Consider the following 119,174-nt stretch of genomic DNA (forward strand, 5'->3'; position numbering starts at 1 on the left):
CCAGCAGAGGTATTCTTTCTATGACATAGCTTATAGATAACACACTATTATAATTATTCCCTCAACAAATAATTACAAACTAATGGTTGAGAGCAAATCTTTGGAGTCAGAGAGACGTGTTTGAAATCCAGCTCCGTCACCAACTGCTTTTGTGACCTCGGAAATGTAACATAACTTTTCTTATCCCTTGTGAATAAAGTTTACAAAGACCTAACGGCTGTCTAGAGGATCAAGTGAGTTAATTTCCATATAGCCTTTAGGAGCGTGCCTGACCTTAGTAAGGTGCTAAGTACCCACAATGAGCCTTTTAATATCTTATGTGTGTATTATACCCTGTAGGAACCATGTTGTAAAAAGATCAGGAAAATACACTTTAGTCATTACAAGGTATTGCAATATTTTCTTTTTACACCACCATTTGATCTGATAGCTTTACCCCTTTTGACTAGGTTTGTTCATTGCCTTTGGTTATTTCTTTATCAATAGAGAGGTTTTGTTTGGCTTAGTTTTGGTGCCTTTAGATAAGAAATTGTTCCAGGAGCCTGAGAATTCTGAAAAGCTAATCTCTGAACAATTGTAGTTTTAATTCCCTAATATTGTTCAAACTATTAATCACTTTTGAATCCTGTAATTTTGTCATATAGTATTTTAGAAATCAATGCTTCTGATTCCTTGATATTACTAACAAGTGCAGAGGAGAAAGATGAAAAACAATTTTTTCTTAATAGTTATAAATTTTATCTTTGGTTAAACATTTTCTTTGTGTTATACTTAGAGAAATACATATATCTTACTTTGCATATTTAATAATGGGTATACAATTTTTGAGAAAAGAACTGTAGTTTGTGAGGAGTGAGACAAGACAGCTATATATCACAAAAATTCATTATCAAACTCGGTTTTACTGAGCATCAAGGATCATAAGGAAAATACTACATGCATCTGAGGTCACTTTATTATTAAGATCATATAAAATTGATATAAAACAGTAAAGAAAGAAAAATCTTTCACAGATTTTTAAGATTGTGAAAACATCAAAAATTCTAAATAACACATAGATTCATGTGAAATTAAATGAATTCTACATGATTCTATGTGTTAAATTCTAAACTCATGTTGAATTAACATTTATTTAGAATATTAAGAATGAAACATAACAACTATGTTTCATTCTTAGTATTAAAGGAATTCATCTTGGGACATATTTTTTGTCCTCACGCACACATCACAAATCCATAGGTGATCTCATCAACTTTCACTGCTTTTAAAGACCTGAGGAGATACTTCACAAAATCCAATAAGCAAGGAAAAGCTGTTTAGTAATATTAATCATTAGGGAAATGCAAATTAAAATCACGATGTAATACCATTAGACCACCCAATTAGAATGGCTAAAATCAAAAAGACTGACAACACAAAGCGCTGGTGAAAAATGTGGACCAACCAAACTTAATTCTCATATATTGCTGGAAAACAATCTGGCAGTTTCTTAAAATGTTAAATGTATAGATAATATCTCAGCAACTTCACTACTAGGCATTTACCCAAGAGCAATGAAGGCGTATACACACCAAAATGCTGGTATGTTCATATCAGCTTTATTCATGATAGACCAAACTGGAAACAACCAAATGTCCATGAGCTGATGAAGACATAAAGAAATTGTCATATATTCATACAATGGTATACTACTCAGAAATAAAATGCCTCAAATTACTGATACATAAGACAACATGAATAAATCTCACAGATATAACATTAAGGGGAAAATGCCTGAGACAAAAGATATATACTTGATAATTACATTTACGTGAATTTCTGACAAGGGAAACCTGAGTAATGGTAAAACACATCAGCTCAGTGGTTGCAGGATGAGGAGCGTTAATTGAAGAAAAGCATGAAGGAACTTACTGGGGTGATAGAAATGTTCTACTCCGGCATAGGGTGGTGAGTACATGGGTGTATACACGTCTGTCAAAACTCTAACTGGGCAGGGTGCAGTGGCTCACGCCTGTAATCCCAGCACTTTCACTGGCCGAGCCAGGTGGATCAATTGAGGTCAGGATTTCCAGACCAGCCTGGGCATCATGGTGAAAATCCATCTCTACTAAAAATACAAAAATTAGCTGAGTGTGGTGGTGCACACCTGTAATCCCAGCTATTTGAGAGGCTGAGGCAGGAGAATTGCTTGAACCCAGGAGGAGGCAGAGGTTACAGTGAGCCAAGATCATGCCATTGTACTTCAGCCTGGGAAACAAGAGAGAAACTCCATCTCAAAACAAACAAACAAACAAAACAAAAAACAAACAACAACAACAACAACAAAAATCTCTAACTGGACTTCAATATTGGGACATACTGCAAATACATAATTTGTATGAGAATTTGTCCCAAGATCATTTAAATTCATTTTAATCCATCCATTCATTCAAAATCATGTTCACAGTAGAGGGATAAAACAATAACCAAAAAAAAGACAATTTCTTCCTTCTGCCTTCAGAAGCTTACAGCTTAGTAGGAAAACCAGATGTTGTCAAAATATCAACAATAAACATATAATTACAAACTGTGATGCAAATACTGCAAAGGAGGCATACCGAGTTACAAGGCAGCCAATAAAGGGATTCCCAAGCTAGTGGGTGCTGGGGGAAGAAAATGCCAAGAGGGAGGTTTTCCCTAAAGGTGGGTTTTAGTCCACTGCCGTTGAGATCACAGAAATTGGAGTCAGACTGCCCGGGTTGGAAGACTGGATCTATCACTCATGCAGTGTGTAACCTCAGGCACACTTTAAGTGTCAGTTTCCTTATCTGTAGATATTAAAGCAGTATCTATGTTTACACATATCTACATATATTAAAACTATGTTAGAATTTATTTCAAGTACTTAACATGACCAAATCTAATGAAAATTGTGATTGACACAAACTAGTGCTTTTTCAGTGCAAAGATAAGAATAGAAGCTAACTTTGAGTGAGCTGAAGGGAGGATGGAGGTGAGAAAAGAGAGACACTTAACATAGACACCTCCTTTAAGGAGTTTTGCCATGCAGATGAACAGAGAACAAGAACTGTGGCTGGAGTTCAAGAAGCCAAGGGATAATTTCATTTGTTTATTTGTACTATGCGAGCTACTCTGGCATGCTAGTAGGAATGACCCATTTTAGTAGAAAAAACTGATGATGCAGGAGCTGGCAAAAACTGCAAGAATAAAGTCTTACGTGGGTGAGGGATGGCTGGAATTAAACAGGAGCTGGGACAGTTATTCTATTATAACAACAGTTTTAAAATTTAGGTTAGCTCAATGCATTCATGAAAAATTGTGCCAGGTGTAAGAGACAAAGGAGTTAACAAAAAAATACATTTGGTGGGTGGGTGCCAGATGAAATAATTCTCATCTGGCTGTATCTTTTACTAAGGAAGTGTGAAGTCATCAGCTGAGTTTTATCACAGATGTTTGAAGAGGAGAAAATATGAAATAATTTCTGGAAGAGTAAGTAACAATAAATATTTACTGTGGAATATGGGAGGAGCTTTCATGCTGCTTGATGATTTTGTCATTTATTCTACGAAAGAGACCAGTCCTTGTGGATGTTAGAATTTCCTAGCAATTTTCAGCCACCTGGTTGTAGGCATAGAGTGGGGGAGGGACGATTATGATCAAGATTGGGGTTTTGCCAGAACAGTGCTAAGAAATAAGAGGAGAACAAGGTGAAGAGTGTTTGCAGAAGAGAGGCTGCAGCCTTTAGTCCTTGTGATCTACACTTGGCAGGGAGGGACAGTAGGACAGTGGTGGCTCAATGGATCGAAGTTCCCTGTCCATTTGGGGATGGGTGGAGTGGCAGTACAAACCCAAGTCGGCTGTAAGGAACAGGTGACTTTATTGCTGGGTGTGCTTTCCATTTAAGAAACATTCTAGGTCTATTCTCTAAATAACCATTTTGCTGTTATTGGATAAAAAGCCCCTCAAAAGTTGCTCCCAGGAGAAGCTGTGACACTAATTTTGAAATGTTTAATTTGATGTAAAAATGTAATACTTGTAACAGCTTTGCACTATTTATTTTCATAAATGAGGCAGCAAACACTTTATAAATAATTGGGGGCTCTTCACCCCGGCTGTGGGCCACTCTGGCCTCATCTGTTCCCCTACTGTGTCTCCTGAACGTGTGTCCTGCCCAGCAGCACTTCACAGTAGTATTAGATTCTTCGGTTGAAGTCTGTACACAGAGGAGAAATTTGTTGACTCAGTAGAATGGTTGTTAAGTTGTTAGTGTCAGATCACCTGGATAGATAACATTTTAAAAGAAAATTTATAAGGAAAGAATTTTTAAATACTCAAAAACATCAAAAGCAGAGAGAAAAGACAATGAATTCCTGTATGTTACTTTGCCCCGATTCAACAATTGTCAAGAATTTGAAAATGGCTGTGTTTTGAAATTCCTTCCTTTATAACAACATTTTTTGTTTTGTTTTGTTTTGTTTTGTTTTTTGAGACAGAGTCTTGCTCTGTTGCCCAAGCTGGAGTGAAGTGGCACAAACACCTCTCACTGTAGCCTTGACTTCCTGGGCTCAAGTGATCCTCCTGCTTTAGCTTCCCTTGTAGCCGGGACCACAGGCATGCACCACCATGCACAGCTAATTTTTAAAAACACTTCTGTAGAGACAGGGTCACTCTATGTTGCCCAGGCTGATCTCAAACTCTTGGGTTCGAATGATCCTCCCACCTAGGCCTCCCAAAGTGCTGACAACATAATTCTTTAAGGAAAAAATACAACTCTAAAATGATATCTGAGTTAAACGTAACAAATTAAATACTAGTCATGTCTTTTTCAGCATATATTTTCTGGGTTCTTCACATGTACAAAGCAATGTACAAAGAGCTGGCACAGAATTGTAAAGAAGGCAGACGCATCTCTGCCTGAGAGAGGTCTATTTGCATCATCAGAACCAAGTGTGTCTCAGAAAGCTCTAATTCTTTCACTTTTACAATTCATTGATTGTTCCATAGTAGCCAAAACTAAAAAATGTGAATTCTTATCTTAATGCAGAGAACAGGGAGAGCACCTGACATCTAAATTTAAAATCTATAAAAGCTGTTATTGCTTAGGATACATTCTGCTAGTTAACTTTCGCTTTTGTGTTTGCTTTTTAAAAAATCTCTAGTATTCATAACCTATTCTGCCTGTATACCAATATTATTTCTAATTAGGCAGTTAAAGAAGGTTAACTGATTCCAAATTTCCAAAGATCTATTCAGATTAACAATCACATTGATATCTTACTAAACAGAAAAAATAAAATTTAAGCTTTATTCAAATGCAGACAAAATAGTTGTGGGGAATAATAATATAATTGGAGAACTATTAGTATCTTAGGTATTGTTTAGTTCTTCAATTATAGTTGCTAAAATATTCTAGATAATTCCAAGCTAGAGATCACTCCTACAATTTTTCTGTTATATTTGGAATTGCTATGTTGTCACTTATGGGAAAGTTCTCTGACTTAATATCTGTGCCAAATTGTCTGTTGGGAGCTCAGCACTTTTCCTCCTCCTCTTGGCTCTTCTCTGTGTTAAAGAAGCTGGAAGCCTGAGAACTAGATTTCTTGGAGTTTCTGTCAGTAGGGCTCCAGGTAAAACCCTGCCTGTAAGAGGCACAACACATGAAAGGCATTAGCCATATTAACACTCTTATGGCTGCAATGGGCAGATAAGTGTTTTTGGGCAGGTGAGATTTTCAGCAGTCCCTAGATAATTTCTCTTGAACCATTGCTGGAGGCAACAGTTATCATTGTCTAAAGTTTCTGGAAGTTTCTGTCCCTTTCTGAGTCCTTCGAATAGTGGTGAAATGTGGCTGTAGCTGTGCTTTATCTCTGCCTCATACCTCCCAGTATTTCCCTGTATCAAATCTCTTTCTGCTTACTTCAAATAGACAGAGAGGTTTCAGCTTTCCTGACAGGACTTGGACAGATAAATCATTTTTATAATAAATCAGAGGAGATGGAAATTGAGAAAATAGTAGACCCAAAAATTGGGTAGAAGTATTTCTGTAATCATGTTATATTGATCTTTCATTTAGACAAACAGTAGGTACTTAATAAGCACTCCTTCCTTCTTTTTAAATTCACTAAAGAAATAGTATTTGAATAGATTCAGTTTGTGGGACAGAAGAGCCTCACTGACAATTTTAAAATGTACTGTTTACTTGAAACTTGATAAGAAAGTAGATTTCAAGTGTCTTTACCACACAGACACACGAATGCACACACACACATAAATGGTAACTGTGTGTGGTGATGGATATGTTAATTTGTGGTAATAAGTCCACAAAGTATACTGTTATCAAATCATCATGTTGTACGCTTAAAAAATATATAAAATTTTTGTCAATTAAAAATTTTAGGCCTGGCGTGGTGGCTCACGCCTGTAATCCTAGCACTTTGGAAGGCTGAGGAGGGAGGGTCACCTGAGGTCAGGAGTTCGAGACCAGCCTGGCCAACATGGTGAAAACCCATCTCTACTAAAAATACAAAAATTAGCCAGGCGTGGTGGCAGGCACTTGTAATCCCAGCTACTCGGGAGGCTGAGGCAGGAGAATTGCTTGAACCCGGGAGGTGGAGGTTGCCGTGAGTCGAGATCGTGCCACTGGACTCCAGCCTGGGGGACAAGAGAGAGACTTCGTCTCAAAAAAAAAAAAAAAAAAAATTAAAATACAATTAAAAAAAAAGAAAAGAAACCAGTTTCCAGGATATCATAACAAGGACATACAATGTCCTTGGCTTGGAATTATAAGAATAAATAAAGCTGATTAAAAAATAGGAATAACTTACAAATAAATGCCTATTTTGATAGGTTGATATTTTATATTAAAAACAGATCTCATAATATTAACAGGTCTTTGTTTTTAGAATTATTTTTTTCAGGTTACATAGCAAATAAATAACAAAATCTCTTAGTACTATTTCAAACTGAACCGCAATATTATAAACATAAAATGATTTATTCATCTAGGTATATGATTTTTTTTAAATGAAAAGATTCCAATTGGGTGTGATCAAATCTGCATCATATTTTGTTTGCAGAAAGGTTTTATGATTGGAAATTATCTTTGCTCACCCTCCTGAATTAATAAAATGTGGCTGACAGTCACCATAGTCTTATAGGCCACAGTTGTTATGAAAATATGGTTGCTAGGATACCTTCATTATTTCATTGTCATGTTACACCGGTCTATCAATTAATAAAGAAACACTCAAGTTAATTCTCAGTCACATTTATACACATTCTTAGCATATGATTTCCCTTATCTCCAAGTGACATTTCTCCCTGTAGCATTCACCTTCTACTCCATAAAATATTAAACATGAGGTTATCACATCAGTTTACAAATTACAGCAATGATGCACGTCTTCTACTTAACCTTTCCATTCACTTTCCATCATGGTGAAAGTTCTTACAGCAAATATCCATGCCTAAACTAAACTTTTTTTTTCTACCTCTAGATTTACTTCAGAGAAAATTGATGCCTAGGAACAAAATACACGTATTGAATTGATATTTTCAGTCCTTTTTAGTTATTTCTATAGGAAACAGGAAGGTGAAGCAGGCAATCCTTTGAACATCCCTCCTGCATCTTTAGATATTCAAAACGATTCCCAGGTTATTGCTTTAAACTTTAGGGTTAGATTCAAAGAAGATGTCTTATAATGGGTCTTACAAATACATTTCATATGACTATTACATTTCAGTCAAAACTACCAAATGCTGTCTTGCATTGCCACTTGTCAGAACATCATAGGAATAATAGATTAAAATTTTTCATGTGACAAATTCATTTTATTTACACTTTGTCACTTCAAATTAGTGCCTACTCATTTCAGTGTATGGAACCAAAATAAAATGAGTTACATTAATTTTCCAAAAACAAGGATGCAACACATTCTGAGAATTGGCAAAAGCGGAAATGTTGATTCTAATTATAAAACATTATATAAATATAAAAACCTTTTCATGACTTCATATAATTTTGATAACTTCTCAAAAAATTCCAGCAAGTGAAAGTATTGTTACCCCTACTATACAAGAAAACTGAGTAATATCTGGATTTGCAAAGTATCATTCAGTAAATTGTACAATCAAGGATAGACTTAATTGTACAGTCAAGTATACACTTAAGAGATTTCTTTCTTCTTTTTTTTTTTTTTTTGGAAAAAACTACTTTAAAGTTCATATGGAACCAAAAAAGAGCCCGCGTCGCCAAGTCAATCCTAAGTCAAAAGAACAAAGCTGGAGGCATCACGACACCTGACTTCAAACTATACTACAAGGTCTACAGTAACCAAAACAGCATGGTACTGGTACCAAAACAGAGATATAGACCAATGGAACAGAACAGAGCCCTCAGAAATAATGCCGCATATCTACAACTATCTGATCTTTGACAAACCTGACAAAAACAAGAAATGGGGAAAGGATTCCCTATTTAATAAATGGTGCTGGGAAAACTGGCTAGCCATATGTAGAAAACTGAAACTGGATCCCTTCCTTACACCTTATACAAAAATTAATTCAAGATGGATTAAAGACTTACATGTTAGACCTAAAACCATAAAAACCCTAGAAGAAAACCTAGGCAATACCATTCAGGACATAGGCATGGGCAAGGACTTCATGTCTAAAACACCAAAAGCAATGGCAACAAAAGCCAAAATTGACAAGTGAGATCTAATTAAACTAAAGAGCTTCTGCACAGCAAAAGAAACTACCATCAGAGTGAACAGGCAACCTACAGAATGGGAGAAAATTTTTGCAATCTACTCATCTGACAAAGGGCTAATATCCAGAATCTACAATGAACTCAAACAAATTTACAAGAAAAAAACAAACAACCCCATCAAAAAGTGGGCGAAGGATATGAAGAGACACTTCTCAAAAGAAGACATTTATGCAGACAAAAAACACATGAAAAAATGCTCATCATCACTGGCCATCAGAGAAATACAAATCAAAACCACAATGAGATACCATCTCACAACAGTTAGAATGGCAATCATTAAAAAGTCAGGAAACAACAGGTGCTGGAGAGGATGTGGAGAAATAGGAACACTTTTACACTGTTGGTGGGACTGTAAACTAGTTCAACCATTGTGGAAGTCAGTACGGCAATTCCTTAGGGATCTAGAACTAGAAATACCATTTGACGCAGCCATCCCATTATTGGGTATATATCCAAAGGATTATAAATCATGCTGCTATAAAGACACATGCACACGTATGTTTATTGCGGCACTATTCACAATAGCAAAGACTTGGAACCAACCCAAATGTCCAACAATGATAGACTGGATTAAGAAAACGTGGCACATATACACCATGGAATACTATGCAGCCATAAAAAATGAAGAGTTCATGTCCTTTGTAGGGACATGGATGAAACTGGAAATCATCATTCTCAGCAAACTATCGCAAGGACAAAAAACCAAACACTGCATGTTCTCACTCATAGGTGGGAATTGAACAATGAGAACACATGGACACAGGAAGGGGAACATCACACACCAGGGACTGCTGTGGGGTTGGGGGAGGGGAGAGGGATAGCATTAGGAGATATACCTAATGCTAAATGACGAGTTAATGGGTGCAGCACACCAACATGGCACATGTATACATATGTAACAAACCTGCACGTTGTGCACATGTACCCTAAAACTTAAAGTATAATAATAATAAAATTTTTAAAAAAAGATTTCTTAATGTTTAGAATTGTTTTACACTGGGCATGGTGGCTCACGCCTGTAATCCCAGCACTTTGGGAGGTCAAAATGGGTGGATCACGAAGACGAGGTAGAGACCATCCTGGTCAACATGGTGAAACTCTCTTCTCTACTGAAAATACAAAAATTAGCCAGGCATGGTGGTGTGCGCCTGTAGTCCCAGCTACTTGGGAGGCTGAGGCAGGAGAATCACTTGAACCCAGGAGGTGGAGTTTGCAGTGAGCCAAGATCGTGCCACTGCACTCCAGCATGGTGACAGAGTGAGACTCCGTATCAAAAAAAAAAAAAAATTGTTTTAAAGGTACTATCATTCATTCAAATTTCATGATCAATATTTGTCAATATTTGTAGGTGAACAGTTTGTTCAAATTTTATAACTAGTAGAATGCAAGAAAAAGAAAAAAAGAATACACAATTCAAGGAGTGAATGTCTCAACTCTTAAAAATATTTGTAAGCAGTTCAACATATCTTTATATTTGTATATAAGTACATTAAAAGCAATTGTATCAAAACCCAAACTGACCACACAGATGTAATATTTTTTAAACTTCTCCTGTGCCAAAGACTGTACACAGCTGTTTTCAATTCACTGAAATGGATGTGTGGTCTTCCTTTCGTCAAAGAAAAATATCTCTCTCATTTTAAATTTTTATGTGTGGCTTGGCAAATCATATAGTTAAAGTAAGAATATACTCATGTGAAAAAATCTTTATCAATCCTGATGTCCCATGAAATGGGTTAAAACTGTCTTGTAATGAAGTATATGAAATTTACTAATGTTTTTGATGCTTTACAAATGTCTCTCAAGTATTACTCAGATGTGTTTTCAGTATAATTCAACCACATTTTTTAAACTTTGAGAATCAGGAATTTAAACAATGTAATGATAAATTAAGTTCCAGGATTATAGTATTTTTGATGCAATGATGAGATTCAGAGACTTTTGAGTTTCACGCTGCTATCAGTTTCCTTTTTATCACAGATCAATCTTGATTTTTCCTTAGCAAAATATTATATTTCATTTCCCAGAGATTGTGCCCCCGATTCACCTTCACCTACACTTTTGTCAGGCTCAATACATTTTAAATAGTATTCGCTAGGGCAGTATAGAAACATTTTCCCATGCAACTGAAAAAAGCACTCGGTGGTTATGCTTCCTTATGACTTTGGCAGGCCTAACAAAATCTAAACACATTTTTACTTTCTTGTAGGCCCCATTTTTGGTTTTAAATTCATCGTGTAACCTCTGAAAATATTAGAGCGAGGTATGGACTTTAACATGACAAATTTATGTTTTCATCTACAAATTCCTTTCCATTTTTAATGTTAAAAAATTGAAAGTAGGGTTCGACAAATGATTATTATATAAGATTATATTATGAACATATCTTTTCTCAATATTTCAAATAGCTTCAATCATTATTTCCTTGAGATGGCACTAGGGCAACTTTGTTCTTTGTGTTGAACAGTGTACTCTCACTAATTGAAAATATTTATCTCTTCTTTTCCCCATTTATTTTTATAAAATTCTTTTGTATCATAATTTCTAGCCTCAGGACAGAAGCGATTCCCTTTTTGTATATTTCTTCTAACTATAGACATAATGCAATAATTCCAAGCGAGCATTTCACATTTCACAATGACAATTTTTCAAGTCAACTCAATCAAATATTTATTAATGGCCTACTGTGGGTCATAGACAGTAATGGTAGGCTGCTCTTCCTGTCTCACTGTAATCTACAAACCATTGTTAAAATGGCACAATTGACACTAAATCGCCAATTCAGACTCAATGGATGAGATCAACATTGCCTGCACTTTAAGCAGATGTGAAATAAGATGTGATCATTTAATATCACTTCATCTTTCGATTATGAATACCTCCCTAATTTTACCTCTATCTAATTTCTCAGGTCTCAGAGAGAATGAACTAAAAGAAAAACAATAAAGGAAAATCAGTAGACGATGGAGAGCATCTTGATGACCTATTGGGAATGTACATGGTGTGTGAAGAGAGGGGATTATTATTATGTGCAAGATATGGAAAAATGTGGCTGGGAAATAAAAGAGAGTAAAGACCAAAAGATGGGAAGAACAAAAATGTCACGAATAAAATGTCATGTTTTATTTAGGTGCATTTTTATTTGGTTTGGTTTTTTCTTTTTATTTGGTTTCATATTTTGACTTCCATATTACTAGTAAAATATTTTATAGCTATAATTCTAGAAATTATAAAATTCATGTAGGGAGTCTATGTGACACTTAATATTTTGAAGCAAGGATAATATACTTTTTCCCTATAGATTCTCTACTGAATATATATATATATATACACAGTAGAGAATATAAATATTTTATATATATAAATCCATACGTTTTATATATATATTTATATATTTTATATATATATTATATATTATATATATATATAAAACAATGAGTAACAACCTTGCCATTGTTGAACTGTTTTTTAAAATATAGACTATAGGAATTCTACTAAATGTTCTGCTTGGAGATCCAGCATTAAAAATCATATTTTGTCTCCTAGGCACCACCCACCCTCCATTGAATCCTAATACCTGAGCTGTAATGGGAAACTGTCTCCACTTGGTCTCAGGATTCCCCTCTCTATCTTCTCAGTCCATGTGTTCATTAAGAGGCAGCAAGTGAGCTTTAAATCTCTATTTTAGCAGACTGTTTCAAAGGATAACATTCTTATTAGAACTCCAGGCTTAAACGATGGTGGAAATTACCCAGACATTGGGTAAAAAGAACTGGGACTTCATTTCTAATACTCTCTGGAGAAGCATAACCTTTCACAAGCAATAATTTACTCAGCAAACAGACAGGGAATAAATAAACTCAAAATACCTTTATTAGGCAACATAACATTAAAAGCATAGTACAGTACCAGTGGTCTCTCTTTTATATAAATGATGACGATGCTGTGTTCCCAGTGAAGGTGAACAATGCTTGGCTCCAGCAAACTACGCCAGGAGTCCATTAATCTAAAACTGGACTATGGCCCTGCAGGGTATTCTCCATCCCACACTGAAGCCTGGGGAATTATTTTAGGAAAGTCAGGAAGCACTTGTAAAAGCCAAGAACTATAAGATGTAAATGTAAATTACAGACTGAAATCATACAGCTTTCCACATATTCATATAATTTTTGGTTTCTTAAAACCTGTCTTTGATTCCCTTCTGCCATTATGTGAAATCCATGAAAAAGGATATAAATAGATTGATGCAGCTCCTTGAAAACTCATGGTTTGTGGTTAAACAGATGAAAAACAATTTTTCTTAATTTAAAAACTATAAGTTTGAAAATGTGTCATGCTAGAAAAAAAATGCTAATTGTCACAAATTCCACAATTATTTCCTTGCTTACAATTTGTAAAGCAGAGACAAAAGCCCTTTATATTCTTTCAGGATTTCTGCTAATTCTTAAGAAAGAAATTCTCATTGGTAATTCTTCAAAAATTTCAGAAGTATATTGTCCTTAGATTGAGTCTTCCATTGTTAAGATGAAGAGAATATAGAAGTTTTATTCAACTTTTATGTTCATCTACTTATTCAGCAGTAGAGTCAAAACTTAGAAAATACCTTGGGTTACCTGACACTGCACATTCATGAATTCTGTATCCCATACTAGACCCAACAGAATTTTTAAAATGTAATTTTTTTTCCTTATCCTTTCCTGCCAACACTTGAAATGAATTCAACTGCAGTTGCATTAGTAGTGTGGGCCTGGTGATAGCACACAGAAGTATGAAATTCAGAGAAAACTAGGAAGCACTGAGTGAGATTCTAGGACATTTCTTCTAGTAGCTTCTCTCCTGCTATATTAGACAAATAAAATGTTATTTGCTGCTCTGTAGCTTTTGGCCATCTCAGAAGACTCATACCTATAAGAAGGATTTTTGCTGCTTTGAAATAGTATTTCTCAAATCATGCATAAGCACAGTTGAAAAAAAAACTCTACCTGTCAATCAACTCAGAAATAAACATGAATATTCACTTGTCACTCATTTGAAACCCTGAACTTTTGGACTTAGTGTAGCTCAAGGCTCATTGTTTTACAACATGTTTGTGAGAACATAATGGAAGGAAAATTATTCATCTAATTTGGGAGAAGTGGCTGCTACATTTTGGTGTGGCATGTGGCCTTTCTATGTACACAATGATACCCTGCCATGTACCAGCTTTTCAGCACTGGCATGTCACCTGGCCTGTGGCATCTCACATTCTCATGTTCTCACACTTGTGTTGTGGCCCAACTAACTCGTTAAGCCAAAGCAAAAAGCAGGTGGGGCACATGCCTGTCAGAGACTGGAATGGCAGGCCACATGCCTCTCCAAGTGCTGTAAACACCAGGGTTTGTTTGGAAATTTCATCTCCTGGTTACAGTAAACATGACTTGAAGGAGCATCCAGCAGAGAAATGGCATGCCCTTTTTCTACAAAAAAATGAATTTTCAGGAAATAATATAAGCTATTAATGAACTGCAGAATAACAGAATATGCTATAATGCAACCTAATATCTTAAGACATAATGTATATAATGACATGAGTATAACACTATCATTCATATATCTAAAGTTGGACAGCAAACCTAGTAGCGTAAATTATTATAAATTGCATATTGAAAGAATACAGCTCTTGGGTTTTGTGCCATAACTTTGTAAAAGTGGATGTATAATTTTTGGTAGGAAAAAAATTAAATTACAGCATAGTATAATGATTACCTTTTATCACATCCTTTCAGCTCTAAAAAACCAATTCTTCTATTCTATTCTCAATTCAGAGAAAACAGCTTTATAAAACTACTCTCTAATCTAAAAAGGAAAATCTAATCAACTACATAAAAATGATAATTTCAGTTCAAGTACTATAAAAAAGTTTCACCATTGTACAAAAATTCTAACTTTTGAAAAACTTACAATTGTGGCACAGACACTTGATTTTTGTGCATTACCAATATTAAAAGATTAGCATAAAACAATGGACTATTTAGCTTCGTGATTTAAAGATTAAGATTCTTTCTTCAGACAAGGCACAGTGGTTCATGCCTATAATCCCAGCACTTTGGGAGGCCGAGGTGGGCAGATCACCAGGTCAGGAGATCGAGACCATCCTGGCCAACATGGTGAAACCCCGTTTCTACTGAAAATACAAAAATTAGCTGGGTATGGTGGCGCGTGCCTGTAATCCCAGCTACTCAGGAGGCTGAGGCATGAAAATCACTTGAACCCAGGAGGTGGAGGTTGCAGTGAGCAGAGATCACACCACTGTACTCCAGCCTGGCGACAGAGCGAGACTTCATCTCAAAAAAAAAAAAAAAACAAAATAAAGATTTGTTCTTCTAATTTGAATTTTAGGCTTTTTGCATATTTTTGTTTCTTTGATCCTCTTAAACCCTAAAATTCTGGCAGTATAGTTTAGTTTATTTATACTTGACCTAATTAATCATGTGATTAAGAAAATGTATAGCTATATAGAAGATATGTCCAGAATTACTCTTAACACACACACTGACAAAAAGTTACACACTTATATGCTCTTTATATACTTAATTATATACGATATATACTTATAATTATATACTTACTTGTACCAAGCATTTCACTTGGAACTGAGTGGACAGTGTTAGGAAGGCTAGATTCTGCTCCCCAGCACTACGCTATTGGTAATTTTTAGCTGAGCTTCAGAGTGTACAGTGGTGAATAGTTAGAAAAATTTTATAAAGATTTGGCCAACTCAGGAGGCTGAGGTGGGAGGACTGCTTGAGCCCAGAAGTTAGAGGCTGCAGTGGGCTGTGAGCATGCCACTATACGCCAGCCTGGGTGACAGAGTGAGACCCTGTTTTGTTTTTGTTTAAAAAAAGATTTGTCCTTCCACAATTATGGTTCTAAACCAAATTCTAAATCAACTGGTTTTGCCCATTTAAGATTACATATTAGTTCTCCAGGCATCATCTACAAGGTAGAAGGCTTGCTCTGATTTTTATTAGCGAAGCTTCCATCCTTACTGCTGACAGCATAGGTTTGATGACAAAGATAAATGAAACTTTCATTAAGGGCAACAGAAAGAACAAGGATGATGTCATTCCCTTCTGTTTCTTTGTTGTTGTTGTTAAAATTGAAACACATTTCCAATGAATTTCCATTATAATGCTAAAAGGAGTCTTGAAGGGAGTGTGAGGAGAAGTGCTTTAAAGCTTTTCCTGGGTGAACAATTAAGAGCAGAAAGCTTTGTCTTGTCTTCTGATTTTTTTTTTCTCCCAGATTTGCTGCTAGATCTTTTGTGTGTCTATCTCCAAACTTTTTACTGTGCACCTTATATGTGCAAAGTATCATATAGCTAATGTTATGCATATTAGCTGGTCTCTGTCCTCAAAAAGAACAAAATATTCAAATAGCTATAGTGCCTAGCAAACCATAGTAATTCCAGTAACAATTTTAAAATATTAAAGGTGATAAAGAGAAAAAGAACATATCAGGTTGAGGACTTTTTTTTTTTTTTTAAGTTTCATGGAGAGGAGACATTTGAATGTCAGTAGAGATTTGACAGGGAAGGAATGTGGAGAATATTTTAGGCAAAGGGAACAGCTTGAGGGAAGATATAAATGCCCAATATGTGCTTGGGAGTTAGCCAGGGGGACAGTTTGTCACTCAAAAAAGGCAGAAGGAGAGTAGGGTGGAATACCAGTAAAAGGCCTGGCTGGCCCAGATCATGGGTGGTCTAGGATGCCAGGCTGAGGAATGTGTACTTACTAGGCAATGGGAAAACACTGGGGGCTGTTTTGGGTAGAAAAATGATATTGTGGGAGTGGTTCTTTAAGATTTGGTGGTCAGCTCTGTCCTGTAGAGGATGAATTTGAATGTGGAGCACAGTTCGATAATATTATAACCTTAGGCAAGTCTATTAGGGTAACAGTTAGATCTGAGGTCAAACTTTGTAACCAAGTAGTTACATAATTTGGACCAGTTCACTAACATTTTGGCCTCAGCTCCATGATGTGGATGACCTTAAAGTTCTCTCCAACAATAACATGCTATGATTCAAGGTAATGCAGAGCCTGGACTGATAGAATGGAAATAGTAATGAAAGTAGAAAATGAGCATAGGCTTTTGAAGAGGGCGGATTCTATTTGCATTTCCCAGTGGGGCTTCCAGTGACATTTCGGGCTCCCAATTCTTTAATGTGAAGGACTGTTCCTAGCAACACAGGTATGTTAGCATCTCTGGTCCATATCCACTAAATTTGAATAGCATATTCCGGCCATCATGACAATCCAAAAGTCTCACACGTTTCCAATTTTTCCCTAGAGGATGGTGAATACTAGACCTTGCCCCATCCACCATCACAAACACAATCACTGTGACTCTATTTTAACTGACGTTTGGATATGGTAGAGAACTGAAAGACTGTTGGTCCATTAATAGCCATGGAGAACTCATGAGAAAGAGCTTTTTTGTTGGAAAAGATTACGTTTTATTTGGGAAATACTGAATTTGAGATATCAGTGGGATAGCAAGATATCTCATTTATATGTAGTAGTAAGGAGATAAGAGAGAAAACAAACAGCAACAGAAGTTCAATAATTCATCATTTCAACCTTGAGAAACAGAAGTTGTTTCTTGTTCAGATATTCAGATATTTTATTAAAGAAAAAAGGATGCTTTGACCTTGCTGGAATCTGTCTGCCTGACCCATTTTAATTGAAACTTACCTCAGAATTTTGTTTTGAACTTCCAAGGAAGCAAAAGAAAATGAAAATGATCTAATTTTGGGTACCTACATGAATCAGATGTTTGCCAGACATTTTACATATATATTTCACATGGTCACTGTGTCTCATGGAGGTTGAGTATCTTGTTCAGGATAACACAGTTAAGTAGCAGAGAAAGAAGATGAAAACTCAGTTCCAACCAGCTCCAAAACTTGGATTCTTTTCCTGTTACAATGTGACAATTAACTAACTTCAATTTCAACAATCCATGCTGACATGCAAATTGGCATTATATATTCATGTGTTACTTCAAGTCCTTCTGCTGCAACAGTGCTTAAGGCACAGTGACTGTGGTGGGAATTCCAGACCCCACACTAGGCAGGTTGAGTTGCAAACCATTCTGTTTGAATGATGATGAATGAATTCCATCAGGGAATACTTAATGCAGTTTGACCAAGGGAGGTATTATTTAAAGTTGTTTATTTCATTTACAACTCCTTCACAATAATGGAAATAGGTACCTTCTAAATGTGCTAATGGATATCTCAGATCCAGAAACGTTTCTCGAGGTTATGGGGAGCTTTTTTCCCTAAGTTTACTCTTAAGCACAACACACACTTGCATGTCCCTTTATATTGCTGGGTACAGCTTTATTCTATCTGCTTTCTCCTTGACTACCCATGTTGTTAATATGGTTCCTGCATCCACACGTGATGCTTTGGAGGTGGCAAGGGCTCCTTGACTTTTGCAATTATTGCCTTATGGCCTTAATTATATCTGTCAAATGTTTTGAGATCACCTCTGTTCACCAGCAAGGTCAAAACACCTCCTATTATTTAATAAAACATCTGAATATTGCTGTTTGGTACTGAATTCTTTCTCTTTGGCTTCCTCTCTTAGTTCCCCACCCCCTTTTCTTTAATCATGGCATCAGGCAAACCATACAAGGCGAGGTTTTGAAACTCTTGGTTCTAACGTTGTCTCTGGTGCTGTCCTGGAGGAGTGAGTGAACTTGCTTTCTTTATCTGTATAATTAGACATCCTTATTTATTGTTTTTTCCTTTTAATGTAGTCCTGTTACCAACTATAAGATGTCCTGTCAAGCCACAGGCTATAATCTCTGTATTGTATTTCACTATGGACAAGGAGGAACACCTGATAAAAATAAACTAATATGAATGACTTAAATCACCCCATATACTTCCACTGATGGTTAAAATTAAAATTTACTTTCAATGTTTATCTAATCATGCTTCAGTGCATATTTAATATAAACAACAAATTATATATTTCAGTGGGTTTATGAACACATAGGGGTTGCAAGTCAGCCAGATTGAGTTCACTGGGTCCATAATTTCACTTCTGTTTTGTATAATGGTTTACTGAGAAAGGGTAAATTAAAAATTTCTCTCCTATTGGGCAAGCTCCAGGAAGAAACATCTGTTTTCACGGTGTGGGGGGCCTCAGGTGTCTTGTATAGTACCTATTATATAATGCAGTAAATCATTCAGTGAACACTTGTTTCTTAAAGAATATGATTTGGACCTAAGAGCATCGATGTGGTCCAGTTTAGGGGGTAGAAGAAAAATAACTGCTTTTGTCACATGGAGTAGTCCAAATGAAGATAATGAACATAAAAGAAGGAAAATCAAAATATAAGTGCTTTGAGAAGTTATAATACAATATATAACTATATCTTACTTGTTAACTAGAGTAGGTGCAGTCAAGCCCTAGGAAATTCAGTAAGGATATGGCTGACCATTTCCAAACAGCCCTACTTTCCTAAAAGTGAGCAGAATTCTAAATGAGATCAAAAGCAGTGATATTTCTATCCTTAGGGAGACATAGCCGAAAATGACTTTTAACTGAAAGAAGCTCAACATAGCTGCTCTTGCTAATTCTATCAGGTAAAAGTTTTTTAAGCTTGCATATACTAGCAACATACTTTATATTTGTATACTTCTAATCATTTCCATTTTTACTTATATCAAACATGATGCATGTTAATGTCTCGTTGCAAGTTAGTTGTAACTTCTCATGGACTGTTAATGCAAAATTAATCTAATTAAAATATATCTCTAATGAGTATAGCAGTGTTTTTTCAATAATTAATTTCTGATGGTCTTTATGTATGACCCAGGAAAAAAATCAATATTCTGTTTCAGATATGCATTTTTCTAAGAAAAATGTAGCCTAGCAAATAATTTTAAATATGTAAGATAAGAAGTTTATTCTGGATGTTGACCCCTTAGAGTTGTGATATTAAGACAGCAGTAAATTCTCAACAAAGAGATGTCATATTATTAATGTCACTGATAAATTATTTTCTGTGCATCTATGCCCAATATGCATCCCAAATATTAGCCCCTGGTTGTCAACAAGGCATTCAATATGTTGAGTTGCCTTGTCCTTTACAACTTAAAGGTAAATTTTTCTCAATATCCCTGTCCTAATATCTCTAGGGATTCAGTGTGTGGGGGTTGGTCAGTCTGCCATTTTGCCTAGACACTGATGTTCTGCATGTCTCCTAAATCTTGAATTTTCTTCATGTCTCACAGCTTTCAGCTATTCTGGTCTCTCCCCTGTGTAACCCAGTTATAAAACAAAATCCCTTTCCTTGATTACTTTAACATACCAAAGAGAGAGAGAAAGAGAGAGAGAGAAAGAAAGAGAGTCATGAATTTGTATTTTAAGGAAACTTGAAGAGTTTCATCTAAATGTTACATTTCAAGAATTCTCTTAGTGAATATTAGACATTCCCCCTGCCATGCTCCTCAGTGGGAATGTCCCACTAGCCAACTCTTCTTCTGCATTCTCCACAGCTGCACTTTGTGGAGCATCCCCAGATCCATCCCTAGAGTCCAGCTTCTCTCCATTTCTGGGCTCCTTCCCTTCTTCCTCTTGGCTTCCTCCAGAAATGAAAAAATACATATTATGCAGAGCAACACAGCTCTTTTTGTAAACTCTTACCGCATCCTAGCAATGTTCTGAGGGATATCACAGCAGAACCAATATAAATCCATATGTTATTTTGAGAAACAAAATAAAATTATCTTTTCTAAGATCATTCTGATGCCATATCTGAACGAACAGGCTTTTCTCCCCAGACTAGATGTGTATTTCCCAAGGTTATACAAACATATACATGAAATATACACACATATATATTTCACTTTTATTCCACCCTCTAGCATTTCACTCTTGTATGGTTAATTCCTGCTAAAAATGTAAATGTTCAGATTTCCCTAAGCTTTATTTAAATTACTAAGTTGATGATACTAACACTTCCTTCTACTATCAGTCTATTTTTCCCTTGCATTTAATGATTGAGCATTCTGCTGCCACTTCTCTTTACCGTCTTGTCCTTCCTTAATCCTCTCAACTTGGCTTCCATTGCTACCACTCTGCTGAAGGGATTCACCAATGTTCTACTTCTAAGCAAATCTTTTCTCCTTTTCTTCATGGAAACACTTTTCTTCTTGAAGCTCTCCTCCACTGGAGTTTCTTCAGCATTTGGCACTGGTAGTTACCCCCTACTTGATTTCAAGTTCTTGTTTTTCATCATTCCACATATTTTTCCCACTTCCTGAAATTTCATTCTATAAAATGTTTTGTACTTTTATTCTTACTCCTAAAGAAATCGTCAGTTTGTTATGCTCCAACTACTACCACTAGTCAAACAATTCCTAAATCTACACTCCAGCCTTGATTGCTTAACATCTTTTCAATCTTATATTTCAACCCCCTATTGATGCTACTTAACATGTGAAGCAATGAAATCATTATTTTCTTGTACAAATGTTTATCGTATATTGTACTTATTTCTTTTTTGCCCCTATTCTTGCCTGATAAATTTATTTTGATACCTTTATTTTTTCAAATTCATCAAGTCTTATAGGCTAGTTCTTTAACTACCTACCACATCACTTAAGTTGAATCTTTCTTCGTCTCCATTTCTACAGCAACCACTCTAGATCACACCAAATTATTACACATTTTAGTTTCTATATGCTCTCATTCGTAGCATAATTTCTCATACTAATCAGCATTCAGAAACTGCTAATTAAATTTTTCTTTATATACACTTACCTCTCCTCCAATACAATCAACATATATTCTCCAGTGTATGTTTTCTCAGATGCAAGTTAAACCAAATCAGCTCATATGATTGTATTAAATTTACATTGCCATTTTAGTGTAGTCTCAACACTTAAGTTCCTTTGTGGATGGCTCTTCCCCTTCAGTAGAACTGGCCTCAACAATTCTTACATATGCTGCTACCTACTACCTCCAGTCATGGTACATTCCCTGGAATGATGGTTCCTTCTGTGTCCCTCACTCAGGATGACTGTTTTACCAAAGCTATTCTCAACATTTACTCATTCTAAACATCCTAGTCTGAACATGTATAATCCAAGATCACCACGTTTTAGGTTTATCTTTTCTCTGAGCATGATTATAACATTCCAAATATTCTCTCTATGAAGAAGAACCCTTCTAAATTGCAAACTCCATGGGCAAGTAGTGTGTTTTCTCCACACATTTTAAACCTTATGATATTAAGTGTAGTGATGTGCACCCAACAAATGTTAATTGGTAGAGGAGCTATAGAATTAGGCAACAATAAATTCCATATAATGAGTCATTAAGAAAATCCCACAGTCTTTCCCCCTATAATCTGCTTCCCCACCCCCACATACTCCCTTTAATAAAAAAAGCTCAATTATTAATGTAAAATAAATGAACAGAGCTAGGAAAGAAGAAATACTAAAAATCTGTCTTCATTCTGAAGCCCGCCCAAGCTGAGCAATGGAGAGGTGACACTCTGCCTCAGCCAGCATATCTTCAATTTCTCCCCACTCCAGCTCCCATTATCTCTCCACTGCCACAGCTGCATACTGCTATTGTCAGTGGTAAAGATGAGACATCTCTAATTAGAGGGCAGGGTAAATTGCTTTTATCTACTTTTAACATGCTTTTACATGGCACCTGGTACACAAGCATCAGCTAGGCAGCCATAATTTGAAAAGCAAATGAATGCTCAGAGAAATACGATACATTTTTAAAAGAAAATTAAATATATAGAGTAGCAAAATCAACATGCTGGAGACTGCAGAGTTTAACGCTGTCAGAGTCTTGTGCACTTATGTATTATAGGAAATTAAAATAAGCAGAGTCCACGTACCCTGTAGAGTCTGGTGGTCCTGTCTTTCTTTCTTTGTTGGGAACAAATGGTGAGATTTAATGTCTAGAAAAATTATCAGCGCAAGAAACAGACTGGCGGTAACCCCTTGACCATCTCCATCTAGAAGAGTAGATTTTTAGGTGAAAGAAAAAAAATTAGTAGAATTCTTTCTCTGACTTACATATATCTAACCATCTTTATAATGAATAAATCTATTATGTATGAGTTTTTGTTTCTGGTTTTGGATTTAATTTTTATTTCTTTAGTAGTCCAAAGCATTTTCAAAAATGAAGCAATTTATTAAGTGCTTGAAAAATAAAACAAAGAGAAATCAACCACAGTTAGATCCATATTGTGTTGGACAGCATTATCATTCAATAAAAATATCTGACATTTACTGTGGCTTGGAATACAGATTCCACAGTTAGGAGAGCCACGGGCTCATACGCAAACTCCACAGGCTCCTCTCCCTCTGATCATTATCAGCAAAAATGTATTAATTGTCTTCCTACAACAGTGTCTGTCACAGGAGGACACATGGCCTTCACTCTGTGCCATGATCACAGCTCTTCCTCATGCATAGGTTCTCTTACTTCTGTAGGAACTATGGTATTATTGCTCTCCAAACTTTGTTTACTTACTTTCCTGGAGATTGCCCGCCTACTGGCTGTAACTTTCCGGCTGTAAGAACTGGAAGCTCTAAATAATAACAGGGCTATACTGTTTATTTATTGCTGCTTTGGAACAGAAAGCCAACTGAAGTTCTTTAGTGTAGTGGGTAAGAAGGACTTTCAGCTAAGAAAAGCTGGCACTGTAAACACAGTGGTTCTGGCAGGGGAAGTGCCTGATTAGGGATCTCTAGTTTCCTCAATTCCCATATGCAGGCATCTATATGCATTTAGAGCTTGTGAATTTTTTCTATTTTCGATATACCATGAATGAGAGGGTATAATTTAAAGGGCTAAAGCAAGAGGCATGTTTTAGAAGTATCTCTAATTTAAATATTTGAGCCATATGCAAGATTAGAACATGTGCTTCACTGCATTAAACACTACTTAGAATGTACTGATTCCTATTTTAGTCTTTGTAGTAGTCATTAGCATGGTTGGTGAAATAGTTCTCTGCCTTCCTTGTACATGATAGGGTTGTACATTCTGGCCCTCTTCTGCTTAGGTGTGTCCATGTGACTATTTCTGATGAATGATTCATAAGTAGAAATGATGTTCAATGGCTAATGGGAAAACTTCCAGATCCCTCTACCCACCCTACCCTCTAGCCAACCAATAATGTTCAAAACTGGGGGTGATCCATCAGCTTAGATCCTGAAGTGAAATCAAGGAAGAACCTAGAACCCAGTGAAGAACCCAGAACTCACATATGTTGGTCATGTAGCAGGAGCAAGAAATAAAGTTCGTTTTGAGGTTTTTGTGCTTTTTGTTATTGCAGCATACTCTAGCACATCTTGATTACTACACCACTGTTAATCATTTCAGTCTTAGCATAGATGTCCAAATTTCTCTTTTTAGCTACCACACTTTGATCACAGTACTTAACCATTCAAATTGCACTTACATTGTCTCTCCCATTTATTAGTTTACAATTATCTTGAGAATACAGATGTCTCACTTATCTTTACATTTTCAATTTTTAGTACATTGTCCCTATATCATAGACACTCAATACTGTTTAATTGAATGGACTTTAATTTGTGCAATGTCAACATTTCAGCTCTGTGCTCAAATGGCAGGTGAGCTACAGTGACAATTAATCTTAAGCAACATTATTTGGATATGTGCCTCTCTTAAAGTTAAACAAGGGAAAAATAATAAAGTTAGTCTGATGTGGTAGAGAAATATATTAAATTTAGGAGGTTTGAGTTAGACTTCTGATTCTGGCTGTATGATATTTAATAATTTATTTTGGCAAATATTTATTAGTTGTCCACTTACCATATGCCAGTGTTCCCGGCCCTGATAATAGTAAGAGTTCTCGTGGAATTAACAGGGTCATGGCAAGTCACATAATGAGTTAATTTTTATCCTCTTTAATAAATTAAAGACAATAACATATACTTATGTTTGTTGTGTTGTTTGAAGGAAATAATATATGTATATGACTTTTGTAAATTTCAAAGCATTTCAAAAATGTGAACCTAAGGTACTTTTATTTTAAAATTTTTGAATAATACATTTTGCCAGTAATTATCTGCATGGATGCTTAATAGTTCAGTATTCTAGATATTATAATAGATGACTCATTTCTTATGACAAGTTGAGATCCATAAAGAAAACAACTTTCAAACTATTCAGCAATCATTATGAAATTTTATATCAGTGTTTTAGCTTGGAGGAGGGTGTGTGTGCTAAAAAAAAAACAACAGCAATAAATCCACTTTTCATTTGGCAGAATGCAAGTTCTAATTTCTAATTTCAGTAAAGACAACTGTTTCCTAGAAAATAACACTGATTTACTTGTACATCTAATACAGAGCAATAATTGGGAGTGGCTAATATATAGGAAGAACAAAGACAATGATTGTGCCTACCAGGTGATAGAAACAGGATATTGCAACCCTTGTTCATAAAATGATTTATCCAAATGTTTTTGATCCATTCAAAGAAGAAATACTCTACGATTTTTTAATATATAGAAAAAGTATATAGGATATATATATATTTAAAAATAAACATGTGCTAAATGAGCCAGAGTTATGTGTGTGTATACCTACCCAAAAACTACCTGAAATTTTATGCACAGCAGATTTAAACCCTAAATGATGATCGCTTTCATAATATCTCAGTTGTAGTGTTGAAAAAAATCAGAGATGACACAAACAAATGGAAAAACATTCCATGCTCATTGACAGAAAAAAATCAATATGTTAAAATGGCCACACTACCCAAAGCAATTTACAGATTCAATGCTTTTCCTATCAAACTGCTAATGACATTTTTCACTGAATTAGAAAACAACTATTCTAAAATTCATATGAAACCACTAAAAGGGCTCAAATCACCAAAGCAATTCTAAGCAAAAAGAACAAAGCTGGAGTCATCACACTATCTGGCTTCAGATTATACTACAAGGCTACAGTAACCAAAATGGCATGGTACTGGTACAAAAACAAACACATAGACCAATGGACTAGGTTAGAGAACCCAGGAAAAAAGCTTCATATTTACAACCATCTGATCTTTGACAAAGTTGACAATAGCAAGGAATGGAAAAAGGACTCTCTATTTAATAAAATAGTTTTGGAATTACTGGTTAGCCATATGCAGAAGATTGAACATGGACCTCTTCCTTTCACCATGTACAAAAGCCAACTCAAAATGATTTAAAGACTTAAATGTATGACCTAAAACTATTAAAATCCTAGAAGAAAACCTAAGAAATACCATTCTAGACATAGGCCTTGGCAAATATTTCATGATGAAATATCCAAAAGCAACTGCAACAAAAACAAAATAGACAAATGGCACCTAATTAAATTAAAGAGCTTCTGCACAGTAAAATAAACATCATCAACAGAATAAACAGACAACCTACAGAATGGGAGAAAATATTCACAAACTATGCATCTGACAAAGGTCTAGTATTCAGAATCTATAAGGAATTTAGACAAATCAACAAGCAAAAAACCACCCCATTTAAAAATGGACAAAGGACATGAACAGACACTTCTCAAAAAAAGACACACACGTGGCCAACAAACAAGAAAAATGCTCAACACCACTAACTCATTAGAGAAATGTAAATCAAAACCACTGTGAGATACCATCTTATACCAGTTTGAATGGCTATTATAAACAAATCAAAATATAACTGATGTTGGCAAGGTTGTGAAGAAAAGAGAATGCTTATACACTTCTAGTGGGAAGGTAAATTTGTTCAGCCACTGTCGAAATCAGCTTGAAGGCTTTTCAAAGAACTTAAAAAACAGGACTACCATTTGACCCAGCTATCCCATTACTGGATATATACCCAAAGGAATATAAATCATTCTACCATAAAGATACATGGGCATGCATGCATATGTTCATTGTAGCACTGTTCACAATAGCAAAATCATGAACTCAACCTAGATGTCCATCAATTGTGAACTGGATAAAGAAAATGTGATACATATATACCATGGAATACAATGTAGCCATTAAAAAATTAAATTATGTCCTTTGCAGCAACATTGATGCAGCTGGAGGTCATTATCGTAAGCCAACCACCTGAGGATCAGAAAACCAAATATTGCATGTTCTTACTTAAAAATGGGAGCTAAACATTAAATACACATGGACGCAAAAAGGGAAAGAGCAAATACAGGGACCTACTTGAGGAGGGAGGCTAGGAGGAGAGTGAAGGTCAAAAAACTACCTATTGGGTAACATGCTCACTAATTAAGTAACAGAATCATTTGTACACCAAACTCCAGTGACACGCAATTTAACCATGTAACAAACTTGCCCATGTACCCCCGAACATAAAATAACAGTTGAAATAAAAAATAATAATAATTTCTTAGTGGCAGAAATGGGACTATCTCACAAACTAGAGTAAAATTTGTACACTTTTTGATATACAAGATACATCAATTTATTTATTGTTTAAAAAAATGTCATCAATAATTATCTTCCACTTGCATTCATTTATTTATTCATTCATTTATTCTTTTAAAGAAATATTGATTTGAGCACCCATTCTGTTCTAGAGGCTGTGCTGGTCCCTGTAAATATGAAGGTGAATTTCATTTAGTTTCTGCCTTCAAAGAGTTCACGATGTCTTCCAAATGCTTGCAAATACAAAGAAATGTATTAGGATGAACCACATGAAATTGCCTGATAAAATCCAAAAAACTGTAAGATGAAGGCATTGCTCTAAACAAGCCTAAAATCTATTTGGATACAAATGAAACAAGTAGGTAAGTATGTCTTCTCTATACTTTTTAAACCTTATTACAAGTAATATATTGACTACAACCGAATAAACCAGAAATATTTTCTGAGCTTATCTTATACATAGACCTAAAGAGCAAGATCAACCTGTGAATGAGTATAAAATGTCCTCTGAAAGGAATAGATGTCTCATCCATGTAAATTCAAATGAAAATTTTGGAAAAAATGGCCTTATATTGGGATTTTAAAACATCTTTGCTTTCTCTGGGAGAGGGAGTCAGCAGTAAAGCTTAGCTTAAACTTTATATAAAGAATAAACTGCTATTGTTCTGGTGGTGACACCAACATCATGAAGTGACTGCCCTTGGGCATGTGGAGGTTTGTCTGGGTCTAGCAAGGGAGCTAGGCAGGGCAGAGACCATTACAAGATTCCAGGGCAAGTGTGGGACAATTGTGGTTGTCTTCCATTTTATTCTCTCTTGATGTGTAGCAACCTTATGGATGAAATAGATCTAATACCTGCTTAGCTCTCAGAGAGAGTCTTAATTGGCCTAAACTCTAAGAGTGGTCTTCTTTTGCCAAAATTATTGGTTCAGAAATGGGCTTGTGAGCTAGGCCTAAACCAATCAGTCATACTATTTTTCTAGTTGTATGGTCTGGTTCAGGGGAGGGCATTTCATTCAAATTGCTCTAATTATAGAGAAGCACAGGATTTCTGTTTGGCAGAGAAAGAGAAGATATCTATCTATCCTTGGATGTGAACCAGGAAGTGCATGTCTCTGGAATCTGCTGGCAGACATCTTGTGATGAGAGGAGCCATTTTGAGAGTATGGAGAACATATAGAGAAGATTAGAGGCAAGAGAATGACAAAAAAATAGAACCAAAGACCAAAGACACTGTGAGCTCTGTATTTTCTTCCACGAAGCTCAAACGTTCAATAAAGTCTTGTAAAGGCAGTAGTATTATGGGTGAATTAGCGACAGACCTAATCAGGTCTGGGAGAGGATAATATCCTGAGCCCCACAGCCACTGTCAGCAGCAAAGTGTAACTATGTGCAGCAGGAGTGTCACTAGCTACAGAGAGAGCTACCTGACAAGGCAGGTGGAATGGAAGAAGCAGAGGGACTACACCCAGCAACAAGGACTGAAGCATGATAGAAAGTTCCAGAAATATCTGGATGACACTTAGAAAAGAAAAAAAAAATAGGGTGACAAGGTTTGTGGGATGTTTGTCATCATAAATCGAGTTACTCAAGATACTATTACAGAGAACATACTTTTCAATCCATTCTCAGGTGTGCAATGATATGGAATATGTGTATTTCCTGTAGTGCAATCTAATCTGTGTCTTTTCTTCCTGGACAAAATCTTAATGTAGTCAACTCCAGATTTTCTCATTTTTTTTTAAGTCACTTAAGGATTCTTCCTTCTTTTCTAAACCTTTCCTCCCTAGGTATTAGATCCTCTTTATGATATTTTTTAATTTGCAATACTTTATGGTACTTTTCTTTAAGATTATTTTATATTAAGCAACTGTTTTATACAGCATTACAGAGTAAGAAACAGAGAGATTGTGGTTTGGGGTGCATTGAGATCCTTGGGTGTGACCATCCCTCCCATTTGGATTCTGGGGACTTGACTGCCTTTTGAAAGCCTCCACTCATTGGTACCCACATGGTCCCCTTGGTTATGGCACCAAGGCCCAAGAGACTACCTTTCAGCTTCTTTCCTGCTTTCTAAGCTTTTTTCTCTTCTCTGCTTCTCTGATACTCCTTCCTTTCCAAGTCCAGAGAGAATTAGCTTTTAGTTTTATTTCTGTCTTCCCTCTATGGCATAGGAAAGATAAAACTGATTATAAAAGAATTTTTCCCCAAATCCATGACTTACACAACAATATGGGCTTTGTGTCTTCAAAAGACAACAATAAACTTCATTTGTTTTCCTTTGCATTTGGATGCACCTCACCTCTATATAGTGCTAGAGTCCAAGGTCTAGTTTGAGAGAGGAAGAGAGAGAAAGAGAGAGACAGAGAGAATATGTTGGGGTGGGGTAAACAAAAGGATTACAGGGATTAATAAACATCTTTGGTAGATATTATACCACCACAGTCTATATAGTGGTGGTATAATATTTACACAATGCACAGCAATACTAAACTGTGTGGCACAGGGATAAATGGTCTAGAATGTCACAGAGAAGGAATAATTTAGTGAGAGTCAGGAAATTAGGAAAGTTTTCCTAGAAGACCTAGGAACTCAGAGAAATTACAATAGACAAATCTAAGGATGGGAAATTCTAAGTTAAATAGAGAATAACAGAAGCAAAAACAAAGATGAGGGAATAAATGTGCCCTTGGAAAAGTGAGAAAGTTCACAGAAGTCTCCTGATGATATTTCATGGAGTATGGAGAAAATTAAGACAGTATATTCATGTTTGAGACGGATTCTTAAAGATTCTGAAAATGAGTCACATTGTTCTAGATTTGATGAGGCAGAAAATAAGAATGTATTTGAGAGTGTCACAATATAACAAAAGATGTTTTTAAAGAATGGGTACTTGTTGTCTAGGGGCCATTCTCATCATAGACCTGTCCTTCCATGACTACATCATTTTTTAAAAAATAATTAAGCAAGGGGTTAATTATTGGCAAGTGTGGACAAGTTACCCAAGCCTTTTTAACATATGTAATTCTGTCCAATATCTGGACAGTAAAAAGCATGAACTTGATGCCAGTGTTTTGAAGCAATATTTTATCATTATAATTAGACTCTGACTCCCATTCTGTTGGTTCTCCAATGGCCAAAAGTTATGTGTTCCTCAAAACCTTTCTGTGGTCGGCTCAGCCAATTTATATAATAGGTTACTACATGCAGCCAAACCTATACAACCATAAATGTCTGTCCTTCTGGAAGGCTGAGGTATTCATGTTCTTAATCGGTGGCTTTTAGACACAAAATCATTACTCACTAATTACTTTTGTTTTAAAAATTAACACTAAATTTTTAAAGATATAAACTCATAAACCTAGTTCTTTCTTGATCTGATTTCAATTTACATAAAATTTTATTGTATTTTAACATTACTATTAAGAGGGCTCTTAAAACATGAGTTATTCATCTTATTTAAACGTTTTGAGCTGCCTTTATAAATTTAGATTTTCATTTCTTTTGTATTTTACCTTTCCTGATTACATAAAATTTGCTGAGTAATCAAATAACATTTGTAGGAATACATGTTAAGTTTGTGGGTATGGTAAATCGTAATTTATCTTAAATATTACAGTACAGTCTGATGCATCAAAGTCTCAACTTTCCACTAAAAACACAAGTTAATGAAATAAGTTTGATTTGGTTCATCATTTCTCCATTTAACTCTATATTTTTTTAGGGTTAAAAAATCCTCTCAGGAAACTAATTACACAATTTCAAATAATTTGAGTTTCCCTTTCTAGGCAAGTTCTTAGAATTGCCTTCTCAGTCAGCTGGAGTTGCGCATCAACCAGAGATTATGGCCCGTGTAAAGCCAGAACTGCAGACGTCTGGGGACATTGTCCACAAAACTGGGAGAGGCAGACAGAGCAACAGATGAAATGGTCTCTGCTTTTGTGTCCACAGTAAAGTTACAGTTCACTAAATTCTTCATTTCACTTAAGGAGTTGGTAAATCATTTTAAAATTTTAGCTAACTTCCTTCATATTGCAGTTTAACTTTTAAAAATTTCCTTGGGTCTTTTAAGATATTAAGTGACATCTGATTGGTTTTAGCATTTTCCTTTTACTTTTCTGGCTCCATATCATACTTTTGAGGATCATTTTAGCATTCAAATGACAATAACAAATGGTGAATGTTGTCTAAGCAAAGTATAAGAGAAAAATTTGCCCTCGTTTATAATCCTCTAATATACCTGTAAGTCCATGATACATACATTATGCTCTGTTGAAATTCAATGCATCTTGAGGTTACTATGGTGAACCAAACACAGTTCTGGACATTAAGGATTGAAGTCAAATAAAGAAAATAGACAAGCAAAGAAAAACTTGCAAAGCCAAGTGTAACTGCTGGCTCTAAACCTACTGGGAAAGGAGACCGAATCTTCTCTTGGAATTATCAACAAATTGTCTACAGAGGAAACACTTTAGATTGCTGCATTAACTCTTCACATCATTTTAATGTTTTCCACTAGGATAATGCTGAACAGAAGTCCCCAGAGGGCAGTCCTGGAATAGAAGCATCATCCCCGTCACCTGTGAACTTGCTAGAAATACCAACTTACCACTTTAGATCTACTGAGACAGAACTCCAGAAGGAGGCCCTGCAATCTGGGTTTTGTAAGTCCTCCAGGCGATTCTGATGCCCGTTAAGTTTAAGAACCACTGTATTAGAATAATACCAAGCTAGGTAAGGTTGATCTCAACTTATGTGCATGTTAAAAAAATGATTATGTTCCAAAGTAAGGTTATACGTGGGATGTAAACACTGAAGATTTAGCTACAAACTTATGTAGATGACTACTGATTCCTCAGCAAAGACCACAAATTCTGGTTTTGGATACTGAAATGCAGTATGCACTCTCTCAAATGATCGCTGATCAAATATTGCATTTAAGCATCCTTAGTGATTCTGAACCTGGATGACCTGTTGCAGGACTATCAGCAAAAAGATAAAAAACTATTGAACAAAGACCTTTGAATTATGCTCTTTAGAGCAAGTTTAGTTCTTAAAAGTACAGAGTGAACAGTAAAGCAGAAAAGCTACTAGTTTACTAGACCTTTTTCTATTGACGAAACAATAAATAGAGTTAAGAACAGCAGGTTTTCCACAAGACAGTAATTCTTTTAGTGTAAAATCACTGTGGGCTAATCCTGCATTAAATCACTAAGATGTGCTGCATGAATAAAAACATCAAAGGAACTCAAAGGACACATACAAAAAAAATATGAAATTATGAACTCAACACCTTCTGATATATTTAACAGATTCCAAGTCCGTCACAATCAAGATCTTTAATACAGAATGCTCCCTCTTTCCTCATTCACCCTCAGTGAATCAAGTCACAATAGTTCTAAGATTAAGCATAAGAACTCAGGTTAGATGAAAGAAATAGCTTCCCTCCCACTCTTCCAGTCCCAGATCTAAGATGGTTACTTAAAGCCCCAATTATTTGCCCAAATAATTATCAAGCCTTATAAATAAGACAGGAATTTGGCAATCAGTTAGTACCTCTTAAGTCTAGATTTATTCAGTGTGGTGAAAAAACTATTCAGAAATTTAGAGAGAAAATTATAAGAATCCTACTTTGGCATAATGGATTAACCAAAATACAATTTTCAAAGATCATTTATGATTAGTAATAATCCTAAAAGAGTGAGTTTGGGTTTTAAGGCTAATTCCCCTCCTTACCAAAACATCTTGAGGTTTATGGATTAAGACAATGTGATTCTGATCACAATTAAAAAGTATCTTTATTTGAAACCTCCAAATATCCACTTATACATCAATCACCTGTATGATTGATTAGATCTCCTAGTCAAATAAATAGGCAGGCAAGGCTCTAATGTAAAAATAGGCTGCCAGTTGACATATTAGCAAATATCTTGGAAATACAATAAATAAATAAATAAAATGGGCCATGGTGGAAAGACAGAGGTACTGCTGTGCAAATTGAGGACAAGACCATCTCTGGGTTCAGTATCAACAATGACAAATGGAAGAAAGTCATTTTCACTCTGTTTCTATAGGCAATTTTACTATGGCACTGATTAGACGGGATTATTTTAAGGTGTGAAAAAATGTAAGGTGTTAAATAATATTTACTAAAGTTTAGAATCTGGCATGTGTTTTGTGTTTCATTGGGAAATGGGGGACAAGTTGCTTGATTTAGTGAGCAGACATTAGGTTGTCTTTTATGTACAGGCTAGGTCAGGAGGATAAGAAAAGATTAAGTATTGTTTCAACCTTGAAAGCAGAAAGTAGAAGACATTATAAACCTTGCTTATAAACCTTAATTAGACTGCAGCTGAAACTGTTTTCCAAGCTGTAGTTCATAGACAAACCTAAGAGTTCAGAGGAGATCTTTATCAGCAAACAGGAATCTCACTTCTATATTGTGAATTCATCTTCATACATTCCATCTTCCCAAAAATATAGTAGATAAATGTAACACATATTAACATCCAACATAAGGCATCCACACTAGATTCTAATATGCACCATAGAAACCAAAGAAGTTAGTCTATAACAATATACAGTATATTTATTTAAGGTATAGTGCCCAATACATGGGAATGAATTAGCTCCACAATGAACGGTACATAATGAAACTTGCTGTTACTCCTATAGTGATATTTTAATAAACAACATAAGGGGTAGACATCCAAACTAAAATATTTTACATGAAAAAGTTCTTAAATGACATCTTATTCAAACCTATTTGGAGCTAGATGAAAAATATGCCAGAGTTATTCAAATACCTCTGTCATATGGAATTATTTCCCAGAGAAAGTCACCACTCCCAAAGTACTACACTCCTTTGCCAGTCAATCCTTTTTCTGGAATGTCAAGGCTATTTTAAATCTTGCCGCACCCTAAATAATGGATCTCTGTAGCTTGCACCAGCTAATTCCCAGTGCAGCCGGAGCTCCCAGCTCTTCACATCCATAAGCTGAAAATTAACAGCAATTTTTCATTATGACACTGGGACTCCAACTGTGAGCGTTAAGTGTTTCAGAAAAAATAGAGCATGATATGATTTCCGTACATCTATATATTTTTTGAGGTTGCAAGAAAGCACAGCATTTTTCAGACCCACTTATGTAAATACAATGATACTCTAATAGAGAGGGAATTATCATTATATTTCATTTTAAATGTTTAAAAAAGAAAAACCTCATGGCACAAATTTGAACTAGCACATTGTTTTCTTGATTTACTGGGTTTGAAGAGATACTGAATGAATAGCCCTCTCTCATGCAATATTTCATGTACTTTCTATAGGTCTGTGAAATTTCTATAATGCAGCAAAATAAGCCTTGCCTCAGGTTTAATGTCTTCTGTTTATTAGCAGAATACTGTGCACCTGCTCAAGACACCTGCACATTTTAACTTAGCATTTTAAACTAAATCCAATCAACTCTGCATTAGCACACTGACTCACCATCTAGTACATTAAGGATTTAAGGTTCAATTCATAAATTGCTTAGCAAGATGGATGTCTCCTCTCCCCTGTCTCTCTTGTTGCTCCTCCAGTCCCACCACCCCATGTGGAGGATTATCTATCACCGTAGAACAGTAGCTTTATCCTGACTGTCAAGTGGCATTAGTAGGTTATTTAACTCTTAGGAGGCAAATCCATAAGACTCAAGGTCTGTTGTTCATGAGACAAACAGGAATTTTATTTGTGATTATAAATAGGCATATTTTCAAAAGGAAATGTCCATCAATCATGAGAACATGAACCTTGTGCATGACAATTTTTCTTTTTACTTGTAACAGCAGCTGCCAGTCTGTTTCCTATAGGTGGCAGGAAAAAACTGGAAGCCCTTTCTTTTTCTTCCTTCTAGGTTTGGCTTTATTGTTCTTGTATAATTCCCCAAACTATGTGCATTTATTTTTCAAGTAAAACATAACACATTGATAAAATATTTTATTTCTTATATTTAAATATATTCTCTCACTTCTTTCCCTACATCTGCGACCACTCATCCTTGGTTTCATTAACTAGCTTCTGCTTTTCAGCCTACCTCTTGCGTTTATCCATTCAGCAACTTGTTTTTGAGTTCTTAGTATCTTTACAGCACCTTCGTAGGTGCTGGTAAACAGCATTTAAAAAACAGAAGATGTTTCTTGTTCTCATATAACTTACATCTTCATAGTAGGAAAGGATGGAAGCAGACAATAAATGAGTGAATAAACAGATAAATAAAAACAAGATGTGACTCATCATAAGGGTAAGTGATATGAAATAAACAAACAGGATAATGAGATAGGAAGAAACAGTCAAGCGAATATCCTCATTTCTTTTTAAAATTCAGTTCAATTAATTTGTATTTTATTTTACACACTAACTCTGAGCCAGTCCTGTTTGATAATGGGACTACAAAGGTGGGTAAGTTTCACTTATACCTTAGCAGAACTCACATTCCATCAGAAAGAGAAAGACCTAAACAATCACAACAGACTGGCAAGTACTATAATAAACTTCCTATGATCAATAGAATAGGGAAATATTCTGATGTTACCCAAGGGTGTGAAGAAGACTTTTGCGAGCAAAGGATAACCGAGTGGACTGTTGAAGAAACAATAAAAATTAATTCAAATGGTTACAAAGTTAAAGAGCATTGCTGGTAGACATGCAAAAGCATAGAAGTTTAGGCAATTATGTACATTTAGAGATATGTATTTATTATTATTAAGGAGTACGAATGTTTGTGTGCTAGGTTTAAGTGTTTGGACTTCATCCAGAGGGCAGTAAGAAACTATTGAAACATTCTTTAGAAAGTAGAGATAAGATCGGGTTTGGGCTTTAGAGATATCCTTTGAACAACGTGAAAGTAGACATCATTCCAGGGTTTGGTTAGGGGGCTGGTAAAGACAGAGAAACCAATTAGGAAATGCTACAGTAAGTGCAAGCAAGATTGACAAGGGCCTGAACTAACATATTGGAGGCACTCAATAATACATACATATGAGTGTGTGTGTATGTGAGTGTGTGTGCGTGCATAAAGAGTAACGAATGAGTGCCTGAATTAAAGGAGGGCCAGATAGGAGATTGGGGAATGAAAAGGCTTATTGATTTAATGTTGGCTTGTTCTAATGAAATATAATGTGAATCAGAGCATTAAGCAGAAAAACTCATGGGTGGAATGTGCTTATGTCCCAATCAAGGTGTTCTAGGGCAGTTGTTCTCAACTCAGGGTGTTTTGCCATCCAAGGAACATCTGCACATCCATGGAAACATTTTTGTTTTTCACAACCTGAGGGAGGTACTGCTGGCATCTAGTGGGTAGAGATGCTGCTGAACATCCTACAATGCACAGGACCACAGCTGCAACAAAGAATAATCCAGACCACACAGGAGTGGCAAAGTTGAGAAACCATGCTCTCGAAGAATGATCTCAGTAGCAGTAGGTGTGAGTAAGCTTACTTAGTACAAATCCTCAGGAACAGAAACCACTGTATTGAGGATAATGTCTAGGAGATGAAGCCCAGCTCAACGATTTGAAAAGGCTTTCACTCCAGGTCCACAAGCTTTATCTGAGTCAGTCAAGTAAGCAGTCTGCTTTCTTCATCTTGCTTTTCTTTTCTACACCTTTAGAAAAAAATCACAGCTAAAGGATATATTTGTAGGATATATCTCCTTGTTGATATTTACTTCTTTGTAATAGGCACGCATATTGCTGTTGGTCATGATGTAATGCAGGAATTTTCTAATCACTTTGAGAAAGAAAAGTGGCAACATATTACATTCTTGATAGATTAATACACACAGGTTTCAAAACCTGTTTTAATAATACAGTGTAATCAATTACCAGTGTGAGAGAGGATCAATAGCAGAATTGGATTATCTGAGAAGCTTGGTCTCAATTAATGATAATAATAATGTCTAATATTTATTGAGTGCTTACTAGCCATAACCCTTCTATGAGTTTACATGTGCTCCCTTAGTCCTTAAAAATACCTATGAGGAGGGTAGTATAACTGTTTGCATTTTACAAATGAGAAAACCAAGACACAGGTGGCTCATAAACTTTTCAAATTCCACAACTAGCATGTTGGAGCCAGTACTCACACTCACGTCTCTGACTATAGAGCCACACTGATACTCACTGCTTTGCTGTTTCCGGAATTACTTGCTCTAATTATTACAAAGTCACACTGTTTTCTAAGTGGACCAACAAAAGAAAAATCTAATCATTCTTGGAAATGTAATAGTAACAGATACACAGTGGTATCACCATGTTTCCTTAAGGGGATCTGTCAAAGAACTCAAATATATTAAGTGGAGTTAAGGTGAAATGTTTGTCATTCGTCCCCAGATTATGAACACTTGTAGAGATTTTCAGTTGTTCTTAAATTCCTGTGACTACTACTCCTTATTTCAACTGATTGGGAAAATTCTTGGTGATCAGAAAACTTGGAGTAAGAGAAAAGTGGAAATGGTTTCTTGAAAACTGAAAAGCAGCATTGCCCCCATGTAAGTATTGTGAAGCATCTGTGTTTTGAGTGGAAAACCTTTTTGAAAATAAAAATACATCTAGTGATGAAGAAAAATCCACATACGACTTAAGTCTTGTTGGAACCAAACACAGCTTTCAATAAGTAAATTTTGTATTGATCTATCTATATAAGTAAATACAGAAACAAAGTAGATAATACATTTATAAATTAGGTCCCCAAAGTACAAAACACTTGCAGCATTAATCTTGAAAATCATTTTTTTAAAAATTTCCAGTCAAGTGGTATGATTGTAATGGAATCTTGTCTCTTGTTTTTCTTTTTTAGGTTATTCTTCAATGGATTATTTCAAAAAAAGGAAGAAAAAATTAAGTGAATTCATAGCAACCTTTAAAAATGCATCCCCCCAAGAGATACAAAAAATTAATTTTCAAGAGAATATGAGCAATTTTAAAGTAATTTATAAAAATTTCAAGCACCTAGCATAGAGTCTTGCACTTAATAGACATTTATTGAATATTGAAGTTTTTGGAAAGTCTTCCCAAAGGTTTAAAGGAATAGACAGCTAGTGTCTAATTTGGCACAAACAAAATACATATAAGAAAGATGAAGGAGAACTCAAGAAATTTGTATGTTATTTGATGAATTTCCCTAAACATTAAATGGCAGATTTGAGGCCAGTGTCTATATGAGCAATTTGCACACATGTGTTATGACTTGAGGGTTGCACTTGATAATGACATTTCAAATAACACTTCATAAATTATAGTCACCCACATTATGTCACTTAGACCTCTAATGTTCTTATGAAGACATTAAGAGTATCTCTATTTCACAGACTCCAAAAGATTCAATATCCAACCTAATGCCCAAATGGCATTTGAACCTTGCTCCTGAGACAATTAAGCCAGTGTGTTTTGTTACCTAATAGTTTTTATACATTCCTTTAATCCTTTCTCATACTGGAATCTGTTTCACACTCTTATTTTTTCAAATGAGAAAACAGTCATTTTCGCCTTCATTTAGGCATTCTCCCACTCAAGTGTGGGAAGAAATCCAGAGTTTCATGAACACAAAGTGATTCAAATAACTTTCCAAAGTCTCCTCTCACCCTTTCCAAATTATTCTATGAGTGGTCCTTCTGGTTTTAACTATAATGAAAACCAGACTTTCAGATTTAGTATGATATCATCCAGAGATAGCTGTTATCAGTTTCAGAGCTTGTGGGTTTTCTTTAATCTCTTTCACTGGAGTGGAGGGTTGAGGCATCATTTGCTCTGTGCATCCTGGCTCTACTCCAAAGGCTTCCATTTTGGAGCCGGATCTCTGCACCAGTGCCAGGTCCAGTTGCTCAGCTCTGGCATTGCTACACTCAGCAGCATTTTATTTGAGTGAGTGAGGCCAGTCACTTTCTTAGCTAACTGGAAAAGAGCTTGCTGGTTTGGAGGACTGAATGGGTGCTGGTGTAAAATTATGGTGAATGCTTTTCTTCCCTTCCTGCACACAGAGCACATCATATATTCCCTCAGTACCCTATACCATAGGAAAGGGTGTCTGCACCTCTAAATGGAGGAAATTTTAATCCTTTAATAACTTTACCAGGACTAGGGAGCAATATCTTTTTTTTCTTTTTTGGTTTATTCTACCTGAGAATAGGAAAAACAGACAAAATTGCCCACAAAATATATGTGCATAGTAAAAATTATGACAAGAATACTCTCCAAGATAAACAAGCCACAGTTCCATTTCCTCTGAGAATCCAGCACTTGCTGTCATACATTGGTAACTCTGGCTTCCTACTTTGAATGATTCATGAATCAATGGCTTAAACTGTAACTGATTTAAGAAACTTAATGGCAAATTTCCACTACAGAAATTCAATGTGTTTGTTTAAAAATAAATTAAATTCCGAACCAAAGGATCCAGAAACTGTCCCATAGAGAAACCCTTTCTTTACCAAGCAGATGTTTAGATAACTTGTTTATTTTAAAGCCTGTCCTTCTTAGATTAAATTTGAATTCTCCTAGCTAGGGAATCTACATTATTAACTGTCAGCTAAAAATAATACAGAATAAGAAAATCACATGGAACCAGTCAAGGCAAAACAGAAACACAAAAGATGGTAATTCTCTTCAATTTCTCTCTTTTGGGGTAACAGAATTTGAAGCCAATAGTCACCATACGTGATAGTCACAATATGTTTTCTCCATTAAGTCTGATGATTTTATTTTTGGTACACAAGTCTTCCTAGGCTTTTCTAGTGCTTCCCCCCAAAGCAATAATTGGAATTACTCTATTTCATATAACAATGGGAAATGACTTAAGGAGGAATAGATGTTCACTTTACTAAACCTGTGCTCAGATTCTTCAGTTGTTAAATCAAGGAGATGAGCAGCTAGGGTCTTATGTTTAATGCCTGCTTATATGGTAGCTGAAATGCACATGCTATACTTCGTGCACTGTAAGATTAATTCATAGCTAACCTTGAAGAAGTACTAAGGCGTTAGAAAATCTATGATTTTAGATTCCTTGATTTGTGTATTATGGGCAAGCGGATTTTTTTTTTATTACTGGTATAGAAGGCTAAAACGAACCTTAAAGACTAATCATATTGTGATAGATTTACACTATGGAATGGTTAAATTTCAAGAAGACAGATTCTACAAATTTATGTGATCCAAAGCCAAGTCTCATCTCTCTACTCTTGAGCTCTGCTTGTACCTATTTCTAACTCAGTATTGACAGGATGAGTCTACAAACACTTCAGGATCTTTGATTCACAGAAGTTAAATATATTATCATATTATTTAAAGTCAAATTAGAACCATAAGAACCAAATGAAGGCTTTTCTATCAGGCTATCTCTAACTAGATATTTGACACTTTAAAAATATTTAACTAGTATTAACACTTTGGATCTTCAGAAAAAATTTATTAGAGATATTATTAAAATTATCTGGAGGCTAGATTAAATGGAGCACTGTTATCTATTTCATAAAAGTATTTTAAAGACCTTTAAAATACAGGTTGGGAAGAGTAAAAAAAATACATTGGTAAGTTACTTTTTTATCTTTTTGATGTGAAAGAAATTGAGAAGTGGAAAGTAAATACTTCATTTCAGTTTTATAAAGGAAAATCCTAGAAAATGTACTATAAAGAAAAAGTAAGGTTGTGTTTTCAATAACCTTCAGTAAACCTTTCAGACAATGTGAGGCTTGCCTCCTTTCTCCCAATTCATTTCAAGGACAGGTCAGCCATACACCCCAGCCACATGATGTTGGCACTCATCTTCAACCACACAATGGACTTCTATGGCTTCTCACCTTTATGGATGCTAATCTCTCTCACTAGATACTGCGCCCACCAGAGTCAACTCACCATACCCAACCCCAGGGTCCATCTGGTTCAGTAGGAAAAGCACAAACCAGCTGTTATTTTCTACATGAAGGCTACTCCAACTGCCCTGGGCAGAACTGTTTCCTGGATCCCCCTCTGAGCTACCAAGACAACTTGTTCTTAACAGCATGTACCTTTCTAATCCCATTGCCAAGCTATGACTTTTCAATGGCAATAGACCATGTTGAACTTAACTTTGTACCTTAATGACCTAGTGCAAATTCTTGGCACATATTTGATGCTTAACAAATGCATAAAATGTGAATGAATGAATGAATGAATGAATGAAAAAAACTCCAAGTACTTGGTTTTGCTTGAAGGTGTGTCCCAAGTTCTTTTGGCCTTCTAATTATTTGATCCATATGTGGGGAGTATAAACCATCTCAGAGGTTTCTGAAATGATATTAAATCTCAAAAATGTAAGATTTAAAGATTATCCAAGACTCAGAATGAGAAAAATATGTGGCATAGCTGTTCATCCTTAGTGACCTGAAGAATGTTGTTTAGAATTTCTTGTTTATTGGTGGTAGGAACGCATGAGTACAGGCTTTTGAAAAGCAGTTGGGTAAACTATGTATTTTATCCATCTGAAATACATAAACATTTTTATGAATAAAGTTTTCAATGCAGTGCTACTTTAAACTGAAAGTAAAATATATAAACAATTGTCCAACAACAGAAAGATAATTAATTAATTCAATAGAATATTATGGAGCTTTTATAATTTATAGGAAAGTACTAATAAAATGATATTATGGGAAAAGGAATATTTTGCATTCATGATCACCATTACTGTCTAACAATGTGTATAGAAAAATACTGATTAAAACAATAAAAAAGGAAGCCTTTTTTTTTACTTATCGAATCTCCCATGTTTTTTTCTTTGGAACAAATTTACATTCTTTCACTGTCAAACATAGATTTAAAAATTTATATGAAATAGTAAACTGTTTATATTATTAAACTGTTAATATTCAAAGTTTTTTTTAGATAGAGTTTAAAATATTACAGTTGGAATAGAAGTAATAAAACAGTGGTTTTCACACTTTTCTGAGGAAGTTCAGGAGTCCAAAAGTGTACCTGTTTGTGTATAGTGAGTAACATGCAATTCAATCAGAATAACTTTATTCTTATGTATTTTATTTACTGTGTTTCTATAAAATAGATTTTTTAAAATAAGAATTCGACCACTAAAGACAAGCTTGAGCAAAAACCCGTTTAAGATATAGAAAAAGAAACTGAGGTTTGGAAAAGCAAATTGACCCAGGGTTGTACATTGTTTTTTGTTTGTTTGTTTGTTTGTTTTTGAGACAGAGTCTCACTTAGTCGCCCAAGCTGGAGTGCAGTGGTGTGATCTCGGCTCACTGCAACCTCCACCTCTTGGGCTCGAGTGATTCTCCTGCCTCAGCCTCCTGAGTAGCTGGATTTACAGGCATGCACCACCATGCCTAGCTAATTTTTTGTATTTTTAGTAGAGATAGGGTTTCACCATGTTGTCCAGGCTGGTCTCAAACTCCTGGCCTCCAGTGATCCACCCACCTCGGCCTCCCATTGTACACTGATCTTAATGGAAGTACTATAGAAAGATTTTAGGACCCTTAATATTCCCAGTTCAACATTTTTTCTTTTACACCTAAAGATACGCTACTCCCTGAACTACTGCACCATCTGCCTCTATAAGTACATACTGCTTTGTGCTAGGGAAAAATAATCACATCAATTTAACCTAGAGTTTTAAATGTTATGTCAGGACCTGTATTCTTATTTAATTCACCTAAACCCATTCAGTATTCAGAAAGTTTCCTTCGGAAAAGTAAATTCGCCATTGAGTAAAGCCTAAAAAATTCTCCTCACCAAATTATCAAGCCCTCTCATACAGTGAAATGTGTATTTACAACTTTCTACAAATTGAGAAAGGGAAGAGAAAATTGAGGTTGGTTATATAAAATATCACTTATATAATCGAACTGCAACACAGTGAAATATTTCTGATACCAAGCTTTTTTAAAAATTGACTTTACTGAGGTATCATTTACATTCAATGAAATGCCTCTATTTGAATGGCATAGTCAAATGAGCTTTGGTAAAAGTAGACACCTGTGTAACTTTGCCACAATATAGACAGAGAACATCTGCATTCCCCTAAAATTTTCCTCATGCCTCTTTCCAGTCAACCTCATCCCACCCCAGACCTAAGGCACCATAGATATCCTTTTTGTTACCATGGATTTGTTTTGCCTTTTTAATAATTAGCTATTATTGAGGCAGCTGCCATGTTGTCCCAAAGGCATCAGTTTAATAGTATGTTATATAGATTGTACTATCATCATGAAAGCACAATTAGGCAATAGATGGCATTTGCTATTCAGTTATGAGCCACATAAAATGTTAGAAAGGTCTGAACACCAGTCCATCAGCCCGACAGTTATAGAACCGCCTGCAGGGAATGTGATCTCTGTCCTTAATATCAGAATGGGTTTGATCCAAACCTAGGCTCCTGATCTTTTCCCTAACCAGGATTTTACATGAAGTCTCACATTAGAGAGGACATCTTTTCTCTCTTTTAGTATGAAATGTATTTTAAAAGGTGACCCTGAGAAAAAAATATGACCCTGCTTAGAAAATAATAGCTGAGAGACTGTCCACATCATATCAGGAAAAGGAAATGAAAGATCAGATATGAAATGACTATGCTTCTCTCCCCACCTGTCATATTAAAATATTGCCAATTGGTACTCAAGATTTTCTCCTACTGCAGCAACTTAAAAATAATTTGGATATCAATTTTTTTGCTTACTGTTGTGTTGTGATTCTTTCCTCTGTTGTCACAAGTATGAATATCAGGTAATGGGCACCATTCATTTTTGTGCTTAGTAGTTTTCCTGGGGTGCCAGTGACAGGAGAAATGTATGCATTAAAACAAGCGTGATGAAAAGCAGCTCTCTTTATAATTTCAGCCCAGCTGCTGTATTGATGGATACAATCTCCACCACATGCTCCAGGTGGCTTCTAATGCCTGACTCCCTGCAGAAGCCTCTATTTGCACATCTTAAACCACTTATTGGATTTGAACAGGATTTTTCAGCCTGAGTGCAGTAACAGTGTTCACTTGTGTAATATTTGTAAATCCGGGCTTTACGTTTCACTCAAGAAACCGTCGTCAGAAGACATCCAACAGTCCCTTTGTGCCTCCCCGATTCTCTATTTTGGATTAGATTGTGTCCATTTTGTGTGACTAAAAAGTGTATTGATAAACATATTTTCATCGTGTTGGCATGCATAATAAAAAGCAATTCAATTAATGAGTCTTTTCCTTGAGTGGTGCTTTTCTTTGTCTCTCAGATTCATATAAAATTCATTTAAAGGCTTTGTATTCAAAGTTCAAAAAGGTTAACCTTTTTTTTCAGACTATGCATCTCAAAAGGTTCAGCTCAACTTGTCTTCTGTTGTTTAAATGTCTACTTACTACTGTATCAGTTGCTTTGAATTATTGTGCATAAGACCTTTGTTCAATGCTAACAACACTCTAGTATGACACCCTGTAGCCTGCACAATTCAAGCCTCTTATACTTAGGAATGAGAGTTGGTGATGACTAAAGCAAATGTCTTCTTTTGGTTTGAAATGTAACACAGTACAGCAATCTTCAGGCAGATATTTTTCTCTACTCTTTGTATGCAGGTAATACAAATTTCAAGAGTTCCTAACACAGCAGATATCTCTGCTCAAATAACTGAATTATGTAACATTTAAGAGACTTGATAATAGCTTAATTCACCAATTAGCAGAAACAACAAATGCCCGTGATTTACAGGCAAAGCTGGACATGTGATTATGGTGCTGAACCACAAGGAAACCTTATTTTTTAAGTGCAGGCCACTAACTAGAATTACCTGCCCACCAACATATTGGAAGGTATGAGCCACTGGTTTTATTTTAAGGATTCTTGTCTCTGAAAAGGTTGTGCTTCTTTCCTTTGGAGAAGTTCTTTTAATAGCACACACCATTGGTATTCGGCAGCATAGTGTGTCACACAAGCTAAACCTCAGCCTCTCTGTATCCTCTGTGCAGAATAAAGACATATTCTCTTGTTGAGTGACACTTGCAAGTTGATATTCCAGAGCAGTTGACTGGAATTCTGACCTGAATTCAATTATGCGTATGTGAAATGTGGATAATTACAACAGGATGCTCCGAAGGGTGCTAGGGAGTTAGAGAACCAAGGATTGTGACCTAATGATTGCGTTTAGCTTTGGAGTGGGTTTACACCAATGATCTTTACTGAACTCTCCAAAGCACTCATGTGCAGCAGTGGACTCGATATAATAAACCGAGGGAACATTACACATCTTGTGGGCCAGTAACTGTTGTGCTAAGAAGGATTTGCATTCTGAGAGGGATCTTTAGCAGCAGTATCACCTTTCAGATTCAAAGTCCACTTTCTGAAAGGTACTAAAACATACTTAAGCCTATCGAAATATGTCCTAAGTACATAATGTCAAAATATTCACTAGAAACATAAACTCCAGATGATTCCAATTATGTCTTAGGACCTTTGGGGGTTCTGTGTGGAACCAACAAACAAGGTACGGGCAAAACCAATAAATGAAAAAACGAAGCATGGTGCTTTTTAATTAAAAAAAAATCCCTACTATGACATGAGCTAAGTGCACATGGATATGCATACACTATATAACTTATACAATCTTTTTATTAATAGTAAAAGCTTTAACAGATGTATGGGACATTTTAAAAATAAAATGGAGCAAAATCTAAGCCTTCAAAATTACTTGTGTACCACTCTAAGCATATGAAGCTCCTCAGCTAGGTGTTTTTATCCGGCACACCACATTCTGAATTTAATACTTGTGACCTGTTTTACTGCCATATTCTGGCTTCTCCTCAGTCACAAGTGGCCTGACATTTATCAACTATATTATAATTACTCAACACCATGATTTGGCAAAATGAAGTCACATACCACGAATAAGAATGAATCAGTTGGGCCAATAAGGACTTCACATTTGTTTCTTCTGAGTCTCATTCACATCAGAGAAAAATATCAAATAAGAAATTGATTTTCTCTGCCTGATTGAGACAAACACACCGAGATAGACTGGCTTCGAACTAAGCCATTCTTATCAATCTGAAAATTCCCGAATACTGCTCTGCTTACACCAGAGCCCTTAGATAATGATGTTCTTTCCTATCAGCTGTGACATGCTTTGCTCAGGATGGCATGGGACTTCTGTCACATTTCTGTCTCACATGACAGTAACTGAAGAGAACCATCCAAATTCTACTGTGAATTCCTTGTATTTGTGTATTTTTAGTCACCCAATAGATATTTTCTTGCCCTACTTTCTCTATAGTCTCATGATAGTCATTGTTAAACACATCAAACTTTCAACAAGAACAGGTTCACATGTATTTCCAAATTACCTCATTACCATTCAGTAAGGCAAAGGAGAAAAACTGCTTCTCATTCCGGGTAGCCTAGACAAATGGCTAAGTTTTCTCATTAAAGACTAGCAAGCAAAAATGGGAAGGTAGAACCCTATAATTACTCTAGTGTCACCAGCAAAGAAAACCACAACATTACAGACAAATAACACAGCAAGAGCCACCATACATTGAGATATACTTAGGAGCACTGATTTAACTACCACTATAACCAAATCCATTATTTGTGAGGATTGTAATAAAATGCACTTTATTGCTGCATCCCACTATACTCCTTGCTTTTCCTTAAAACACCATAACATTTAGCCATAGACAAGCAAGAAGAGTTCTGACACTCAATCTGATTTTAGTTATGTGTTTTTCATAATCACTCCCCAATACACAAACACCCCCTCAACATCAAACAAAACAACACAGACTGCACATTCACCAGAACACCAGTTTGTATACACTGACCATGAATTTCCATTCTACACGAGGCAGTACATAGCTTCACTTGTACCTTGCAGTCTTCATGAAACAACTAATCAAGCCATAAAGATCTGTTTCTGCTCATCATGTACAAGCAGACTCATGCTGGTGTAAGGTATATAAGAAAGTTAGAATATGACACCACAAATAGCAATCTGTTATGAGAATGGCTCCCTAGGTTGTCATCTTAGAAGAAGCCTGCACTTTCCCATTATGTGACCTGGAATGTCAGTGTTCCATCGTAATCAGTATCCATGTAATGTCAACCCTTCTGGGTTTTTTTTGTTTTTTTTGGTGTTTGTTTTTTTTTTTTAAGATGGAGTCTCGCTCTGTCGCCTAGGCTGGAGTGCAGTGGATCTCAGCTCACTGCAAGCTCCGCCTGCCGGATTCACGCCATTCTCCTGCCTCTGCCTCTCGAGTAGCTGGGACTACAGGGGCCCGCCTCCACGCCTGGCTAATTTTTTGTATTTTTAGTAGAGGCGGGGTTTCACCGTGTTAGCCAGGATGGTCTCAATCTCCTGACCTTGTGATCCGCCCATCTTGGCCTCCCAAAGTGATGGAATTACAGGTGTGAGCCACTGCGCCCGCCCATGTCAACGCTTCTTAAATGTAAAGCCCAGTTGTCCAGGCTATATTTTTCATTATGGCCAGTGAGAAGTAGCATTACAGTGAGAACTTGCCTTGAAGTGTGCTTATTTAAAAAGGAAAATATGTTTGGAAGAGCTCGTGGGCACTTCTATAGTGAAAGCTGTAGAATCATGGTAGAATATAATTAGTATTTGACAAAGCCCCCAAACAGCAAACGACCTAGAAAACAGTGACAGATACAAATAAAATTCAACTGAAATTAAGTTAACAATTATAAGAAGCAGTTAGACATAGTAATATTTAGAACTTACTGGCCTCCTATTGTACAAATCATTGTAAAAATCAATGTAGGTATGTGAGATTTTCTGTATGAAAATGAAGCTTGCACATGTTGCATAGGGGTTGGAAATTAAGTGCATTTGCAGAATCATCAGGTCATGGACTGACAGGCTAGTAGATCAGCCTTCCTTGTACCCTTATTTAATCCTTTTTACAACATCCTTATTAAATAATTGGGTATGGTGGTCACCAAAATGGTTATCTTCTGATACTGTGCAGGACTGTACTGCCTGGTTTCATAATGCTTGAGGTTAAATGTCTAGCTCTGGCCAGTGAGTTGTGGAGTGGAAATAATGTGTCACTCATATGCTGCAGCATTTAATAGTCCATTCAGAAACCTCTACAGCATATTCCTTCTCCTTCAGTCATAATAACTAGCAGCATTCAAGATAATGGCTATTCCCTGAACCTGTGCCTGGGGTGACTCAAATGGTCAAAGTATCCCCACCAACCCATGATGGATATAGAACATGAACAATATTGTCTGCCACTCCTGAATTTGGGGTTTGTCTGCTATTGTAGCATCTCCTACTATTTTCTGATGGATACAATAACCTCTGGTTAAAAAAAAAAATTCAGTGACAGCAAAGGCGTTATTTCAAAGGTATCCTGTTCCATTTGGGGATTTCTCTAAGGTTTAATTTTTATCTTTTTTATATTGGTCCTATATCCATCTATTTGTAGCATTTGATTATTAGGCTAGTTTTACTTCTTGAAACCATAGAATGCAAATCAAACTCATCTATGATTGTCTATCATGTTCAGTTAGTCATTTATTAGCAAACATTATTAATCTTCTATGAAATGCCTGGCAATGAGCTAGATGAGTAGCACCAAAAATAAGTAAAACACAGGCCCTGCCATAGAGGAGCTTATACTCTAGTAGGTGTATTCCTAGGCCCTATATGTGGATACCACAAAAGTGGTACTCAGTACTCTTGCAATTTTGTCTATCTTCTTACATTTTGTGGTTGTTGTTGATTTATTGTTAAATGTCCCTTTAGCAGAAATTGATATTAGGGCTTCAACACAAGAGTCAGGTAGACTGCAGGATAGGTGTTCATCTTAAATGGGCCAATGTTGAGAAGAGTTGCCAAGCCAAGAAAGGATTTTTGCAAAAAGTGCTGAAATCCTTCATCCACAGCATCTCTGGTAAAAGCTTGCATTATGTTATGATTGTCAGAGCCTTTTCTTGTGACAGCCCAGCCTGGCGCAATATACAAGCCCAGTTGTTTTGAATCCTCCCTCCTCACCACCCCCTCCTCTCCCTATGTAGCTGACATGCTTCCACGCATAAAAATTAATGTTCCCATTTTAACTGACTCGTTTGGCAGGAACAAGTTTGCAAGCCAAAGCAAACATGGAAGGAGGGAAAGAAATAAAGCACAAACAAGAGGGATGAAGGGTGCATTTGGGGATTTTACAAAATTGAGTACCAGTATTACATACATTAAAATAAAAAAAAATTTATAATTTTTAAAACTCATATTAAGCTGATGCCAATCAAGTCACAATAATGAAGTAATGAAGTGAAAATAAACAGTGCTAAAATGAGAGGCAAATAATAAAGTTTATGTTAAAATTACAAGAACATAAAAGACATACATATCATATAATTTTCAATTTTCTGTTGGACACACATTTTTTTCATTAGAAATTTCACCTAAAAATTAATCATTATTCTATTAATGATATATATATTTTTGCCTTCATTAATTATGAGCTTTACAAAACACCAGTTCTAAAATTATCTTATGCACAGGCCCCAACTAAAATGAGAGTTTCAGTTAAAACTGTTCATTCTCCTTACTGTCATTTCCTTTGCCCTGAAAGACTCATATTTTCCAGAGCTATGATAGCCTCAGAAAGAGCGTGCTCGGGGCCTTCAATTACACAGAGAAAACCCGGTAGGTGGTTTGCTTGCATAGTAACAGGAGGGCAGTACACAGCAGCGAGAGGCATTAAATAATAGATACGTAAAATATAATTCTAACATTTTATGTGTAATGCTTTTAAGATACAAGGATAATAAATAATCTAGAATTAAATGATTATTCACATTTGGACTGCATAGTTCCTGCTGCATTTACCATTTAGCTGAATTTCTAATAACAATAGCTAATTATTAGGATGGCAATTCAAGGAAAAGAATGTTTAAAATCATCCATATATATGATAAATGAAGAAAAATAGGTTGAATAATTATCTGGTTATCACTACTTTAGACTGAAAAGAAATAAAAAAAGAAAACCTCCTGGAGAAACACTTGGAGATGTGGATAGAATGTAAATGAACTACCAGGCTTTTCCATCCCAGGTTAAGCCCAAACACTGCACAGTTACTCCTCAGCATTGATACATTGTCCTGTTAGAGCACAATGTTCTTATAGGTCAGAAATAAGGTGTATTTTTTCCAAAGAAAAAATAGATTGGAAACGTATATTTCTTCCCTGTCACGTCCTATTCTCTTAAAGAGCCAAAGCAAAATATATGGTAGAACTAATGTAAGGCCCAGTATTTTTATCCCTATGTATGCCAATCTGTAACTGCAGCAGTAAAACTTTCAACATCAAATGACCCTTTTTATGTCTACTTTTATTTCTCTTGTATTCCAATTGCAAAGAAAGTCTATAAAACAGTTGCACTCTGTACCTTGAATATTCAATTCAAGTTGTCAAAATAATGAAGGAATGGCTGAAGTTTAAAAATAGACTTGTCTGTGACTTTCATTAGAGTGGGTAAAAGAACTTCATTTTTAAAAGAAACTACATTAATAAATAAACTTTACCTAGTCTTAATTTCTAAGCAAGTAAAAACAGAATTCAGGACATTTTACTTTGTACAATTTGCCTTCTAATCAAGTGTTTTCTAAGATTTTGTTGAATGTTAAAGATTAATTTGATTGATCAATTTAAACAATTTCTTCTATGACTCTATATCTTATTTTAAAGTTTTAAGTATGTTCTTTTTTAATATTTCTGTAATTCTCAAGAGATAAATGGATGGATAATGTTTCATTTAATTTTAATTTCTCAGCAAGTGACCACATTGTATAACTAGTAAATTAGTATGGTTAGAAACATGAATAGAGGATAATGTTTTGGGCAAATAAAACTCACGCAAATTAGTGTGCAGCACACTTTACCAACAAGCAAAATCATGACTATATTGCATCTTGTTAGCTACAAAAATTATGCAATTTATAACATTGACTCAAATTCAGATTACTTTTACACATCAAAAGAATATATTTGCAGTTTCCTTCCTCAGATTTTTCCATGGAGTTCTTTTGTTTGTTTGCTTGCTTGCTTCATTCGATTGCTTACGGGTCTGGGATACAGTAGTTCTGACCACTTGTCTCATATTTGTCACTAATGGTCTTTCTGAGCCTCTGTTTTCTTATCTATCAACTAAATGGTTGAATTAGCTAATCCCTAAAACTAGGTTTAGATCTGATTCAAGGATACTCAAATTAGACTATAATTCCTCAATCTTTTCCAGCCATAAAATGCTGTTTTTCAATATCTCATACTCTCTATTACTTATAGCAGTAGAGGCAACTAGGCTACTCCACACTTCATTTCATCTCGCAGGAAAGAGTGGACATTCAAGGGGCAGCCAGCCCCCAAGATGGTCCCCAATGATCCATACCTCTGGTGTTCATTATCTTTTGTAGTACCGTCTCAAAATGAACCAACACTGGCCCTGTGTAACCTGTAACCCTGTGTAAACAGGACAGAAGTGACAATATATGACTCCTGAGGCAAAGTCATAAAAGGCATTGCAACTTCTTCTTTGATTTCTTGTAGATCATGCTCTTGGGGAAGCCAGCTGCCATATTGTGAGGGAACCCAAGCCACCCTGTGCATAGGCTGCAAGTCAATAGCCCCTCTTGAAAGTGGACCCTCAGTCCCAGCATGTTCAGAGAGGGCTGCAGCCCTCTGACTTCAACTACATAATCCTAGCAAGAACTGCCCTGTCATGCCATTTCTGAATACCTATCCTAAAGAATCTGCAAGCATAATAAATGACTTCTATGTCACTAATTTTCAAATAATTTGTTGTATAACTGTAGTAATTGGAACAAAGATAAACAGGATGGTGGTAGAAAGAAGAGAAAATTATCATAGAGAGGAGACAAAATACCTTCCAATCTTATGGATTCAATATCACCCTAAAACAAATAAATTAGATTTTTCTTAAAGTAGTTATAATATTTATTCAAAACACAGTGGTCACTAAATATTCTAATATGTTTCATGATCTGTGTTTATGCAGAGAAATCATAATCACTAAGACATCACTGTTGTTTTTAAGGATCTCAAACAGAAATAGGAGAGGCGGGTTTTTGCATTAATGGTCCCAAATCTCAATCTCTGTATCCACTAGGAACAATTCCTAAACACTAAAGACTAACACAGTTGAGGGATTTGCCCTCCCGGACTCCTAAGAAAAGTTTTAATGGTCTTTGAAACTTTTAAAGTGTCAAATCAAAAGGAAAAGGAATAGAGAAAAAGGATAAAAGTCAGAATGGGACAGGGCATGTGGAAGAATCTCCAGGGAGTTTGGAAGAGAAAGATGCAGTAGCTGGAGGGGGTGCTGTGGGAGAGGCAATGAGAAAATTGGAAGGAGAGAAAACTTTGAGAGGAGAGCACTATATGTTAGAATTTTCTTTAATATTCTCTGATAGAGATAAGGAAAAAAATAAGTTTTTTTTAATTGCCCATTTTAACTGTGCATCATTTAGTGCCACTATTCCAGCACCACATGCATTAGAAGTTCTTATAATTATAAAAGTAAGAAAGTGTGAAATATATCTTGGCAGAGTATTCCTGAGAGAACTACAGAAGGAGCTACCAGTTGGTGCAGGGTAGTCACCAGGGGTCATAAGGAGGAGCTGACTGTTGAACCAATAGTGAAGCATCTACAAGCTGTGGAGGTGGGAGCTCACATAGTTCACTCCAACTGGAGGAAAGAGGGGGTGTGCAAAATGGAGAGAGACAGGTAGGGACAAATCTGGAGAATGTCTGGGTACCTTACCTTTATACTTGGCTGCTGGCCCTCAAACATTTGTCCATGAAATGCTTCATCAAAGTCCCCCAGGGATTAAACTCTGAGCCCATCATAAGCCTACTGAACTAACATCTTCAGAGACAGGAGTTCTACCAGGGGAGATTGATGGGCAACCAGGCTTGGAACTTCTCCTGAGGCAATAAGATGCAGTTATAAGCTTTTTGAGCAGGAAAGTAACATGATCATGGATGTCATTTTGAATGCTCATTTTGGCCACCGTGCATATGCTGGGGTTTAGGAGAAGAAAAAGGAAGTTAGGAAGCAAGGAAGGAGACTATTCAGCACTTTTGGTGGAACCAAGGCAATATAGTAGCACTGAGGATGTACAGAAAAGAAATGGAAAATCAATACATCTTCGAGACTGATAGGTTGTGGAACACATCATTTTTATGTTAAGTCTTCAGGGGCCCTTTGCTCCACCCCTAAATCCTCCACCTATCTGGCACTACCTAAAACTCTTTAGAAGAGCGCAAATGCTTTTTTTTTTATCGCTATTGAAAAGTGCTTGAAGTTTTAAAATGCCTAGTTGAGGAATAATAGTGGAAATCATTCACACGTGCAAAATTAATGAGAATAGTGAAAAGTTGATATTAGATCATTTCTCTTTTAAATAAGAAGCACCTTCACAAAGAAAGAATGCACTGAGAATGATGAGCACCTCTCATGACTTCATAATTTTGCTTACAATAATAAAGACAGGCTATGTTGATTTGAAAGAATATTGATCATTACCCAGATCTTTTGGTAAATTCCACCTCTCCAAGCTCAAATTTTAAACTTTCATTCAAATTAAATGTTTATTTTGTGCATGGTAGGCTAACGCAGGCTAGAAGAATATCTGAATATTTTGAGTATGTTGAGAACACAGACCATACCATGCTCTGTTTTCTGTGCTGGAAAATTTATCATTTACTTATCTTTGTTTATCTATGTATTGATCAAATACCTATAAGGAACTTAAAATGTGTCCAACATTGCTCTAAATTCTAAATAAATATAATTTACTTTTAAAAATGCTTTATAAAGTACATATCATTATGTATCTTATGTACTCAGAGTTTCTCCATTTTGCAGAGGAGGAAACCCAGTCACTGAGATGTTCAATAACTTGTCTAGATTCACACAGCAAGCAAGAGGCAGAGCCAATTTGAATGTAGGCAGTTCAGAATCTGTGTCCTTAGCCACTTCTACAATATATGTTCCATCAATATTTACTGACTGAAAGAAAGAATAAATGAACAAATTATTCACTTCATGGTTCATAAATCCATTAAACAAATATTTTTGAGTTTCTATTTTGTGCTAGGACTTGTATTTTACCATCTCTGAAATATAATATTGTCTTAGATAATGAAAAAATAGACATTGATGACGGTAGCTGGAGAGCAGGGTTTGCCTCAGCTAAATCTATGAGATCATTATCCTCAATGCAGACTCCATGTAAATGAAATCTTCAGGAACTTTAACTTTTATTTTATTAACTTAAGGATAAATTATTGATTTTCTGGATTTATTTTTTAAAGCACCTATAGTGAACCTTTGGCCATAAATTGTAAAATCAATACTGACTATTAATAACAAAATGGATTACCTTTCTCTATAAAGAGAATTCCAAATTGATAAATGTGAGGTACTTTAGTGCCTAGAAATTTAAGAGATATCATTTCCACGAAGAAATACACTTAAAATATATATATGTTTTCTAGGAAGAAAAATCTAAAGATGTGTATTTTTGTTGATCTGATTAAGAGCCCTAAAATATTATAGGTATTAAGAAAGAATAGAAGCCACATAAATGTAATTATATTAAGATGTCAGAATATAATTAGGAGCTTACAGAATGGCCCATTATTATGATTAGGAAAATAAAACATCACATCTGAAAACCTGAGACATGGGCATTAGCTGAAACCTTCAGTTGTTTATTTCATACATAGATGATAGAGGTATCTTTAAAAAAATAGATATAAAATCCACTATCTGGTTTGCTTAGGGAAGAGTTCATAAGATCTTGTCTCCCGACTAACCCTACTTAGAGCTCTTCACTTACTTTTCAGATCAGTTTTTACCAGCCCTTGTGTCTGTTAACAATGAGTATCAGATTGTAAATATATTGAGAAGATGTACTTAACAAAATATAGATATCTTGGAAGGCAATGTTCGATACATTGTAAATAAAATTATTCTTGGATATCCTCCCAAATCAGCAGCCTGAAATTATAATATACTAAACTCATCTTATTGTTATTACAACTATACAATTTTTATTGCCATCTCTCATTGGGACTTTTTTTAACCATTGCCTCATTAAAACTATTCAGTTGAAGAAATAGAACAACATATTTCTTTTACTTCCCTTGGAATATTTTGGGCCACGTACTTACCTGGAGAACTTTGAAACAGATTATTTCACTACAGTGAATATGAGGTAGCAATTTAGTACCTGGTCTATAACAAGAATTATTTATAACAACACTGAATAATGTATAAGTTTTGACTGTGACAACAGTAAATGTCTTTGAATAGCAATAACGAAGGCGCATTATTATAGAAGAACACCACAGAAGCCTGTGAAAGAAATTCCAGTCTAATAGAGTTATGAAGAAGTATCAAATATAAATGAGTTAGTCACATGAACAGGAGAAAGCACTAAGTGGCTTCAATGATGGGACAGCTCTGCAATGTGGGTGGTTTCATTTTTTCCTGTCTTTATCTGGTGTTGAAATGTTGGCTGATATACCTTTAAATTAAGTCAAATGAATTTGAGATTTTTTTCCCTCCTTATGTTTAAGATGAACTTAAGGAATTTGGTAACAACAAATCGGTCTATAAAACTCTAACATCATTTTCAGTCTTGTTGCTTAGATTTATTTTTTTACTTCATATTTTCCACAGTAATTTATTCTCCTTGGGAAGCAGTTATTTTACCCAGATTTTACATTGGAAAAATATGTACTTATAATTCATGTAATTCAGAATTAGAAGCTAATTAATATTTTAATATTTATAATAATATGTTAATATTTTAAAGATGATTTTAATGTGGTTTAATTCTTTAACATTAATAATTAATGATACTTTTAATATTAAAAGTCATTATAATATTCTGTTAAATGCTTCAAAACAGAAGATAGATTTCCAGATTATTTCCAGAACTACCAGAATGGATGTAGCTTTCTTAGACATCTATATTCTCAGAACTATTAGGTCAGTGCAAAAGTAATTGCGGTAATTAAAAGTAACAGCAAAAACCGCAATTACTTTTGCACCAGCCAAATCGGTATTATTGGTTCTTCATTGTCTCTGTAGATTTCTGAGTTTGAAACAAGAATAGATTATTGGCTTTCCAACCTATTTTTTGCATTTACAACTAGCGTTTACCCCTGATTTCTACTCTTTACTTCCTCCAAATTATTTGAGTACAATTTAGAAACACTTCCTACTTCTTTTACCTCTATCAATGCCTCGTCTCTATATTTTTTTCTGAAAGAAAAAGACTACGAAAAACTTCAGAGCTGGTGTCATTCTATAACAAAGGAAGTGAAAAGCTAACCAAGCCAATTCCAGTGGAAAAAAAGTCAATATCTGCATGGTATGTGTCAGATTTGTGGGATAAAAGTTGATACTATGTTAGACATTTAACACATTTGCTTAATGATGATTTCTTTTATCTCTCATGCTGATGGAGGGTTGATACAATGTCATTAGAAGTTAATTTTTAAAAATTAAATAGTGGATGCCCTATGTTAGGTCATACATATATTTGAATTAGAAGCTTCGATACCAAACTAATCACCTCCCAAATGCAACTGTGCTGCATGCTTTCATTTCACACCCAGGGAGCAGGCATGAATATCCCAAATGGAGGAGATATACAAACAGGTTTCAGTATGCACACACTGCTACCCTGGGACTGGGTATGTTGCCTATTTGTGTACACAGTATATGAATGTGTGCAGAGCAAGTGGGGATTGCAGCTGAAACACAGCAAAACTTAATACACTACTGCAGAAAAAACTTTACAGGAGGAAACTAAAGGTGCAAACCACCTTTTAGAGTGAGCTTCCATGTGAAACAACACAATGTTTTCTAATTATTACAATGTGAAAATCATTAGAATAAATTGAAGCAAATTTATTTTCCTCCCTGATTCCTAATTACAATATACAGGCTACAGATAACAGCCTTTTTCTGTTGTCACTATTTAGTAACTTTGAGCCAGTTTTTAGCAGTCCACCCTCTCCATTGTATGATGCTATAAATTGCAACACAATTCTGCACATCAACGTGTAATTTCCCCCAAGGTTTTATAAAATTCATTAATATAAAACATTAATGTGGAGGGTCTGTAGGCCTTTTTTTTGTGGTTAAGAGTTTAAATCCATTGACTTGTAACTGGCTTTTAAAATGACATTTTTCCTCGCTGCCTTCAATTCAGTCCAAATTAAAAAAAATAAAATAAAATAAAAAGATGCCAGATGTCATGAGGCCAATAAGCAGGTGGGCTGAAGCTTCTGTACCAATTCAAACTGGCACTGCATCAAACCTGGTGGGTATAACCTTTAATTCACTGCTTCCCTGGCACCAGATCTAGTGCCATCTGCTCAGCCTTGCTAAGCTGTGCTTGTTTCTGTGCAGGGACGATGCCAACAATGCAAACTGTCTCCTACATGTGCAGGGAATCATCAGTGCAACTAGTTTTTCGAGACCCATATGGTGGCATCTGCGAATGCACACTGTCAGCATCGCTGCCTGTACCACCCTTCGAGTTTTAAGAATGGGAGGAGAGAATGCCAGTTTGTAATTCACTATAGAGAGCCAGGAGGAAAACTTTTTCCTTCCTTCTGAGTGCTTTTCTTAGGGTCTTTTGAAGTGAGCACCCACGGAATTAGAAGAAACTTGACTGTAGCTCAGAGGCCAAGAACTCTAGGAAGCTTCTGTGAACATCATACCTGGTATGAATCCCCTCACGTATTTACTAATCAACAGAAACCAAAGTCCTCCTCTCTGCATGCACCAGTACTCCAGAGTGTTATCTTTTAAGAATTCTTTCTTATTTCCATTAAGACTTTGAATACTAAGATTCAAATAGATGTAGAGAGTGCTGAGGGGGAGGTCATCTTGCTCTCCCAGGAATTTAATGAAGATGGAAGAATGGATTTGTTTTATCACTGTCTCCACTCAGCATGTCTTAGAGATGCTGAGCGTTTTTGAACTATGGCCCTTTATGGAAAATGACCCTTCACCTACTTATTTTTCCATATTATTTGGTGGGTGCTGATGAGGTGAATTGAAGGAAACACACACAAGCACAGACATACATGCGCACGCGCACACACACATATGCGCGCGCGCGCACACACATTCACACACACACACACACCAACTCTGCCTTGTGGAATGGCCGGAGAGGCATAAGCTAAGTGTGTGCAATGGCCAATGGCCTCAGAGCCCACAGCTCTCAGGTGAAATGGTGAAGTTTCTAGTTTCATGCCCACTGGTCATTCTTCACTCGGTTTCCTGTCGCTCTGAGCCTGATTTCTAGTGGACAGGAAACTCTAATCAGCTCTCCACTGCTAAACAGACAAATATATACAATTTGTTAGTTTGCTGGTTTATTTTCCATTTCTCACTGACTACAATTTCCATGAAAAAAAGGAATCTGCTTGGCTAAACTTTCTCAATCTAGCTTCTAGCAACATATCCAGCACACAGTGGTTACTCAATAAATATGTAATAAATCAATGAATGAATAAACACGGAGAAAATGCTGCTTTTAGGCAGTCTAAGAGAAACAATAAATATATTTCAGAATATATGAGATATACCAAATATTGATTAATATAACTGAATTTGTATTACTGAAAACAAGTAATAATATATTAACAGTACTATTTACTGAATATCAACTATATACTAAACAGTTTGCTAAGCATTTCACATTCTTTATTTTATAACTTTAGCAACCCTCTTAATTAGTAATATGACTCCCATTGTATGGATGAGAGAACCGGGTCTGGAAGTTTAGCCAGTAAGCATGAAAAGCAGGAGTCAAATCCTGCTCTATCTGACTCCAGAGCCTAAGTTTTTAATCACAACATTAAATGGTCTCTCCTCTATCAAAATATTTGGTAAATTCAGCCTAAATTAAATGGAAAAAGTGTCAGACTAATAGGTGTATGAATCTACCATATGTTAGGTTTTATTTCAAAAGTTTCCTGTTCGTCAAACTATTATAATTGCTTTATGATTATTATTAAGTTAAGGATTTGGGGCAGGTATGTGTTTAACCTTACTTTTACTTACTTAAAATACATTCACATTCTATCATACATAAAACATATGTGTCTCACTAAGGACCCTAAAATTCTCAAGTATAAAAAAATATAATTCTCACTCTGTTAACACCCATTTCTGACGGTTACATTTTTGCATATATGGGAACTCTTGACTGATGTATTAGTGATCTGGACACCATCTGGCAAAATAAAGATCCTGAAATACAAGGCTCAATCATTTAGGGAAAGGATAATGATAACTGTAGTGCAATATTTATCACACACACATTTGAGAATGTTAATTCACCTGATAAACATTAACAACTAAAACTAGAGAAACAATACATTTTCTAAACATAAAATTACTAAAAAAAAAAGTATAAATGATATCAGCTATCACTGTATACAGTGATATAGTTTAAGCAACACAATCGGAGCCTAACAGCACTGCTTCACCAAAAGAAATGCAGCCCCTAAAATTAGTTACCTTGAATTCACACTTACGTATCTTTTACCTTAACTCCCAAATTATCTCTTTTCAGACTTTTAAAACGATTTTCTTCCCTTTGATTTGTTCAAAATCATTCTATTCCTCACCTTTACCTCAATGTCCTCCAGGGCACATAGTTTTTCCTAGTAACAACAAAAGAAGGGAGGCAAGAAGGGAAGTCAGGGAGGAAGGAAGGAAGGAAGGGAGGGAGGGAGGGAGGGAGGGAGGGAGGGAGGGAGGGAGGGAGGGAAGGAAGGAGAAGAAGAGAATGAAAAAAAGGAAAGGAAGGGAAGGGGAGGGGAGGGAAAGGACTTAATATGTTAACACCTGCTATAGGGAACATTTCAAACAGAAATTCAGCCAAAAGTCCAGTCTCAAATGTGCATTTATTTTCAATAATTAGTTTTGTTAATGCTAAAGAGATACCAGAGCAAGATGGAAAAGATCAGAAGATAGCAAGATTTTTTGAAAAAATGGATTATTAAAAATACAATTTTAAATAGAACATATACATTGAGAGCAGAAAGGGGGTCACAGTGTAGAGAAGCACAGGCATACATGCTAAATGGATGTTAGTGACCATGTGTCCTTTAACAATATGCCTAATCTCAGGCTGCAGTAATTTTTCTAGTTCACTGAATTATTCAAGGATCAAATACAATAATGGATATGACACTGCGTTGTTCAATGTGGCATGCAACACAAATGTAAGGTGACTTTTTATAAGCATTATTATCATCCCTTATTGCCAGCCATGGCCCAAACACTTTTGTCAACAGAAAAAGGACAGGCAAGATTCTCATCATCAGGAAAGTCTGACTCCAAATGGCAGATGCCTAGAAAATGACCACTTTGCACATTTAAGTTCCACCTCATCTCACACCAGAGCTGCCAGGTCAACTGACTTGAGCTTCGTAAACCTAAATCAGCACATTTGGGTTCTCAGTGACCACACTCTTCATTTGCATTCAGGTAAGTCTTGCAACTTGAAAGCTGTTCAGAGTTTAAACCTCAATGGAAAATCTTGTCTGAAATTCCTGGGAGGAAACTAAGTATCAACCTGGGGCAGCTTCCTGAAATGGCAGAACTGAAGGCTTAATTAAGTTTAGAAGCACTATCCTGCCTTCTCACTCCAGCCCTACCTCCTTCGGCAAAGTCCACCCAGGCTCCACACACAAGAGGTGGGTGACGGCTGTGGGGAAGAGATTCTGCTCTGCTCTGACCTGCAGTCTTGGTCCCACTATCTTTGCCTTCTTTGACCTTCTAGTGCCTCCTCTTCTCGCCTCTTTCAGACTCTTCATACAACTAGGTATGTGACGGCACCAGCTCTGCCCAGTTCCAATGGCAACATAGAATAAAAGCACATGCTCATCAATTAAAACATTACAACATAAGCGTAACTGGAGACTTACTTCCCAGACCCATTATCTAAACACTTTGCTATATTTAATCCTTACAACATCTCCATTAGACAGATGAGAAAACTAAGGCTTGTGGAGGTGAAGAGTCTTCTTAGGACCCACAAACGTAAGTGGCAGAGATGAAATCTCAACCTGGGCATATCTGATATTCACACTTGAGCTCCTGAATCCAATGCTAGAGCTGTGCCTCCTGGGGAAGAGGTGGTAGGCTTGGAGGACAAGAAGCCAGAGAATTATCATGGTGCATCATGCAAAACTTTTTTATTTGAAGAGTTTTTGTATGTGAAAAATATGTTACATTAAAACAAACAGGATGTATTATGGAGTAGAAATCCATAAGAATATAACTTTTAATTAAAAAAAATAAAAGAATTCAAGTAATTGCATGCATGCATGGCTACCCTGTCATGGGAGGAGCTCCTGCCTTTCACTCTGCCATGTGGGGGTAGCTCAGTGAGGAAAGCAGACCGTGGATACCAGAAGGGACCCCTGATTCACCCAAACTGGTGGTGCCCAAATCTGCCCATATATTAGTATTATCGGGGATGTTTTGTTAAAAAAAATACCCATGTATAGGCTTTACCTACAAAGATTATGGTTCAGTTGATCTGGAGTGGTCCCAGGCATCAGTATTATTTAAAAACTCCTCAGCTAGAGATGAGAATGACTCCACAACAAAAAGCATGCATGATAATATTGCTTAAATAAACATGATTTAAATAAGTGCCTTTTCTCATTCATTCAATACATGTTCATTGCATGCCAGTGTGAGCAGGGCACTGGACTTGGGACAGTGGCAGAGATACCCCTGGACTTATGATGGGGTTAGGTCCCAACAAAACCATCATCGTAAGTTGAAAATAGTGAAAGGCGAAAAGCATCGAATACACTTAACCTACCAAACACCATGGATTAGCCCCACCTACCTCAAATGTGCTCAGAAATCTTACATTAGATTTCAGTTAGACAAAATCATCTGGCAACACAGTGCACTGTAGAATGTAGGTTGTTTACTCTCATGATTGCATGGCTGACTGGGAGTTGAAACTCGCTTCCCAGTATTGCAAGAGTATCATACCACATATTGCTAGCCCAGGGAAAGATCAAGAATTCACAATTCAAAGTTCAGTTTCTACTGAATGCATATTGTAAAGTTGAAAAATTGTAAGTCAAATCATCATAAGTGGAGGACTGTCTGTACTTCTATACAATTCTGCAATTCATGTCTGAGATGTCTCCTGGAGGCCTGAAAGACTTAATTGGGCTGTCTCATTACTTTTCATTTCTTCATTTCTGCCCTCAGACAGATTGCATTCAATAGTAGTTTGAATAGCCTCTTTTTATAACCCTTATCTCTAGCTGGCGGCAAATAAAATGGTGGAGGAAAGAAAGAAATAATTTCCTCTTGATGTCACCAAGAGACAAAGTTACAGGACTAGTGCTAGGTGAAGGCAAAGTAGAGGCGGATGTTAACAGAAAAAAAAAAAAAAAAAAGGAATGAGAATCTGACAGAAGCAGTATGACTCACCAGCTGAGAATGTACCCCCGCTGAATTCTGAATTCCTCTAGGTCAGGTGTTGAATGATCACTAAACCAAATTGAAATAGGATGATGAATTTAAGCATATAGGACATTTGTGCCAAGCCAGTCATTGCAACGGTGACACTGAGAGTGAGAGACAGAGAGAAAGGATAAAGAAGACACCAACAAAGGAATTAAAGAAGTTGTCATTTTAGGAAGTTGTGGTTTGAAGTAATGCCAAGAGAAGACCATGCATGAATAGCTACTGAGATTGAGCAGTTTCTAATCCAGTCACCAGCATTTGTTAACAGACAGTTTGCAGGATTTTGACTCAGGTTCAGGACCCATCCGATCTTCAAATTATCTGTTTGCAATTGAAGACTTGAGGCTGCCTGATGAAGCTGGATAACATACCTAACTCAGGCATTTAAGTGCATCCTTGTGTTCCCTTATAGGTGATAATAACTGGTGTATTATTTTGAATTCCTCTATGCGTGGAGCATTGCTCTAAATGCATCTCATGGATAAAACCATTTCATCATAGCAATAGCCCTATTATACAATAAGTATGTGCCGCAGCAAGGGTGTGCACTGCTTAGGTCTCCTTTCATAAGACATTCTAAACCCACTGCTATGCTAACTCTCAAGCCACACTGTCCCTGGGCTGTTCCCAGCCAATAACTGAGCACAGCTGAGGGTATCAGAGCCAAAGAACTGTGTCAAACATAGGACTACTCTAATGGGCAATATTTGCTCAGGGACTCCTCATTAGCCTGGCCAGGATTTTCTTAGAAGTGCCTTACAGTATGAGGATCTTCCTTCACAATTCTTTCTTCCCACTCTCCGTTCATGGGTGTTAGACTTACTTTTGTAATCTGAAGGTTCTCCATGCTATGCTTGCTCTCTCTCCATTTTATACGACATAGGTGCTTCTCCCAATGTCTTGCATATCTATATATGTCTTGCATCTTCTTCTCAGAGTACTTGAACTGACAAATTTTGATTAACCATATTATCAGGGGATCATTAAACAAAACATTGATCAGTTGACCAGGAAGTAACAGAGCAGGTATTTGAATCCACGGAGAGAGACTTTGGTGTTTTCTCTTAATAATTATGTCCATGTTGAAAACTCCTGGGAGGAAGGAGACTGGGATCCACTCTCTATTGATATGAAACTATGACGGATTTGGAAGGTCTGGCAACAAAAAGGACAAGTGGACTCATTGACAAGATACTCTTCCTAGCCTTAATGTGACATTAAGGGAGTGGTGCTATATCTGATGAACTTGTTTCTCAGACCCAGGAAGTGAAAAGGGATAGATGTGGCAAAGGAATGGAGATTTGAGGTGCTGAAGGAAATATGCCCTGATGCCCCACAGGCTGGTGAGAACTGTAACTTGCTGATCACATGTTATGCAATGCAATGAATGACAGAGCTAGAGCAATCTCTTTTGTTTTTTGTTTTTTCTGCCAAATTTCTTTCAGGCCCACAGCATCTTATTATGAAGAGCAATAATGTGGAGACAATGCACAGTCTTTGGCAGGAGGCAAATCTGAGTTCAAATTTCTGTTCCTTGTTATCTGGGTGACACTGTAATATTCAATCTCTAGGAATCTCAATTTTCACATTTGGACTCTAGAGATAATATAATTCTATTTTAAGAATTTTAAAGCATTGCATGAGATAACGTAAATAAATTACTGTGATACGTGGTAGTAATGCTACCAGTGCTGATTAATTTTCTAAAAAACACATGCTTTGAATTTACATGGTGGGGTTCAGTTTCTCCAGGTACCAAGATAGTTATCTGGGTCTAGGAAAGTCTTGGCCAGCTTACAGGTGAGAGCTTACCCCTAGTTTTTTTAATCTGAACCATGATGAATTACTTGGTATGTGTTTTGCTTTCCCTATCAGTATTTCTGAAAGATGCAGTGACTCCTTATACTATTCAAGCAAGAAAATCCATTGCTTTTCATCCGTCTAAATGAGCTCCCAATTGAGACTACTTTTCTTACTCTTGCTTCTTCTCTCTTTGTGACTTGTTTACGAACAGTAGAGATTCAATACCTTTCTTATTTTTCAAAAATGCCATTTGATTACAACCTTGCTCCACACACTCCTTAGGGCTTATTGAGGTGTCTTGTGTAAAAGAAAGAGGCCAAGTAGTTGGTCGTGAGGTCATCTCTACATGAAGATTTCTCCTCTTTTAAAGATTCTCTTTGAAGAAAGGTGATTTCTGTTATATCATTGCATAACTAATCATCTTAAAACTCAGTGGCTTAAACCAACAGCAGTAATTTATTCTTGAATCGTAAATTTGAGAAGAACTTGGTTGGATGGCTGCTACAGGCTCAAGGTCTCACACAGTTGCAGTCAGATGGTGATTGGAATGCAGCATCTGAAGACTGGCAGGGCTTCTCTCTTCATTTAGCCACAGGGATTCTCCATGTGGTCTCTCCACATGGACCGGTTTGGACTTTCACAGCATGTCAGCCTCAGGGCAGTGGCACTGCTTCCATGAAGACTTGTGTACCAAGACAGGTGTTCCAGCTCCCAGCTGAAGAGCAATTGCCTATTATTATTGTATCAGTCAGGGCTCTCTAGAGGGACAGAACTGATGGAATATATATATGTTTTTTATATATATCATATATATTATATATATCACATTTATATCTATATCTATATATAAATAGGAGAGAGTTTATTAAGTACTAACTCACAAGATCACAAGGTCCCACAATAGGTCATATGCAGGTTGAGGTGCAAGGAGAGCCAGTCCGAGTTCCAAAACTGAAGAACCTGGAGTTGATGTTCGAGGGCAGCTTGGGAGAAAGATGTAGACTGGGAGGCTAGGCCAGTCTCTCTTTTCACATTTGTCTGCCTCCTTATATTCTAGCTGTGCTGGAAGCTGATTAGATGGTGCCCATCCAGATTAAGGGTGGGTCTGCCTTTCCCAGCCCATTGACTCAAATATTACTCTCCTTTGGTAACACCCTCACAGACACACCCAGGATTAACTCAGTATTAACTATCACAAGTCCACCCCTTGTCAACTTGAACACATACACATCTCCTGAGATTATACATAATCTTCAAATAAAGACAATAATAAGGTCATAATTATGCCTGACATAATACAGCTATCCTTCATAAAACCAGAAATGCACCAATCCTCGACCCAAATACTGGCACATAAAATTAACAATACTTAAATGTTGATGTGAAGTCAATAAATCTTATACCACATGATAAAGGGAAAGGAAATAAAATGAAGATATTTTCTTAGTACAAGTGTACACATGCACAAACATGTTATTTTATTATTATTATTATTATTATTATTATTATTATTATTATTATTATTTCTGAGACAGAGTTTCACTCTTGTTGCCCAGGCTGGTGTGCAATGGTGCAATCACGGCTCACCGCAACCTCCGCCTCCCAGGTTCAAGTGATTCTCCTGCCTCAGCCTCCCGAGTAGCTGGGATTACAGGAGCCTGCCACCAAGCGCAGCTAATTTTTTGTATTTTTAGTAGAGATGGGGTTTCACTATGTCGGCCAGGCTGGTCTTGAACTCCTGACTTCAGATGATCCACCCACCTCGGCCTCCCAAAGTGCTAGGATTACAGGCATAAGCCACCATGCCCGGCCTGCACAAACATGTCTTTTTTTTCTTTCAATTTTTTGTTCTGCTCATTTTTACTATAAGTCAATATCACTGAAATATGAAATTAAATGTAGATTTTGAAAGATCAACTAACATTTAATTTTTTTATTATACTTTAAGTTCTGGGATACATGTGCAGAAAGTTCAGGTTTGTTACATAGGTATACACATGCCATGGTGATTTGCTTCACCCATCAACCTGTCATCTATATTAGATATTTATCCTAATGCTATCCCTCCCATAGCCCCCGACCCCCTGAGAGGCCCTGATGTGTGATGTTCCCCTCCCTGTGTCCATGTGTTCTCATTTTTCATCTCCAAGTTATGAGTGAGAACATGCAGTGCTTGGTTTTCTGTTCCTGTGTTAGTTTGCTGAGAATGATAGTTTCCAGCTTCATCCATGTCCTTGTAAAGGACATGAACTCATCCTTTTTTATGGCTGCATAGTTTCCATGGTGTATATGTGCCATGTTTTCTTAATCCAGTCTATCATCAATGGGCATATGGGTTGGTTCCAAGTCTTTGCTATTGTGAACAGTGCTGCAGTAAACATACGTGTGCATGTGTCTTTATAGTAGAATGATTTATAATCCTTTGGGTATATACCCAGTAATGGGATTGCTGGATCAGATGGTATTTCTGGGTCTAGATCCTTGAGGAATCGCCACACTGTCTTCCACAATGGTTGAACTAATTTACGTGCCACCAACAGTGTAAAAGTGTTTCTATTTCTCCACATCCTCTCCAGCATCTGTTGTTTCCTGACTTTTTAATGACTGCCATTCTAACTGGCATGAGATGGTTTCTGATTGTGGTTTTGATTTTCATTTCTCTAATGACCAGCGATGATGAGCTTTTTTTTGTATGTTTGTAAGCTGCATAAATGTTTTCTGCTGAGAAGTGTCTGTTTATATCCTTTGCCTACTTTTGGATGTGGTTGTTTGTTTTTTTCTTGTAAATTTGTTTAACTTCCTTGTAGATTCTGGATATTAGCCCTTTGTCAGATTGATAGGTTGCAAAAATTTTCTCTCATTCCGTAGGTTGCAGGCTCACTTTGATGATAATTCCTTTTACTGTGCAGAAGCTCTTTAGTTTAATTAGATCTCATTTGTCAATTTTGGCTTTTGCTGCCATTGCTTTTGGTGTTTTGTCATGAAGTCTTTGCCCATGCCTATGTCCTGTATGGTATTGCCTAGGTTTTCTCACCACTGATCACACAGAAATAAAAACTAACATCAGAGAATACTATAAACACCTCTACACAAATAAACTAGAAAATCTAGAAGAACTGGAAAAATTGCTGGACACATACACCCTCCCAAGTTTACACCAGGAAGAATTCAAATCCCTGAACAGACCGATAACAAGTTCTGAAATTGAGGCAGTAATTAATAGCCTACCAACAAAAAAAAAGTCCAGGACCAGATGGATTCACAGCCAAATTCTACTATAGGTACAAAGAGGAGCTGGCACCATTCCTTCTGAAACTATTTCAAACAATAGAAAAAGAGGGATTCCTCCCTAACTCATTTTATGAGGCCAGCATCATCCTGATACCAAAATCTGTCAGAGACACCACAAAAAAAGAAAATTTTAGACCACTATCTCTGATGAACGTTGATACAAAAATCCTCAATAAAATACTGGCAAACTGAATCCATCAGCACATTGAAAAGCTTATTCACCACGATCAAGTAGACTTCATCCCTGGGATGCAAGGCTGGCTCAACATATGCAAATCAATAAAGATAATCCATCATATAAACAGTACCAATAACAAAAACCACATGATTATCTCAATAGATGCAGAAAAGGCCTTCGATAAAATTCAACACCCCTTCATGCTAAAAACTCTCAATAAACTAGGTATTGATGGTCTATATCTCAAAATAACAAGAGCTATTTATGACAAACCACAGCCATGTCCTACTGAATGGGCAAAAGCTGGAAGCATTCCCTTTGAAAACTGGCACAAGACAAGGATGCTCTCTCTGGCCACTCCTATTCAACATAGTATTGGAAGTTCTGGCCAGGGCAACCAGGCAAGAGAAAGAAATAAAGCGTATTCAAATGAAAAGAGAGGAAGTCAAATTGTCTCTGTTTTCAGATGACATTATTGTATATTTAGAAAATCCCTCATCTCAGTCCAAAATCTTTGTAAGCTAATAAGCAACTTCAGCAAAGTCTCAGGATACAAAATCAATGTGCAAAAATCACAAGCATTCCTATACACCAATAATAGACAAACAGAGAGCCAAATCATGAGTAAACTTGTATTCACAATTTCTACAAAGAGAATAAAATACCTAGGAATGCAACTTACAAGGGATGCGAAGGACCTCTTCAAGGGGAACTATAAACCACTGCTCAAGGAAATAAGAGAGGACACAAATAAATGGAAAACCATTCCATTCTCATGGATAGGAAGAATCAGTGTTGTGAAAATGGCCATACTGCCCAAAGTAATTTATAGATTCAATGCTATCCCCATCAAGCTACCATTGACTTTCTTCACAGAATTGAGAAAAAAAAAAAAACTACTTTAAATTTCATATGGAACTAAAAAAGAGCCTGCATAGTCAGACAATCCTAAGCAAAAAGAACAAAGCCAGAGGCAACCCACTACCTGACTTCAAACTATACTACAAGGCTACAGTAACCAAAGCAGCATGGTACTGGTACCAAAACAGACATATAGACCAATGGAACTGAACAGAGCCCTCAGAAATAACACGACACATCTACAACCATCTGATCTTTGACAAACCTGACAAAAACAAGCAATGGGGAAAGGAGTCCCTATTTAAAAAATGGTGTTGAAAACTGGCTAGCCATATGCAGAAAACTGAAACTGGAACCCTTCCTTATACCTTATACAAAAATTAACTCAAGATGGATTAAAGACTTAAACGTAAGACCTAAAACCATAAAAACTGTAGAAGAAAACATGTTTTTATCAAAAGAAAGAGGACATACTCATGACAATTATAGTCCTCGTTTCTGCAGCTGGTCATATGGTCATAGCTAGTATTGATGACTACCTTCTTCTACTACCCATTCTGTATTCCCTTTGCCTTCAGCAAACACCTTAGCAGGTCATGGCTTTTTTCCTGGTGGAGTGACCCAAACCTTCATTCCTGAAAGGTCTGGGTCATTTGTAGTCCTGCCTGGATTGGACTGTTGTAGTTTCCCATTGACCTTTATCACAAGGCATGGTAATACTAAGAGATGCCCTAATGGATCTCCTGTATTCCATGCATACTCTTCCTTACCTCCGTTGTGGAGTAGTAGACTGATTTCATCTTCACAGTCCTGGTCAATCACCCCAGATAACACTGTAACTCCTTTCTTAGCCTGTTGCCTTAAAGGTAAGAGGAGCCCAAAGTTTCCAGGTGGCAATCTTAACTTCCAGCTTAACAGAATCATTGTTGTGTCTCCTGGTGGCAGCATTCTCCTTCTGGAACTAAGAACTCTAGGCCAGCAGAATGTAATGTCATGGAAACAGGAAGCAAAAATTTTGCTAGTAGATCACTGGGGATGATGGTGAGTGGTGTCACTTCCACTTCCATCCCTTTAATCCTGGAGCCGTGAGTCCTGGCTATGGGAGAAACAGTGCCATATATGGGATGCTGATTCAGAGCATACACAGTCTTCTGGAGAACTTTACCCCAGGTCTGCAAAGTATTGTTACCTAGTTGGCATTGTAATTGTGACTTCAAAAGGCCGTTCCATCATTTTATCAATTCAGCTGCTTCAGGATGACAGATAACATGGTAAGACCAGTGAATTCTATGAGCATAAGCCCACTGCTGCACTTTTTAAGCCATAAAGTGAGTGCCTTGGTCAGAGGCAATGCTGTGTAGAATACCACGATGGCGGATAAGACATTCCATGAGTCCATGGATGGTAGTCTTGACAGAAGCATTGTGTACAAGATAGGCAAACTCATATCCAGAGTAAGTGTCTATTCCAGTGAGGACAAACCTCTGTCCTTTCCATGATGGAAGAGGTCCAATATAATCCACCTGCCACCAGGTATCTGGCTGGTCACCCTGAGGAATGGTGCCATATAAAGGTCTCAGTGTTGGTCTCTGCTGCTGGCAAATTGGGCACTCAGCAGTGGCCGTAGGCAGGTCAGCATTGGTGAGTGAAAGTCCATGTTGCTGAGCCCATGCATAAACTCCATCCCTGCCCCCATGGCCACTTTGTTCATGGACCCGTTGGACAACAGCAGAGGTGGCTGGGGAAAGAGGCTGAGTGGTGTCCACAGAATGGGTCATCCTATCCACTTTATTATTAAAATCCTCCTCTGCTGAGGTCACCCGTTGGTGAGCACTCACATAGGATACAAACATCTTCAGTTTTTTACCACTCGGAGAGGTCCATCCACATACCTCTTCTGCAAACTTCTTTGTCACCAATTTTCCAATCATGCTTCTTCCAAGTCCCTGACTATCCAGCCAAACCATTGGCTACAGCCCATAAATCAGTTTATAATTGCACATATGGCCATTTCTCCTTCCATGCAAAGTGCACAACCAGGTGCACTGCTAGAAATTCTGCCCACTGGGAAGATTTCCCTTCACTGCTGTCCTTCAGAGATGTCCTAGAAAGGGGCTGTAGTGCTGCAGCTGTCCACTTTCAGGTGGTGCCTGCATATCATGCAGAACCATCTGTGAACCAGGCCCTAGTCTTCTCTTCCTCTGTCAACTGATCATAGGGAACTCCCCATGAGGCCATCCATGCTGGCTGCGGGAGAGAAGGCAGGGTGGCAGGAGTGGAGACGTATCACGTATATACCACGTCCATCTGATGATAGAATGCTGCTGTGCATGACCCACTTTATGGCTAGGTGGGTCAGAAAGCACCCAGTTCACAATAGGCAGTTCAGGTTGCATGGTGACTTGATGGCCCATAGTCAAACATTCAGTTTCCACTAAAGCCCAGTAACAGGCCAAGAACTGTCTCAAAAGGAGAGTAGTTATATGCAGAAGATGTCATGGCCTTGCTCCAAAATCCTGGAGGCCTCTGCTGTGATTCACCCATGGGGGCCTGCCAAAGGCTCCAAACAGCATCCTGGTTGCCACCGACACCTCAAGGACGATTGGATATGCTGGGTCATATGGCCCAAGTAAGTGGCAGAGCAGCTTGCGCAGCAGCCTGGACCTGTTGCAGAGCCTTTTCCTGTTCTGGACCCCACTCAAAACAAGCAGCCTTTCAGTTCACTTGATAAATGGGCTGGAGTAACACACCCAAATGAGGAATGTGTTACCACTAAAATCTAAATAAGCCCACTAGGCGTTGTGCCTCTTTCTTGCTTGTATGAGAGGCCAAATGCAGCAACATATCTCTCACCTTAGAAGGAATAGTTTGACAGGCCCCACACCACTGGACCCCTAGAAATTTTACTAAGGTAGAAGTTCCTGAATTTTAGTCTGATCTATTTCCCATCCTCTGGTATGTAAATGTCTTGCCAATAAGTCCAGTGTGTTTGCTACTTCTTGATCATTGGAACCAATCAGTATAATGTCATCAATATAATGGACGAGTGTGATATTTTGAGGAAGTGAAAAGCTATCAAGCTATTTCCAAATAAGATTATTACATAAAGCTGGAGAGTTTATATGCCCCTGAGGTAGGACAGTAAAGGTATACTGGTGGCATTGTCAGCTGAAGGCAAATTGCTTCTGGTGGGCCTTATGAACAGGAATGAAGAAAAAGACATTTACCATGTCCATGGCTGTACACCATGTACCAGGAGATGTGTTAATGTGCTCAAGCAATGAAACTACACCTGGTACAGAAGCTGCAATTGGAATCACCACTTGGTTAAGCTTACAATAATCCACTGTCATTCTCCAAGATCCATCTGTCTTCTGCACAGGCCAAATGGGAGAGTTGAACGGGATGTGGTGGGAATCACTACCCCTGTGTCTTTCAAGTTTTTGATGGTGGCACTAATCTCCAAAGTCCCTCCAGGGGTGTGATACTGTTTTTCATTTACTATTTTTCTAGGTGGAGGCAGCTCTAATGGCTTCCATTTGGCCTTTCCACCATAATAGTCCTCACCCTACCAGTCAGGGAGCCAGTGTGGGGGTTCTGCCAGCTGCTAAGTATGTCTATGCCAATTACACATTCTGATACTGGGGAGATAACCATAGGATGAGTCCAGGGACCCACTGGACCCACTGTAAGTTGGACCTGAGCTAAAAACTCCATTAATTACCTGACCTCCATAAGCCCCTACTTTAACTGGAGGACCAAAATGACATTTTGGCTCCCTTGGAATCAATATCCACTCAGAGCCAGCGTCCAGTAGTCCCCAAAATGTCTAATCATTTCCCTTTCCCCAGTGCACGGTTACCCTGGTAAAAGGCCGGAGGTCTTCTTGGGTAAGGATGGGAGAAAGATTCACTGCATAAATTGTTGATAGTGTAGTGGGGTCCTTCCTCAAGGGGACCCGGCCTCTCTTCACTCAAGGGGTTCTAGGTCTGCAAACTGGCTCAACTCTGGACATTGATTGAAGGGCCATGATTCTCTGTTTTTAAAGCTCAAATTAGTCTTTTGTCCATTCGACCTAGAAGTTTTCTGCTTTTATAAATTAAGTGGGAATTCAGGAGGTTTCCTAACAATTTCAGTTCTAGGAACACCATGATTAATTAGCTAATGCCAGAGCTCTACATGAGTCAGACTATTCTGATTGTTGCTTTGCCTCTGCTGTCCATTATAGTAGCTACGTCCACCTTGCTTTTGACGGTTGAGTGCCGCCACTTGGCCCCTGTCACCTCAGGATCTAATTATTCCCACCGTATTTAAATTTTGTAGTTGGGTGACTGCGGTTCCCACTGTTAGATCTGAAATACAGAGAAGAGCAATTACGGGGCTCTTCGAAGATGTAGGTGCTGCCCTCACAAATCTATTTTGCAAGGCACTGATCAAGGGTATATCTTCTGGACCCTCCCAGCTGGGATAAGTAGGTCTAAAGTGACTAATCCACTCCACCATCCCAATCTCCCTAAGCCTTTGGATCCCTTCCTCTACATTAAACCAAGGTAGATCAGCCGTTTGCAGCTTACTCACAGTGGACTATCTTCTAATCCATATTTCAGCTAACAAACCAAATAAACTATTAGCAAATAAACTATTAAACCTTTTTGAACTTCCTGAGCTGCAATATTAAATGCAGAGTCCCTACTTAGTGGGCCCAAGTCAATAAATTCAGCCTGATCCAACTCTATATTTTTACACTATTATCCCACACCCTTAATATCCATTCCCATGCCTGTTCTCCAGATTTCTGTTTATATAAATTAGAAAATGCAAGCAGATTTTTTTTTTTTTAGTGTAGCGCACCTCCTCATGGGTCACACTCTCAACCTCACCTCCTAGGGGCCTGCTGGAATTGTAGTCTAGCTATAGGTCTAGAAGCAAACAAAGGTGTTGGGGGTGGCTCCTGAGGAGCATCAACATTATTCCGTGGGACAACTGCCTCAGAGGAAGCCATCACTGTTGCCTCAGGCAATGCAGGGTTTATCTCCTCAGACAAAGGTGGAAAGGCTGATGGCAGCATGGGTCAGGAAGCGAATGTTGCCACTACTGAGGATGGTGAAGCTGTTTCTTCTGGCAAAAAAGGTTCATAAGAGTTTACAAACTCAGTGTCCCTAGCTTCATCAGGGTCCTCCCACATGTCCCTATTCCAAGTTGCAGAGTATCATTCTCTGCATATATACATATATGTGTGTGTGTGTATGTGTATATATATGAGTGTGTGTATATATATATATATATATATACTCACACATACACACACACACATATATAAAGGGGAGTTTATTAAGTATTAACTCACAAGATCACAAGGTTCCACACCCACAATAGGCCATCTGCAGGCTGAAGAGCGAGGAGAGCCAGTCCGAGCTCCAAAACTGAAGAACTTGGAGTCTGACGTTTGAGGATAGGAAGCATCCAGCATGGGAGAAGGATGTAGGCTGAGAGGCTAGGCCAGTCTCTCTTTTCACATTTTTCTGCCTCCTTATATTCTAGCCATGCTGGAAGCTGATTAGATTGTGCCCACCCAGATTATGGGTGGGTCTGCCTTTCCCACCCCACTGACTCAAATGTTACTCTCCTTTAGTAACACCCTCACAGACACACCCAGGATCAATACTTTTTATCTTTCCATCCAGTCAAGTTGACACTCAGTATTAACCATCACAATTATCAAGCATCAGAAGTCATACAGCATTACTTCCACCACATTCCATTGATTACAATAAAGTCACCGTCCCCCTCAGATTAAAGAAAGGAATTAAACTGTACCTTTTCCTAAGAAAGTGTCAAGGTTCAAGAATAGCACATGGCATTATTTTGGACCTCTTTGGAAAATACAGTGAGTCACAGATAGATATTTCCAAATATGGATAGCTAGATATAGATGTTTGAATGCATTGAATATATGACTCTATTGAATGTTTATGTATATTATACACACACACACACACACATACACACACGCGGCAATGTTTCTCAAACTATAGTCTTTGGACCCTTTCCAGTAACAAATCCGAAGGCCAGCTAAAATTGCTTGACATGCTACCCACCCTCAGTGATAGTTTTCCTTAACTGAATTTCATTTTCCCTAAATTGCAACAGATTCTAGCCCCACTCCAACTGCCAGAAGGTCTTTGATTGTAGTGCAGTGAGAATTGTTCCCAAGTGACCCTGAAAGCTCAAGCTGAGCTTCCTGAATCATGGGATCAAGCTCCCCTCTTTTAGAAGGATTCTAAATGGGATTAGTCCCCACCATTCTCCCCATGGTAGGGGCTGCACCCAGATTTAGCTGTCCACAGAATCAACGGTTTCTCTCTCCCAACAAGAGGAGGTGCAAGTAATTTCTCCAAAGTCTCAAAGTCCCCAGATACTTGTCACCCTTCATTATTAGACAACTCCTATTAAATAATGAGTGCCCTAATGCTATCCCTCCCCCCTCCCGCCACCCCACAACAGGCCCCGGTGTGTGATGTTCCCCTTCCTGTGTCCATGTGTTCTCATTGTTCATTCCCCACCTATGAGTGAGAACATGCGGCGTTTGGCTTTTTGTCCTTGCGATAGTTTGCTGAGAATGATGGTTTCTAGGAGATATACCTAATGCTAAATGACGAGTTAATGGGTGCAGCACACCAACATGGCACATGGCCTGCTGGAATTGTAGTCCAATTCCATCAGGGTACGTTGTGCACATGTACCCAAAAACTTAAAGTATAAACAAAAAAAAGAAAAAAAAGTAAATAATGAGTGCCCAAGTCTGAACTGCTTGCTTTCTAAGCAGTTTGTGTGTCCCTGTCACAATTGATCTCAACCTTAGAGATCACTAGGAAAAAATATCCCTGCCCCAGAACACAGACTCACACTAGACATAGCCCCACATCTAGTAACCCTAAATCAGGCCACCCTTTGCTCAGATTACCATATTTCCTTTCTCTAGGTCCTTTAGAATACCCATTTATTTTGATAATAGAGAATTGTACACATTGAGGTTTATAATTTTTGACACTATTTCTATGCAAAGGACATATATAAGAAAACTAAAACTATTCACTTAAAGATCCTGGGTATAAAACTGAAAAATGTTGGCGTACTGGTTTGTCATCTCAGCCACCTTGACAATCTTGCAGTCACATTATGCTTAGATGTCTGTTTAATAAGTGAATTGATTATTCGCTGCAAAATTATTGGTCTTTATATTAGAATTCTTTGCTTGTAGGTGCCTCAAATTTGACATGTTGACATGTCTAAACATCAGAAATCACAAATTGGCTGCTCACAGGACTCATGCAACTTGCAGTTATGTTTCTGTGGCCTGTATACTTTGAATTAATAGCTAAGATATAAAAATAGAATGATAGCTTTAAAAATTAGATTTCTAGCTTCACTTGAAAAATCATCAGAGCTGGCATCACAAGGCTCATGTTGCTTCTGCCAATAATCAGCCGATGGTAAGTGGTAACTGTTTTCTTTCTATTCAGCCAGTGGCTAATCTGCTTTACTTTTATTTTATATAACCTCCTTGGTCCCAAAGGGCATTAGGTCTGGGACAATTAATAAATTTTACATCTCAAATATTCAGCTGATTGAATGATGAGTAGTAATGGGGCATATGTTATAATTGGCACATCTATCGAAATATAGGGGAACAATTGAAACCATCAAGAGAGCTACTCAATGTACGATCACCCAGGAGTAATAGGAGAGCTATTTCATGATAATTCATTTGTCAGCCCGAATACATGGCTAGGATTGGGAAGGGAAATAAAGAAACATCTGAGCAGCCTAAAGATATGGCATAAAATTCACACACTAGAACTCATGCACTTTACTCAAGGGTGAGTACCTTAAACCCTCATTCAACACCCATTTATTATTTAGATTATGCAAGTAGAAAGCTTAGAAAGAACAATGAAGATTTCACAAATAATCCCTAATCCTGTCACACAGAATACTGTTTTCTTTGTTTTATATTAATTTTTATTTTTATGGGTATATAATAGGTGTGTGTATATATATATATATTTATGGGGTACATGAGATATTTTGACACAGGCACACAATGCATAATAGACACATCATGGAAAATGTGGTATCCATTCCCTCAAGCATTTACCCATTGTGCTACAAACAATCCAATTATACTCTTTAGTTATTTTTTCAATGTACAATTAAATTATTATCAACTATAGTCACCCTGTTGTGCTATCAAATTCTAGGTCTTATTCATTCTTTCTATTTTTTTTTTTGGTACCCATTAACCACCCATATGCTACCCCAAACTCCCAGTACCCTTCCCAGCCTCATAACCGTCCTTCTACTCTCTACCTCTATGAGTGCATTTGACTTGATTCTTAGGTCCCACAAACAAGTGAGAACATGTGAAGTTTGTCTCTCTGTGCCTGCCTTATTTCACTTAACATAATGATCTCCAGTTTCATCATGTTGTTGCAAATGACAGAATCTCATTCTACCCCGTTGTGTATAAGTACCACATTTTCTTTATCCATTCATCTGTTGATGGACACTCAGGTTGCTTCCAAATCTTGGTGTTGTGAACAGTGCAGCAATAAACATGGGAGTGCAGAGATCTCTTTGATATTCTGATTTCCTTTCTTTTGGGTACATACCCAGTAGTGGGATTGCTGGGTTTTGTGGTAGCTCTATTTTTAGTTTATGGAGGAAACTGCTCCAAACTGCTCTTCACAGTGGTTGTACTAATTTTCATTTCCACCAACAATGTACAAGGGTTCCCTTTCTCCACATCCTCACCAAAATGTATTATTGCCTGTCTTTTGGATAAAAGCCATTTTAACCGGGCTGAGATAATACGTCATTGTAATTTTGATTTACATTTTTCTGATGATCAGTGATGTTAAGCATCTCTTCATATGCCTGCTTGCCATTTGTATGTCTTCTTTTAAGAAATGTCTAGTCAGGTCTTTAATCCATTTTAATTGGTTTATTAGATTTTTCCTTTGGAGTTGTTTGAGCTCCTTATATATTCTAGTTATTAATCTCTTGTCATATGGTTAGTTTGCATATACTTTCTCCCATTCTGTGGGTTGTCTCTTCAACTTGGTTGATTGTTTCCTTTGCTGTGCAGAAGCTTTTTAACTTGATGTGATCCCATTTGTCCGTTTCTGCATTGGTTGCCTGTGCTTGTGGGATATTATTCAAGAAATCTTCGCCCAGATCAATGTCCTGGAGAGCTTCCCCAATGTTTTTTTGCATCATTTTCATAGTTTGAAGTCTTAGATTTAAGTCTTTAATCCATTTTGATTTGATTTTTGTATATGGCAACATATAGGGGTCTAGTTTCATTCTTCTGCATATGGATATTGTTTTCCTAGCACCATTTATTGAAGAGGCCTTTTCTCTCAAAGCTAGGCCAAATAAGCAATAATATATACATATATGGTATTTCACCTCAGCAAACTCATTTTCAACAAAGATGCCAAGAACATACAATTGGCATCTTTGTTGAAAATGAGTTCACCATAGATGTGTGGATTTGTTTCTGAGTTCCACTATTCTGTTCCATTGGTCTGTGTGTCTGTTTTTATACCAGTACAATGCTGTTTTCGTTACTATAGATCTGTAGCATAATTTTGGAATACTGTTTATAGTATTTTTAAAAATAACATTGGTACTATGTTGTATACATACATATATGTAGTACAGATCATCTTTTATAAAATCTCTTTGTCATTAATGCATCTTAATTTTCCCCATGTTATTACATTTTCTTTTACATGGTTTTTAATATCTGTAATATTCTACCGTAAACATATATCACTGTTTATTTGACCTAGCTTTTTAGAATTTTTAGTATTAAAATTATTTAATCAACATCATTGCTGACGAATTTTCCCTCAGTACCCATATTATTTTCTTAGTGTAATGCCTGATTATAAATACTTAGTATAAAATACTTTGGAAAGTGGATTACTGGTTCATATAATACTTCTTCAAATATATCAGTTTATATTCCTATCAACACTATATGTGAATTACCATTGTCCTAAGAACTACCTTCCCCAAACTGGATATTATCATTTGGATTTCAGGCATAGAAATTTAAAAAAAAAAGACAGAAAACAATAAAGAAGAAACTAAAACCAACTAAAACTATGATGGGGGAGACATATTAGAGAAAACAGCCTTATAGTCCTCAATAGCTCCTGAAATCATCCCTGGGTACTATGCAATAATGAATATTCATAACAATGGCCATGAGTCATCAAGTAAAGGTTAATTCATGCTCAAATAACTTGGCTTCAAAAGTATACATTGCTAGTGGATTGTATTCACTATTTTGTATTCACTATATTGTAACCTTGTATAACCCTTTAGAAAAATAATTCCGGAATATACCTGGAGCCTTAAAATATTATACCTTTTGACTCTATAATTTCACTTTTTGGACTCTATGTTAAAATAAGTAATTCTTATACAAAAAAAAAGGACCAGTGTACCTTAATGTTTACCAATATATTACTCATACTAGCAATAAAATAAAATGAAGCATGAAATTAAATATCCAATGAAAATTGAATACTTGTAGAAATTATGGTAAGTCTACCTACAAGCTGTGATAAACAGCCATTATGATAATATTTATTAATAACTTATAATAACTTTAAAAATACTTATACAAAACTGTGCAAACAATATATTCATAGCTGTGTAAAATGTTACATGCAAAGAAATAGGCTAGAAAAAAATGCATTAAAATATGTAAAATATTAGCAACCATCAATCATCTTTGAATGTTGGAATGATAGATGATTGTCTTCCTTTTATTTTTCTGTCTGTGTTTCAAATTTTCCATAATGATAATATTTTATTTTTATCATAAAAAGAACCATAAACACTTATTTTTAAGTACTTCCTTTAACAAAATTTAGATAAGTATCCCAACTCTTACACAAAGTTTCGTTTTTAAACATTTAAGTTAATTAATGTGTTTACATGCTAAGTTTCAATCATCTGAAGAAATCCTCATCCAAAACTCAACATGATATTCACCATGATAACAGACAAATTTGACATTATTGCATATGAAATATTTCTAAATTCTACCTGCCTTACTGTATAGACTAGAAGGTATTCTGATAGCATTAACAATAAGTATGATGATTTTTTGAGTATCTATATATGTATCAATTATCGATTACTATGATAATGCTACATTATGAAGGACCACAAGAACTTATTAGCAAACTAATGAATGTGTATTAAGTTCATGAGTCTGTGGGTCAGAAATTTAGGCTGGACTTGGCTGGGAACCTCTGCTACTGGATGAGCTTGCCCACGTCTCTAATAGTGAGTGTCATGTTCTATCATAACTAGGTAGATTGTAGCTTTTTCTCATGTCTCATTCTCCAGCAGACTACCTGGTCATGTGGCCACGTTCTCATGGTGATGTCAGAGGGAAGAGTGCCAGCAGAAGTACTCTGCTTAGATCACATCTTCTATCATCCCCTTGTCCAAAGTAAGTCATGTGATCAAACCCTGAGCCAGAAGTGAGGAGACATTCCAGTTATACAGTAATGGGTGTAGCTACAGGCAGCATGGCAGATTTGGCCATTAATGTAATCAATCTTCCACCATATTGAAAACATTTTTAGTTTTCTCTATTTTTAGATGCTATTCTTGGTTCCTGATCTGGTGTTGCCATCAACATGCTAATTGTTCCTGTACACTTGCAAACTCATTAAACCTGAGAAAGACAGCAAGTCTGATTCTTCTGCCTAACTTCAGACTGTAGGGACAAACCAAAAAAAAAAAAAAAAAAAACTATTGTATCCAAATAGAAAAACCTTATGAAAAAAAAGCATCTATTGGGTTGCAGCTGGACAAATTTGATATAGCTGGAGAAAATTTCTCTTGGCCTTGGCTGACATGTATCCATTTCAGAACCAAAAATTGAAAAGAGCATCTGGTATTTTATAACAAGTCTTTGTTATGGTTTATTTTTAAGCTTGAATTTTATCATCCAACACAAAGTTAATTTCATACAAAACTGATTCCATGAGAGCATCAGGATTGATAAATGCTCATTGAGTAACTGAATGCTGGATTTAATCAATTGATATTTGAATTATGTGCTACAACAAATTAATAGTTGAGATCTCTCTGCTGTCTAATTCATCCTGACAGAAATAGACCAGATATATGTTTCCATTTCTTCCCAACACAGAGAAATTTTTGTTATAAACAGACAGAAGTTTTTAAAAAAGGATATCAGCTATTCTACTTACAAATGTATGTCTGATCTGGGATGTTTTACTAAAACAATAAGTTTGAGGAGAATATTAGGTGAGGAAACTCAGTGGACAAAAAGTAGAAAGCTGGTTTCGGCAGAAGGGAACACATCTATTCTCCTTCTTTAATTACCCGTTGAGATAATAAGATAATTATTCATTAGAATTAGGAGATACACATTCATATACTTTGTTTCATCACTAAAAGTGAAGATATTCCTTAAATCATTTTGACCCTTATTATGTGACTGAGACAGAATTGATGTATAACAACATTATAAAGTTATTTGTACATTATTAATGTAAAATTATTGTTGTATTATAAAAAGGCATGAAGTATTAATACATGCTACAAAGAAGATAAACCGTGAAAACATTATGTTAAGTAAACCAGCCACAAAATACCATGTGTTGTATGATTCTATTCCTAAGAAATATCCAAATCTCTGGCCAAACTACAGAGACAGAAGGACTGGGAGTTCCCTGAGGCTGGGATGGTGTAGGGATGGGGGATGACTGCTAATGCATGTGTGTTTCTTTGGGGGAGTTTGAGGTGTTCTAAATTAGATTGTGGTGGTGTTTGCGCAACCCTGTGAATATACTAAAAGTCACTGAGCTGTACATTTTGAACAGGGGAATTTTATGTTATGTGAAATTATGTTGATTAAGTTGTAAAGAAATGTATAGTTAAAAATCTGGCAGCAACGGTTAGAGAAATGGCAAGCATTATGAAGAATATTGGAAGCAAAGGAAATATATCTTAATCATTAAATTGTTTAAAATTAATTGGAATTCTTACTAAAATTATATAAATAATTCAAAAGGATTATAATATCACTTAGATTTAAGTGAACTAAGAATCATTTTCATCATTACTGTAACAACAATAAAACACATAGGAACACATGAGAGTTCCCTATTGAGTTTAAGGAAGGCAAACAATGAGGAAAAAAAGGAAAGTGGAAGATCATAGAAATATAATGCAGAGACAGAAATAAATTCCAGGGAAGGAAATGAAGGGATTCGAAAATAAGAGAAAAGATCAAATAAATGTGGAAAGAGGTCTCAGGAAAATGATGAGTTCTACTTCAGGATTCAGGTTTCTGTGAATGTTAGCTGCTGATTAGGGACAGATAAGACATGGTTCCCTTCCAAGTTGAATTATTGCAGCATAGCATCTCATTTTCTTTTAAACGTTTTTACTGACAGAACCATGCGTGCCTATATTCACAACATATTTGTGACACAAATATGAAAAACATACTTAATTTCCACAGCACCATCGCCCTCTCTAAATAAGTGGGACTTGATCAAATCATGCATCTATAGACCTACGGAACACAATTAGCTCAGGAAGATCTTAGAAAGGGTAGCAAATTTATAGTTCTCAAAGTGTAGATTTGTTTATCTATACTTTATTATTTAACTTTCCTTCAAGGTTCTCCTGTCTTTGTGATTCTCTAAGACAACTTAAATGCTTTAAGAGTCAATAAGGGGCCAGGTGTGGTGGCTCATGCCTGTAGTCCCAGCACTTTGGGAAGCCGAGGTGGGGTGGATCACTTGAGGTTGGGAGTTCCAGACCATCCTGGCCAACATGGTGAAACGCTGTCTCTAAAAATAAAAAATAAAAAAAATTAGCTGGGAGTGGTGGCAGATGCCTGTAATCCCAGCTACTTGGGAGGCTGCGGCAGGAGAGTCACTTCAACATGGGAGGCTGAAGTAGGAGAGTCGCTTGAACCCAGGAGGTGGAGGTTGTAGTGAGCCTGGATCGTGCTACTGCACTGCAGCCTGGGTGACAGAGCAAGACCCCATCTCAAAAAACAAACAAACAGCAACAATAAAAAGAGTCAATACGGGTGCTCACATGCCTGATTATAGCAAGCCATACCACCAGCATAGACATTGATCTCCAAAACCAAAAAGCAGCATTACAGACAGCTCCCTCTCAGGATCTGCTTCAGTTAGTCTTAGGACTCTCAAAGATTCTGGAATATGAATCGATCTATATCACATATCCCAATCGCTTTTGTTGAAATCACATGCCCTTGTCACACACAACATTCATATTGAATTACTTATTTCTTCTCTGTCAAGCAACAGCTTAACCTTGGATTGACTTCTTAGCTTACAAGCTACGCAAAGTTATTATGTGACTGAAAAAAAGCTAAAGTGTGTTTGAGGAAAGCAGACAAGAAAGGCCACATAGTTCAATCAGAGTCAAAGATACCAAATGACAGTTCATCGTTTATATTGCCCAAGGTGAAACTTCACAACCGTAGTCATCCTTCAGTGTTCCGAGCTTCAGAATGTGTTTTTAAAAAACAAAATAATGTCAAGTTAAAGATTAGATATTTAAAATACATTTTATGAGCATTTGGTAACAGCGACAAATCAATCCAATAACGTTTTGTGCTTGTTTGAGGCATTTTGAGTGCTCTACACCACAAAGAAGGACTAAGGTTGGTGTGGGTAGTGGTTACACAAGCTAGGTTGTTTATTCTGGAAAGTTCTTAGACACAAAGTGAGCCCAATCTTTTGGTATTTGCACTGTTTGCCCTGTTAGTGCTTCTTCCTACTTTTTCTACTCTTGGGATGGCCTATTTCCAGATGCAATTTGATCAGTTTGGGGAATATTCTTATCTTGCTTCTTTATTGCCAGAAGATAAGAGGGTTTTTTTCAATCACCATATTGCCTCATTTAAAAAATAATAACAGTTATGTGTTGATGTTTAATGGTAAGAAGCAGTGGCAAACATTCAATTGCTAACATACAATAAACGGAAGAGGCAAACTCAGTAGTGAAGTTACATAACCATTCAAATTAATTTCTTCTTACTTTACAGAGTATAAGATTCCAATTGGATGCAGTTAGACAGCAAATCTTTATTGCATCTAACCAAATATGTTTATGTTATTGAGATGCTCTGGAGTGAGACTATCTGAAATACAGGACAACAGAAATGTGCTAGAAATACACCATTTAGGCTCTGGGAAAAAAAATCTATGAAATTTACATTACATGGCTTTATTTATGTAAAACATAAACCTAAACACTCATTAGAAAGTTAAGCGTGGCTTTAGAAGGTAGTATTACTAAACTGTGGTAGGGACAAAGAAAAATAAAAATAAATTTCAAACAAAATAACAAATGAAAAAAAATCAAAATTTAGATATAGATGAGATAAAAAGAAAACATTGTCAGAGTTATAGTAAAAAGAGTCACTAAAAATGTCAAGACATTTTGGAGATAAATGGAGTTACTAACAAAAAGCCTTTCAAATAGCATTGGTGCAGAATTTTAGAAATGAGCAGAAAAAAACTGGAAATCATAGAAAAGATAAGTAAAAAACTGTTCTCACATTGGGAGAGATACACAAAAAGAGAACTTGTAAATTGTATCATATTATTTCAAATCATTTCTAGATTAGGCAGGATATAAGCAATCAGTAATTAATTAGGATATTTTCTGAAATGAGCTGTCTCTTACTTAGATGCTTGATTAAATTAGTATTTTTAGAAGCGATGTTGGAGAAAATGGCTATTTTAGATTATTATAAGAAGAAACATATTTATTGAAAATATAACCCTGGAATTATTTTTATAGTTATAATGCAAGTAAACCCAGGAAAAATATATTAAAAGGCAAATAATATATTATTTGTACTATATATCATAGTTTATATGATATATTATACAATAATATATACTTTTACATATAACTTTTACTTGGATAACATTTCACTACAATTTCAATTTTTTAAAATGACAATATGACAAGAATCTAGCTATTTTAAATTTAGAAGTAAATCTTGGATCTAAAACCAACTTTTAAAAATTCAGATGGAAAAGCAGCTACCAGCCCAGCTACCTGAGGTATCTGCCAAGAAGCCAGGTGCTTTGTGGGAATCTCTTCCATAGCTTAGCATCTGGGTTTTCTAAGTTGTTACCAAGGGAGGAAAATGGAAAAAATCTACCACAGTGTATAGTGCTGAGGTTACTGGCCTCTTCAGAACAATAATATGAAAATGTTTTCTTTTCAACAATGAGACTCACAAAATGGGAATAGAAATCCAAAGGTAACAAAATACTGTATTCTCTAAAATGTCTTTTCTGCATTATTTTTAATTTATGTTAAGACTGTATTAGCTTCAGAGTGTTTATCTATGTCCCCAAGAGAGGATTAGCTGGGAACATTCTTTGAGATAAACTAAAAGAACTATTTGGTGCTGGCACTGTTAAATTTTTCTGATGTGCAGGTGTTTGTAGTATTTGTACAGTTGACTGATTGGTTTTCATCCAGGTAAATCCACAGAGAATAAGGTTTATCATTTGAGGATAGAGAGGTGCAGAGGCTATTGCAGAATACAGTGAAAACCTGCCACTAGCCACTTCCATGCTATTTTCTAAAGCGTTTCATGTTCTGACTTGGAGAATATAAGCAAGACTTCATTTCACTGAATGTTTCTTACTGATGTTTGCTGAATCACATGCATCTTACTTTTTCCCAAAGTCTTTTATGATCCACTCTGTATTCCTAACTCTTCATTAGTATTACAAAGTGAGAATTTATGTTGTTACAAAATAATAAAATATATGAAATAGCTTGTTATTTTTGGATACGCTTTACAACAGTTATGGAAAAAGAGTTCATACATTTACTCAATTGTTCCATCAACAAAATTTTATGAAGTCTCTGAAATTTTCCAGGCAATGTGCTGGGTGCAGGAGATAGAAGAGTGATCAAAACAGAAATGATCTCTGCCTTCATGAAGTTTATGGTTCAATGGAGAGGCAGAAAAACTGGGTATCACACTGGAATTTTAACTACTAAATGCTGCATTTCACAGGCTGTATTAGATCACAAGCGGAATTAATAAATGATTTAGCCATATTTTGATGCTAAGTGGAGAGTATAAGACTAAAATTTATTGAGCTCATACCACATGCCAGCCTCAGAATTGCATGATGACTAGGCTATGATTAATTTAGCCATTCTGTTAATGGACAACATTTTTTCTAATTTCTTCCTATAACAAATGATGTTACAAAGAATATTCTTATATCATTGTTATACTTGTTTCTCTGTGCAAATATACAAGTGCACATACACAAGGAGTTTTCTAAGACACATCCACAGGAATGGAATTGCTTGGCATTACAGTATGAACATCTTCTAATTTACTACATATTGCCAAATCATTCTCCAAAATGCTTGTACCAACTTATACTTCCACCAACAACACAGAAGAGTCATATTAATTTGTGCCCACACTTCATATTGCAAGACTTAAATTCTGCCAATCTTATGAGTTTAAAATGTATGTAATTGTTGTTTTGATTTTCATTTTCCTGATGACTAATGAATAAAGCATCTCTTAATAAAAACATAAGTGATTCAGCCAGTTTCCTCACCCTTAAGACCATTCATCCACAGTGAAAACCATGGTGTTGGAGATTGGAAATGGCGTTGTTGGAAGGTTCCTTTAAATGATGTTATGCAATGAGTCCCCCAGACCAAAAAAAAAAAAAAAGTGAGCATTTGAGTGTGGCTGCCCCTTATCTTAGTTCTTCAGATACAATGAGCTGATGTCTAACTACAACCTAGAAAACCAAATTGCAGAAACAGGCCAGCCAGCTGTTTCTATAACAGAATAAAGAAGAGTTGATTCTGTATTTGGATTGGTCTGTTCTCCCAGAATTTGTCCAGCAAAGGAAACTGAGACTGCAGTGCACCAGATGCACGCAGAAGGTGGGAGAACTGGCCTGGAGCTGTTTTAAATTCTACCTTAAAGGACAATCTAGAAGGCTGACAGGAACCCAAAGGTATATTTTATGTGCTGCAGAAAAAGTAGGAGGAGCTAAAGTATGTGTGACTAGCAAAAGAAAAATGAATCTCCTATGTCACAGGAAGTGCAAGTTTGTGACTAGGTGATGTGAATAAAATACTCACCTCAGGCACAAAATTTAAGGAGCACAAAAAAGCAAAAATTCAGTAACCAAGATAGTAAAATTTTAATGCACTATTTCAAAAAAAGTCAGAATTAATGCCAAAGAATTTATGATGAACAAAATATTATTTCTTTAAGACAGTTCTCAACCCTGGACTTACATATCCCTGCCTCACTTTCCTCACCCTAATCCTGACTTTTCAGGGAATGTTCCTAGAGGAAGACCCTGAAAAATAAAAAAAATAAAAAAAATAAAGAGCCCAAGAAAGAGTCCGCTTTAAGCCTCTTGCAGGCCCAGAAACCATGAAGTTCTCTTATCCCAGTACCAGCCAGTGAAGACTACACTGCTGCCTTGTCTTTCATCCTTCCTCCCTTCCCAGCACAATCATCAGCCTCATTTCTGTTAGGGTCAGGAGCCACAGCAGGTAGGTGAAGGAGAGGCATGAGGGCTGTGTGTAAGGAGAGCTGACGGTACCAAGTTGAATCTGTGTTTTGTGCCTTAACATGATCATCACAGGTCCTTTTTATCATTTAAGAGATATGGATTCTGTCAAATTTTTTGTCCAGAAGCAAGAAAAAATTAACAAATCAAAGGGACAGTGGAAACAAGATGCTTTCTGTAGGTTCAGTGTACCAGTTACACAAGAAAGTAAATGTATACTTACAAATTGAGACACATGTTCTGCAGAAACTATAGCCTCTCTGCTTTAGATAGGGTGGTCAGAGAAATAGCTCTGGGCATCTCAGAAGAGAGGAGGGAGTGCCAAGCAGCCCAAGAGTTGGTGGCACAGACAAAAACCTAAGAAAAGTCCCTGCAGCAGCAGGAAGTGTGGCTCCTTCTGAATCTGAAAGGCCAGACTCACTAGACCGTACCACTGGCGGTATCAGACAGAAAAGGGGAGCTAGGACCAGATCTGGTGGGCTAAGGCAAGGACTTTGGATTATTTTCTAAGTTTTATAAAGATTCATTCAAGGGTTTTGAGGATCGGATTGGCATGGCCTGCTTTCATCAGTGTTGTCCTAGAGGGTGCAATAAGGCAAGAAGAAGAACTAATATGCATAAAGAATGAAAAGGAAGAAGTAAATTGCCTCTATTCACAGACAATACAGAGTATCCTAAGGAATCCTCAACACAACTACTAAGGAGAACTAATCTATGAACTTCACAATGTGATAAAATTAAAAATCAATATTTAAAAACCACTTTTATTTCTACACATTATTAGAAAAACATAATTGGATAATAAAATTTCCAAAGCAATGTTACTTATAACATCAAAACCATAAAATATTTAAAAATAAAATTAACAAAAGATATGAAAGACCTCTACAATAAAAAACAGAGAGAAATTAAAGGAGGCCTATATAAATGCAATAATGCCATGTTCAAAGAGTAGAAGATTCAATAATGTTAACACATCGATTCTTCCTGAATTAATCCATAGATGCAGTACAATCCCAACAGGCATGTTTTTAAAGAAATTGATAAATTAATTTTAAAATTGTTATAAAAAAGCAAAAGACCTAGAATAGCTATAACTATATTTAAAAAGAACAAACTTGAATGATTCACAATGCCTGATTTCCAAGTTACTTTTATAGTTACAGCATCCAGACAATATGATATTGAGATAAGACAGACAGAAAATAAATTAAACAGACCCAAATATACACAGGCAGTTAATTTTTGACAAAGATGTAAGTTAAATGCAATGGGGAAAGGAAAATTGTTTCAACAAATGTTATTGGAATAACTGGATAACATGAATTTCAATCCTTATTTGACACCTTATACACATATTAATTTGAAATGCATCATAGTCCTAAATATGAGAGCAAAAATTATAAAACTTCTAGAAGAAAACATTGTAAAACACTTTAGTAACCCTACGTTTGGCAAAGATTTCTTTAAAAAGACATGTAGTAACATAAAATTAACATAAAATATTAACATAAAAATAGATACATGGACCTCATCAAAATTAAAATTCAACTGGAAAACATTACCTCAACAAAATTAGCTTAAAAACACTCCATAAAAATATAAATGGCAAGACATAGACTGGGAGAAAGTATTCTCAAATTATATATCTATAATCTTCACATGTAAGTAAAGAACTCTTGCACATAATTAACCAAACCACAAATGATCAATTACAAATGGACAAAAGAATTAGCATCCAAAAGAAGATATATCAATGGTTAACACATGAAAAGTTCTCAGCACAATTAGTAATGATGGAAATGCAAATCAAAACCAGAGATTCCCTTTCCTATCACTAGAATGGCTACAATAAAAAGTGTTGACAACACCAAATATTGAGGAGGATGTGGTAGATCTGCAATTCTCAGACATCACTGGCAGGGTGAAAATTTAAGAACTTTAGGAAACATTTGAGAGGTTTTTAGTAAGTTGTATCCGTACCTACTCTACAAGTAGTTGTACTTCAATATATTTTAGTAGTTATACTTCAATATATTTACCCAAGGGGAATAAAAATGCATTTCCTCACAAAGAATTGTACATGGACGTTCACAGCAACATTAATCACATTATTCATAATACCCAAAGAGTGAAAACAATTCTAATGTCTATCAACCAACAAAAGAATAAACAAAATGTTTTATATTCATACAATTAAATATTATTCAGGAATTCAAAGTATAAGCTTTACACTCCTATGCACGCGCGCACACACACACACACACAAATAATAAAGGCTTCATTTGTTGTAGTTGAGTTCTGTTGCTTCTAGATGCCTACACAACCCTCAAGGCTTCAAAATAGCCTCTTCCAGAAAAAACATTTAAAAATATTCACCCCTGACATGGCTCCAATTGTGGGAACACAGTTTATTCAGGGTAATAAACGGAATTTTACATCTTCTCTTCTTTTGTGCTTAAAGAAGTGTTTTAAAATGTTTCATTTATTTTAATGTGAGATTAAAGTGGAGAAAAAGGTTATTAAAGTGTAATTATGATATAATACATCCTTCTATTTTTGTTATACTAGGAGAAGAGTGTTAATATAATGAAATACCTACCTTTAATTTTACAATAGATGAAGGCTACATTCATTTGCAACTTTTGTTTAAAGAATCTGAATTAGAGGAAAATGTTTGCTTACTTCTGTGAATAAAAAAATGAAACCAAGTTTAATAGAAATTAAAATAAGAAGAAATCAAAGAAAAATGATTTATCAAAACTTATTATTTACTTACAATAGGTTTAAGCCTTCACATTATATAAATTATATATATCAGTAAAGGGTCTTTCAGCTTCTCTCCAGGACCCTTGGCACACCTATAAATTTGAATAAATCTTTCCAGCCTCTTTTTTCTGGTGAATTCTTTCACTACAAATTTAAATACTTATTGTAAGCAAGTAATATTTTATATAGTTATTATATTTCTTCATTTCAAGAGCACATGCATATCTTAATTCATTCTAGATGATCCCAATTTGTGGAATGTTACAGCTTGTGTTCATGTGTAATTATGTACCATTAAAATAATAATAGCTGTCATTCATTCAGAACCTCCTATACCTGACACTGTGCTAACTATATCACACACATTATCTCAACTAATCCTCACAACAGGCCTAGGAAGTAGGGACAATAATTAATCTCCATGTTGCAGATGAGAATTCAGAAGCTCAGAGAAATTAAGAAACATAACCAAAGTCTCACTGTTAGGAAATACCAGAGCAGGATTTGAACTAAGTTCTTCAAGACTTTACAGCCTGTAGTTTTAAAAGCCAGGCATACTGCTGCTTGGTTCTCTGAACTTAATACAGGTTATTATGCATAACTAATGTCACCCATGAAGGGCCTGACACCGGATGTCTTAGATAACACAAAGAGAAACTGTCCACAGCTTTACTGTGGCTCTTCCCATAGCCCTGGAGCTGTCTGGGTGAGTGGCCCTAAGCAGTATAAATACTGAGATTACCTCGTTGTAAACATAACATCACTAGGCTTCAGTGATACCCAATTTCTAGTTGTATTTTACCTTATACTTTGTTCATAAAGATCTCCTTACCAAATATATCAGATGGATTATGGATTTATTTCTTCTACCAAAGCCCTGCTAAAAGAATAGTAAATGTGTTTCAAATTGTATTAATCTACCAGGGCAATAATAGGAGGAGAAGGATGCTTGGAAAATAGAATAGGAAAAAAATAATGACTTTAGACAACTACCAAATATGAATCTTGATATAGAAAATTATATTTAAAATAAAAATTCAAGTAAACCTCACAGAACATAAAACAAAAAGTCAAAAATATGGAAAATATAAAAGAAAAAGTAATAAACATTTCCAATATCTTTAGAGTAATATTTCTAGAGAGAGAACAAAGAAAATAAAGGGGAAAGAATTATCACATATAAAACTCAATAAACAATTTTAAAGGTAAAAGACATAAGCCCCTAAATTTGACTAGCTCACTAAGTACCCAAAAAAGCGAATAAAATAAAAAGATGAACCCAAATGATACCACCTTGAAATTTCAGAATTAGATGTTCTACAAGAAAAGCTCCCAGAAGAAAGAAAGTAGTCTCCAAAGGAGGAACAGAAATCAAATAACATCAGACCCCTCAACAGCAATGCTGGATCCTAGAAGACAATGTAGTCAGATCTTCAACATTCTAAAGAAAAAAATATTTTTCACCTAAAATGTTGTATAATATATTGCTGAAATGTAAAGATGAAGATATTTGCAAGCATGCAAAGTATATAACATTAGTAGGATAACAGCATATGCTAAAATAAAGGAATACTATTATGATATATATATATATGTAAACAAATGTGTGTGTGTGTGTGTATTTGAAGATTATTTCTTGCTCTTCTAAAGGACCATGGTAACAATCCATGCTACTAGATGTCGCTCTTCATGTGGTCACTCAGGGAACTCAGACCAAAAAGGCCCTGCCACCTCCAACAAGTACATAGAGGACACAGAGGGGGAACGAACTTGAGAGGCCACACGTGAGAGGCTTTTACAAGCCAGACCTGGAAGTGGCATATCACTTTGCACATTCCATTGGTCATAATTTAGCTTCATGGGAGATGAGAATTATAACCATATACCTAGAAAGAAGAGGAAATGGACTTCGGTAAACAAATAGCAGTCGTCTTTGCCAAACAAAGACTGGCAAATATACTTTCAATGATTGGTTCTTAGAAAATTACTGAAAGATACACTTCAGCAAAATGAGGGAGTAAAGCAAGAATGAGGACACACTATAGGATTTAAGACACAGAAGATGGAGAGTACAGTAATGAAGACAAACCGTAGAACCAGAGAACAGACAGACCATGTTGAAGCATGAGGAATAAGAGGTTTGTTAGTTAACCCAATCGATGTGAGCTATTCCTACAAACTTGATGAAGAAGTGATTACCAATTCTTCAGAAATATGTTTCCCCTCCACTGGGAAATGTCAAAATAGGCAACTTTCTTTTCTCAGTCTTCAGGGGGCTGTGTCATCCTTACTTGAAAGCGGACTCTGTGGTGCTCCCTATGCTGAGCTCTACCAGGTGGGACTAGGCTCTTTCCTCTGCCTGTCCCCCCATGACACCCTAAAAATCTGGGAAAGTTGGTTTGGCTTAGCAGCACCCTCAGAACATGAACTCTGCTCACCATACTAGGTTCCCACTTTAATTTACCTTTTACTTTGGCCTCTGATAATTCTTTGTTTTCTAGCCAGATCTTTGATGCACTTTCTTTACTTTTTTCTCTTATTTATCTGTTTATTTATTTAGAGACAGGGTCTTGTTCTGTTACCTAGCCTGGAGAGCAGTGATACAATCATACCTCACCACAACCTCAGGCCTGCCAGACTCAAGCAATTCTTCTACTTCAGCCTCCTGAGTAGCTGGGACCACAGAAGCGCACCACAATGCCCAGTTAATTTTTTAAATATTTTGTAGAGACAGAGTCTCAGCATGTTGCCCAGGGTGGTCTTGAACTTCTGAGCTCAAGTGATTCTCTGGCCTTGGCCTCTCAAACTGCTGGAATTACAGGAGTGAGCCACAGCACTCAGCCTGGCCTGGGGCACTTTCAATAGCAGAGAGTCATTTTCAGCAGAAGGACTCTTCCTCCATCCTGTTCTCATGATAGTGAGTGAGTTGTCATGTGATCTGATGGTTTTATAAGACGCTTTTCCTCCTTTTGCTCTTCACTTCTCCTTGCTGCCACAATGTGAAGAAGGACATGTTTGCTTCCACTTATATACCATGATTGTTAAGTTTCCTGAGGCCTCCCCAGCCATGCTGAACTGTCAGTCAATTGTCAGTTAAATCTCTTTCCTTTATGAATTACCCAGTCTTGGGTATGTCTCTACTAGCAGCATGAAAACAAAATAATACAAGATATTTCTCTTATTTGCTTTGAAACTAAAATAGGGGCTACCACTTTAGTAGGGTGATCAAAAAGAAAAGAAAAACAACTTAGATATATGAAGCAGAGCTTAATATGTAACAGAACATGTGATACATGCAACAGTGGCCTGGCACGGTGGCTCATGCCTGTAATCCCAGCACTTTGGGAGGCCAAGGCAGCCGAGCCAGGAGATCGAGACCATCCTGGCTAACACAGTGAAACCTCATCTCTACTAAAAATACAAAAAATTAGCTGGGGGTGGTGGCAGGTGCCTGTAGTCCCAGCTACTCAGGAGGCTGAGGCAGGAGAATGGTGTGAACCTGGGAGGCGGAGCTTGCAGTGAGCCTCCATCGCACCATTGCACTCCAGCCTGGGCAACACAGCGAGACTCCCATCTCAAAAAAAAAAAATACATGAAACAGCATATAACAGAAGCAAAAAGTATGTCTTTGATGTTGTAAGCTACTGAGATTTTGAGCTATTTATTATCACAATAGAACGTAACAAAAATTGGCTAACAGAGAAATAATTTAAGTAAGGGAGTACTTAGAATAGTTTTATTATTTCCCCTTAGAACTCCTGTACTGGTCCAGTAATTTTTTTTTTTTTTTTTGCTTAAGCTACTTTTATTCTTTGAAAATCAACACTCTCTATATATAATCAAAACATTTTGTTAGGAAATACAAGTACAGTAGACCCTTCAACAACGTGGGAGTCAGGGCACTGATGCCCACACAGCAGAAAATTTGAGTATAAGTTTTGACTCCCCCAAACCTTAACTACTAATAGTCTTATTGTTGAACAAAATCCTTACCCATAACATAACACGTTTTGTATGTTATATTTATCATATACTGTGTTCCCATAATAAAGTAAGCTTGATAAAAGAATATGTTAAGAAAATCATAAAGAAGAGAAAATACATTAACTATTTTCTTTCTATTCGCTAAGTGAAAGTGGATTAATACAAAAATCTTCATCTTCATCGTCTTCATGTTGAATAGACTGAGGAGGAGGAGGAAAAGAATGGGTTGGGCTCACTGTCTCAGGGACGGCAGAGGTAGAAGAAAAGCTATGTGTAAGTGGACCCATGCAGTTCAAACCTGTGTTGTTCAAGGGTCAACTGTAATTAGCTTGTAACTTTTCACATTAGTCTGTAAGCCAAAATATCATAAGCAATTGACTCAATGTAATTATAAACATATCATCATACTAAAAAACACAATATGTGGCCTTTCCAACCAGGGCTATTGTTTGTATTGGATAATTTTCAATAAGCAGAGGGTTGCCTGAAATGCAATTTCCTAATTTAGTAAGTGATTGCATAAAATACTCACAAATATCTTTGCTTTTTAGTTCTTTTTAATTTTAAAAGCAATGGAATAAAACATCAATGGAGAAAATAATATATGGGTAAGTTGACCAAAAACTTAATCTGAAGTCATAAAAACTCTATTAAAACTACCTATCATTGTAGATAAAAGTGATTTCAATTATATTTATAAAGATCTGTCAACTTTTCTCATAAAAACAATACCTTATAAATAAATATTCAAACCTCTGAATTTTAAGATTCAGTTTAGACATATGTTATGAGTTGGATTCTTACCATTGTAATTTCTCAAGTCACACATACCCTATGTTATATTGACTAAAATTTCTCACTGCCAAATCCTCAAAATACAAAATCTTGATATAAGTTCAGTTCCCTTCCTTAGAAAAGGTAGGAAATTAAATATTATTTTACTAAATATGCCAGTTAACTGAATTACACTTTACCTATAAATTAATAATTGGAAAAAAGAATGCATTATAATTCTTAACACCAACACTGCTTATAATATATTTTATTATTTGTGAAGTTTCTGTTTATTTTCTTAACATAGGGATATCATCAATACTAATTACAATATGGCTATGTACACATAGGATGTATAGAAAATTATAGTAAAAAACCAATAGGTTTATAGTGTAAAAATGCTATCATATATGTTAGATATTGCTTTTTAGTAAAACAAATTATTGCCATCAATAGTCCATCTTTGTTGGGTGCTGTGGCTCATGCCTGTAATCCCAGCACTTTGGGAGGCCAAGGTTAGTGGATCACTTGAGGCCAGGAGTTCGAGATAAGCCTGGGCAACATGGCAAAACCCAGTCTCCACTGAAAAACACACAAAAAATTAGCCAGGCATGGTGGCATGTGCGCCTGTAATTCCAACCACTCAGGAGGCTGAAGCACAAGAATCCTTTGAACCCCGAAGGCAGAGTCACACCACTGCACTCCACCCTGGGCGAGAGAGCGAGACCCTGTCTTAAAAAACAAAAACAAAACGAAACAAAACAAAATCCATCTTCAAGTTTATTTAGCATCTAATGAATGCACGTTACTATCTGAGTATTGTGTGCGAAAGAAAGAGAAGGCATAATCTTTCCTTTCAATAAGATTATAATTTAGTTCAGATGATGGACCACAGGACTACACCATTTTATTCCCTTCTACTCGATCCACATGGGTAGAAAAGCCTCTTGAGAAAGTTGTTGCTACTTACAGTCTTCACTTCCCATTTCCCCATTCACTTCCAACCCACTGTAGAGTGGCTTCCATGTCCATCATTTCATTCTAGCTGTTCTCACCTAGTTAAACCACCTTATTGCTAAATCCAATAAAACTTCCTAGTCCTTACCTTTGTAGCATTGGCTACTGGTGACCATTTGCTCTTCCTTGGAATGCTCTGGGATCCTAGGGCCTCACGGGTATCATGTTCTTCATCTTCTCTTCCTTTTTCTCAATGACTCCTTTGTGTTCCCAACCTCTGAGTTTCTCATCTACTGACATTCCTTAATTTGGGGTGCTACTTAGGCTAATGTATGCTATCTTTTCACACATCCTCATCCACCCTATGGTTTACATTTCCACTTACATACTAATAACTCCCAAATATATATTTGCAGCCCAAATATTTTTCTGAATTATGGACACAAATCTCTACTTGGATGTCCCCCAGGCATCTCAAACTAAACATGTCAAAATAATATCCAAACCTGTTAAAACGGCTTAGGGGGCTGTAGTATTCCTGCTTCTAACTTTAATGCCTTGAATATGCCATGCTTTCTGTTGCCCCAGGGCCTTTGCTAATGACAGGACCATAATCCCTTCCTGACTTACACTGTCCTACCTAGTCAGCCTATCAAACTCGAATTCTTCCCCAAACCTTAACTTGCTCCTCAAAGTATGTGTTTGGGAACCTCCGAGGTGCTACCATCACACTGTATTATACCACCTATACACCTTATTAGACTGTGAGCCTTCTGAGGATAAATGCCATGTCTCAGCTGTTCCCCATGCATCTCCAGGAACTGGAGCAGTAGCTGGTTCTGAGAAGCTGCTCAGCTATGTGCCTTATAGTAAGTATATAGCGGTTAAGGGCCAGGTCTGCAGAGCAAGCCACCTGGGTTTTGTCATTTACTACCTGTGTCACTTTAGATAAGCTGCTTAACTTCTTGGTCCCCAAATTGTGGTTATAATTGTTTTCATTTCATGCAATTATTGTGAGAATTAAATGAGTTAATCTTTACAAAGTGTGCACAATAAGTGCCAGACACATGAGAATTGCTAAAGATTAGCTATTATTTTCAGTTGAAAATTATTTGTATTGTGTTTTTGCTACCCTGATGCAGCAACAAATTCACTAAAAATAACTGAAATCTAGTGCTGGGCCTTAGAGTTGTGTGGCCTGAGATGACAGAAAAATCTAACTGGACTGTATTGTTAATTACAGCAGCTACCTCATAATGCACAGAGTAGGGAGGAGTCAATTTTCCAGCCTCTTTCTCTGTCTTCCCTGCCTAGATCCTCCTATTTCCTTTAAGGAAAGACCAGATTGATTGGACCCCCAGTTACACTAATAAGGTTCTTAACCATTACATAAAACTAGATGGGGAAACATAGGCTGAATTTTCAGCCTCTGTTCTCTTAAACTGCATTCTCACTGAAGAGTCAGAGGGAAGTAGGAGATCTCACTTAGACCTTAAGTAAAAGCCATGCATTCCGACAGAGTCTTGGACCAGAATTCTTTTAGGAGTCAAGTGCTTGTATAACAATTAAAGTTCTCTGATTTATGTCCTGCTCCTGTTTCAGCATAATATAGAATGACTTGGGAAACTGATAGGGGAAGATTCTAGCATTCTCGTGGCCTTGACTGAAACACCACATAAAGTAGAAAACTAACAATTATATTTCTAATACAATGTCTACCTGGGGAGCCAGACTAGGGATGGTAGATGACCTGGGCTGAGTCCCCTCCTAGACAGAGTACAAAGGTGGGTAAGAAAGTCCTGCCTCAGAGAGTTGACAGTCTGGTAAAAGGGATGCATATGTGCAATACACTACAGTAAATGTTTCAATACAGGTATGCGCATAGATAGAGAGGTAAGTGGGAGTGAGGAGCTCTCCTTGAGGAAGTCAGAAAAAACTTCAAAGGAGGAAACACTCAGGAATTCTCTAGATTTAGAAAAAGGGGTCAAGTGTTCTCAGAGAGGGCTTGTGCAAAGTCTTAGGGCAAAGAGCAGGATAGATTTGAGGAAATACGTCATTCCATATGTTTTTAGATTATTTAGGGTAATATGCAGTGAGGGGCTGGCTATTGATGAAAATTAAATAGGTAAGAGCTGCATAGATCATGGAGGATGTGGTTGGTTGGTCTTCATCCTGTAATGGATAGTTAAGCTAGTAGAGAGTTCGAAGCAGTTCTGTTTACATTTTAGTATGATCCTTTAGAGGGAATGTGGTCTGAGAAAGGAAGCACACTTTTCCCAGTGTGAAATTTGCCTTCACAGTATGAATCAAATGCTGAAAGTGTAAGGCTGAATTTTCCCTAGAGGAAAGATAAAGATATTAATTCATGTTGCCATAATCACAAGCAATAACTTGAAGACAGAATACTCTAAACACAATTCTAATTTGATTACCCCCTAAAAATGAAACAAACCTAACTAGCAAAACAGAGACAATTTGAAACTGTTAAAATTAGAAATGAGCTCATGTTTAAGTTCAATTTTATAGTCTTTTTTTATGTGGTTTCAGAAAATCTAGTAGATTCAATAAAATAAAATATCCCAGACACCTGGTATAATTAAAGCAAGTGAACCAAGTGGTAAAAATATCTCTGATTGAGGCTACGTTTGATGTCTAGCCAGAAAGACTACAGATTCTGTGACTCTAGAGTCTGCAATAAATATATGGACTGGAGTGTGATACAGCAGAAATACAATGAGAAATTTTTGTGGTTCAGAAAGCCACAACTTTATTTTATAAGGTTTAAGAATGCAGGTTCTTTGCTGGCTTCTTAAATATATGAATCTTAAGTACATTCCTATGTTTATGTGAAGTATCCAGAGGAAAACTAATTCTTACATATGTGGTGAAAATAATGAAATCTGAGTGGAGCTAACAGGAAAGCTCATGGAAGCCCTAATTGCTTTCCCATTTCCTTCCCATTCATTAGGATAAATTGAACTACCATCAAATTGTCTTTTACCTGTTGGTCACGTCTGAAAGAGGTTGCCTGCAATTTTCCACACTAGTTCCTTGTAAATGGTTCATAATTGCAAAATCTCCATTTCCCATCAGTTAAAATGTTACCTTTAACTTATGCACCCAGGGATGTTAAGTTCTAGTAACAGATAGACTCAGCAGATAAGAATGTTTTGAAAAAATACTTTTAAAAGACTCTTAAGTTCATTAAGAAGTGATTTTTACTTCCCAAAGCAGGAGGATGAGTGAGAGAAACTGCAGGGATTTATACTATAAGGTGTTTTTAACTTACAACTTTTACACACTGTGATTCTGCCTCCAATACGCAGTTTCCATAGCAACTACCGTATCATCTGATCCTAAAGCTATTTTTGAGATGCAGATAAGTTTCTTAAGAAAATGTATCCACATCTCAAGGTAAATTTCTTTCCTAAATCCACTCTACTCCCAATGACACCAGCAAGATTCCATTTTGACAGAAAATGTGCTAGAGCAAGTATATCTGTGTGTTCTGTTTATTGATTTCATAGTTTATTGAAATTGAAGTTCAAATTTACTTCAAGTAAGCCTTTTTACCTTTTCATGTTTAACAGCTTAATTGAGATATAATTAACATATAATAAACTGCATATACTTAAAAGGTAAAATTTGATAAGTTGAACATATTGTATGTACAGATCATGGTTTCTTTATACATTCAACTATCGATGGATATTTGTGTTGTTTCTAATTTGGAGCTATTAAAAAGAAAGTGGTTATGAACGTTCATGTGCAAGCCTTTACATGGAAATATGTTTTCATTACCTAGGAATGAAGTGTCTGGATAGTATAGAAGGCATATTTTAATTTTCTAAGAAATTGCCAATTTTTTTGTCAAAATATTTGTTCCATTTTATGTTCCCACTAGTAAGGTATGAAAATTTCAATTGTCATCCTTGTCAACACTTAATATGATCAATATTTCTCATTTTAGCCATTCCAATAGCTATTAACTGGTATATCCTTTCTGTTTTAATTTGCACTTCCTGAGTGACTAATGACATTGGCCATATTTTTATGTCCTTATTTGTTACACATATATTTTCTTTGACAAATTATCTGTTTAAATGTTTTGCCCATTTTTTAAACTGGGTTATTAGCTCATTATTGAATTTTGAGAGTTCTCTTTGCATGTTAGAGATACAAATCCTTTGTCGGGTATATGATTTGTAAATACTGCGTGCCAGTCTATTGCTTTCCCTTTCATTCTTTCAATGGCTTTGTTCAAAGAGCAGAAAGTTTTAATTTTTATGAAATTCAAACTAGCACTTTCTTTTTATGGATTATACCTTTGGTAATATGTCTAAAAAATCTTTGCTTAACCATAGAGCTAAAAACTTTCTGCTATGTTTCTTCTAGCACTTTTATAGCTTTGGCTTTTACATTTAGTCCTATAATTGATTTAATTTTTTTGTTTAATAATATAAATTATCCTCCAAATCCTGCTATGTGGAATCCCAGAATTTTTATATCCTGTATTTTCATTTTCATTCAGTTCAGAACATTTTAATATTTCCCTTTTGGTTTCTTCTTTGTATTTTGGAGTTCTGATTTTAGGAGCATGTTTCAGTTTATAATATTTTCTGTATGAATTTATTTCTTTCTATTATGAGGTAATTTTTAAAAAATTCCTGGCACTATTCTTTACTCTAAAATCTGCTTTGTTTGAAATTAATATAGGCACAATAGCTTCCTTTTGATTAGTGTTTGCAAGGTAAAATGTTTTATGTTTAAATTGCACTTTTTGTAGGCATCATATAGGTAGTTCTGGCTTTTTCATCTGACTTAACAATCTCTGTTTTTGGGGGGTGTTGATACCCTTACACTTGTATTTGTTTTCTATTGCTGCATAACAACTTACTAAAAATGTCATCGTTTAAAACAATATCCTTTCACTGTATCCCAGATCTGTACCTGAGAAGTCCATGTACACTCAGATGGCTTCTCTGCTTAGTGCCATAAGGTCAAAATCAATGTGTTGGTTGTGGTGGGCTCTAACTGGGAGTATCTGTGAAGGAGTCTGCTTCCAGGTCATCAGTTGTTGGCAGAATTCTGTCACTTATGATTGTAGGACTGAGGTCCCTATTTCCTTGTTGGCTGTTAACCGAGACCTTCTTTCAACTTCTAGAGGCTGCCCAGGTTCCTTACCTCATGGTCCCCTCAGTCTTCAAGCCAGCCATGGCATATCCAATTTTTCTGAGCTTTAAATCTCTGATTCCCAGCAGAAAATCTCCCGCTTTTAAAGAGTTCAGTAATTAGATTAAGCCCTCCCAGATAATCTCCCTTTGCCATATAATTTAATATAATTCCTGATTTTATTATCTCATCATATTCATAGTCCTATAGATTATTGGGGAGGTATCTTGTGGATCTTTTTGGGATTTTGCCTACTGTAACCATTAACGTGATTATTTAGACAGGTTTAAATTTATAATTTTGTTTTATACTTGCTTTTTGTTTTCCTTTTTCTATTTTTGAAGTTTTTACCTATTTTCCAATTGAGTATCTTTCATTATTCTATATTATCTATTTTGTTAGATTAGCTATAACTCTGTTTTATTATTTTAATGGTTGCTTTAGGGTTTATAGTGTAGGCAGTCTGCCTTCAAGTGATATTATGCCATTTCCCATATAGTATAAGAACTTTACAGTAGTATACTTCTCTCTTGGCCATATGTTATCATGTCATACATTTTATTTCTACATATGATGCAAGCTCTGCAGCACATGGTTACTATTTTTGCTTAAATAGTCAATTATCTTTTAATGAGTTTTTTTTAAATAATAAAGTAACTTAGATATATACCCACATAGTAAACATTTCTAAGACTTTACTTTGCACAGATTCTTATTTTTATCTGGTATCGTTTTCCTTCTGCCTGAGAGATTATCTTTAACATTTCTTATAGTGTAGTTCTGTTGGTGATGAAATATATCAAATTTTATAGGTCTTTACATCACTTTCATTTTTGAAATATATTCTCAGTAGGCATAGAATTCTAGTGTTCTATTTCTTCTCAGTATTTGAAAGATGTTCCTCTACTGTTTGTTGCTTATATTGTTTCTGACACCCCTAAAAAAATCTGTTCTGATTCTTACCTTTTTTCCTCTGTTACCTAATGTGCTGTTTTTTTCTCTGGCTGCTTTTAAGATTTTTTTCTTCATTACTGGTTTTGAGCAACTTGATTATGATGTGCTCTTTTGTAGTTTGCATTTCTTGGGCTTGGGGCTCATAGAGCTTCTTGAAACCATATGTTTATAATTTTCATCAAATTTGGAATTGTTTTTGCCATCATTTCTTCACATGTATTTTCCCCTAAATATTCCTTCAGTAACTCAAACTATATGTATTTTAGAATGTGTGAAATTGTTTCAGAACTTTCTTCAATTTTCTCTCCATGTGTTTAATTTATGTAGTTTTTATTGTTATTTTCTTTAACAATGCTTAATTAATCTCAATCGGCAAAATATAGTTTCTGTCTATATCTATCTAAATATATGATTCATGTTTTTACTTAACCTGTTAAATCTTTTCCTTAGCTTCCTGAATATTTGGAATGCAGTTATAAAAACTGTTCCAAGGTTCTTTCTTGCTCAGTTCTGGGTTGGTTTCAATTGATTGATTTTTCTCATTATGGGTTGCATTTTCCTGCTTCTTTGCATGCCTGTAATTTTTTATTGGATGCCAGACATTGTAAATTTTACCTTGTTGGGTGCTGAGTATTTTTGTATTTCTATAAATATCTTCAGTTTTGTTTCTGATATGTAGTTAAGTTACTTGGAAACATTTTGATCATTGCTTTTAAGATTTGGTAGGTGGGATCGAAGCAGTGTTTAGTCTAGAGCTAAGTATTCCCCACTGCTGAGGCATGACCCTCCTGACTACACAATGTCCTATGAGTTATTAGTTTTTCCAGTTTTGCTGTGAGAGGCAGGCTATTTTCAGCCCTGTTTGCATTTCCTGTACTTTCCCTCCAACCATTTCACTTGATTCTTTTCCCAGTCTTAGTTTCTTCATGTAAATGTGCTGATCAGCACTCTGTTGAATATTCAAGACACCTGATTCAGATCTCAATAATTTTATCTCCATGCAGCTCACTTTTCAGTTACATTTTGCCCTAAGAAGTAGGGCCACTTTTACTGCCAACCTCTCAGTTTCACCTCCTCAACTCAGGGAATCTGAAAGAGTCCCCCCAGCCCCGGGCTCTCCCTTGCTGAGCCAATGCTGGGAAACTCTCTAAGAGAATCAGCTGAAAAATCACAGCATCACTGTTTGTTTCCTGTCTCTTGGAGTTCACTTGAGAACCTAATATCCAAATATCTTGGAAACTATTTTTTTAATACTTTGTCTGCTTAATTGTTTCAGTCAGAATGGTAATCCCAGTTCCTTACTCCATCTTGTCTAAAAGTGGCTATCTACGTATATATTTTAAAAGTCTAATATATCAAATTTTTAAAGTATGAAATGATATGGTTTGGCTGTGTCCCCACCCAAATCTCATCTTGAACAGTAGTTCCCATAATCCCCATGTGTTGTGAGAGGGACCCAGTGGGAGGTAATTTAATCTTGGGGTTGGTTACCCTCATACTGTTCTCATGGCAGTGAGTGAGTTCTTATGAGGTCTGATGGTTTCATAAAGGGCTTTCCCCTCTTTTGCTCTGTACTTCTCCTTGCTCCTGCCATGAGAAGAAGGGCGGTTTGCTTCCCCTTCTGTCATGATTGTAAGTTTCCTGAGGCCTCTTCAGCCATGCCGAACTGTGAGTTAATTAAACTTCTTTCCTTTATAAATTACCCAGTTTCGGGTATGTCCTTATAGCAGCATGAGAAAGGACTGTTACAGAAAGATATATGTGATTCTAGAGAGATGAAGCAATTGAAATAACTAAAGAATAGTGATATCATAGAAACTGTCTTGGCTATGATGATTAGAATTTCTGCCTGTTCAACCCAAGTATGCAACATTTAAATGTTGTCTTAACTAGAGAGATCAATATCACTCAGAACTGAGATTATCCTGGCTTTGATATTTACTATGAATGTAAAAATACTGAACTGTAAAATTCTACTCCTGAAATTTTCAGGGAGTCAGATCTTGCAAGATACTCTGAAAACCAAGTCTATACATACAATTAGAAGAGGATTTCTACAATTACCACATAGATTGAAGCTCATAAGCATATGACACTCAGAGACTGATAGTCATCGCACTACTGATAAAATTTTATAGATCTATCTAGTAAATAAAAGTAAAGAAATTATAAAAATGAAACCTATCATTTTGTAACTGCTTATAGATACCACAATTTACATACCCTTTCTATTGTTTATGGGCATTTGGATTCCTTCCATGTTTTGGCAATTATAAAATACGATGCAATGAATTTTTCTGCATGTGTTTCCTGGTATACATGGACACACATTCCTTTAGAGTACATACTTAGGAGTATCATTCCTGAGTCACGTGTAACCCATATCTTTAGATTTACTAGATAATGTCAAAAGGTGCTTATAGTCCTTCAGCAAAAAAGAATTACTTTCGTTTTTCACCTATACCCATACCTAGTGTTTTTCCATTTTTAGATTAAAGAAAAAAACAGAAATTAAACGTTTATATTTATTCCTTTCTCTTTCCCAACCCCCCACCCCCACACTCTGTCGCCAGGCTGGAGTGCAGTGGCATGATCTCAGCTCACTGCAACCTCTGCTTCCTGGGTTCAAGTGACTCTCCTGCCTCAGCCTCCTGAGTAGCTGGGATTACAGGTGCCCACCAACATGACAGGCTAATTTTTGTATTTTTAGTAGAGATGGGGTTTCACCATATTGACTAGGCTGGTCTCAAACTCCTGATATCTACTGATCTGCCCACCTCGGCCTCCCAAAGTGCTGGGATTACAGGCGAGAGCCACCGCGCCCAGCCCCTTTTTCCATTCATTTTCTAAACACATCTATTGTATTCTTACCTTTTGGGTGCTCTGGAATCAAAAATGAAGACAGTATGACCACTACCTACCCTATAGGAGGCCACAGACTAAGGGAGTTAGCATTAGTATAAAATATAAAAAAAGAAGATTCAATTTTGTACTAAAATAAAACGTTAAAATGGTGGCAATATATTTGTAGTCATGCCATATATTAATAAATAAGCTGGTTCTTAAGAACATTCAATTGGCTCATGACAACTCTTAATTTAGCTCCAGACATATAGTTTATGACTAGGTGGGATAAGTGTACTTGGAGTTGTGTGTATGTCAAACACACACACACGCACACATACACAGAGGGAGAGAGAGAGAGAGAATGTTAAAGGGTAGATAGGGAAGTCTATGTCTAACTTGCTGAAAGTTCCCCTCTGAGGATTAACTCTAGAATTTATGGCAGGAATCAGAAAAGGATTTAGCAAAAGACCAGATACAAAATAGTTTAGTCTTTGTGGGCCATAAGGTCTCCATCTCAACTCCTCAACTCTGCCCTTGTAGCATAAAGGCAGCTACAGACAATATATAAACAAATGGTGTGTCTGTGCTTCAAACAAACTTTAATTACAAAAACAGGCTGGATCCCTGATCTGATGATCCAAGGGCCAGAGTTTGTGGACACCTGGCCTAAGGGATGGCAACTTATCAAAGAGGCAAATGACCCACGGACAGTGTATTAGTTTAAATAGGCATCAATTATTTTATGCTTTAGTATAAATAAAGGATTCAGAAGTAGCTTATGATAGCAGGAAGGGAAGGAGAAAGCATGGTGAAGATCCCTGAGAACTGAGGAAATTATCACCTACATCGTGACTTGACCGAGAGCCTGTACTATGATATATGATGCAGTGAAGCTTTTCATTTCCAAGGCCAACAATAAACTACATGGAGTGACAACATGCATTTTAGTGAATGAAAGGACTTTCTGGGAGTGTGAGCATCAAGATTTCATTTTACTAGTGAAAGAAGGTGGTGGTAACTTTACTGAGCCCCATAGGTCGAAAGTGCTCATTAAAGTTTTATCCCTAATGAGATAAGTATGTGAAGCTTTTATATTTATCAGCCTACTTTTTAATCCCTTTTGCCTTAGAAAATATAGACTATTGTACCAGATTGATAAATATAAAGACTTCTTAAAGTTACTACTTCAGAAAAAAAAAACAAATTCTTTTAGTTTATTTAAGCCAACTAGATCTAATATATTACTGGTATCTCGAAAGAGACAGTAGAATCTTCTATCATCCATAATAATTCCAGTGAATGACTGGCAAGATAGAAAATCTAGGAATAATTAAAATTGTAAGAGTCAACCTTAATTAAAAGCCTATTATGCACCATGAGAGCATTATTCATAACAACTCTATGAGGTAGAAAATAAAATTATCACCCTATTTTATAGATAAAGAAACTAAGGCACAGAGAAGTTAAGTAATTTATCCAAGAGCACACAGCTGATAAGTACCAAAGTAGGAATTCAAACCAAGGCAGTCTTCTTTCAGAGTTGCTTTCTTTAAACTCTATGTCGCCCTGCCTCTTATCCTTAGGAGACATATACCATATATCACCTTTTTTCTCTCTCTTTCTCAAGTAGTGTATATTCAGGATCAGGCTATATGTGGCATTTAAAATTAGATATTGAGAAACTTGACCTTTTAAAAGATCAACACATAATACAGGTTGGATGCTTTAAAGGACTATGCAAGAGGCTGGGCGCAGTGGCTCACGCCTGTAATCCCAGCACTTTGGGAGGCCGAAGCAGGCAGATTACTTGAGGTTAAGAGTTCAAGACCAGCCTGGCCAACATGGTGAAACCCCGTCTCTACCAAAAATAGAAAAATTAACAGGGCGTGGTGATAGATGCCTGTAATCCTAGCTACTCGGGAAGCTGAGGTAGGAGAATTTCTTGAACCCAGGAGGTGGATGGAGGTTGCAGTGAGCCGAGCTAGTGCCACTACACTCCAGCCTGGGCGACAGAGTGAGACTCTGTCTCAAAAAAAAAAAAAAACACTATGAAAGACTTCCTTCTCTGTGTGTTTGTTACTAAACATGGTATGTTACCAAAGAAAATATACTTTCTTCTCTGTCTAGAACCATTTACTTGGTGATTTTCCCAAACTCAGGTCCAAACTTTCTCCTCGTCCTCCTAGTAAGCGGTCATTCCTCCTCAGCGTTGCTTAATTACCTTGTACCTACTGCCAATATGGCAAGGTTAACATTGGGTAGCAACAATTTGCTTTTATGTTTATCTTTTTCTCTGGGCTGCAAGCTCCTCACAGATAGAAAGTACATCATAATTACCTTCACGACTCTAGAATCTTCACAGGATCTACCCAGGGAGGCCACTCGAATGCCTAATGCATGATTGAATGAATGCATGCACCAATGCTTCCTCCAGTCAGTAGCCCCAAGATGGTTGGTTACCCTCTCCCCAATGACAAGATAAGACAACATCCAACAATTCTAAAAATAAAATAAAATCTTTTCAAGAGTTGCTTTTTTAATCAAATACATCTGTTTCATTTATTGCAGATGTGTGTAAGCACTGTTGGAGAGGGTATCTGGCCAGTAAACAACAAGCTCTACAACTTACACAAAGCCATGTTAATACACGCTAGCTGTCGCTGTGAAGCATATACTGTTGCTTTGTCTTTTCAGAGATACTTCCACAGGGACACAGCTATAGCCCATTTACCTCCTCTCAAGTTTTAATAATATTGTTAAGGAATTCGTTATAAGAAATTGCTAAGAACACCTAGGGGAATTGCTAAATAATTCCACAGTAGTTCTGCGTTCTGCTTGAACATCATAAGTGCTAGCTGCATAAGACCACTGTTTTTTTTTTCATTGTGTTTTGTATTTTGTTTTGCATAAAACAATGTGAATATCACCACTGTTGTCCTTCTAAATAAAATGTTGAAATAAATGGGATATTCAAAGCTTTCATCATGCTGGATTAAATTGCAATAAGTTTAAAATTTAAAAAGTGGTGTTTCAACTTAACACATGGGATAGGCTTCTCAAAACACTAGAGTAGAGGTAGGGGGATTGCAAAGTAATTATTTATTCTTTGCTTTGTCTTTCATGACATGAAATCCTTTGCTGAATTATTCTACTTAGAAGGTTTAGGGTTGCTTTTCTGTGATGGCATATGTATTTTTTGTTTGTTTTTGTTGTAATGCAAGATTATTTCTTTTCAAAGGGTGGTGTCACAAGAGGCCTGCTGTAAAAATCCAGAGATGCTGCCAGTAATTAGGCAGCTGGGTGGCCCAGAAATTGTCTTCATTACACTGTTGTTTCTTTGCCAGTTCTCTCTTTTCTCTCTTCTGGGAAAGGAAGAAAAAAAAAAAAAGCTTTGTTTTTCTTTACATAGTTCTTATGGCAGAATGAATAAGACTCGTTTTTGGTTTTTTGTTTCTTTCACTCGCCAGAATCTTCTGATACAACATCAACTTCCACATTTATGATTTATAGCCCTTGCTTTGATTTATAATCGATTGTCAAAACATGTTTAATGAATGATCAGGGCTACAGTATTTAATGTGTTAAGGGTATTCTATGCACAAATCCATGGGCTTCACATGCACAAATGCTGTCCACATGGATTAATATTGTGACTGTTTTTAAAACCAAAACAATTCTTCAATGTGCATCATTCTGATAACCAAGATAATACATGTCCAGGGCTTATAATAAATGACTGTCAGCCTAAGGGACACAGAAAAGGTTTGTTCTGTCTCTCTCTCTTTCCTTCCCTTCATCTCTGACAATTTCTTTTCTCAGTCCAACATGTGGTTGTGAGAAATAAACTACAAATGTGTCTGTGGATGCACCATGCACACGTGTGTGTCGTGTGTGGTTTGAATTCTCTTATTTGGGCATGTGAGGGAATTTGTAGCTTATGCTATGTAGGATTATAGTTAGTAGGTGTTTCATAACTGTTGGATGAACTAAATAATAAGCTTTTTGCATTTCTTTTTCAACATTTTTTGAAGCTAGATGTAGTGGACCAAATGGTGGTCCCCCAAAAGATTTGTCAACATCCTAACACCCAGAACCTGTGATTATTACCTTATTATAATAAAAGATGGGATTAAGTTAAAGATCTTGATTGGAGAAATTTATTCTGCATTAGCCTATAGGCCCTCAATGCACCATATACTCTAAAACAGAGGCAGAAGGAATTTTGAGACAAACACAGAGAGAAGGAGGTAATGTGACCACAGAGGCAGAGATTGGAGAGATGCAGCCACAAACCTAGGAAGGCCAGCGATGCCCGGTGGCCATCAGAAACTGGAAGAGGAAAAGAACCAGTTCTCCTCCAGAGCCTCTGGGGAGAGGGCAGCTCTGCTGACACTTTGATTTCAGACTTCTGGCTCCCAGAACTGTGAAGGAATATATTCCTGTTCTATTAAGCCACCCAGACTGTGGGAATTTGTTACAGTAGCCATAGGACATTAATATGCTGGTTAACCTCATGAATCAGGCAGGCAAGGCCTGGGTGTGCAGGAGCCTAGAAGCCCAGACCTGTGGGTAGGGTGAGGACAGCTCCGCCAGAAAAGCAGACTCACAGACAGCAGTAATACAGAGACTCGGGGAGAGCATCCTGGCCTCAGAGGTTGTTCCATGCATAGGAAATACAGCAAACAAAGTTTGATCCAGGCAAGCATTGAGTTTTTTTACGTTGACCAAAATAGTGGGTAGGGAACTGCAGCAGTAATTCAGATGGAAGAAAAAACGTGAAGTCAAATGAGCATCAGTATTAGTTATCATTAGTTAATTAGAAATACTAATAGGAGAAAACATTCATTGAAAACCCACTGTTTGCCAGGCTTTGAAGTACCATAGACCTACCATGTAGGTTTCATTGATCTCTCTTCACACTTTATAATAAGCGCAAAACTAGGATTCAAATTCAAGTAGATCTGACTCCTATTCTAGGTTTTTCACTATGGTGCTACATATTCTCACTCCGCTGTACTACCCCAGTCAGGACTGTACTATTAATAATACACAGCAGACTGCAGGCCCAGTGGGGCAGCATGTTGATAGGAACTGGACAGTGTCAAGATTCTGTCTAGTTCTGGATGAAATTCCAGACCTATCAAAGAGAGAGAACAATGCCATGGAGGAGAAATGAGTGTGGGGCTTCCAGTAAACTACATTCAAATTCGGGCTTGGCACTGGTGGGCTGCCTGATCTCTAGCCCACTTCCTTATCTTTGTAATGTGAGCAATAATATCTATCCCGCAGAATCAATCCAAGAGAGGATATATGCAAGTCAAAAGCCTGGTTCAATATCTAACAAGAAAAATGATTTCCTGTCTCATGGTAGGGTTTGAAGGAAATTGCACAAAACCATAATAGGCATTTGTATTGGCTAGTATAAATTACAGTGAGCACAGCCTTAAGTATTATGCTCTATTTTTGAAGTAAACATTGAATTTAATTAAAACTATATAAAATCAAAGAAGGCTTGGTGAAATGGTCACTTGATTAGAAATCTGATCTCCGACATCTCTAGGTTTCCTGTCTATGCAATTAACTCCAATAGATTTGAGAAGCACTTGGATTTCATCGAAAGTAAGGGATGTTATTTATTACAAATATAAATAAATATTCCAGAGCTGACCTGTATTCTGACAACCAACACATATTAGGCTACATTTGATGTAATATTGATTTGCCTTCCTTGTCAGACTTTTGGGGTATAAGATTTGGCATCAACTTCTTGAGGTCCATCAGTCTTTCAGGCAGAGCTCCTTACAAGTACACAGTACTCATATTCCAATGGCATTATTTGGTAACTTAAAAAATATTAAATATAAAAATTTTGTGCCCTTGAATGTATTTTAATTGAAAATTACAGAGATGATCTGAAGTATAGGCTCTTTGGGATTGAAGAAGGAAGAGTTTAGTATTTTTTTCTTATTTTTCAAAAAAGCAATAATGAAACATGTACGTATAATGGAGTAAAAATTAATGAATAGATACTTTTTCTATTCATTAGTATGAACAGATTACAAATTCAAGTATGAATACATACTTCAAATAGAATGATTTAATGGTTGACTCAAAAATAAAGACTTTATAAAATTCTTCATTTGTCTTAATGCACTGCATTCTCATAGTTTCTCATAAAATTTTAATTATCACCTAACTTAAAAAAAAACACTCTGGAAGTTTATGAGCTGTGAAAGTTTCAGAAGCAAAGATGATGTTTACCACCAGTAAGACGTGTTCTTTGAACAACTTTTGTTTTAGTACTGACAATGTTTTCTGATAAACATGAATTCTCTCTCATGCTACTCCTATAGCCAGCAACACACATCTACAAATTTGGTTACTAAAGCTATCAGAAGCATAGAGTTAGAACAAAACATAGCTACACCCACTCATGCGAGATCAAATCCATGACTCTAACCTCATTAGCACCATTTTCTAGCCAATGGGTAAAGCTACAATGAACTCCTGCCTCTGGGAGGGATTGTCTGATCTGACTCTTATTTGAAGACCTCAAAAATGTTTTCTAAAGAACAAAATAAGAACAAATAATGATCCAGTCACTATAATCTGGCTTTGGATCTTCACTTCAGTCACTGTTTGATTCAGGTTAGTGAAGGATACTGATAACCTCATTTTTATATATAGATGTATCATGAGTATCAGATTTTGGGGCATATGAATGATTCAACTTTGTAGTACTTTCTTGAGAAGAGATAAAATACTATGTGGCCAGAGGAGAAAATGTAATAAAAAGGACAAGCATGGTTCATTTGCATACCAGAAAAGGTAGCTGTGATTACTTTAAGTAATTATAAGCTCTCCATCATAGCATGTAAATGGGGAAAATCATGGTTAGCCCATGTAAAGAATTTTGATGATAATCTATAAACAAAACCACACCTTGTATCAAATGAGTTCCATCCAAAGATACACTATTGTCTTGAATGAATTCATATGACTTAGCAGGACCAGCATTGAGAGCCTGAAAATATCCCATTTGTTCCCAAAGTGTAAGATTCTCAAATACAGTGAGAGCTTTTTCAAATGTATTGTCTATCACTTTGTCTTTGTACCAGAAGCAAATTATTTTTTTAAGTGCTAATTGGCAGTTCTGTAAAGATACCGCAGTGCCCCCACACTAATTGCATCGCCTGCAGAATTCTCAGTCAGACTCCTTTTCCAGCCTGTACGGTCAGGAAGTCTGACAAGAAAATGTATGCTCAAAGTTCTCAACAAAGGGGAAATTACTTTACAGTCTGCTATAAACACGTGGAGATAGCTGAAAGTTATTTCGTTTCACTCATTAGGGATAGTCTAACTTGGCTAATCTACACTCAGTTTAAGTTATATAGCTGTTTTTCCTAATTTTTAGAATAAGTGCTATATTTATGGCCCACATGCTGAATATTTGAAATAGTTTGAACCAATAAATGTAGTACTATGGCTTGTTTATTGCTGAGTTGATTAAATTGCCCCACTCTACATGGTTCTTTCCCACATAAATTATTCCAATCAGTGTAAAAGTTGCTTACATTGAAGGAATTATATGTTTGACAGCTGATTGTTGGCTCCAAGTAGTTGATCAAAGAAGTAATTTCAAACTGGGGAGAGGTATTCATATGGTTAAGCTGGTGTGCTACAAAACCATGGATTAGATGGGGCAAGAAGGGGTTATAGCCATTATACATTTCATTTTGTGGTTCTGCCAGTTACTGACTGTAACCTAAGCAAGTTAATTTATTCATGCCTCAGATTTCTCATCTGTCGAATAGAGCTAATATTTGCATTATCCATATGAAATTCACCAATCTTAAAGTCAAAAGTAGTAAAATATCAGCAGTTTCATATGGTTTACTCCAATAATAGTATCCATATATAGGATTATTGTAGAGATTAAATGTTAATTTAGGTAAAGCACTCAACACAATGACTAAAATCTATTAAGTAAATGCACAATAAATGATAGTAATTTTAAAAATTATAATAATTACTATTTTTAGCTGGATTTGTGTGAAGAAAGATATACAGTATATACTGTATTGATAATTTTCATTTCAATATGTTCCTTTTAACTGGTGGGTCCAGGTGCAAAATTATTGAGCAGTAACATACGTTGAGGCAGGGCTACCTCTTATCCTCCTTGTACTAAAAGGCTGGGATGCCTAATTCAAAAGAGGACAGTCCAGAAATGAAGTCAAGTGCAAACTGGCAATGAGCATAGGGGACAAGGGTTGAGTTGAGAAGCCATTATTACATTCCAGAAGCTGGTCTCTAAAGCCAGGTTGGAAAATTCAAGTAACACAGTTAACTGTGACCCAAAAGCCAAGTTACTCACGAATTATAGGAAGGTGAGTGAGTCAAGAAAGACACTGAAGGCACAGGCACAGGATGGAGAAGACAGCCTCCGACTGGCAATGTCACTGATAAAGTCACATCCCAAGACAGGAGGATTCTGAGCCACCACCAGCATCCCAAGTCATAAAATGATGGCCATTTCAGGAATCTCTTTTGCATTTTGATCCCCAGCTCATGGGACATGCCTAGGTAATTGTTATTCCTAAGGCTGTAATTATGTTTACTCTGTGGAGATGAGAGCTCTTTCTGTTAGAGTTCCTACAAGAAGTCATGTCCTGGCCTGGCGCGGTGGCCCACGCCTGTAATCCCAGCACTTTGGGAGGCCGAGGCGGGCGGGTCATGAGGTCGGGAGATCGAGACCATCCCGGCTAACACGGTGAAACTCCATCTCTACTAAAAATACAAAAACTAGCCTGCCGTGGTGGCGGGCGCCTGTAGTCCCAGCTACTCCGGAGGCTGAGGCAGGAGAATGGCGTGAACCCGGGAGGCGGAGCTTGCAGTAAGCCCAGATGGCACCACTGCACTCCAGCCTGGGCTACAAGAGTGAGACTCTGTCTAAAAAAAAAAAAAAAAGAAGAAGAAGTCATGTCCTTAGAGAAAGACAGATGAGGTCAGGATATGAATTTGATGGATTTTCTTGCTGTTCAACTGAAAGACCACAGCACCTTTTAAGAAACTTGCCATGAATCTCGAAATATTCTCAAAGCTCCAGTTCCTGCACAAATCATCCACCCAGCATGTTTCAAATAAAATAAGATGATTTGCTCCTTATACATGTAGCTTCATCACGAAGTCACTTCAAGTTTTAGGAAATAACTAAAATAAATGTTAAATATCTCTTACCTTTATTTTAATACAATTCAATTTTAATAAGCACCTATCAGTAATTAACACCTAACAAATAGAATGTACAAATAATAACTTTCCATTGTGTCGAAGCATTGGATATTTTACTGATATATAAACACACAGTTTTATATATAAACATATATAGTGTGCATATATATGTATTATATACACATATATGTATACAATATATGTGTAAAAAGAGTTATCTATATGAATAATCCAGGTTTGGGTTTCTTTCCCTGTAAATATGTGTGTATATGTATACACATAGATATGTATATATACACACACATATGTATTATATACATATATACACAAATATATGTATGTATATATAACTCTAGATATACATATATACGCACACACAGACACATATATATATGTTCATAGTTGAGAGAAAACATTCTGCTTAATGCTAAAAAATAGCTGAAATATAAGCTAACCAATAATGCCTAATAGTATATTTTAGAACACCATCTTATAATGTGAGTCTACCATCAGTTCTCCACTATTCATTTGTCAAGACTCTAATGCATTTTTGGTGGAAATATAAATATTCCAGTGAAGGCTGTTCACATGCCTATTCTATTTAATCTCATTTTAATTCATGTTACTTTCCACCAACTATTTGAATGGCTATTATTTAGGAGAACATAATTAAGATAGCTTAAATTTTGAGGCCCACTCCTGGCTCTATCAATTAGCATATCTGTGACCAGGAAAGAAATTGAATACTCCAGGTCTGGGTTTCTTTCCCTGTAAATAAAGGATCCCCCCAAAAAATCTACCTGGGGGTGGGGGTGTGTATTGTGAAAAATGCATGAGAACTAAAGCAACTGCCACAGCCTGTAGAACAAGGTTGTGCCCAGTAAACCTTAATTTTCTTCCTCTGTTTCTTGAATCACAAATCCCATCAAGGGGAATTGGTTTACAGTAAGCAGTGTCAATGTAATTAGAATTAACACTCTCACAATAACTTTGGTAATAATAATAATAATAGCAATTACCATTTGTGTAACCCTACACAATGTACTTAATGATAGCATTTAATCCTCATAAAAATTTCTGTTGTCTTCATCTTACCATTGAAAAAATATTGAAGCCCAGAGAGCCTATGGTGACCTTCCTAGGATTATACAGGCAGGGAACAGCAAAATTTGAAATCAAACCCCAGTTTTCTGACTTCGAGTGTGGCACTATTGGAATCTAGTCCCTTAAGTGAGGCTTATCTTGATCAGATGCCTCAAAATCTCATACTGGGAGAAATCATTGTCTTATGAGTCATAGCTCTACCAGGCAAAAATAAAATATGCATTATAAAATAACAATGCATTATGATAATATAGAAAGTGAGAAATATTTGAGATACGATAGAGAACCTTAGGGCTGAACCCTGACTTCTTAGTTGGACTTATTCTGCTTTCCCACAGCAATATGGCTAAGTGTTTTCCCATTACAGACAAGCTATGCTCACCCACCTGTAAACTCGGCCTTGGGAAAGGACTTTTCATTCAGTTAATTAACCTTCCAGCCAGACACAGATTCAGAGAAGAGACTTGGGAGAATGCAATCACAATTTGCCAACTATTAACTTACTTCTTGTGTACAATGAGGAGACTAGATCGTGCTATAAAGCACAAATATTCAAGAACAAATTCAATGGGAAATGTTCAATCTGAGGTGTATTTTGAGTTGGTTGCCATTATGTTTTAAAGAATGAAGAAACAAACACATAGTTATGCAACCTTAAAATCACTGATTCCTTCTTTTTTGTTTGTTGCTCTGGATTTTTATCTGATAGGCTGGTTTCATCTCTACTGGTCCTCGACTTCAAATTTTTCAATGTGACAATATTTTATGTATTGATTAGAACAGTGTGATATTACTCGGGATGGAGGAAGGTTAGACAAAAATGACATAAGATGTTTCTCTCATTTTTGGGACATCAAAATTATCTGAGAAATAATGGCCTCAGTGGAGAGTAGAGGGAAATGATACAATCTGTACCTGTTAGGACTGGCTAATTTTCTTGAAATTTCCTAGTTGTATATGTATAGATGTGAATGTTAAAGAAACACCCATCGTTCAGCTATCACTAAAGGATAAAATACTTATGCACTAGGCTTCAAACAGCAAAGTATAAACATAAATAGTGAGATATCTGTCCTTGCTTAATTTAATAAGGTCAAAATCCTTTTATGTTTTCAAGCGTCATTATTCATCAGTGCTTGTTTATATGGAGAAGATAGACACAGAAGACTTTGCAGAAGTCATTACATTTTTTGGTAACTATAAAGCTTTTTCCAGAGATGCTTCCCTCTTCTACTTCCCATGTCAAGCTACACCAACTGCTACACCTACTGGCAGTGGTGAAATTGCAGGAGTAGCCTCCTGTCTTCCTTGTCAGTGCTTTAAGGAAATAAACTAGGTTAGAAAAGGTCTGGCAATGCTCTTGTTTGTTTGAACAGAAAAGTAATCTACATATCACTGTCATCCGGTTCCTCTGAAGATGTCATGAGGCAGGTCATTTCTCTCTACTGAAGTGCTTTTTCTTTTATTACCAGCCCTATAACAAGATTATTGAAATGATTCAACAACAGTCATGCCATAGTCATAGATACTTGTTGAAAGTAAATAATAAAAGCATTTTATCTGAATGGCTGTCATTTTCCTGTTGAGGGATACATTTGTTACATAAGTACATTTGTATGCTGGTCTGCCTTATGTGAACTGTTCTAATTTGGTTATCCTGATAGGTGCCATTGTTGCTTCATTCTAACAATATTAGCAGAAGAAGGAGGTCAGTCATTTTCAAAATGTAATTTGCAGTCACTCCAGTCAAAGAGGTTGCAACAAGATAGAAACCAGTGAGAATGAATTTTAAGGAAACTACTGGAGAATGTTTGAGCACCACAACATAATTTGGCATTTGAGTTCATGTTAAGCAAAATTCAATTTGAAAAAAGAAAACAAGGTCACCGCATTTAGATTTAAAAGTTAGTTTTTTTAAAAAAAAGGTGTAGGCTACTCAAAGCTACAGGGTTGCTTTTATACATAATGGGTCTACACTGTATAAAGGCTGGGTCACTTTTAAGTAAAATCATATTTTTAACTTTATTTTTAATTTTTAAATGTCATTTTTATTACTTATAATCTTAAGCAACAGGGATTCAAGGATTGTTGATTACTTCATTATTTTGTATTTTATTCCCAGCAAGAAACCAAAGATTTTACTGGATATTTAATAAAAGTATCTTTATCCTTCTAATTCAAGAAAATACATATTCTTTCTTTTTTTAGAGATGGCATCTAGCTCATTCTGTCTTCCACGCCACAGTGTGGTGGCTTTGATCAAGTTCACTGCAGCCTCAGACTCCTGGGATCAAGTGATCCTTCCACCTCAGCCTCCCAAGGTGGGACTATAGCTGTGTGCCACTGCTTCGGCTGATTTTTTAATTTTTGCAGAGACAGCATCTTACTATGTCGCCCAGGCTGGTCTTGAACTCCTGGCCTCAAGCGATCCTCCCACCTTGGCGTCCCAAAGTACTGTGATTACAGATGTGAGCCACCATGCCCAGCTTAAGTGAATAATATTATCTAAAAAAACTAACTTATATTGTCTTTCTAAATGCAGAGAAAGAACATTGTGCGTATGTGGAATCAGTTCACCATATTGATTAAGCATTTGTTTATTCAATAAACTAATGTTTATTGAGTACATTTCATGTGTCAGGCATTTTGCTAGGCATTGAGAAAAGAGCTTTGTCCTCATGGACCTTATAATCTATCCAGAAAGAGAGATATAAAAGAAGCAATTACAATGAAGTGTACTTACAATGAAGTGTACTAAGTGTTAATGAGACATACAAGGTTCTCTGAGATTGAGTGGCTAAAGGTGCAGCAACCAGAAAGCCTCCCGGAAGAAAAAAATTTTAATTCCTAACCACAGGATGAGTGCATGTCAGTCCAGTGAAAAGACAGAGGAAGATTGTGTCAGAATAAAGAAACAGCATCTGCCCAAATCTACCCTCCAGAGAGGGTGGAAATTTCAAGGAAAAAAAAGTTTTATCTAGTAAGAGTATAGAGTACAAAGTGAGGAGATGTCAGAGATGAGGGTTAGATTTTAAAAGTTAGGTATTTATCCATTTAGAAATTAGAAGCCATTGACCCCATTGAATGGGTTTAAATAGAGTAATACAAACTGTGACTACTGGAAAGTCATTCTGACTACAGTGGAAACAGTATTTTTGAAAAGAGTGTAACCGGATGCTTGGGAATCAGAAGTCTATCGCAATGGTTCAGTTAAGAACACATGAGGGCCTGGGCTAGGGAGTTGGCAGTGGGCATGGTTTAGGGTATAGGGTAGATGAGACTCTGTGAATGAATATAACACATGATGAAGAAGGGGCAATAAAGATCATGATTGTTGGGGGCAACTTGGTGCATGGTGATGCCCTTTACTGGGATAGGAAACATTGGAAGACAATCAAGATTGATGGAAATTCTGAAATAATAAGAGCATGACAGGAAATTAATACTATTACTTAGCTATATTGTTCTATATAAATATGTATTTTATATAAAAATATATAAAGATACTTGACTTTTCAGAAAACTAGACTACATAACTTGTTAATTACACTATTTTAAGGAAATAATAAACCTGGAATTATTAGTTTACTTTCTCTAGATGGAAATATAAAGCGCTGAACAATGGCGTGGCCTTCTCAGAACAACATAATGAATCAAAGGGCTGGTCACAGCAGAAGTTGACATCATTTTATTTTCCTTACACAGAATAAAACTTTC

At 36.4% G+C, this 119,174-nt stretch overlaps 1 long non-coding RNA gene across 1 annotated transcript; it reads right to left on the reverse strand.

The window, feature by feature from the left end:
* Nucleotides 1–17,250: 17,250 nt before the first annotated feature.
* On the reverse strand, nt 17,251–90,349 carry FLJ46284 (uncharacterized LOC441369). Its single transcript, NR_046114.1, has 3 exons — nt 90,265–90,349; nt 22,688–22,807; nt 17,251–20,411 (listed from the first exon to the last, which is right to left on the reverse strand). It is a non-coding gene; the product is annotated as an uncharacterized LOC441369 (long non-coding RNA).
* Nucleotides 90,350–119,174: the final 28,825 nt, after the last annotated feature.

The sequence above is a fragment of the Homo sapiens genome, chromosome 8, assembly GCF_000001405.40.
Source record: "Homo sapiens chromosome 8, GRCh38.p14 Primary Assembly".
Classification (NCBI taxonomy): Eukaryota; Metazoa; Chordata; class Mammalia; order Primates; family Hominidae; genus Homo; species Homo sapiens.